Consider the following 141,603-nt stretch of genomic DNA (forward strand, 5'->3'; position numbering starts at 1 on the left):
TGAATGTATTATTGAAGGTAGCTGCTTTTCAGAGCAAAGGCTTGCTAATCAAGCCTATGACCGCTATTGTACTAGAAACTTAGCAACAAAAGGTTGTGTGTGGAGGAAGGAAATGGTGTACTTGTGCAGTTATGCATTTCTAAAGGTTTATCAAATCTGCAGAAAGATCAAGCTATCTCTCAGGACCACCGTGTGTCTGCAAAAATACAGGAAGTGCCTTTGCCTGACCTTTATACACAATCAGAAGATTCCCTGGCAGGGCTTGTTTGTGCAGCCTCTTACTTGTCTCAGGAATGCTTTGGAGCACTGGCCTTCCCTGGGCTTTGGGGATAGGTGAGAAACATGAGCAGACAGGCAGCCTGGTACTATATGTCGCATTGCATATGCATCCTGTCACTGACTTGCTGAGGACCCTAAAGAGTGAAAAATCAGAGAGATGTTGGTTAGCTCAGCTGCGGCTGAGGGAGGCTGCGTGTGCTGGCACTCAGCACGGGGCCGTCCCTAGTGCCGGAGCGCCGGGCAAGGATCTGCCTCCAGCTCGGCCACTGTCCCTGTGCAAGACGCTTCACCTCCCCGAGGTTCAGCTACTCTATCACTTCTTTTTCTCTCTCTCTCCACATGGACAATAGATGGGTTTCCGATTTAGACATTTCAGTTAAGTACCTAAATAGGCCTGATAAACGCAGGCTCCAGCGACATAAGTTTCCTGCAATAAGAGGTTGATATTATTTTATAGTGATGATGATGGTCACTGCTACTACTGTGGAGATTCTCTGTTTTCCTTTTAGCTAAATTTAATTTAGATGCAAAGTTCATGTTTTATCTGCAAGTATGAGAGGGGAGGGAGAGAGTGGGACAATATGATGCCTCAGAGAAGAAAACCACCATTTATTTTGTCACATTTTTTTACATCATTCTCCTTATACAACAGTTTAATTGTAACACTTAACACATTTTTTTAAAAAACACCAAGGTTACTTGCAAAATTATATATACTTTAATATCCAAAAAGTACATTGCATATATATAGTAGCAAAAGCCCCATTTCCATGGGTAATTTCTTTATACTTCTTAAACTTTGCGATTATTGCAGTAATGTTACTTATAAACATCCCAAAAGCACTAAGACCTAAACTGATTAGCTTGATCTTATTTTTCCTTTTTGTTAAATAATGGCATCAGTGCTTCTGTTTAAAGTTATGAGCAGACTATAATGTTCTGGTTTTAGGCTCTCGTCCTGCAATCGGATGCACACAGACCAAATCTTGCACCCACACAGAGTCCCAGAGGTTGTGTCTAGACTAGACGTTTGTGATCCTGTTAATCGGTTGCCAGCTAATACAAGTTAGCTAATAGATTGTACATGTAAGTCTAATCCGCCCCCCCCCCCAGTAGACATCTGTTCTAAAACGCAAATGCTTGTGGTTTACCCTTCTGTTTATGGCACCAAACTGCCATTTGCGGATCATCAAATTAACATCTGCAAAATTAGATGGCTGAATACTTTAAAATGTTTAAAATTTAAGTGAAAACCCTCAGCAAAAGTTTTCAGAAGATGTGTGAGAAGTATTTGAGAATTTCTTTAAGTGGACAAGATATTTCCAAAGTTTAAGATTTGATGAAAAATAATCATAAAATATTGAAAAAGTTGCTTCAAATGTTGATGCATGTTTTCAATCAGCTTTAATACAAACATGTTAGCTAAATGAAGTTAATTTGCAGACAATTTTGATAGGCTAATACAAGAGAAATCTCTACTCTAGACAAACCCAGGGAAGCCTGGAAGGTTTCTGGCTAGTTTGGGGGTCAGTTAGGGATCCAATTGCAGCACTGAGGCTATCTCCAACAGATACATTACTCATGTCTTTTTTTTTTAATTTTTTTTTAGTAAAAAGTACAAAGCTACAGCCCAAATGTACAGATTGAAAAGATGTACAAATTACATTAAAAAACAAAAACAACCCACAAACAACTGAGCTGATAGTAGAAAAACAAACCTGCATTTGTGACCGAGGTCAACTCGTTTTATTTAATCTTTCTTTTAATACTGTGAGATATAGGGAAAAATAACTCTGCATAACTTATACAGTAATTTGCCTTCTGATTTGTTGACCCTTTGGATGACGGTCTGACAAACGCACAGCGTTCGCGAATCGGTAGCATTTAGCGATCCCTAAGACTCTGGCAGAGCTCAAGGGCCTGCTGTCATTTATTTTACTTTACTTTTGCTTTCAAGAAATGTCTGTGCTTGACATTAGGTTACTTTATTTTGTTCTGGTCTCTGATGTTTCTGGAGTTAATACACAGTCTAATGAAGTTGTACAGTCTAGAAAAGTTCCTTCAATGCCCTTTACTTCTTAAAATATACATGTACATATATATATATATATGAATATATATATATTTAATTTCCAGTTGGGTGAAACCCCTCATTTGCCTTAAAGCTAAGATTCCAGTTGCGGTCCCCTGCAGCCCAAGGTCCTCCTGACTTAATGGTCAAATTGCCTACCCTCTCCAAAGCGAGAAAAAAACCCACATAGTCATCTTTTCCTACGACCCACAGTTGGATCTATGTCTTCTAAAAAGCCTTTGAATTCTTAAAAATTTCTGTGATCAAAATGCTAATCATCATTCCAAGTTGTGGTGAACAATCTTCATAGTCAATTCCTACAGAGGACATAAGCATTAAAACCCAAAGAAAATGCAGAGTACTGGCCCAAAGAAGCATCCATCTCTCAGTTCAAGACACAAGAGGCAAAGTTACAAAAGTAAAAGGTTTGATCCAGGAATAACCAATATCCAGTTTTAACTGTCCCCCAGAAAGGCCACAATTATCCATTAAGGGTCCCAGAAAAAAAAAAAAAATCCCAGAAGTAAAGAAAGTGTCCAACCAGACTGATAAAGGCCACTTGAAGATAAAAGCATCTAGTAATAGCTGCCCAAGTGTGGTGATACGTGGGCGTTGGGATGGCGAGGGACATTGGGGTTTGGATAAATGCTTCCAGTAGGGGAGGTCCAATAAGGTGAGGCTGCTCCAAAGAAACTGGATGATGTGACAGGCATAGAGGAAGGGTGCGGGGGTACAAAGTTCACTTTCTGCTGATGGGCATGGTAGGAAGGCATGTAGGTGATATCTGATGGATACTTGTACATTGAAGATTCAGTGGGATGAGGCTGAAGAGCCTGGGCAATGCCATGAAAGTCAAATTTGTAGGCATACCTTTTGCCATGCACTTTGGTCATAATGTTCTTATCATAGTAGTATCGGAGGGCTCGGCTCAGCTTGTCATAATTCATGTTGGGCTTGCTTTTGCGTTCTCCCCAGCGCCGTGCCACTTCATCAGGGTCCGTCATCTTGAATTCCCCATTGGTCCCTTCCCACGTGATACAGCTAGCATTGGAACTGTCCGACAGCAACTCGAGGAGGAACTGCCACAGCTGGATCTGCCCGCTCCCTGCAAGGAGCAAGCCAAAAAGGAAAGGAAATGACATTGTGTTTCCTGCTTAAAAGCAAAGACAAAGGCAGGAAACAGAAGGACTATCTCGATCTTTACTGGGAACTACTCCTTCAAGCCTTCGCAACTCTTACGTAGGAATGGATAAACTATTCCCAGCAAACAAGTTAGTCAACCCTTTGTTCTGTTTATGAGTTTGAGGTCAGATTAGATTTCATAATGGTCGCCTTTGGCCTTAAAAATCGTTGGGCTATTCATAAACAGACGTTTTCCGAGCATACTGTTCTCCAAAATTTTTCACTGAATGGTTGACATAGTATATTTTAACTCTTGATTGCTTACTGTTTGCCATGGATATTGTCTTGGATACCTACAGTTTCCTTTCCAGTTGATCTGAGTTACATAAGATTATTTCTTCCCCAGACTAGGTGACTCCTAGTTTTATTCCGTGTGTTTATACTAACAGCAAAGATAAAGAACCTTATGAGGATGCTTCCTCACAAGCATTCAATCCCATTCCAGCATAAGCAGATAGATTTGCCATCAATATCATTACAAAGTGCCTGCAGTTGTCATCCTCTAATGATGTAGTCCAGCTTTTTGAATATCCATGACTGCTCCTGATCAGTATACTAGTTTGTTTAGTTCAAGTAAGATTTATTCAAAGTCTTTTCCACAAAAGTCAGGGACAGTCATTCTGCTGTGACTTTCAGAGAGGTTTTGTGCCCTCCCTTGTGTTAATCCTTAGCAGATATTGGAGAACTAACCTACACTGCAAATCTGAGAGACGTGAATTCAAGTTCTGTATAAGGCTGTCGTTAGGGAATGCTAGTTTTGGGTAAATGCCTTCAGGAAGGTGATTTTGTTCAGGTAAAGATGATGTTGCACCACTTTCCTCACTTTACTGTAAGGATTTTTTTGAAAGCAGTTGTGAGACCACAACTACTAAAATCAATGGCCCTGACAGCTTACCCAAATAGGAGAGGACAACAGCTACTCATCCAGTACCATCTGGAGTGGTAGATAACAAGAAAGCTAACTCCTCTGCTAACAGAGGAGTGCCTTCAAAATGGTGGTCTGAACTCACCTGGATTGGCGAGACGGCTACTAGTGGGCCCCAGGATTTGATAGGGATCTAAAATAATCATAAAAGAACAAAAGCTATTTTAACAAATGTTTTATCGAAAAAGAAACAAAACTTCATTATTATTTATTCTAAAAACCTAAAAAAATGTCACTTTCTTTCTTTACTTGTACAGCCTCTTTTTCTAGCATTAGGGGTCTGGAGCAGTCCTGGTGTGTTCCTTATTTCTTTTTAAGTAAACAACCACCAATTATTTATGGAATCCAGAATGGCACAGTGGTTCTGGCACTGGTTTCAGAGCAGCCCATTTTCAAAGATCACAATCTCTTTTGGACATACCCTACACATTTTGTGTGACAACAAGAATGTTCAGTTGCATGAAAAAAAACATGTGTGAGAGTATAGCAGTAACAAATCGGAAGCAAATATATTCCTCCTAATAAAAAGAGCTCAACAGCAGATGGGATTTTCAAATTCACTTGTTAACAATTCAGTTTGGTATCCACTAAGGTCAATGAAATGCTTGCCCAGCTCTCCCTCATTGAAGCAAACAGAGCATCAGACAAATGAGGGTAACAGGAGTTTTATCACTGGCTCCAATGAGGCTGAGTGTTTCTTGAAAACCCCACAATGCATTTACTAGGAGTGAATTCCTTCTCTTTTTGTGGGGCCTCTGCAGCCCTAATCTCTACCCTTCTATTTGCTTCTCTCTGTTTTTGGTGATTTGGATCTATAGCATTTGCTCGTGGATTGAATTGATGCCAAAAGAACCAACTCCCTAAAAAAGGAAAAAAAAAAAGATAGAAAGCAGCTGTGCAAAGCAGGGAAGGTGGTATTTAGCTTTTCAAAAGCCCCTTGGCAAACTAGCAGGAAACATGACTGCTTGCTGTCCAGCAGGGTTTGCTTTTCTTATTTGGACTGCTTTGACGCTGGGGAAGCCCTATCGATTCTGTTTGGAGATACTTCCATTGAACACTGTTGCAACAGAGGTTCGGAGGTAACGAGCAGACACGCCACCACGGCAGCAAGAACAACTCCGTGCCCCGAACTGCGTCAAGATCTCTTACACTGCATGTTGTGAGGCTTCAAAGGAGATGCTAAAGCAACTGATGCGAGGCACTGCGTGCAACTCAGCTGAAACAAGGATGTTTCTTTTGAATGGGGAAGGACAATGGGGTAAAACAGAAACGGTTTGGAACAACTGCTGTCACCACTTGGTCATATTTGACTCATTATTCTGAGACTTCCCTGTATGGCTCTGCCGTTTGTCCTATGCTCATGATTTTTGCTGTTTGACATGTTTACTCTCCCAGTCTAGTACAAATATAATTACTTAGCAAATGCAGTGGGGACACAACCAACAGTTACCTGGTTGGGGCCGTTGCTGTTCTGTTGTCTTATTCACATTTTGCGTCCCTGCAACAGGAGGGCCTGTAAAAACAGGGAAAGATTTTATATGTACAGGAACAGAAGAGAAGGAATGAACAGAGAACAATATACATACAACACAAACCAAACAGGAATAATACAGAGATTGGGATAGGAAATGTTTTCTCATCCTAAAAGCTGATATTTTTGAGATTTCACTGGATAATTATTAAAAATCTCATTATAATGTGAAAAAGTATGCAGTCTAGGCAAAGAAAAATATTACGTAGATGTTTTATTCATTTTCCATCTTTTGTTATAACATAATGTACATCCTAATTTACATCCATGTTTTTGTATAAATTTTGACCTTCTTCCATGTTGGAACGTTTTTCAGTATCTTTTAGAAATGGGAAAAAAAATTTAATCAACCCTTTTATGCAAAAACTTGTTTTTATCAAATCAAACATTTAACTGAAAATACCATGGCCATTTCTATAAATCAGGTCAATGTTGACATCTGCTCCTCCTAGTCATATAATTCCTGATAGCAGAAAACTGGAACTCAAGGAATAGTCTTCACATTCAGAGTGCACATAGTTCAAAAAGCTGCAAAGCGAATGAAATATAATCTGACCGCCAGGTTCTGCCACATTTATTCAAACCCTGTAGTATCTGGCTGAGAGTCAAATGTGCCCATCTTGCCCTGCTGTACAGGGATATGCCCCAGCAGTGGAAGTAGGGGAGAGTATGGCCTGATACCAGCTGCTTATGTTAACTAAATACAATCTCTAGGGGCAGGGAACTGATATTTCTAAGGAGAAGTCAGCCCATGACCCAGAGTGTATTGTGAACTCAGGGACACAATAATAAAACAAAAAAACTGTTGCATGACTAGGGGCTCTTTCATGTGATAATCTCAAAGTGACTTAGTTATTAAGGGCCTGCTAGACTTCATATGTAGGATCTTACTTTCTCAAAAGTAGTAAGAAACCCACAGAATCTGCCCACGCTGTCTATATCTGTCCCCTAAAAAATTACACCTCAATACAGGCTGGTGGATAACATGGAGTCGACCTTTGTATGGAGTATCCAGTCCTGGCCCCTTAATCAAATCCTGGAAGTGGTAGTGGTTTGTTCCATTGTAACAATTGCTATCATCTTCAATACGTGATTCAGTTGTAAAAGGATTTGTGTAGATTTTTTTTTTTCTTTTCGTAATATAATTCTCTCTCTTTTATCTTACTGACTGTCCCCAAGTCTTCCACCATTCTGGTGCTCATAACACAAGCCAGCCAAGCACATCTTCTCCCATGGTCTCATTTTGATCTTTTATTACAGAATTTGTGATTCCCGTTGGGACAACTTACTTTTGGTGAGGCCAGAATTCATATTACTGCCCCATCCTGTTCTCCTGACTGCATCATAGGAGGGATCTAATGACAAAAGAGAACAGGCACAGAGGGGTTGAAATCAACTCTTCCCAGACAAACTTGCAAGAATCTAGCTTTGTTTCTTGGTCCCCCCAGCTTGGTATTATACATATACCAGTGTTTTTCCTCTCCCGTATGTCCTATGCTCCCTCGGCCTTCTTACAAAGGCAAGGCCCTGTTGAACATGCTGCAAACACAGTGGTTTGGGACTTGTTTCCAGCATGACCCAAATCACACACCTTTGTGGCTAGGCTGGGCTCCCTCAGGCTTTCCTCCTGCTAGAGGTGACCTTGCTAGCCAGGAGCCCTTGCAGCAAGGGCCCGCGGGCGTTTTGGGCAGAGTCTGGCACTTCTAGATCAGTGAAAAACCAGTCATTAGTCAATGGAGCTGAGAGCACAACTCATCTTGCCCCAAAGCAGCCCCTGTGCGCAAGGCCCTCCCGGCCGCGCCGCCGGGCAGGGGCGGCAGGCGGGCCACTGCCCGCGGCCGCAGAGCTCCCCGCAGAAAGCTCCACGGGCACTTGCGCATTCCTCCGGCTCTGGGAAAGCCACTTCAGCTTTGAAATTACAGCCTTTCAGTCATCGGCACAGAAAGGAAAACAGAGGGGAGGGGAGGGAAAGAGAGGGAGAGAAAGAGGAGGAGGGAAGAGAGGGGAAAGGGGAAAAAAGAGCTCATTTAATGCGCCTGTTTTTATTTTTATTTTACTTTTTATTTGTGTATATATACTTTTTTTTTTTTACTAGAAACCACAAACCCCGCTGCAAATAGATCAGACTGAAAAACAAACCGCTACGGTTTCAGCCTGGTACAAAGAGCGCGCGGGGCCATCTCCGCAGAGGGAAGGGGGGCTGCGGCGGCCGCCCCGGGCACGCCGGCCCCGGAAGGGAACCGGTCCCCGCTCCCATTGCCGGCCCTGGGAGCCGAGCCGGACGCTGGCTCGCAGCCTAGCACTGCCGGGGAACGCTGTGCCCAAGCTCAGGCCTCAGCAGTTGCCATCGCTGTAAATAAGCAAAGCTGTTATTTGCCTGAGTGGCATTTTTCCTTGCTGGGAACCCGTCGTGCAAACGCTGCCGCACCCGAGCGCGCCCAGGGCTTGCGCTGCTGCTGGCTGAGATCAGCACCGAACGGACGAGGCCTCAAGTAACCGCTGGCTTTTCCCATGTCCCCTTTGCAGCCAGTCTCTGACTTTCATTTCTCCCCTGGGACGTCTTTCAGAAGTATTACAACTAGAGCTATTAGAGAAATGTTTTGGGAAGTATTTTAAGGAAAAAAAACAAAAACAAAACAGAGTTCTGAATTGAGAGAGAAAGATGAAACCTCAGAGATTTCCACAGATCAAGAAGCTGATGTACATTCTGGGCTATCTCAATCAAAAATAGTTTTACCATTATGTAATTTTAAAGCAAAATGTCGTTTACATGGTGATCCTTTGTTAAAAGTAAAGATAGCAATTAATTTTCCAACAGAAAAACTCTTTTCAGATTGAGGGGGAAAAAATCCTTTCTAAAAAGTAGCAGGATTAACTTTGATAATTTTCATTTTTCTCTGATTTTTTTTTTTTGGGGGGGGGGGTAGGGGGGGTCAGAAAATAGACCAGAGCGAATCAGCTGCTACAAATGGGTTGGTTGATTCAGATGCATCAGTATGTTTTGAGTAAACAAATAGGCCATCATCTGGATAGATGATCATCATCCTCCTCCTCCAGATGGAGAAACTTTGGCACAGGGGAGAACTCTACTTTGCTCACAGTGTCACAGAGAAAGAGTGTAAAATGCATCTCCTGAGGGTTTTCTTTACTATTAAGTGACACTATTACAATCAGATGTGCTGGCCGGGTGTATATTGCTGTGGCTGCTTGGGCTTTAAAGGAGCAAGGCTTGGTCCTCCAGATGCATTTGGCTAAGCCTGTCCAAAATTATGTTCAAGTCATGAATCGTTCAAAAGCTCCCTGAATGGGTTGCCTTGTAGCGTACATTTTAGGTCTTAAAATGTCAGGTTAGAAGGATGGTATGCATGTGACTCAGCCCAGATTTAATCCAGGTTTAATGCACCTCAGATGAGCCCCTTTGCCTCACTTTTCCGCATATAGAATGGATGAATGGTCCTTCTCTATCCCACTGGAGTGTGGGCATATATATGGGCAGCCACAGTTGTCCTGTTATGATGAGACCTAGCTATGAGTATGATTTTGCAACGGTAAGAAGGGTTAAGCAAGACATTCAGCAATGCAGGCACTGCTATTGAAACAGCATGTTCACTCAGCTAGTGCAAGCTTCTCTTCTCTCTCTCTCTCTCTCTTACAAAAAATCAAATCCACTAAGCTATTTTTGTTTTGTTTTCACAAAAATTTGTGCAACGTGAAAGAACCACATCAGCCCTCCCGGCTTCCAGGCCCAGACTCTAAAGCTGAACGTGTTTAAAACAAAATGGAAAAGGCAGGGCCAGGGAACCTATCCAGAGACTCAAGTTTCTGCAAAAACAATATCGTTCTCAGGACCTGACGCCCAGTGGCTCAAAGAGATTCTACAGAACTCCAGCCAGACGGTTAGTTACAGGGAGAGTCTTATCTGTCATTAAAACCATTTCGATTTTACACCAAAACTTGCCGAGCTATGGAAATTCAATTAAAAGATTTGGACTGAGGTCCTCTTCTGGTGTAAATCAGCAAATAGCTACAGTGAAGTCAGGGGCCAATTTATACTAGCTAAGGATCAGGTCCCTAAGTCTGTTTTAGACTTAAAAGGCCCAGTGGAACAACAGTCCTATGACAAATGTGTGTTCAATACAAAATGGAATTAAAGAGCACAAAATAAATCATAGATGCTTTCAAGAAATGTCATTCTGCAGCTGTCTGGTTTATGTCCAGAAATTCCCCAGAATGAATGCATACTCTATTATGAGTAAGGTAAAGGATATTAATAATGCTTTGCACTTTCACAGCACCTTTCAACTAAAGGATCTCACAGCTTTGCAAACATTCACACTCACAGTGCGCCTGGGAAGAAGGTTAAATATCATTTTATTTATTTACTTGCATAAATGCACTTTCCTAAGGCTTTAGCTGCCTTTTCCAGATGAAGTGCCTTTCCCAGAAGTCAGACTGTGTGGAACAGACCATGTAGCACTGCTCTCTGGACCTCCTCTAACCTTTTTCTGTACTTTCTCACTCCGGGTCTCACCTCAGCTCCTATGCTGCCACCCGTGATGCTCTTTGGACTTTCTCATCCTCTGCCGTGTGCCTCCTCTTTCAAGCCTATTGATTCCCATGGAATCAGATGTAAATGTGAAATAATGCAACTGCTAGGCTATGCAGAAGGCTAGCAAAAGGCTCAGAGCATCTCAAAATCCCTGAAATCCAGACTGGGCCTTAGGCAGATTGTCCTATGAAGTTCCGGAGATGAGCTATACTATCCGTATCTCCGGAGTTTCTTCTTGTCAGACTGTCTGGTGCAACAAAGGAGGGCCATAATGTGAGGAAGAAGCTGATGAGTGTGCTCCAGGGATCCCCTTGATGAGTGTGTGGGACATGGAGGAGGAGAAAGGCTGCACATTATACTTGCATAAGTGTAGGAGGCACGTCATTGCAGTCAGGAAGATAAGGCAGGCTCCGCTGAACCACAGACCCACCTTTACACTTCCTCCCTCCCCGTCTCCTTTTTTCTCATCTCACAGCTTGAATATTAGTTTGCTCTTGTTCCCAAAACCTCTGGATCGTACTTGGCCTAAATAGCCTAATAAGCCCAAATATTATGGTGGGCTAGGGACAAATGGACAGTCACCCACAGGCCTATTTTCTAGGAAACCAGATTTAAAATCCCCACACAGATGTCCACGCCACAATGAAAACCTTCCCAGATGCCTCTCAGTCCTTTAAGCTTGAGCGCAGTCCCATGAACAAGACATTAGGGAAGCTGTGTTTAAGATATGATGTATTAGAGAGTAAATCCTCTCTCAAAAGCTTTAAAAAGTTTTTTTTTTTAATTAATAAATGGTCTTTTATAAATCTTAAAGCTTGGGGTGGGGAGAGAGATGCGAGGAGGGTTCAGCTGAACAATAGGCTCACAGTGCCTGGCCTTCCTGAGCTGCTCAGTGAGTGCTGACAGCCCCTTCATCCTGCTCCCTCCCGGGGAACCTTATTCAGTCAAACCAGATTCAGACACAAGTTCGTGCTGCTAGCCCTGATAAGGCTTTCCAGGGGAAGGACGGGCACTGGGCCTTTGATGCTTTTCAGGCCTCCTCGCTCTAGGATCGATACAGTGGGGCTGGCTCATGTGTGGACTAAACACTTAAAAGGCGCTAGAGGAAGATCTTATCCAAAATACTATCTCTATTGGTGTAGCAGCCCCTAATCCCCAGCCAGGTTGGGAAGGAAGAACATGGCATATTGCAATCGCTGGCAACAGCGGCAGCTCTTTGCAGCCAAGCACCATCCGCACTATGAACTGCTGGAGCTCACTGTCAAGGTGGGGAATGACTGGTCTGAACACTGGCTACCCTGTCAGACCCGGGAGCAGTGTCACATGGGGGTTAACGCCGTAGCCAGGGGACTGCGTGTCCAAACTGAACAGGGTCCTGAAATGTCATACTCTCTGTAACACGGCGGTGTCCAGATGCTGAGCTATGCCTGAGCAAATACTATCCCCATCACGTTTCCCATGCGAGGAGCCCTGGGAGGTATTAGAGAGGCATCCAAGAAGTGCTAGAAATCACACTGTCACACAACAGGCCAAATCCCAATGGGGGACTGCAGAGCTGAGCATGCTTGAAATCTCCCAGCAAGCCTTCATCCCCTGAGATGGGATTCCTTCCCGGAGACAACTTTTATAGAAGTTGTCTGGGAATACATGTATGCAGCAAACTCACCGGGGCATCTAGGTTCCCCAGCGTGGTAGGTGCTAAGCAATAGAAAGAGGCCCCCAATTCCTGCCTAATGGAGCTGATACATCCAAAGAGATTAGTCAGCCAAAAGATGGAGTGGGATAAGAGCTAAGCTGACTTGTCTTAAATCATAGCGGCAGAGCTAGGAAGAAAATAAATGCAAGTCTCCCAAGTCCCAGGGGATCGTCTAACAGCTTACTTGTACTGCCTCTGTTTTCCTTTGAGATATGCTGGCAGCCTCTGGCCAAGTCTGTCATGTTGTCTCAGCTGAATAATAAAAATGGTAATAACTATAGTCATTTTGTCATCTTCTTTTGGATTCTTACCATGAGATCTTGAGGTGCTTTACAAAGAAAACCCAGTTTACCTTATTAAAAGAACCTGAAATACAGAAGGAATTGCTCCTGAATACCTTGTCTTATCTATTCTGAAAGACCACGGGGTCAACAGCTATAGTGGTTTAGGAAATGCAGGTACCTTATTTCCAGACAGGACTGGGCCATACAGATTTTGGTGATGGAAATCAGGGGAAGGAGAAGGCTGAAAATTTGAAATGGGCAATGGGATCTATGGGATTCTTCATGCAGAACACATTGTGGTTTGTGCAATGAGTCCTTCTGCTTCAGAAGGAAGAAAGATCCTGGCTTGGTGGCTGGAATTTAAATTAGTTTCTCTAAATGGGGAAAGCAGAACCAGGTGTCCTAGGGGAGCCAGACTTGTGATTAATCTAAGTGGTCACTTGGGGTCTATTTTGTGGCAAGTAGTTTAGAGAGAGAGAGAAAGGAGGGCATAGGGCCTCGCTGCTTTTCCTCACGAAGTGGGGTTGTGTGTAGTGGCTAGCATTGGCACTATTTGGGTATTTTGGAAAAGTCCCAGCGTAGGCACATGGGAACAAAAAACACTAGTGCTGCAAACCAAACATATAAGCGAGGCCTGCCAAGCTTCCAAGCGTCCAGCCCTCGCGCTCCCGTCATTTAACCTCCTGGAGTTCACATTGAAGAGGTGGGGTTGGGTTTAAAGCCAACTGGAGAGCAGAATCCCAGACTGTGGGTTTCTGGAGGGGTAAGAAAGCCAAAGACACCTCCGACTCCTCCTAGAAACATTAGATGCTTTGTTTTAAATGACGGCAGCAAACATAAAGATTATAGTCTCTTCCCAGGCCTGACTCAAAGGGTAGGTGCCAAATGCTCAGTCCATACAGAACTGGAGAGCAGAATGGGATGTGAAGAGTCCTATGGCCTGGTTAAAACTGCTGTAAGAGATGGTTCACACCAGCCACTAATTCACTTCTCATAAGATTAGCCCCATGGCATGCCCAGGTATGAGTTATTATGAGCTACGGTTGTCCAAACTGTGTTCACTGTCCTGGAATCGCACCCACAATACTGATTATCTTGCAGTGAATTACTTTTCAAATTACTATTTCTGCTAGTTATAATAATCTCCTAGAATGTAGTCCATATGTCGTGCTGTACCTCATTCACAACCAGCATTACTATGATTATTCTAATGATTTTGTAAGACTTTCCAGTACCCTCAAGCCCCTGCTTCAAGCCCACAATGTCCTGCTCCTTGTGCTAAAGAAAGCTATCATTAACATCAGCAGTATAGGGATCAGATGTAGAATTAAGTAATTCTAAGTGTCTCCAGTAAACACTTTGCACTGGCTGAGTGCAAAAATAACTGTAAGCTACATCCACTTCAGTGTATCTGTTTTACTGCCACATTATCATATGATTTGTTTACTTTGCAATTTAAAAAAAAAACATATTTATCATCAAACATCTCTACATTGCTACCGATCTGTTTTACAGATGACGAACTGACACACAGCGATCAAAGTCCAGGCTTGTAACACACACTCATTTTTTGAATCAAAGTCAACTCGAACAGAGTGAAAAGGGCCTAAGTAACTTGCTGGATTTACAGGAGAAATCTGTGGCAGAGCATGGAAGTGAGGAACAGCTTTAACGTGCTGACCACTGTGGAGGTGGCTGAGAGCCCTGGGTCTGCATTGCTGTGCCTATGGAAAGGCAAAACATAGCTATCAAACGTTTCCAGTTTAACTCCTATTCTAGATCCAGTTTGGGGTTAAAGTACCGTGATTCAAGCCCACTTATAATTTCCAGCATCAGCCAGGATCTGCAGTTTAATGATGTGCATGCACAAAACTAGAATTCGGGATTTTCAGAGGGGATTCATTCGGCTTGCGCAGCCAGGGGCATGCTTAGGGCATCGCAGATCCCTTCCACAGCAGGTCACTCCTGCTCGTGATCGCTGATCCCTCTCCCTCATCGGGCATAACCTGGCAGGGTGACACGGAGGAGCTGCTTGCTCCATGTGGCCGTTCCAGAGCCTGCAGCGCTGCTCCCCCACTCAGAGGAGTGATCCTGCCTCCAAACCTTGGAGTCGCTCCCTATTTGCTTTGGGCCGTAGGCGACAGCCCCCAGTTGTGAGAGTGTGGCTAGAAAAACATCCCAGAGCCGTGCAGCGGTGGAACTTCCTGATTCATGTCTGAGTTACCCTGTGCAAAGCTTACAAAGACACATTATGAAGAAAAGGAGGAAGTACTGAGAGGGTTTTTTTGTTGCTTTTTTTAATATCGGCAGCAGAAGTCCCAATACACAGGCCATGATGAAGACTGAAGTACGTGTCCTAAGAATCCCTCCCAAAGCCAGCTTTGAAAAGCACTTTTCACTTAGCACATGCAGTCACATACACATTCCTGAGACATACCGTCTTGCATACACGTATAGCCACGTGTGTGCATGCACGCAGACAGGCATGCTCCTGTGCAGAGATGCAAACACTTGCATATACTGAAAGGCAAGTTTCTGAACACCCATTCCCACATGTATACTCGCACTCATCCGAAAGAGAAACACATACCAAGGCAAACAGCACCGTGCAGTCGCAGAAACAGGAGAAAACCCGGCATGTTTGCAGCATACACTTATTGAAAAAGACACAAACACAAATGGAGAAGTAAGGAGAAAGAAAGGCATATTCATGGAGAAAAAAGCTAGACGCAGCATTACACACGTGAGAAAAGGGAAGAGAAGACACACATGCGCACACTTTGCAGCTAGTGTTTTTACAGCGGTTGCCCGTTTAACTCATTTTCAAGAAACAAATTTACTCTCGTCTTAGGAAACAGCCGAAGTGGTTCCAAGAGCTTTTCGAGGGAGGGACTGCACCCCAGCAAACGCGTAACCCACACACACGTGTGCAATAACATTGCTTGCAGTGCACCCTAGGCAAAAAAATAATAGCTCTTTTGCTGGGAGAAAAGGAAGGATAATGGTTACTTAGAAAGTGCTCCAGACAAGCTGTCAGGTTGAATTCAGAGAACTGGAGTCTACTCTGGGACAGCGCTGGCTCAGGGTGATCCCTTGTGAGTTGGGTTTCCTGCCTGCTACAGCTTAAAGACAACGATTCTTTGTTTCCAGTTTTTCTGGTGAAAAAACACACGGCTGCCTCCGAAGAGGGTCAGGGAGAAAGCAGACAAAACACTAACTCTGGAATTTCAAAGGAAAACAATTAAAAAAAAGAAAGAAAAAAGAAAAAAACAAGAGCGCTAGCTACTGTCTCTCCTGAAATCATAAATCCCTGGTTTGGCCACACAGTCGCAATAACGAGAAACACCAAAAAAGCCTCCCGTCTTGCTGCTACGGAGCTAAATATGGCTAAGGGGTATTTCATCACCAGGCACACAAATATCATCAACAAATGTTGTAGCATGTACAGGCAATTATGAATACGACTGGAGGACTTACAACCTTTCCTGCAAACCGGGGGCCTTACCGGCACGCTAGAAAGAGCGGTTTACTAGAACTGGTCGATATTTTTCGAATGACAGCCTCGTAGAACTGAAGAATGGCCTTTTTAAGAGAGGAGTTTTATGCAGGAATTTGAGCCTGTTTTCCTGTGGGAGCCATGCTTATGCAATCATGCTGCTCGTGTGTCTGTTTTAGCCTCTCCCGCCAGCCCCCAAAGCGTTTGGACCTGTCACCCGGTTGCCACCAAATTTGACAAGGTGGAGAGGTGGTGGTGGGGGGGGGGGGTTGCAAGTTCCTGCCTGTTTAAGGGAAACTGGTGGGGAAAGAGGAGAGAGCTTGCAGCCCCCGACTGGGAGAAAAGCAGCAGCACGAACTCATATTTTATTAGATACCAGAGAATCTGCATGAGCGAGAGCTTATGAATGCTCTAGCATCAGCCAAGTCTTCCTGTAGGCGCTCATATTGAACGTGGGTTGCAAACCAAAGAAAACCAGGCTACTTTTGTTTCAGTGCTCACTGATCTGTTTATCTTTTAATTTGCCAACTTTGAGCAAGATGTGGAAGAAAACACCCGTTATACCCAAGCAAACAACCTTATTGTCCACACAAACACTTTTGTAACGCAAGCCTACGCACCTAATAGCTACTAGCCATCATTACCAAGACTAAATCCTTAAAACTAGTCTCCTACATCCACATTCACCTATTCACATACTACTCGCATCCTTCCTTCTTTGAAATCTTGGATCGTGCATCAGCCTTTCCTGTGGCCTTCTGCAAAGGTTGCTTGAATTTAGGTTGGATTTACGAGACTTTGGGCTACCTCTGATTTACCACTATTCTAAGCTAATTATATTGCCTTAGGCTGGGACTAAAGTCTGCAGGGGACAATGCTGGAGAAGGACTAAGACCCTGGCTGCGTGCAGCATTTTAAACAAGGCAATATGTAACCTGCAATCCAGAAGCAAACAGCCAGAGCGACTCCACTGAATCCTTGCACACGACACATTGCTATGGCCCTCATCAGCCAAGCCTTCCTTCGTCCCACGCTGACCCCTCGCTGCTCAGAAACCACCTGTTTATCTGCATGTATGACAAAGCATTACATACACAACACCAGATACCTATGCACGCTTGCTTAGGCACGTGTAATTTGGCACATCAACACATAACAATTCTGCCTGTTTGGAGACGGACGGCACTAGCCTGCTAAGAGCTCGGCACTTGGCCTCCACTCCTGTACAGCATTTAGGCTTGTGTATTAACCATGTGAGTTATGCAGACGCAGACATGCTTAAAAATAAGCATGGACTTAAAAAGTGTGTTAGACTGAGGCCAGAAAGCTCACAACCATACAGGACACAGCACTTTGGCCTTCAAAATGCTCTCGTATGTGAATAACTTTCCATTTCCCTATGGAAACCTACTTAACCAACACCATTCTGAAGGCGAGCGATTTAAAATCTCCGTGGACCTGAGCAGATAATGTAGTCTCAGATTCTCCTCCTGCGTCTCCAGAACCTACAGTAGGTCAGTCATTCCTCCACACAGTCACGGAAAACGAAACAGACCATCTCTCCAGTAGAGCCCTGGGAGCGGGACACAAATCTTTCCATTCAGCAATGAGAGCAACCTCGTTTCATTTTCCAGAAAATTGTGCTCTAGCCAAAAAATACTGGTGATTTTCATTAGAGCAATTTATTTCTCAAAGGCAGCTGAAGACAATTTGTACCAATGACGCTAAATACCATACTTTTGAGTGTTTATGAGGCTGAGGAGCAAAGAAGCTCAGGCAGTAATGAGAGTGCTTTGAACACCGCAGAAGGATTCTACCTACATGATCCAAGAACAAAACGAATATGTTTTATGCACCATCTAAACTGACAGTATCTGCTACTGCCATGAAAGCAGTTTAACTCTCCTACAGCAGTGCGTCAGGTTCTTCTGGCATGTCTGTAGAGCTGGCATTGCAGAAGAGAAGTGAGAGGGAGAGGAAAATGGAAGGAAAAAGGGGGTAAGTCTCCAGCTGCAACTAACTGAGACAGTTCTGCTGTCTCCAGAGCCGTGGCGTGAAACCCTGTCCTGTGACAGCAGTGTCACCCTTGCTAGCTTGGGCCTCCGGTGCTCTGCGCCCGGAGCAGCTATGCTGCGGTCTGGGCTATCGCATGGAGTATTGCTCCTGGGCGACGTTGTCCCCGCTGCGGCTACAGAACATGCCCTGCCGAGTCACGCAACAAGCTGGGGAGAGGGTAGCAGCCACAGGCTGCCTCCATCCCAGCTTCTGAAACATGTGCATCCGTCCATGCTGCAGCCGTACCTTTTTTTTGCCATGGAGATTGGTTTTTACAGTGTGCGGATGGACTATGATGCATAAAGCATAGTGTAACCATACGCAAATAGCATGCATTTCCCCCTGGAATTTGCAAAATTACAACAAACAGGTTATTTGTATTCATTATGCGATGTTAGAGAATGTACAAGAAAAATTAGAGTAGGAGTGAAGAAAACTACTTTTTTTTCCTGTCTCTGACATATATTATATTATTCCATCACGACCTCTGCTCTGCTTTGGAATCCTCAAGGAGAAGTGGCTAGAAAAGTTTGCTTATATCTGTTTTCATTTCATAGGGGTGGGGAGAAGAAGAAAATAAATTTACAGGATTGATAGATTAAAGATGCACTAACATAAAAAATCACATTTAACATTTTGAGGAGCTAAGGAGACAAGAAAATTTCTTATGAAAAAATTGATGATTTTTAATCTGAAATTCCTCTTTCAAAAGAACACCATCATCTCAGAGCCAACCCATTGAAAGACTTAAAAGGAAGCAAGGAAAACCTTGTTGTCTAACAGGCTAGACCGAGGCTAAGGAGTTCCAAGTCCAGTTTTATGTCCATCAGAAATTTTTTGTGTGATACTGGACAAGATACTGCACTCTGCCCCCCAGTTCCTTATCTGTCAGCCTGTGATGTTCACATGTCTTTTATCCTGCCATCTTATCCCACTAATAATATTTGGAGCATGAATCAGTTTCAGTAGTTGACATGGGTCACTATATCCTAGAATAGCATGCAAATGTTAAGTGCATGCAGAGGTAATTCCTGCGTTGTAGGAAAAGATGAAAGAGGAATACCTGGGATTTCAGCATTTCTGTGATAGTTCATAATTTTTATTTGAATATCCCATGGGGGTGTATAGTCCTGTATTGGCACATGATGAACGTACCATGTAAAGTAAAAGCGCCTAGCTGACAGAAACCAAATGCAAGGTTCTATCTGCTGCACTACAGAAACACACTTGAGGGCAGTAAAAATGGAGGGAGGGGAGGAACATTTTCTCCCTCAAATTTCTTTCTGCTTGAGGGACCCTAGGCCCAACTTGCAAAGATAAAGGGTATAAAAAAAATTCAGAGGAGTGCAATTTTACCCAGAGCATTTCTCTTTAATAAAAATCTCAGCTTTCCTCCCTTTATTTCTAGCAATACCTAGCCTGAGACAGAAAGAGCACAGTCTTGGATGTGTGCATATGTTTATGAGCGAAATAGTGGGGAGCACGTGCATGTGTGTCTGCTTTATTCAAATAGGTCCTAGCCAAGCTTTTATTAATTTTAAATAGATGACTGTGAGTGCAGAAAGAGTCAGTCACAGAAAAGCCTGAATGGCTTTGTCTCTGTAATGTACTATATTTTATCAACTAATGCCTGTCTCGCAGAGAGAGAGAGCAGCATGCCAGGGAACAGACAGCTCAAGTGGATGGTTATAGGTTGGACAAAAGAAGTTGCTGCAAAAAGCAGCACTGATATTGTGTCCAGGGTCCAAGACAGATGTTGGAGATGAAATGCAGCGTGGTGCAGCGAGAGAAGCACTGGCTCCAAGAGCACTGCTAGTCAATGAAGCAGCCAGATGCACCGAGCAGGAGCTTGTTAATTGTGTGATCGCAGTTTGCTGTAGCCTTTCAGGGAAATAGGGGTTTTTTCCCTCTCTCCAGCTGCTTAAATAAAAGACTTTCTGCCTTCTCCCACTGTCGATTGAAATACAAACTCATGGCTCATCAATGAAACCATGTTGTCCTAAAACTGTTTACTGCTAGGCAAAAAAAACTGTCTCAGAACGAGAGCAGTCTGCTTCTAGCTGGATTATCTCATATTTGAGATTTCACACTTTTCACTAAAGTTTTTCGAATGGAAGAGCTGAATGAGCTGAGTTCAGTGAATGAAGCCAACGTTCCTGTGGTTACACGAGGGGAAGGAAGACCAAACTCAAGGCTCCTAATCCTAGGCACCATGGAAGAAAGTCATAGAGCACAGGGCAGAATTTCTGGTCTTTAACTCACTACTTGTTCTTTATCAAGTCAACTATCTCTCTGTGACTTACTTATCTAGATAAGGGATGTGCGTCATACCCACCACACCAACTCTCATAATTTTATCATGACTGAGAATCCAGGTTTTCATTAAAAATAAGAAAAAAGAAAAAGACTATAACTGCAGAAGAAAACTTTGAAAAAGCTGACTGAAGGATATACAAATACAAATGGCTCCAAAGTCTCAAGGAAGCATGTGATTAGCTTTTAAACCTTAAGGTTTTTAAGCTCCATCTACATGATCTGTGAATCTTCAGAATTTCTAATGGCATAAAAACTGCCGTAGCTGAATGATATTTTGAAGACAAGGATTAAAAGTTCAGTAATTAAAATACTGGCCTATATTTTAATCCTTTTGTTCTTTAGTTAGAAACTCACAAATGTTTTATTCCCAAGTTTCATTAGTAGCAAAAACAGTCGTAGCAGATGCCAACACTGTCAACAGCAGCTCCTGCCTCTTGATAGACAAGCGCTACTTGGAAGTGGCTTGAGTACCACTAATCATATACATAGCATAGAGGGGACATCCCAAACCAGAGGAGGGAACATCTCTTCCCCTCCTTCTCCCACACCTCATTTTCTTCTTTCAATAACTGAATCATTGCAGGATCTCTGGAAATAAAAGAGCTCAGTGTAGTGAGCACCTTTTCATGGCCTACAATGCCAGCCAGCAGCCAGGTCTCTTTGTGCCAAAAGGTTATTGCTAGGAGGAGAGAATACATTTATAAAGGTGCATTTGGCATACAAACATAATCTATGTGTGTATGCTGATGAGGCAAAGAGCAAACACTACTTCTGTAGCTTGGAAAAGGCCCTACGTACATTTTTTAAAAAAGAATGTTATGAAAAGAAATTGTAATTAGATTCAAGCTTTTTTACTGATAGCAAGGTGTAATCAATAGCCTGCCAGGGAGACCTGTGTTTTTCAAAAGAGCACCTAAATAAGGCAACTAAGATGATACAGGCTAAAAAAGGAAAAAAGAGTCCAGGACTGTACTGAGTTTTTCCTAGCTCCCAGTCCTAGTTTTTAGCAGGATACTTAAGCTCATCTGAAAAGCCCTGCAAAACTTTTGATCAACATGAGTGTTGAGAACCTCTCTAATAGAACATATCAAAGCCCTAGCTGGATTTTGATACAGTTTTGATAAACGAAAGCGATGCTCTCTAAGCGATGCTCTAGAGAAACAGAAAAAAGTGGAGGAGGGAATTGTTTGGGGGAAACTGTAAACAAATCACAGAATTTCCATTGGCCAAAAAGAAAACTCTCAACAATTTTATTTTGGGTCAACTTAAGCATTTAAATTATTTTAGTCTTAAATACAATGCTAAATTTGGGAATCAACTGTTATTTGAAAAGAAAAGTCAAAATGTTCCAAAATGAAAGCGTCAAAAAGATACATGTGACGTTCTTCTCTGCTCATTGAAACTACCTGCCAGATTCATGAATTGTTTTTGAAGACCTAAGTGGCCGTTATTCAGTAATGGGATTTATTGTGAGAAAATTTTATCCTGCTCAACTACAAACTCACTTAGAGAGAAATACTGTCTCAGTCCTTGCTATATGGAATACCTGAGATTTAAACTGTTTCACATAAAGAACAAAGCATGCAATCAGTTCATCAACTCAGTAATACATAAGTGTAAAAATGACAAATATATCTTATGCAACAGTAGTGGACGGTAAAAGCAGATATGTGGATTTCAGCACGAATGTGAATTACTCCATTTTAACCATGTTGTCCATGCATAAGAGATCATGACATTTTCATGCCAATGATATTAAAAAAAAGTCTACTTTTAACCCAATCAAAAATATACTGAGAATACAGGAAGCCAGGGCATTTATATACAAAAGACTGACCTTCTTTGGTGGCAAGACGTGAGGAAGCCTCTGTGTGGGATGGAGTATTGTAGGCCAGCAATGAGCTACCTGTAATTAAAAGAAAAGGAGTTATTGCAGATTGAATATAGTTTGTCAGTGGGGGAACAACGCATGCAAGCAGAAAATGCTGTCACTAGGACGTAAATACCAAATTTTGCAAGCAGCTGGGCTCACAGTTTCCATGGTGGATATGAAGTTCTTCTTAAAGTGTGGTAGCCATATATCACACGTGTGTTACTGACTGTAGAGCAATGAACAAAGTTGTAACCTGCATTAGGTGTCCAAGTGGGAGCTGAATTCTTTAGGAAATCATACTGACTGTGCCTCCTCACTCCCTGGTAATCCTGAATTGTGATCCCTTATGGAAATCCATTCTTCAGTGAATGCATCATTAAACACACCTAGTCAGCAGGACTTCCTACGCCTGCTAATGATTACTGCATGACATGGCTCCGAGGGCTCTGCCATTCCTACATCTAGACTGTTGGATGTCTCTCTTTCTCCTTGTGACTTGCGTGTTGAAACTGTAAGCCCTTTGCAGCACGGATTCTCTCTTTACATAGATAAGAAGAGACCCGAAGACCTGAGTTCTGTTCCTTGCCAGCAGGACTTATTTGGTGACCTTCCCCCCTTTCTGACTGTTTCTCCACTTGCAAATCTAAATAAAGACATTTGCTTCCTTCACAGAGTGCTTTGAGGTCCTCTGTTGAAAACTGCTATAAAAGGGTAAGGTATAGGTATATAGTATAGGTATATAGTATAGGTATAGTATATTTATGTAGAAATGCCATGAATTGCACTGTTGGGATTTGAACATTTTTAGTGGCACATGCTTGGTTTTGGGCTTACAGCTGCACAAATCTGATCAGTATTCCAGCATCTTTTATGATCTGTGGGGTTTGACAGTAGCTTTCTTGATTCAGGGGGGCCTTTCTGTCCAGCCCCATCTTGAAACAAAAATATTGCAGAGGAACACAAAGAAGAACCCATTGGAAGGGTTTCTGCTTTGCACTGTCTACAGTGGAAATGTTTCTTTCGAAGCGTTTCACTTTGATTCCTCTGCAAACTCCTCTGGAAATGGAGGAGGAGGCCCTGTGAGCTCTTGGAAGCCAGCATGTAATACACATTTCATGGTTGTCTAGTTATATGTATTTACCCTGCATAATCTTGTGGGCTCACTTTTCACACAGACCTTTGAAAGTTTCCACTGCATCAGGTGGTGATGTTTGTAATGAGGCCCAGCGCCTTTTCCAGTTAAGGACTGATGATTAAACTGGAGCAGGGCAGCAACCTTGGCGTGGATGGGTATGGATGAGAAGTGCTCTTATAGACACTTTCTGTCGTTCATGCCTACACATCCCTCTGTTCAGGGAGATTCTGTCCCATTTAAGGTACTTCATAGACCTGGTCCTAAGCAAAGCACAACAAACCGTAGATTTCTGTGTATGATGTGTGCCCCTGAACATCTCCAGATTCTATGGCAGGACTAAGAATGCCATTTTTGCAGGTACTATAATATTAACTGATCAGGATCTTGTGACTAAGCCACACAGTCTCAGTATTCCTCTAATTCACATGATCCCAAATAGCACTAACCTCACCTGCCCCTCAGCAGTATTCACAGTATGCCTTGCTGTCCTGTGAGAACTGAGGATTAAGCAGTTGCCTGCCAGAAGTAATAGCTATTGCAGGTGCTGGCTTTTATTAGCCCTGTGTTTGTATGGATTTCTTTTCTTCCCCCAGTACAAACAAAACCAAAGATGTGCACAAACCAGCGTATACACAAAGGCAGAAGGTGTTGGAAACCAGGGCTTTGCTAGCTCAGAAAACAAAACCTGCTCACATGAGGTGGAGGATGGATGCTAGCAGATGCTGCAAGACAGGGGGTGTTTCAAAAGATCAGGATGGATAACATGGCAAATTGGGAGGGAAAGAATGCAAAGTGATCCCAAGGACATCTTGACTGTGAAGGTCACAGATAGCTATAGTGAGTGATATAAATATTGAGAGCGACTGGCTGGTCTTTTGCTGCTGCTGGAGGAATGCAACAGTTTTGTCCACCTAACTCATGGTTTTATTAGATGGCTTCTGGCTTTGGTATTTCTTTCTTGAGTATCTGCAGGAAACTCCTGTTCCCTACTCTCTCCTTTTCAGGTTAATTTGAACTAGATCCTGAATGCAAAGCCCAGCCCAGCTTGCCCCAGCCAGACAGGGAAGTGCTGGGGAATTCAGAAATGCAGTTTGCTATGACTAAATAGGCTGCAAATGCCTGGTTGCACTGACTGGCTAAGAAGTGGGGGTGGGGTGGCGAATAGCACTGAATAAGCTTGTAAGATCAACCTATAGCTACTTTATGCTAAAAAATGCAGTCCAAGCCACTGGAAAGGGATGGCGCCTCCCCCAGTTTAATTGCTAAAAGTTCTCACCTTTGCCCGCCAGTCTGAGGTTTCTGGTGGGAACACCACAGAAAAGGAAATGTGTTTCCTATTAAGGGTTTTCAATGAAGAAGGAAAGGAGAGAAAGCCAGGGAGACAGATCAGGACAGAGAGAAGCAGACAGACAGAGGCCAGGCTGCTCCCTCCCTTACTCTGATCATTCTTGGGCAAAACTCTGGCTGTGATGAATTTTCTTTTTGTTCTTATTCCCCCCCTACCCCGCACTGGGCCAGTGATAGCTTAAATAAAATCAGCACTTTCTGGAAACACTGGGATTAGTAATTAAGTGCAAGGCTATTCTCCTATAATTAATACCAAACACATTATCTTATGGTTCCGCCCATCTTTTCCTTTCTTCTTATATTTCTTTTGTATTAATTAAAAAGGGAGATGGAAAGAGAATGAAAAACAGACAAGGAGAGTTCTTTCGCCAGGAAGCCTTCCCTCTCACAGGCAGCGCATCCTTTTGAGATGCAGGAATATCTTGGTTTCACAATCTTGAAGCCTATTTAACCTGGGAGTGTTTTTTATCCTGCCCTTATGGAGGCTGTGTGGACTTCCCCCCCGTCCCACGGTAGAATCAGGGTTCCAGTGCTTTTAGCACTGAAGTTTTGTTTGGCATTAATATATGAGTCAAAACCACAAAGCAGTTTTCTGCTTCTACCTTTAACCACGGTCTTATTCTTTCCCCTTCATCCTCTTTTCTTTTGCACACACCGCATACAACTGACCCCCTGTGACTACAGAGGAAAAGGACGGGAGGTGACAGTTCAGGCTTCTTTTGATGTTCATCCCAAACATAGCATGAAAACATCTAAATCTCCCTTCCCACTGCCCACTGACTGAATGGAGAAGATTCACCAGGCAGACTGTGTTTGAAAAAGATACCGGCACAGCAGTCAGTCAGTCTGGAGTCTGAAGGTACAGAAAAATGAATGAGAAGCAGAAAAGGACAAGGCATGGCTTAAGTTTGACTTAATCATCACAATTCCAGGCACGAAACTGGAAGAAACCCTTAAAGAAAGATGGTCTCTTAGGGAAAAAGAATAGTGTATTTCTTTGGGAGCCTCAGAAGGATAGCGTGTGCTGCAGAACTGTGTTCTGCAGGTCTGAAATTTCCTAAATATCAGAGACTTCTGAATTTCTGACTCGAGTTTGATAGATTATGAAAATGGGAAACAACTGCCCAATTCTGAGCTACACCTAAATTTTGTCTGATAGTTTAGTCTCATCTACATTAAATAACTCACCTGAGCTTTCTATCTCCAAACCTGAAATTGAGCTTTTGTTGAGGTCTAGCAGATGTTACCTATTTATTTTTTTCAATCTGGACTCAGATGAGCTAATATAACATACTACATAGACTGTTTTCAGCCTGCATTCACCCTGATCAGGAGTGTAAAACTTTGAAAACCTTCTGAGGAAGCTCATTTTCAGAGCTCTTTTGCCTGACTAGCAAACAGGTTCAGAAAATTCACATCAGCTTTGTTTCCTTCTTGGTTCACAAACACCAAAGTTTAGGATTCATTAGATGCCACAAACCCAGCTCAGTACCTTGAGACGTTAAACACCTTACATGAAAGAGATTGGGCAGATGTACTTTAGCCTATGGACCTCCAGTTCCCAAAAGGTCTCCTGTGTTTTGTTGCCATCACCTATTCTCCACTCTAAACAGTAATGGAGCTGGATATCTCTGAAACAACCAGCCTTACAAAAGGGGAAAATTCAAGAAAAAAGACCATCTCTCCATGGCACTGAGCTCAGAGGCTCGGCACTAAACATCCGCTGGAAATCAGTCTGGAAAAACAATAAACTCCTTCTGAAGGCGTTACTCCATGAGGGAGTTAACCAGCAATCCAGAAACCAGACTGTCATTAGGCAGTGCTAGGAACAGCTGCGTGGAAAGGAATGCTCTTCAGAAGGCTGCCCGACCTCCACTCAGACAGGAGCCTGCTTTAATAAGGACAGCACTCGCCTGACATGTTAGAACAGCCCAAGGGGCTGAACAGAGGGAAATTTATAATCATAAAAGCTGGGAATGGACTGGGATTGAGTTCTCCTTTCATATACATCCATGTAAAATTGGAATTAGTAGCTTCTCTGAATCCAGCAAAGTTGCTCAGGTTTTGCACTGGCTTCATAGCATGGAAATCATCGTAGGCATTCTCCCAGCAGAACATTATATTTTTATGATTATTATTCTGCATGCATTGCAATAGCGCATAAAGTTGCAACTGTGATTAGGACTCCATTATACTGGGTCCTGAGAGACACGTGACACAATTCCTGTTCCACAGAATTTGCAATCTCAACAGACAAGACAGACAAAAGGACTGAGAAGGCAGTATTATTAGCTCCATTTTACAGAATGTAAAACTGAGGCACAGAGAAATTCAGGCTGAGGTTCATCCCTCCTTATTTCAGGCATTTAAACAGGATGCCTATGCTAGGGGCCTACAGTCCTGAATTTGAATGTGCCTTCCTGCTTCTTTTCTATAGATGGAGACCAATGTGACTGGACTTCTAGTTTAAGAACTTCAGGTGTTTAAAGTCAGGTAGGATCAATCAGAAATTTACTCCTGAATAAATGAAAGGCAGCAGGTGGTAGAGGCAGCAATTGAATCCAATTCTTCAGGCTAATGCTGTAAGAGTAAGGATGTAATTCCTCTAATACTCTCTTTAAATACCCCAAGTGATGAGAAATCCAACACTTGACACTATCACTGAAGATGCCATCTGGAGCTGAAGCAATAGAAGAATTTAACTCTTCTATCAACCTTTTCAAATTCAGCATCATTCATTGATTCAAAAAATATATAACTCCTTCTTCATCTTTTTGTGTGAATTTTCAAGTCTTATCAACAAGACAATTCAAAACTAAGTGTCTCACTTGAGTATTTATCCTGTGCGAATTTAAAAAAATTTCCAGTTACAAAGTGCCTGATTTGCCCAGCTGAAGGCAGCCTGTTTGTCAGAAGCAACACTTGCTTCACAAAATTGCCTTAATAATTTCCCTCAAAAATGTGTAATTCTGTATGCTAACCGTAGTTAGAAAGCTACTTGTATCTGTGATAATGCAGAAGAGTTCTGTGAACTGAGAGCTCTTTGCTGATGAAACAGGATGAAATTTGCCAATTATTTTGGATAGGAAATTTTTTTATTGTGCGTTCACAAGGGACAAAAACCATTCAAATCCTGCAATTCAGTTATTTGTTGTGAATCATTTCCTTGGCTCCACTTCCCTAACAAAATAAAGGTGGGGCTTACAGAGGCACCCATCTGTGATCTAACTCTTCTCCAACTGTAATCTGTAAAACTCCCACTGATTTTGACAGAGGCAGGGAGAGACTGGTGCTGAATAATTTTGAAAAACCCACCCTAAATAAACGCTGTCTTGCTGCTTTATTGCACTGGCCAGATGGAGGCACCTTAAGCTGCTTTTATTTCATGATTTGATTTCCCAGTGGAGAAAATATTTTTCTTTCTCAGCCCCACTTTGTTATATGGCACCTTCCCCTGATTTTTCAGTCCTCAAATAATTATACTCCCATAAAAATGGTTTCACTTGAAACCTTAGCTATTCCAAACCCTGAAGGCATGAAATAAAGGGCAGGCGATTAAAAAAAATTTTGGAGCATGTGGGACTTAGCTCCAGTACTCTGGACTCAGAAGCCATGAACATGCTCATGGTTGCCCAGGAAGTCTTAGAAAGGTCCAAATCTAAGACTCTCAGCCTCAAGAGTGTGTGCTAACCATGAGGTCATCGTTCCTGTTTTGGGCTGCTGCAGTATCCTTTTCCAGAAGTGGCTCAGAAAGCTGCTCACAGCTTCCGTCTTAGGGGCTTAGTAAAGCAAAATGGAGTATTATATTCATCGTATACTCTAGTGTGGAACAGAGAGAGTGGGAATAAAGAGATTCAGCATAACTTGTTGTTCTTTTAGTACTAGGCTATTTGCACTGTGTCTGCTTCAGTGCAGTTGCACTTGGGGAATCACTCATGTATTTTTTTTCTCTTTCCAACAAATCTGGGCCTCAAGGAACATAGAAACTCTTAAACTCTGGCCAGTCATGGGTCCTGTTCTGAAGCAGTCATTACCAGAAGCCTCAGGGAAAGTGCACAGCCCTCTAACTGCAAAGTCATGGAATAATTTGCCTGTGACCCATCAGTTAATGTTTGGTTTAATCATCACAGCAGATTTATGTATTTTTATCATACAGCCACAGATGTTTTTATTATCTGTCAGACTGTCTAATCTTCTTAAGAATCCTGCTCAGTTCTTCACCTCCCTGATATCTTGTAGCACCACTAACTCCATCTAAGTTAAAATTAACTTTCACACACACTTTTTATTCCTTTCTTCTTTGTTTGTTTTCTCTTCTTATTGCCTTTCTCTGTTCCTTTTCCCTTATCCCTACTGCTGTCTCTCCTCCAAGGAGAGCCCCAGAGGTTCAAACCTCATGGCAGCTTGTCCTACCAGCATGTCACACTAGGGCTGCGTTGAGTCAGGGCAATACTTACTTTCCCTGAGGTAACTGAGGTGAGACAACAGAATGTCTGTATTGTAGAGGGAGGTTGTTCGGAGGAAGTCGTCCTTGTTCATTTTGCAGAGTTCCTTGCCGTCCATATTCTGGAAGAGGGAGGTGTCAATCTCCATTAATCCATACTCCTTTATAGCCCATTCCAGCCACTGGCGTACGTGTTCCTGTGTCCATAGGGTGGGATCTGGCAGAAGAGCACAAAGGATGGTAACACTGTACGTAAGCTTCAAGCTTGTAGCCCTCACTGTAGTCCAATCATAGCATTAACCATTGTTTCCACAGCCAAATGCATTTAATCTACTGATTCCAATGCATTTTGCCAACATGAGCAAGAAGTGTGTTATAAGAGGGCACAAGGCATAAACTGATCACACTGACCTCCTGGCAGGGGAAGTTCACTTCACTGTCTCCCACCTGCCTGAATCTTATACCTACTGCTTGGGAGCAATCTCAGTAGCATTTGATTGTGACTTTTCTTTCTCTGGAAAAAGCTTCCAAAAGCTAACTCATCCCTTTGAAAAGGGTATGTTTGTCACAGCTTCAGTTCTGCAATGCTACATAATTACATCAGTGCTGTGTAAGTCACACCATCCTTTGCAAGCGCATTACAAAGTCCCAACAGATGGCATTTTAAAGTTTGAGGATGGCGGTATTTATGGTCGGCAAAGGGACTCTGAAAAAATTATTGCTTAAACAGAACAGCTTGCCATGTATCTCTGAGTCACATTTGTTCACCCTGCTGACAAGAACACAATTCTACCTCTGCTAGCCCTGTAAAACCAACGGAGCTATTGGAGAGCAATGTGGATTTTATACTGTCTCATGCATCATTATCAACTGTCAGCAGAGTTCCAGCTGTGGAATCTTTATTACTGGTGATGACGTAAGAGAGAGATTGAACCCGGCTGGAGTTTCAGACCCCATGGTGGTGGCTTGCTGCACCAGTAGTTAAAAAAAGAAATCACCCTTGAGTTTTGAAAAGAGCACTAGATCAGAAAGTCCTAGCAAGAATTTGTGCCACCATTGATACCATTTTTACAGAGTCATTTTTCAGAGCATATCTGCATTCTCAGATGTTTCCTGTGCTCCTTCTCCCCAAGTATCCCATTTGAAAATTTAAGCTGCAAATTCCTGTTCCATTGCATTTGGAGAGGATAGTGAAGTCAAGCTCATAGCCTAAACTTCGGAGAAGTCTGGATCTGATCTGTGTATCACAGCTGGTACATTCCTCTAAGATAAAGCTCAAACACTTCAGATCCCAAAGCACTTGAGAAAATAGATCAGGTACACGTAGCTGTTGCACAGCTGGTAACTTGTGCTTTTGGGAGGGACAAGAAATGCCTGCATCACGCTTACAGAAACAAGATATAAAATAATGCCTTGGTCCAAGACTGTAAGCTATGTGTGCGTGGGCTGCAGGGATCCCTTGACACAAAAGGTCAGGAAGTGGCTGTACCTGGTGCATTCTGGGGCAGCTGAGCCCAAGAATAACAGCGTAAAATGACGAAGTAAGAGCAAGGAATTTTAATTATAACAATGACATTTCACCACTGGATTTTCTCATAAACCTGGCTTGTTAAAGCTGAATTTTAAAAATGGAACTCACAATCATATACGTTTGCAAGACTGCTCTGGAAAAGATGAATTTCCTTTAACATTCAGCAATAGTCCATTTAAATTCTGCTTTCTAAGCACTGGCAAAAGGCTGCAAATTTTATAATATAAGTATCAAGGGAGGATTTTTTTTTTTAACTGAAAGAGTTATTTGCCTTGTTTTCTACAACCCAGCATTTAGGGGGCAAAGTGAACTTGTGGTCTCCCTTTAAATAATGATTTTTGAATTTCAGATATCCGTTCAGCCTATTTATCACTGGAAAAGATGCTGAATGATCTCTGAAAAACTGCCTTCTTAAAACATTGCATAGAGTTCATTATTATTACTATTGCAAGCCTAATGTGACATTGTTCTTGCCTATCTTCACCCTAATGTGCTATAAATCTTTACTCTGGATTGTATTAAAATTTCCAAATGCCTTTCTTGGATAATTTGGGCCTCATATCCTGCAGCCTGACATCTGGGATGATGTTCATTATTGTCTTCCAGAGTCTGGTAAATCACTGTTATTTCACAAATATCTCAAGGCTTTGATTTGTGGGTGCTCATGAGGAGAAAAGTCCTTTTTTCACTTTCCTTCAAAGAGGAGGTTTTAAACCTTCTCTTCCTCTAAGGGCACTAAAAATCATTTCTCCCATTTCAACACCAATGCTAAACTTCAGCCCACCCTTGGTCTTTTTAAAATGCATAAATAGTATGGTGAAAATCAGGATAAATGCTCCTTTCTGAATATCTTTTGCATCCTTTTTAATGACTAGTTGGTATCACCTAACACCTTTCTAGGCAAGGCTGCTGCTGAAAACATATCTGATCCTGTCACCGATTAGGTTAGCCAGCCTCTCTAAGCAGATCCTAACAAGGGCTTAAATGGTACTTTGAGATTCGCTGTCAATCTTTTATTGGCTTCCCTTCACTACATTCAGTTCAAACTTTTCCTTTTCATCCTAAATGGCAAACAAATGCTTGGGAATTGTCATCTGTTCGTGGTCAAGCCACGATCAGAAAACAGCTAAATTCCACGAGTACATTTCTTTCTGCCAACAGTTCATCTGCTTGAATCAGCCGCAACCCTCAGCACTTTGGGTGAAAAGCTGAACCCCTGGAAATCAGTGGAAGCTTTGGTACTGAAATTGCGCCAGGACTTGACTCATAATATTTCCCTTGCTGGAAAGTTCCCGGGCTAAAACTGCTTATATCCATGGTGTTTATAAACTTTGCAAGGGAAAGACACCCTCTCTTTCCAGGTTTAGACTTCACAGGTTGCCTGCCATGGCAACTCTCATCCTTGACTATCCAAATGCATGTAATGTATCCTGCCAACTTCAGATTGCAGATATGAATATCAAATATAGACAGAGAACTGGACAGGAATGTTCCCTTGTAATAATTTTTGGAAGGAAAATGCAGGTTCTGCAAAATATAATTTTTCTGATTCTCTACTACTAAAAAAAAAAAAAGAAAACAAAATAGCTCATTTTGAATCAATATGACATGAAGGTGCATCTGGATCCTTCAGAGCCTCATGGGAGTTACAGTCTGGGTGCAGTTCATGCCTATTCTTGCTTACAAACTGCGCTCTTTTGTCACTTTGTGCATGTCCCACGGAGCACTGCGGATTGTCCTCTAACACACTACTGGCGCTGCATTTGGTTCAACACACCAAACCAATGCTTCATTCCAGGAAAAAAATGCCAATAGTTCACTTCTCGTTCTGATTCAAGGTCAAAACATATACTCAGATACAGAAAATTCCCACTAGCCAGAAACTCTGATTTTTTTCCTTACTTTTTACATGGTTTGAAAGAAAAAGAATTCCTTAGAGAGCAGATAAACAAGCCTTTTCTGTCCAACCAGATATTTAAGACAGTGCAAGGAAATAAGACACACAGAGTTTGATGTTGGCAGTACCTGCTGGGACAATGACTCTCCTCTCGTTGGTGGTCATGTTGGGGGGAGGCCCGTTCTTCTCATCCATGTAGGTGCTGTAGCTCATTGGGTTGGACTCTGTTCCTGCTCCGACGAGTTTGCTGCATTTGTTCACACTACAGTCTACTGGGGACTCCCTAAAATGTGAAAGGAAACAGATGACTTGTCATCACTGTGGCTATTACGCACCTTTTACCCCTGCTGTAGCAGAAAGAGATTTGGGTTACAGAAATGGTAGCGGAGGAGGGGTAAGTATCCTGGAGGTGGAAAGTTCAGAGGAGTTTCTTTATACGTGGGAGAGGCCATGCCTGGCCTGCCGCATGAATGTCATAAGGTGCTCTAGAAACCACAGGTCTCAGGGAAGGGATCTCTGACGATGAAATCAATGGAGGAAAGAGAGTTGGAGGTGCAAGGAAGAGTGACTTTCAGACAAAATCAATAGTAGCTGTAAGATCACAATACATCTGAAATACCAGAATTTATGAACTAGATAAAAAGCAAGTATATATAAGCGTCTAGCCCTTAGGTTTTAGGTCTGCCTATTGGTTACATCCTCCCTGCATCTGGTATTGCTCAGTTCCAGTCCTTCAGATACAGCTTGATGCTCCTAGGAGTCCTTGACGGGCTCTTTCACTCTTGTACTGGGTCATAAACAATTCTGCATGCTGTCTTTTTAACATGTTCGGGTCTGTCTATCAACTGACACAAAGGTAGTTCTCAACTCATAACCTAAGGCATTTCTGCAGTGTAAATCAGAAATAAAGATGCACTGCCCCCTGCCCCAAATTCATTAACAAAGGACACAAAACATCCATGCCAAAAATGACAGGGTAGTCAGAGAAGAATAATACAATGTTAGCCTAGTATCTAAAGAGTCTTGTTTATACAGGGCTGAATGTAACTGATCTTGTCTGTTCGCAAGGGCTAAACAGTCCCAGGCTTACCTACTACTTGCATAGGACATCTAGAAATCTTAGGTGCTTTAGGCACGAGTCAAGAACTTCAGACCACAGAAACTGCATGCGAAAAAAGACTTTGGCCCCAGTTTGACTTCTGAGGTGATGGAGTTAAGAGGAGGGGACCTTTAGCAGCTGAGGTGGCACTGTGCTAAGACCTGGACTTCATGCAGACCCTTGGCAAGCAAGTACTATAGTCTTTCTGTGTCCTCTTTTGGTAGAATTATGAGCCTACAAACCACAGATAGGGAACACAGATTTTGTTTTTCTCCAGCTGCCATAACTCATGCTTTCAGCTCTAGAGGTCACTTAAAATACCAGTCCACAGCCTGCTACGTGCACCCAGCATACCTCTAACCTGAAGAATTTACCAGAGAGGGGCAGGATTATTACCTTCATCCTTACAAGGCTGTATTAATGTGCAGTGTCACTCTCTGTGCAAAGCAAGCATGGAGCCTATATCCAGTACAGTTCAGTCCGCTGCTTTAATCACACAACCATCCTTCTTCCCTGCCAGAAGCAAAGTGGCTTGGGAGGAACCATTCACTGAAGGGTAAGAGCTATGACAGTGCACCAAATCCCACCCTGTGAGTTCAGTTGGCGAGACTTCCAAGTTTGGACACTAAACAAATTTGTTTCTTAATCTGAACAGGGGGGAGGGAAAATTACTGAAATTCAGTTATCATGGCTGGGAGATAAATGCTCCACCGAGATATTCTAAGGCAGATGGTAATTTTTTCCTCATGTCTTGCTGAGGGAATGTTGCTTGAAAATGGAAATAAGATGTATAACTTACACATGTTTGAATTTAAGGTTTTACTATTTCGCCTACTGTTTTTCCAGGCAGGGAACCAAAATCCGCCTTCAGAGAAGCAAACTGCTGAAGGTTTAATGTCCCCGTGGCAGTCAGAGGAGAGTCTGAGCAACTGCAGGGACACCGGGGTTTTCATAGGGAATGTGATCATTTCTAACTTTCTGTTGAAATTCTCTGTGTCAGGTGTTAAATGCTGCCTGTAGTGGCAGAGAAAAAGCCCTGAAACAGCACAAAGGATCTTATTCTTTCCTGAAGCGCAGGCTGTCCTGAGAAGACTCAGTGAAACAGCAAAAGCATCTGTGTTCAAGGTGCTGGTCTCTGTTCTGGTCAATCCTGACTGTCTCCAGGAGTGACCAGCCTTCTCGCATGCCCTGCCTGAGGCTGGAGAAGGCTGGGTTTTGACTTTAAATGGTGTGCGCAGCCCAGCTGATGGGGCAGGCCCAAACACATACATCCCCACACAGCAAGGTCACGACGGATTGAAGTTCTTGCTCCTTCAGAATCAACAATACAATTTTCTTTGACTTCTCTGCAGTCGACACATCCCACCTGCTAGCAGTCCCAGCAGCTGGCACTGCTACCTGCTGCCCAGGGTCCTTCTAATAGGTTCCTTCTAATCACCCTGTTCAGTAGTTAAATTTCCTTGGACTATTACCCTCTTAGTTGAGATATGCAAAATTTATGATAGCACAGTTACGTATATAATATTCATACAAAACAATGGAATATATTCAGACCCTCAGATAAGTATATCTTCTGAAGAGCTTATCTGCCTAGGAGTATAAGTACTTCGTAATGGAGTGAAATGACACACATGAAAAGACTGCAGGGTCCTTAGTTTTCATAATTCTCTCTGCTAAGTATCGTGCATATTCACATGACCGACCTAGCAAAGTAACAAAAATAACACCAACACTGTAAGATTTCTCCACAGCGGTTTTGTGATGATTTTTCACTTTGCAGACACAGTCATCTCCCTTGGCTTGGCAGCTAGGGCCCTGCCTGTCCTCTGTCTCGCTCTGTACATCTCAACAGCCAAAACCAGACAACCAAGTATCCAAGGCTGAGAAATGAAAAAAAGTTTAAGGGACTGAGGTGTCCTAACCAACCACTGATTTAGCCCCAGGAGCACACTGTGGGAAGAGAGACCATTCCATTAATCATATGTGATATGTTAAATGCACTCCAGATACCTGACAGAGTTGTGCCCTTGTGACTGTATAGAGACCTCCGTTCCCCCTGAGAAAGTTTTCAGGATGGCTGGATCCAGAGCTAAACCCAGTGGAAATCTGATAGTAGGAGGAGAAACATTCCTGGGAGTAGAATTACCAATGATTAATTGGGCAGGAGACCAAACTGTCCTTCTCTTAAGAAAAATACCATGAAATGTTTAATGACAGCAAATGGGAAGATCCTTACTTTCATGTCCTCTATAATGCACAATTTCCTACCAGATCCAAATGGGGCCTTTTAGTGGGAAAGGAGACAGCGCTACTTGATTGAATCAGTTTTGCAGCTCCTGGAGGTCCATTTCTGTACTGCCCCAGCCCAGCCTGTTCTAAGATAAGGAATTTAGCAGCATCCCAGCAGAAGATAGGTGAGCTGTGGGCAATACAAAGAAGAATTCAGTATGAGGAACAACTACAGGATCAAATGGGAATGGGGAGCTGCATGCCATGAACAGCGTATTCATTGAATATAGCTCCCTTCTTCATTCATGCATTACCCACAAGCAGACCTAGATTTATATAAAATTTTCCTCATTATTTGAAATGGTTTGTGTGAAAGCATTTCAGATGCCAAATTACTCCTTGACTATTCATAGAGACTCCCTACTTTAGACTTTTGAATGGCTGTACACGCTGGAGTTGCTCAGGTTCTGGGCAGAAAATGCTGTAGATCTACTAAAGTAAATGGATATAGGCTGCTTTCACAAGGTCTCTTAAGTTTATTCACTGTGGCGGTGGCAGAGTCCAAGGAGTATGAAGCAGTACTCGTTCCCACTGTCTGTCCAAAGACTCTTCGTTCCAGCAGCTCCAGTAGCAGTCTCTGGGGATGCCAAGAGCTTGGTGTTTTGGGAAAGTTTATGCTAGAGACTGGCCAAAATGGACAAGCAGCTAGCCTGGCATTGACTAATAAATCCTCTGAACAGCTTCGTCCTGTGCTCCAGATACCTGGAAATAAAGCAATTACTGTCCCAGGGCCTCTGTCTAGGAATTGCCTTTGGCTTTCATTCGAAAGAGTAAAATAAGGGATTACAGTGATTTCGGAACCTAACTCAACTGTGGTCAGTAGGATATTTCCTTCTCCTTTCTACCCTTTTCTTCCTATCCTTCTATTCCTCCTCTCTTCCCATCATTTTTAAGCATCTCACTTATTTGCACAGGTCCCCATTTGATCATCGCAGCTTCAATCTTTACATTTGAATTTTGATTCACATTGAAAAGGTAACCTGCGCTGTTATTAAGACTGCAGAGAGAAGAGAGAGATAGAAAAAGGATGAGAGAAGAGATATGGTTTATAAAACTCAAATTGCAGGAAAGCCCAGAGGCTCAGTAAGGGCTAAAGCAGTCGTGTTTATCACACCCAGGTAACACGCAAACGCTAGGTGCTTGCACAGTCTGCTGCTCTGGCTGGTGCCTAGAACAGAGCACAGTGAATCCCACTAGAGGGCTCACATGCTATTTAAAGGGGATTTTTATTCTCGCAGACATCACGGCTTGTCCCTTTGTTTTATTTTGGGAAAATTATTATGGCATAAAAATGTCTTGAGATCCCTGAACCTTAACATTATTTTAATATTCTGAAGCAAGAGAATGTTTTCAAAGCATTTTCAAAGCATTGACTTCATTATTTTAGCTAGACAAAATTCTTAACGTCAGTTGGAATTGCACAGCTAAGTTCATCCACGTCCATGCGCGCATCAAGCACATTGCAATATTCCTTCATATTTGAAGATTATATAGATTTTTGTGACATCTTTTTAAAGATCTATCTCTGACCTTAGGTACAAATGCAGATCTGTAGTAGATCAGTAAATACAGTCAGGATTTGGAATGTCTGTTGTTTGGTTCACTCTCTTCATTGGGGGTTGGTGGAAAATATAAGGAAAAACCTATCTATTATTTATTAAAACTGACTGTAAATTGGGTTAACTTTTTACTCAGCTTAACTTTTTACTTTTTTTTTCTAAATAATCCTCATCTTTTATTCTTTGAAATTTAAAACTTAAAAAGGATATTTGTTTTTTAAAATACATATATATGATTGTTTTTATATTACAACAGAACCTAAAGCCCTCAGCTGAAATCCAGGCCTAGTATGCTGGGAACTGTACAAGCACATTGTAGAAGACAGATTCTTCCCTTAATGGGTTATAAACTAAATAAACAAAAGACACAAAAGCAGCAGAGAAAATGATTGCAAGCAACACTTTTAGTCCCAGAATGGATGCAAAGAAAGATGAATGGTATACACAACATCTTTCAGTAAACCCACGGAAAAGCTAGACCTCTGTTTTTTGTGCAACAGGTCAGCGCTATAAATACTGGATCATTTTCCTTTCCTAATGCTTATGGTGGTGTAAGAAGCACAAGAATGTTAAGTTTTCTATGTCGGATTTTAACTGCTTCATGTTTGGACACTAACCACTGCAAAATACAACTGTAGCAGTGGGATTTTGGCTGCGCCAGCAGCCGTCTGTAAAGGCGAGGACAGATTTTGAGCCTGTATACTGCATCCAGGCCTGATAATATTCACTAGAAACTTTCACAAAGCGTCTGCCTCTGAATCCCGCAGTAATACAGAAGTGCCATTGTCTCACCTAAAATATAGATCCCTGTCACTGCCCAAATATCCAATATACTCAGTGGTGTGTGCTGCTATCTGGGAAATTCTTTCCAGTTTGGGAGTAAACCAGGAAAACGTGACGTGGGACAGAAAGCTGGTCAGTGCTGCAATCTTGATTAGCAGTTAGAGGGACAGCCAGGGAGAACAGGCTTGGGGAGGTTCTTGCCATGAACCACTCTGTTCAAAGATCCCTGGCTCCCACCCACCTAGGGACCAAGCCAACTCACCACACTACACCTCGCCGCAATCAGACTTGCTTCTGCTTGCTAAGAAAAAGAAGAAAAGCTGGACACTGTCCCTTACCGTCATCCAGCTCCCTCCACTGTCGGGTCTCCTACAGCTTTATCATTCCCTAGAGTACATAAACCATTCTCTCGACAGGCAGAAAATGCTAGTGCTTCATGTACAGGTGAAACACCGAATAAAGGCTGCCCTCTCTAATGAGGCAGCTGGAACCCGGTAAGAGGGTGTGCTTGAAAAACAAGAGAGAGAAAGAGAGGGAGAGAGAGAGGGAGGGGGAAGAGGTTTTGTTATTCAGTCTGCAGTTCAAGTTAATCTGTATTGCGATTGGCGTTTGCCACTCGAATGGTGTCAGTTCTGCCAGGCAGCTGATGGGCAGAGGAGCAAGCAAAGGGAGCGGCCCAGCCCGTAACAATGAACTGGGATGGACAGGAGGGGAAAGAGCAAAGTTTTAGCCATGAATTGGAGGAGAGGATGGATAAATCAGATGAATGTTCTCATTTCTTGGGTGAATTGGAGCTCTTATGCTAACAGGTTATCAAAAGGCAAGGCTGGAAGTTTTTCAGTTCTGACATCCAAAACAATCTTTTCTTTTCTCTAACAAGTTGGGAAGTTTTCACCCCCTTTTTAGAGAGCCTGAGGAGACTTCATTTCTGTCTAAGAATCTCATAGGCTCAAGCGAGCCCATCGAGCAGGGTTCCCTTTTTGTCCAAAATAAACACAGTTCTAGAGGGCCTTTCTATATGGATATCAGAGCACTTTATAGTTGCTAATGAATCAGATTGCCAAAACAGTATCTTCCCCCCCACCTTTTTTTTTTTTTTTAAACAAATGAGGAAATTGTAGCACAAAGATCACAACGGAAGGATAGCCTCATATGTCTGATTCCCAGGTGCATATAACACATATACCGAAAGGATGTTACATAGACTTTTGGACATACAGGTACATACACACGCAGAATCCATACTGAGCATGTGCTTACAGCATCTGAAAAGCACAAACATGTGCTGTGCTGCCTATGGGTAGCTCAGCAGATGTGACAGCACTACTTGTTCACTAGGCCCTCCAACACTTGCTAGAGTGGGACAGACAAGTGGAGCAATGGGAGGAAGCACTACCTAAAGTCTGATCGACCGATGCAGTGGTATAAAGGGCTTCCTCACATGCCTGTGGGAGCGTTTTGCCTGTACCATATGTGAGGGTGATGCTGCCACCTCAGTTCTCATGACTGGTCCACCACACCACTCACCATGAAGAGGTCAGACCCGTGCAGCACCATGCAGAAGCCTCTTCCGTCAGATTAGGATCCCCCTCTGTATTGCCCTCATGAAAACTGTAGGCACAGCTTAAGAAGGCTAGCCTTGCTTGCCAAAGGCAGTCCTTGTGACTAGCAGAAAACCCCAAGCTGCTTGTGCTTTCAAGATCCCTCCCATTGCCTGTGTTCTGTAGGGACGGCATTGTTCAGGAAATACCTATTTTATATCAACATTTTCCTGTGTTTCAGCCCTGATTCAGAGATTGGAAACAGTTATAAAAAAATCCATATAGGTCTTCCAGAGTCCAGAAATGATACCAAGGTACAACCAGGGCAAGATCAAGTTCAGTCTGTGAATCATCACCAGCAAAGACCAACTGACGCAAAGACTTTTATCTTACAGTAAAATCTGCATCTACTGTATACTTACGAGGAAAAAGACATGCTGCTGTTTGAAATCTTTAACAGCATCCTCTCTCTAGAGAAGTCTAAAAGTGTGGGGCTGCTTTCTGTTTCAAACTAGACTTTGCTAGATTCTCAGAAACCAAGAAAATAGGTTGTTATGGAAGTCCTAAACTAACAAGAAGAAAAACCTCCCCCAAAGGACCCCCCGTAAAGATGCAGGACAAAGGGAAGAAAACCCTACTGCTGAACACATTTAGCCATGCCTGTTATTTATAAAGACTTTGACATAGCCAAATTCGGCATGAGCAATTTATATAATTGTTTAGTCTCTGAAAACTTAAGTTGAAAACTCCTCCCTTCTGTTTATGCGTGCAAAGCAGTTTGATGCTGAGCATGGCCAACAGGAATCGTGAGTGAGGCCTTCCAGACCAAATCACAACTTTAGCTTAAGTCTAATGATATTCAAATAGTAATAAGGGTTGGGTTATTTTGCTCTCAGGGATTTTGAAATTTCAGGCCATATAAAGGTTAAATTTGTATATTTTTTCATAATCAGGAAAGCAAGAAAATCTCACCTTTCATATACTAAGAAAAAGATTCTCCTATATGTCAGCCATTCCAGCATGTCACTTTACGGTTCTGAACAACATAAGGTAACATCATGAGGTAACATAAAACGTAAACATAAACCACTGCAGACTGGAATTGCAATTGCTCAAGAACATTTAAATGCAATGTTTTAAGAAAGGGGAGTTGTTTAAAGGTTCCATTCATTAGCAAGGTTCTGTTTCAATTCATTTCTCCTTTATTATTTTATGTTTCCAATTGTCCAGATTGCCTGTATTAACATTTTATAAATGTTAAAGTTCTGTTTGTGACTTTGAAATTAAAATTAAATTAAAAATTAATATGAACTCTAAATCCTACTGTTTAAAAATTAAGTAATTTTTCATTATTGTAATGATTTAAAACTGAAATCACTTGAAATTTTTATATGTAAATATTTTGTCCAAAATAGAAATGTTCTTAAAAAAAAGACAGTTTGAACTGTGATAAGAAAATATTTTCAAGTCTTTGAAATTCTCACTGAGCAGGGAAACCATCCATCTCCCCCAGCTCTAACTACAAATTATGGTGGGCAGGCCTCTGGCTTCCAGGGCTAAAAGCCATTATGGCTAAAAGCCATAGAGGGTGCCTCATAACCAGCGTCTCTTTGATGGTTAACATCACTGCTCAGATCTGCTCCTCGATTCTCTTTCTCACAAGCGGCTTTCCAGTGAGGCGATACTTTGCCCACTGGTATGGTGTAAGTACTGACTACTACTGCATGGCCAACTCCATCTTCAGGAGCCCCTTGAACCATGGCACATTTGTGGGATGCTGAACTCAGTGATGAAATGGGTAATTTACCACAGCGTTTGCAGCGTGAACTCTGTCCTGGCAGTCTCGCTTCCCAGTCTGTACAGCGTTCATGGACGCTGGTAGGGATGCATGCTGCAGAGCTGCAAGAGCCTGCGGCCGTTAGAAAAACTCAGTGAGAAAGGAGCCCTTGACTCCAGGGGGAGCAGGATATGGTACTACACAAAGAGGTGGTTTGGTGATATGTAGGACAAGAGCACAAATGGACGATCCGCACTTTGCTTTTATTTGAGATTCAGCAGATGGAGAGATGGTCGTTCCTTACCTTGATCCATTCATGTGGTCATACTCCCTTTTAACATTAACCCGGACTGGCTGATTAATCCACTCTTGCTGAGGTGGCAAAGGGTTGATTTTGTGCGGCTGGCCATAGTCAGGGTTCCCTGAGGCTGTCATATCTGCCTTGGGGAGGTGAGTGGCAGCGCCGTACGTGGAGTCAAAGAGGGACTGGTCGTCGCTCACCACCGACAGAGCCTCCTGAGGAGAAAAAAACAAGCGCTCAGAGTCATGACTAAACTAGTAACTCCACTCTCGTTCTCTCTTTGAGCTGGTGAGCACCTGCAAGGGCCCCACAGCTGCCCAGCTCTGTCTGAAATTGCCATCTGTCAGGATCGCAGATTGAATCAGATTCTTTGGGGTCCATTAACCCGTATGCAAAACTCGTGGGTTCCTTTGCTGGCTGCTGTGTGTTGCTCTGGGTGGGGCAAGAGTTAAGGTTAATTTGACTTCTGCAAAGCAGTAAAGGTGGCTGCTGGATGCCATACTATTCTCACTGCTTGCTATAAACAGTCCTTGAGAAGTATCTTCATCTGTGAATTTATATAGTTACATGCCCACCTGTCTGCACTTGCTAGTCCAAAAATAACCAAAGAGATATGGACTATATAACATTTCTGGAGTGCCATTTGAAGGTGCATATTTCTATACATCTTTCAAAGGGTTTTGTGTGATGTTTATATTTTGAGGTTACCAGTGAAAGAGCAGCAGTCAGTACATGTCAGAGTTATGGGTGTTAGTGGTGGAGTAAAATATGCATTACTTTACACTTTTTGTTTATTTTGTGGGAAATATAGGACTGGTGAGCTACCAAACCTTGCATTTCTAGGAATGCTTAAAAACAGGAAATTGTTATCCCATTTTTTCCTGTTGAAATTCAAAATGTTGACAAAAAGTTTTGACTATCAATTTCCTTGCGCTGATGCACTTTGGTTTTCTAAATGAAGCATGCCAGGCTCATAAAGGCTTTGGCACAGTCCTGCCTTATTCAAAGTGCATCTGACAGGGTCTGCGTGTTCTTTATGGAAGCAAGCTAACCACACGCAACCCAGCTGCCATTATGGCTGGCAAGCCAGAAACTGAACGAGGAACCACCCGAACTAAAAGCACACGCTACTTTAAAGTGAGTTAATGGACCAGGCCTCCAAAACAAAGACAGTAATAGACCTACGCTGTGGACTGAGCGTTCAAAAGACCTGGAACATCTGTGTGTATACAGCAGTGGGTCACTAGTGAAGCTACAGAGACTGTTTTTGCTCTGAAAGCTGGTGTGTTGCTAAATCCTCGGTGCTCAAAATCCACAAGGCACAGTCCAAATCATGAGCTCTTAAAAATAATAAATTAGTTTTCCACACACACACACCAAGTAGTTGTTTTAGGAGTTAGGTTTTCAAACTTTTTGCACAAGCCAGGAGGGAAAAAAGAAATTCTGAAAACTTAGATTCTCATGTAATCAGGGGATTCCAGCAGCTGCTCATTTCTAAGTGAAAATCAGATATTATCAGGCTCATGACATCATCACAAAAATGTCAATAGTTATAGCCTACTGGGCAAATATGAGAATCCCTCTCAGCTTGAAATTAACCCTCTTAGAAATAACAGTCAAGTCAATGCTCTGAATTTACAAATATCAGCATTTTCATCTCCGATCTCAGGCCACGTAACAAACAAACAAGCCTGAGCAGCCGAGAATTTAAGTGGCCCAGACTAAGCTTGACTTCAGGGGATCCCTCAAACGTGTGCAGAAGTCGGGCTGAGGTCACAGTCTTTGCTATATTCATTTTGTGAGCAACCTCTCACATTGATCAGCTGGGAGGCTCCAGCCTTTAAACAGTAGAAATGAGAGCTTTGACCCCACGCTGCCTAACACTGCGAGGCACTTGGACTGCGCACACCCTTTCCAGCTGCTTCAGCTCGGGGGACGCGTAACCCTTCCAAAGTGCATTCTCCCGCTCCCTGGTTTAAGTGCAGTACCCCTGGGAGCGGAAGACATCCCTGGGAAGAGTTTCCTTATGGTGCCATCATGCATCTCACAGGCTTGGGTCAGAAACTCCCCAAAGGTTTGGAGAATATGTTCAGACTATTAACTTTGCTTGTGTAGGAAGGCATAAGAACACAAGATCTTCTGGCGACAGCTCTTAAAATAAAGAGCATGTGTTTCTATCAGAGATAAGGATATAGTGACTAGCTGCTTCTCACATTTGCCAAAGTCTGGATGTGTCAGAGGGGGGTTCTGAAATGACACATCTTCCCTAAGCCTCTGCTTCCTCTCAGTGCAAAAAGCGTGGGGTTCCCTTTATTACGGCACAAGGTAGTGGGCGAAACCCAAATACCTGGGGTGCTTGGAAGGAGTGACTTGTGACTCTCCAGAGCCACCCTTAGCTATGCATCTCAGGGCAAAGGTGATCTCTATTGCTCTGAGGCAGGGAAAGAAGAAGAAGGAAAAAGCAGCAAGCTAAAGGGCAGACCTGGACTAGGATCAGTTGTTAGGTCTGCATCCAAGTACAGCTATCTTTACGTGCATAGAGCCAACAAAAAGCAGGTACACGCTTTTTCTCCAATACACAGAATATCAGATGGAGAAGTCCACCTCCTCAGATACATATCTTCCTTGAAAAACAAAGTGCCTCCTAGGCGCTGCCTACAGCAGCGACCAGAGGTAACGAGGATCATGGCAGTCTTACACCCAGACCGCAGGTCCACTGAGAAGCTCTGCATTTTGCTGCTTGAATGCATCCAGACTGCAAACTCTACCGTCTTTTAAATCCTGTCCCACACAGGAAAAGAAATTCAAATGCGATGGCTGCCAGCACGGCAGGCCCAAACAGTTACTGAACCAGGAATCGTTTGAGCTAAAACCCTGAGTTACAGCCACAAACACTACAGAGTCAAGGCTCTGGGGGAACCGAAGACGCACAGAGCTTCTGCAGATCAGGCAGAGATAGCGGCTTGTAACACCTGCTCACTATCGGGCTGTGCATGCAAATAGCAAACAAGTATTGCTGACTGCATGCAAGGGGAGCGGAGTGGCACGCTGCCAAGCCCCGCTGCAGCCAGCTTCTCAGCGACGCGCACATCTACGGCTGGAGAGAAAAACAAAGGGGCGTCAAGCAACAGGTAGCCTTGAACTCGCAGGTCAGCGTCCAGGGGCCGTGCAGATAACATCCGCGTGGAAAGAACTACCGGGAATCCAATTTACGCTCTTGGAAGAGGACAGGGCTGGGCTGGCCCTGCGAGGATTTGGGGCTACAGACCCAGATGGTGAATGTTTAGAAGCTTCTTTATATTTACTATCAGAGACTCTGCGCGGCTCGATTCAGTTTTGAGGGGCCTAATCTGATCAGGAAATGTTTGGCTTCAGTTCTGGCTGACAAAAAGATCAACAGTTAAATCAAATACCGGACGGTAAAATTTCCGTCCCATTGGAATCTAGAGTTACTGAGCGTTTGGAGATGGGCAATTGGGAAAGCACAGCAAGGCGTTAAAGGTGCTAACATAACCCAGCTAGACAGACCCAGCTCGCCCGAGTTCCCCCCATGCTGTCACCTCCTGGGCTGCATCCTCGAGCTGGCCAGACTGAGTCTCAGACAGGGGTCTTGTGTGTATTACTCTGGCATATATGTTACATTATATGGCCTCTGGGAATACGCTGGCTTCAGCTTTTCCAGTTTTTAATCACATTCCTGGCATAAATGTGGCAAGTCCCGTCTACGGCAGCTCACAGCACAGCAACAGGCAAGCCCAATTCCCTGCTAAGCCCAGCCCCAGCCTTTTCAAGGCAGCCTGCTGGTGGACTGCTACAAATGAAAGGCTGCTGAACCTACTTGAAACAAAGTGTGCTGTGACTGTTAACAATAAAACCTTAGAGCTGTAGAAGGCCAAATTTGCAGGGTTTTTTTAATATATACAGACAAATCATCTAGACCCATGTCTTGAGAAGTGTTTAGGTTCCTAGCTACTATTTGGGTGACTAAGACCAACTGAAACCAATGAATTTGAATATAAGTTAAATGCCAAAGTAGCTGTGAGGAGCTGGGCTTTAGCGACATCAGCCGAAATTCTGCCGGAGGAAGAAACTGAAAACAAGGGGTATTCCTCCATTTCTCCCAGAATTTTCTTCAGGCACACAGCTTGGGTGTCTGTGGAAACAGGCTCACTAGAGGGTCCAGATTCCCCAGTTTGGGCTCTTTGAGAAAGGCCATGAAAACAAGAGCTGGTGAGGTGACAGTAACTAGTGTTTTCATCCCAGGTATAATCCATGGGCTACAGTAAGAGCTCTTTCCAGGTGCCTGTAATGCGTTTACACTGAATATTGACTTTGAGCTCTCTACATTCACTTTTCTGGCCATAACCACATTTAAAAGGCATTGCTAAAGATCAAAGATTCATCCTCCTCCACAAAGGCTGACTTCATAAGAGAAAAAAATGCTGAGTACTTGAACCCTCCTGCCATGCATGGAAAGATTACTTCCTTCCCTAGAGGGGTGATATTTTTCTTCTTCTTTCTTCTTGTTTTTTTTCCTGAGGAAAATCACTCCAGAAATGTTTTGTAAAGAGAACCTTACCAACTCAAACCCATCATCTGCCAGAACCCAGTTGCTGGATGCAAAGCACCAAGACGTTAGTACCAACAGCAACTAGCTTACACATGGCTTGAGGTTAACACAGACAGTCTATTCCTTGAACGTAAATGACTCTGGAGCTACAGTTTTACAAGTCAGCACTTCTGCTGCCAACATCTCGTACAAGTAGAAAGGAGATAAGATCAGATTTACAAGAAAATGAGTCAAATATAAAATTTAAAAAGGAACAGAGTCTGTGTTGATCGGCAGCAAATTCTAATGGATTGAGCACTGAAAGAAGAAGCAGGAAGGCAGAGTATTATTCTCATCTCTGCCCTTGATCTCTGGCCTGACTTTCAACAAGGCATTCCCCTGTCTGTGCCTTTTTTCTCTCTTCGGTTCCCTGCTGCCCCGCACCCTGTAAGCTCCGTGGGGTGTAAAGCCTAGCCCAGTGATGTTACTGGAACACAAACAGGAATTTCTGAGATAATTCAAAGCAAGGCCAGGACCGCAATTCCACACTTTCACAAATACATCTGTCTTTACCATACACCTAATCAAAACAAAAATATTCAAAGACCTTTGCAGATTTTTCAATTCCACATCTTTCCAGCACACTTTTCTTGAGGTTAGTTCATGCTATTCCACCTTCCTTACAGGATATTAAGCGATTGGTGCAGAGTCTCCACATAACTCTCCCTGCAAAATTACAATCACAGGCATTTTATTGCTAACAACCACAATCCAATCTCGTGCCCTTCAGAATCAATTTAAGGCCTGCCTCTGTAGCAGAGGATTTGTGGCTGCAGCTAGCATCAGAGATCCATCATGATGCTGTAGCAAAAACAGCAGGCTGAGAGGCATCAGTGTCTGAGTACATTGCTCTACACCTCTTCCACCTATTTAAAGCACTGTATGGCGAGTGACAAATCACGCTGTTAACAGTATTTTCCAGTTGAGCTGATGGCATTTGGGTTGTGGCAATGGCTGCTGTGGGGATGTTGGTAACGCACGCCACAGAGGAGGAGGGATGGCAGGAGACGCTTTCCCTGCAGCAGCAGCAGGACTGAGGATTAAGGAGAGGGCAACATAGCTCTTAAGGTTATGTCAAAGTTTCTGCAAAAAGTTTCTGTCCAGGCTTTCTTTAGATGCGAAGGGAACTACAACATGCTACTTTGGCTTTCATTTAATTAACTTTCCATTTAATTATTTTGTAAAATCCCACACTCCAATAATTTCGCTCTCACTCTTCACTGGAGACCTGCTCAAAACTACAAAGCAGGTCAGCTACCCAGCCAAACTGCACCGCAGGCTTTCCTCCGCAGCTCACACTGCCTTTCTTTCACTTTCCTTCCAGTGTAACTTTGCAGTCGTAGAGTACAGCATCATTTCTTCACAATTCATACAAATATGAAACCATAACTTAGTAACTCATCCTAGGAGGAAACAAAGCAGGAAGAAGATAATGCATAAATAGCAAAAATAGGCTGAAATTGGGTATCACATAAAACTGGCTAAAAATTGGGGTAAGATGATTTTGCAAATTTTCTCAGGAGGAAATGCATCTTTTCTCTGAAAAATTTTAAATTCACTATATTCCAATGAGATTTCAGGTCAAATGGATGAAAGGAAGACTGCTAAAAGGTATGGTATATTATTCTGATGTCGAGATCCCCAAAACCTGAGTCAAAAAAAAGAAAAATTAAATCATGCCTCTGTCCTTCACTATTCAGAAGAGCATCAGAACAGTTACTCAACTTCATGCACACATTTATAGGACCTAGACCAATGACCTGTTTCTCAGTCTGTAACCTGGCAAAAGTCAAAACAGGCCGTAGTCTGCTTTATGCTAACAGCCTAAATACCAAGCAGGGATAACGGGGTCACAGGACTCCTCCGCAGCAACTTGCCGCATTAAGGTTGACGATAAGGAGGCTTAGGAGCATCAGCTTCAGGCACATGGGAAACCTCTCGGAGGTGGTTCTGTGCGGTCTGAGTACAGGACAAGGAGATGAAGTGAAAAAAAAAAAAGAAAAACTGTCCCAAATTCCTGCTGCGGCCTCTTGACCTGTTAGAAGTAATATGGTGAAATATAAGGCTAGAAAGACTGGACACATCTGATAGATGATTGCATCTCCGTCATAAAAGCCTCTAAATCCTGGAAGCGTACTGCAGCTTTTCCTTCACACGGCAGCTGTGCTTTGGAGCATGTGACCTCTCAGTTAGTGCTCTAGCTGGCCCGGCCTGCCCCCCTGGGCGTCGAGATGAGGATTCCCCTGAGGATTCCTGGCTGTCTTGGATGTCTCACACCCTACCCAAACCGACACACACTGGGAGTAGGGGGGGAGGCAGATAAGGTGTCTGCCTGTTAGCAAATGAGGCACAAGTCGCAGCTTCTGGCTTCTGTTCCCAGTGCTCAGTCCTGGCAACCAAAACACTTGAGATGATTTAGGATGAGTACTGAACCTTGGGGGTAAAACTTCAAGCCCATTAAAAGTGTTGGAAGCTTTGGCATTGGGATCGCTTAAGCCAGGTTTAATTCTTGGCAGCTAATTTCACTACAAAAGGATTCACATCCATGAATTAATCAGCCTAACACTAAGGTTAGCACTCTTTGAGGTGGGACAACTATATGATCTCTCAAGATCTGTTTCAATCCATATTATGTTTCCAGGTAATCAAGCAGCCTTTAACACTGTCCTTGGCCAGTTTACCATGGTTACACCACCACCAATCTCCACCCACAGCTTTTCTGCTCCGAAGTTGCCCACGCTCATTAAAAATACCTTGACGCTGCGTGGGCGATCGCCATTCCAGAGCTAGGCACTCAAATCAACCTAGCTTTAGTTCATCTTCCTTTTTAATTTTTTTTCCCTTGACCTTGTGAAATAACAGTCTGACTTGCACCGAGCAGATGCATTTGTAAACAGAGACACATGGATATAACTGTGAACATACACACTTCAGTAAATATTATTGTAGCATTTTTATGGTCTTTTCTGCTGAAGACACATGGAGGGAAACTGCAAGATGGTTTCATAGTCTGGCTTCCTGACAAACCAAAACTGTATCCTGAAGAATAAACGCAGTCTATTGCTATGCAGAAATTCTGTGCTGACCTCAGCTTTGTCCCAAAGCACCCGCTGCCTGGCGTCTTTCCCTGATTGAGCACCAGAGGTTGCTTTTCAGTGGCAAAATTCTGGTGGGGAGTTTGCGGACTGACCAAGCACTTTGCTCAGAACGATTGCCAGTCCCCAGTCCCCAGATCCCAACCTGTCTAGAGAAAGATAAATCCATCCAGGGAAGCTTGAAACCAGTCCTCTAAGGTCAAATGGAAACTTTGTTTCAGAAAACTTGAGCTCACTTTTAATTGTATTTTTTCTATTGCAGTAGTGCCACCATTTGTATCAACGGAGACCTTTTTTGGTGGTATTTTTACTCATACCAGAACCTGAGACTATATAATGATCCTGCTGTTTTTGTTTTCCACATGCAAAGAGCAATCAGATCTTTTCAGTATAAATGATTCATCCTAAAAAGGGGGTGCTGGGGGGCAGAAAGGAGAGAGACCCAAAAGTAGTATGGGGACTTTGTCATGAGAAGGGGTACATCACATCTGTGTGTCTCCTCTTTAACAGGCTGCATTGGAAAAGGGCATCAAGTGGACTCTAAAAAGCATAAATGGGGGCAAACCACAAAATTCTATCTTTTCAGCTTACGATCCTACAGCCAAAGTATTGGAAAGAGTGTTCTCCCAAGACTTCAAGACCTGGGAGGTGGCAGTTCGGAGAGACACAAATATTCCAGGTCCCTCTGAGCTCTGACTCACTGCTACACCAATATCCATTCATTATTTTTTATTTCACTTTGATACCATTGTCCCCATTACATTCACAAACACTGCAATCGTATCCTGTTTTGTTCTCTGACACCATTCCCTTCACAATCGCAGGAAGACCATCAGGAAACATTCATCGGGTGCTGTTATGTTTCCATCCGCAGAGAACAAAACATGCACTTTCAGCCCAAGATGACTTATTCCAGACTAAGGAAAAACAACAGCATGAAAGAATCAAAGTAGAGTCTCCAGGAGAGAGCGAAGTATGTACTTCTCCCCTGGAACAGGGGTAGAAGTCCTGAGGACTGCTGAACTCCGCCTGTCTAAAGAACGCTTAGAGGTGGAAAGGTTCAGCCCAAAGGAAATAAGAGACACAAACCATCATTGGCATTTACAGTGCATATTCCAAGCCAGACCTTTATATCTGGATGCTATACCAGAGGGCCCAAATACAAGTCCAGTGCAGCTCTAAAGCTGAATCCTAAACCAGATGTGGCTTGAGATTTCAAGCGTTAGGGCTTGAACCTATCTGCGCTCTAGGTTTGGCCCTGGTCCCTGAGCTACCTTTGGATGTCCATGTCCAGGTTCTGAGTGCTCATGACATTCAAAACAGATTTGGTGTTTCAGCCCGGACCTGGTTGCTTAGGCTTCTTGTCGAGTGTGTATCATGTGAAGTATGGAGATAAGACAAAACGGGGGAGGTGGTTCAGGAGGTTCTTAGGAACCCACTTCTTCCCCTAGTTCTGCCTGCACTTTGCACAGCTCAGTGCACATATCAGTCAAAACTCAGATTATGCATGTGTTCGATAGAGCGTTGTGAAACAGTTACCTGCCTCTTCACCAGAAAAACAGCATTTACTGGGACGAAGGCACAAGGTTGAGCTTTTCAAAAGAGCCTAAAGTTAGGCAAATCACATTCACATTTGGCAGGAGTTGGGAAGCCAGCTTGAATCCCTTTAAAAAAGTTAGGCTTAAGCCTCATGAGAGAGAGCAGCCGAAGAGGAGCAGTTAGTAACAATACCCTGACCAGGTCCTCCCTTTCCAGCCTTGCCCACCGATCCTGACTGCCATGAGGGCATGCAAATCCAGGTGTCACCGCTGCCCAACTGGGGCGCATAAGAAAGCTGTGCACTGATGCCTTCTGCAGAACACACAGCCTCTGCTGCCTCCTTATCTGTTTCCCAACCAGTCTCCTCCACTTGGCAATGGAACTGTCGGCTGCCACCCTGCTGGGATGGCATGGATCTATGTTTTCCTTATGCACCAAGCCCAGCCCCTGTGGCTCCAGTGACGAGATTGTTTCTGCATACGCCTATAGGAAAAGCAGAAGTTTTGTGAGCAAGCCTGCTTGCGGCATTCCAAGGAAAACAGCTCAGCAGGATTACACTGAGATATTTTCTTTGTCAATCTCAATTGAGATATTTGAACAGGAAAACCCAGCTTACACCACTGGAAGTTCCCAGGGACTTTTCATTTGAGCTCATTTCTTTATGAAGAAACATTGATGTTTTAATCTCAGTGCATGAGAAAGGTCCTGGAAGGACTCAGGGATACCCAGCATTCTTGCCTTTTGGACAAGAAGTTATGGGTCCAAATCACATACTGGTACCTGGGCTGAAACCCAAAGTTAACATTACGATACCAAAAGGAGTCAATAAGGTGATTTACTTCCTAGTGATACCAAACATCACAAAGAAAAGACTACCCTACCAACTGTTATGTTCCAGGAAACAGCGATAGTAAAATAGCTTCTAACATAGAGGGCTATAGTGAAGCTATTGCTAAAGACAAACATATTATTTCATGAATGCACTGAGTAAAAACATGCATCTGACTCCATCTCTGATGTCCATCTACTGGAATCACCCAGCAAATCCTGCTTCCTGGCTGACTGAAAAAAAGGCTCCTTTTACAGTGTATTAATGTCTCCGTGTCTTGGTTTCCCGATCGGTATGACGCATGCCCCCGAAAGATCACAGATTTTGTAGAGCTCTCCAATGTCCTTGGAAGAAAGAGGTCATAGAAGTGGCAAGTGTCCTGCTAGGGCTAGACTGCTAGCCAAAAGTAAAACCTATTCTGTTTGGAGGCTGAGCAAGAAACTTAAAAAATCTCTTATCAGTGACTATTAACAGAAAGTCTGTTGGTTTTATCAGCATGGTACTGAGGAGGGCTCTGAGCCTTGCTTAGAAAAATGGCATCTCTTGCCACTGCCATCTGAAGAAGTCTGCTCTCACGGCTAGTTTTCCACACCTGTGAGAACTAATGGATCTGTCTTCCCAGCTCCCCTTGGCCCCCATGAAGCAGGCGAGGGAGTCGGAGACCACGAAGGAGTTCATAGCAGGGAGTTTCAAACCTTTTGCTGCAGAGAAAGCGCACAAGAAGTGGAGCACAGGCTCACAGTCTGTCCGGGAGGCAGGGGGCTGGCAGCCAAGGCTATCAGCAGTCAAATTCCAGCACTGAGACTGATTCAGTGCTGTGGCTTTACATAGGTCTCTTAACTCTGCATCCTGGCATCCTCTTCTGCAGGACATGATGCTAAAAGATGTATACCCAAGGCCTAGTTTTGGGCTGAGCTCAAATTAGGCTTCTGTCATCCATAGCACCTTTGCTTAGACCTCCACATGATCCATACAAAATTAGTCCAGCTCTCTAGGAGCTCATCTGCAAATCCCCACCTGCAGCAATTAATTTTATGTTGTTGTTGTTGTTGTTTTTTAAATGAAGATCATTAGCTCTGGCTTGATCACCAGAAAATACTGAGCTGTCAGGGTCCTGCTTTCCCAAAAAAGTGTCTAAGGGACAAAGCCAGTATTGCTGCAGTGCCAGGCAGATAGGCATGAGTTTGTTACTTCAGTTTTACAGCGTGCAGACCAATGCAAAGCAACCAAATGTTCTGCTCAGAGACATTTGGTAGAGCGTAACAGGCCCCCAAAAAGCTAGCTTTCCTATAGAAAAGAGGACTGCTTTTACATGCAACAGCTTGTGATATTTTCTGAGATGACTGCAGCTTGTTTTCCTTTTGCTGAAGAGTTTTTTTACACTCAAATCATGCTAACATAAATAAGAAGCAGGCCTCTCGGCACATCTCCATGTTCTTAGCAGAACTGATATGGCTGGCCTTATCTCTAACAGGGCAAGTCCCCTGAGCTGTGTTGAAAAGCCTTTTATCAGATGCAATTTAAGGAGAGCTCTTTCTGAGATGTAATTTTGCAGCTCTGGCAGGAAAGTGGGGCTTCTGGCTAAACCTCCTCTGGTTTTGTTTAGTATTGGGGTGATGGAGTAGGACAAGGTCCTATTTGTGGGGCCAGCAAGACAGGGCTGCTCCCTATGCCTTCCCTGAAACAAGGCTCTGCTCCCTCCGTAAGAGGAAAACCCTGTCAAAAATGGCTTAACGATCTTCTAATATTTCCATGCAATTAAAGGCCACATCTGTCTCACAGACCCCGTCCTCCTTTGCTAATGTACAGACATGAACTAAACAGTCTGTCTTGTCGATTCGCAGGGTAACAAAGGGGCCTATTCATAACACAGGCACTTTGGCTATTTCGTGTGTGTGAAATGAAATAGAGTTTGCATTTGGAGAATAACCTGTGTTGGAACTAGCAAGAGATTTCTGCTCTAATAAATCAATCAGCTTTACCGGCTAATAAAATAGCCCCCCTCCGCATTCTGACTGTGCTAACCAGACAGCCACCCTACAGAGAGGCAACCATGGTTTCTGTGCCTTTGCAAAATTGAGAGCCTATGGGAACGTGCTATTAAAACTCTTATGAGGATTAAAAAAAAAGTACATATCAGTTTGGCTGCGATTTCTAAAGCAGCTTAAGAAAAGGAGGTACCCTGGGTCCCAGGAATTTAGGTGTCATCTCTGCAGCCTCAGCTGCATTAGTCAGTAGGTACACATTTTACTTTTGTCTTTAGTTGGATAAGAGCCAAATCTGGTTCCTCTTGTCTTTGCTCTGTTCTTTCTAAAGAAAATGGGAGCATTAAAGAAAAAAAAAAAACTCTTCAAAGACCTATTTCTGATTTGTTAGTGAAATTGAGGACTTAAAAAAGAAGACAAATTGAGGCACACATTGGCATAGTCCCAAACGAATACCAGCATTGTGTTTTGCCCTGAGTAAGTTTTAGGCAATAAAGAAAAGAATAAAGAAAATTGTTAAATTTTAGTAGTGTCACCAATGGGAATCTCTGTTGTGAAACTATGGGGCTCCTACCTGTTTTATAGACTTAAAAACAAAACAAGACAAAAATCTAGTGGATCTTGCTATCAGGATGGAATTTGGCTACATAATAGTGACATTCTGCGTTGGCTCAAGTTCTGTTAAAGTGTCGCACGGATACTAAAAGGATGGGAGTAGTGGCTGTGGACCAGTCAACGAGGCTGCACTGAGAACCCTTCAGCTGACTGGCAGACTTTCTCTTTGGACCTTGGTGAATATATGCCTGTCTTTGGCTACCTACCAGGCCCCGCATTGTCTGAGCACCTCGTGATCTGTAGCGCATTCATCATCACAACAAACTGCAAAACGGTGAAAGTATCATGCCTATTTTGCAGAGGTTAACCGGAAAGCCTTGGCAAATGCTGTAGACGCACCAGCTGACTGCCCCAGAAAAGAGTATGTGCTTGCAACTCGGGGGCTCCTTCCAAAGCCTGTCCTGCCCACTTAGGCCCACCCTCGCTGCTGCATTCGGATGGCAGGTTGCTATGGGTTGGGAGGTAGCAGGGGTGCAAGTGTTTGCTCCTTTCTGTGGACTCTGGTAGGACAAACAATGCATGGGGTGGCCGGTTCTTAAAAGCTTTGCCAAAGCTGATCTCCTAGCATCCTCTCTTTCCACAGAACAAGACCTGTGATTAAGCATTGATTTCAAAGCTTTTTTCCCAAGAGCTAGGCTTACACCCACAGCCACCAGACTATTCTTCCTACTTCCAATGTATATGCGGGCATAGACTGAGTAACAGTGGTGTCTTTTACTATGTCGAGTTCCCAGGAAAGTTCCCAGATAGCAGAGCTCCTTGAAGCACTGGCTCTAAGAACCTCTCAGCACCAGACACATCGGTGTTTGCTGGACACTGTGAGGTAGTTTTCTTAAAGACTCAGAAAACAGAACAAAAACAGTTAAGACAAATCACATTCTGTGAATTAGCATCATCATCTGGGGATGAATTTGCCTCTGCTATGTTCTGTGTCACATCCCTCCTCCAAAACCTACCTTGTTTTTCTCTCCTCCTGGAGTGCCTCAGAGCCCCTAGAGAGATGACTTGCTGAGAAAACTCCTCCTTATACTGGCTGGTCCCACGTGACCTTGCACTATCCTATCTGTCTGCATCCACCTGTTATTGCTCATTTAACACTTGGCTTGTAAATGCTCTAGCGGAATAGGCTGTTTTTCTCTGTTTTGAGCCCAGTACATTGGCACACTGGTCCATATTTGGTCATGGTCTCTACCTCTGCCTCCTAAGTGCTTTCACAATACAAACAAATACACTAATAATGTTCACACCTCAACATAGCTCACTTCCTCAGCTTTCAAGCGAGCAGGAAGTGTACAGGAAGCACAGAGAAGATGGTCCTGTGGTTAGAATACTAGAGCGATATTTGGGAGATGTGGGCTCATTTAGTAGCTACGCAGCATGCTTCCTGTTTGTCCTTGGGCTTTCTCCGTCTCTGGTGCCAACCGGTACAGCAGCAGTAATCTTGCTGCCACCTCACCGGGATTTTGTGAAGGTTAACATGGTCAGTTATACTCTCTAAAGTATGAAAATAAAGATAGAAGCATATGCTCAGTATTCTGGCTGTAAGCAGTCTCAGGACTTCAGTGTGAACCTGGGAAAGACTGGCCTTATTTTTTTCATAAGAGTAAATACTCATAAAGCTCTCTGAAGCTAGGGGAAGTTGCAAGTTCTTACGCCTCGGACAAAACCAAACCTAAGCTCCTTATCTGACAAAACAAAACAAATGCAACAGAAATTAAAAGCAAATTCCAAACAAATTCAAGCAAACGCACTGATGAAACTGCAGTCTACGCGCAGATACTCCCCAAGGCTACGTCTGTCAGCTGGACCACTTGGGGCAATTTATTTGTTCAGCTCAAGTTCTCTGTGTAAAAAGGGGGGCAAAAATGGGTGTCTAGGTCACAGTGTGAGACAAACTCAGAATGTGGCAAGAGACTGTTTCCCATTCCAAGAAAATTATAGAGATTGTGAGAAATTTTCTAATCCTGATTTTGAACAAAAGGTCAAAATAATTATCCATAAAGGTCCACCTTGAGCTAACTGAAAGTTTTTGTTCCAGGTACTCTGAATGTCTCATTTCTGTTTTAACCTTTTCAGTTTTCTTAAAGTATTGCAATTAGCTTTTGTTTCTAAATGAAGAGTAGTTTCAAAAACTTGGAAAACATTAGAAAGTACCAAGTAGGACTTTCAGCAATTTAATTCCTTTTGCTTTTTCAAAGTGAGAAAACTGTCAAAAACTAACCTTTCCTGCGAATAAGTAGGGTTTTGACAAATTTGCATCTTTCTGATGAAAAGACATTAAGTTGAAAATGATCACACCCTATCTAATGTGAATCTTCTTGTATACATCCCTGATAGAGAGTGAATACTGTTAAAGGTTTTGGAGAAAGGGCCAAATGAAGTCTTTTAGGCTGGCTACCATGCCAGCAAAGCCAGTGGAAGTTTTGCCTTTGTCTTTGGGGGCAGTGTTTGGTCAAATCTTCCATGCAGACGGTTGCATATTTGTGTGCACTTAAATGTGTATGCGTTAATGACTCCCACACAAACGCACAAAGTATGCGCTACCTGTCCCAGCTAAATCTCAGTCTCTAAGCAGCTATAGCCAGACTTTTTTAGATTCTTAAAGATTTTACCTAGACACCTAAAGAAGCAATTAGATGTCTGGAGGTATTTTAAGAAAAACTACATAGTTCTTAGCTTGGACTGATTTCATTTGCATGTGCAGGTACCTCAGTACCTTTAAGATTTGGCGTATTGCTATGATGGGGACTAATAAAATATCCCAGGTTCCTACCCTGAAGGGAAGCAGAGATCTATAAGAGACACAGATAAGGACCAAAAGAAAAACTGCAGCCCCCTTCCAGGACACCAGTCACAGACTGGGCTGAACACCTCTTGCAAGCCTGAGCTGCATCTGTTGGAGGGTCTGATACATCAGCATCCAAGGGAAGAAGCATGTTTTCCTCATGGCAGGTCTAAAAGTCACTGTCTTCATCAGGATCCTCTTAAAACAAGTTTTTTGGTGGTCAGTACCTCAGTCATTCAGCAGTGTCTCAGCATATTAGCTGCTCTGTCTGCTCCTGTTAATTAGTGATGATAATTAAGACAATTTCTCTTCAGTGGGGACAACCAAGAAATCTGAAACATTGCTTCACATAACATTTATAGGATGGACAGTAAGAAAGAAAAACAGCTCCTTACACACTTTCAAGTACACAGTCGATGCCACATAAAGGATCGTTACTGTTATTACTGCTTTGAGGGGACCTGGGGCCTATTGGGTGACTTGGGGACAATACACATCACCTTACAGAGCTGCCACAAAACAGGGGTAATAGTGAAAGTGACCTTTTTTGTAAAGAATTTCAAAATTAATGGATGCAAACACTGCGTGAGAGCTAGGTATGAACAATCCAGAGAGTCCAGGAAGAAAGAGCTCGTATCAGCGTGCTGTGTACTACTCACACGGCAATTGCAGTTCTCAGAACAAAGCTGTAAGGTGGTGATGGTGGTATTACAATAACATCTTAAGAGATTTCGAAAGATTTTAGGGCCCTCTTGTGCTTGGAGCTGTACACATTCAACTCAAAGAACCTAAGTTACATGTAGAAGACAGCTAAAGAGAGGTTCAAGTATTTTATTGCCTATTCGAAGTTCTGTTTGTTTTTAAAATGCATTATTTCAGAGTGCCCAAAATTCAGGATGAAAAAATTATGATGTTACATCATAAACAGATTCCCGCTTTCATTCCCTCTGGTTGGGAATGAGATGGTAACACTGACAGAACAGGCAGAGGTTACCTTGCAATAGTCACTGACTGAAGACAGGGGCATCCACTACCTGGCTACACCATAAATGCTGAAGAAAAAATGTTGCTTCAAAGGTAGCTCTTAATAAACAGCAAAACACTACATGATTGGAAGTCTGGCATGCAGAGATCAATACAGCTAATGAGAGATCAGAAATAAATATTAATGTTGTCAAATCCCTACCTGCAGGTGTGACAGTAGACTGGCCTACCTGGAAATATGAACCATCTCCAAACACGAGCTGGTACGGTGAAACCTAACATGTGGTAATGTGCTAGCGATACTGATAAATGCAAATGCGGGGAAACACAAATCGTAGAACGCCCACTACTCTGAGCTCACAGAAGAGCTGAATTTAATATAAATTAGCTTCTAAAGGCTACAGATTAGACCAAACCAGGCCTCTGACTCTGGGGAACAATGAACTGGAGTGGAAGCAGATGAAGGCAGTGACAATGCTTTGATTTTCCTCTTTGGTTGTCCTTTCCCCAGTGCTTGGTGCCCAGTGTCTCTTATTTTCTCATCTCTCACCCATACACACAGGGATGCAACAACCCTAGAGTGGTGTGCCTGGAGCGTGTCCCACAGCTCCCCTGCCTCGGACACCTAGGTTGGAAAGGACCCTGGAGATCATCTAGTCCAGGCCCCTGCTCAGAGCCAGTCATCGTCTGCACACACACAAGAAACCAGGACTCCCCTTCAGAGGAATAGGGAATTTTTTTGCACAGGAACTCGCATGCCTTTGTGTACCACTCATATCCATCATGGTTACATGGCAGGATACATTTTATATATATTCCAGGGATATATATGCTTACATATGCTTTACTCTCCCCTGCTACTTCATTTCATGCTAGACATAACATGCTTAGAGGTGCTGGAGGATCTCAGGATTAATAACCAGGAAAGCAACTTTCTTCAGTATCATCAAAGAAAAATGCTAGGCAGTTGTTATTAAACACAGTGAAAAAATTGTCTTGCTTTGTCTCACATACTAAAGTTTGCATTTAGGGGTAGATTTCATGCCACTTTTCTCATCTGTGAAAAACTTCATCATTTTTTTTAACATACAGACAAACAAGGACACAAAGGACCCACATAATCTGCCAAAGGTCAAACAGCACAACAGTAGTGAAACCAGGCTGAGAGCCCAACCTTATGGATTCTCTCCAAACGTCTTAGATGCTGAGCCATAATGCAACATGTAACATGTTTCCTTTAGGGACATCTTCAAATGCACAAATATGAATTAGGCAACCAAAATATATTTTAACTTCCTTTAAAGCTTTTGAAAACTGTTCTCTCTGCCTTAACTCAGTTAATAAGGTAAAAAGGCATGTGGGTAAAAACTCAGTACGCAGGAGCAGACCCACAGCATTCTGACTCTGTTTCATTCATCAGGCCTTTTCCCCCCAATATTTGCCTGTTATTCCCATTTCCTTCCCTGCCTTTCACATGAAACATATCCATCGCACTCGCCCACTCCGCCTCATGTGTTCATCATCACAGGCAAGCTGTTTTGCAATGATCTTTTTTTAAGAAAATACTCTTCTTCTGCTCATTTTTCTTTGCTCAGGGACAGCAATGAATAGATTAGCTAGTGGGACCCAGGCAGTTTCTGTTCAGTTTGTGCATTTTGCACTTAGTAAAATTCTGTTCTTTAACCATTTTCTCATATAAACTGAAAGAACTACTTAACTGCTTGCGCGGAATGAAGATGGGATTGATTAAAACTGACCCCATGCTTAAAAGGCAGATCCAAGGAATGACACAAAAATAGCCTAGCTCTAAAATATCAGTCCAAAAAAAATGATGGCCAGAAATTGCTTAAGTAGCTACGGAAGTGACAGACGTTTTGACCTGAAAGATCCCTAGATGCTTGCAGCTCTGCCTTGTGGAGGAACTCAGAGATTCCTGCAGCCGGGAAGCTGGACACCTACCTCCTGCGCAAGCATCTTGGCGGTACAGGAGCTGAGCAGAGCGGTGCCTGAAGGCCTTTCACCCCGGGCGTGCTCTGGCCATGCTGCAGTACTGGGTTAAACACCAGGCGCAGCAATCAGGGCATTGCTCTCTCAGAAGTACTGGAGGTGGCAGGAGCAGCTGTCTATGGGAAGCCTAATTGCTAATGACATTCATCCAAGGAAGCAGGAGACCTTCTTCCGCGCTGCCTAAACCCAAACCAACATCTCCTTTCCCTAAGCGTGCCTCCAGGATGGTGGAGCAGATCCACCAAGTGAGGTAGCACGCTTCAAACGTACCTACCGGCTCAAGTATCTGTTAGCGTGGCTACCTCTGCACGCTCCCGCTATGCCCTGACTCCCTCTGCAAGCTTAGTAAGTCTGGGTGTGTAAATCTAGGTCTGAATTCCACATTAGCAGCCAAGTTTTTAAAACTTTAGCAGTACAGTGTCTCCTTTGGAGGTTCCCGAGTTCTTTTTTATATCTAGCCCCAGGTTTCTGGCTTAATTTAGATGGAAAGTCTAAGCCATTCAGCAAGTGTTCACAATCCAGGCTTTTGGGTTGTCCTGTGTAGTAAAAAGCACATTGCCAACACTATTTAAATGAATTATCGGTTTAAAGGAAATTGCTGAGTTCAAAATGATATGGTTACAGGAACTCTTGGTCCAGTCCTCTGAGGACTTAATTCATACGCTTAAAAATCAGGGGCATCCCTCTGAAGTCTAACTAATAGTTTAATTTGTTTGCTTCCTTTACATCCATTGTATTTACATAATTAGCAACCAGAGGTACGTGTAAATTTTGTTTCTGTAACTGTTTCACTAAAATAGCAAATCCACTTAAATGAAACAGACAGTTCAGTAAATACCAAGCATAAAATTCTCAGGAAAGAGTCTGAATTTTTCCCCATCTCAATATCATGATTTAGGGTGTTTTTAATTCCCTTTAAGTATGATAATTGAAATTAAGAATATACATGAAGTCTAAATAACCTACGATTAGAAATGTATATTACCATGACTACTTGTATTGAAGTCAGTTAACCTGTTCATAGCTTTGGTGCCCTAAATCCTTTATATAAAAAATAAATGAAAATTGCTCAATTCATTAGTGATGAATTCCATGCTCTGTGGAATAAACCACAGGTTAACTGCCAAAGAATGCATTTGTATAGAGAGCAAAAACCATTTTTATTCAAGACCATAACACAATCAGCAAGAGAAGCAGAGAAAAAGGTTAATGTATGTGTTACTATGTGGATTATAGTCACACCCTCACCCAGACACAAACCCTGTGCAAGCTGCAGTAAGAACAACAGGAAATGGCCGGGGGTATTTATAGCATTATTGTGTTTATCCTGAAGTGATGTTCTGCACAGATTATTATGAAGTTTTTCGTGGGAGAGGATACAGCTTGTGTCAGCTGGAGATTTGCGTGCACTTCACCCAATATGCTCTCTGCTAAAGTTGCATAGCCCCCCCCTTCCCCTCTACCTTTCTTCTCTTTTTAAAGATTTGCTATATACTAGGACTTCTCGGCAGCTGATGCGACGGGCCAACCCCCCCCGCAGCGCAAACAGGAACCCTGGTAACCAGCGTGTTTGGCCTATCCCTATCGGCCTCACAAGCCCGCTATGAGATGTCATGAAAAAAAAAAACAAAAAAAACCCTCATGTGACTGCTCCTGAAGTTCTGAAAAAAGCAGTCCACGTTACACAGCGTCAAAAACTCTGTGCGTTTTGGATCCTATTAACAAAGAAACAGAATCCAGGCTTCTTTCTCCAGGACAAATTTGTCCTCTCCTGGGATTCTCTTTGTTCAGAGAATCATTTCCATGTCCTTTATTTCCAGGTGGGGTAATGAAACTCCTTCCCCAGTGAGTTTGCAGAACCCCTTTCTCCCGGGCATGCATTTAACAAAAAGTAGTCGTTTCCCTGCAAAGACCATCTGCATGTGCCCTGCCTCAGTCTTGCCATCTTTCTGCTCGTTTGAACATAGTAAAGAAACCTTTTCTAATTCATTCCTATCTTCTAAATTTGGCTTGAAGTTCTATAGAAAAAAACACATGAGAGATGAAAGAGATAATGTAACAACTTAATATCTCTGTAGGGTAAAAAACCCTCCACCCACTCACAAAACCCATGCCAGTGTATATCCATCTATGCAGACCAGTTTATCTCAGTGAGAGATACAGAATAAGGAACAATAAAATAATAATGATAAAAACCAGTCTAACTCAGGAAGCAAAAAACCTGTTATTACTTCATTGTCAGAACAGTTTTTCTTATCTTAGTCAAATCTACCGAGGTTTTGCTCAGAGCCGTTCAACAGTTGCTCATTTCTTTGTTTACACCCCATGATTTCTAAAAACCTTGATTAAAAGCAATCAGAAAAATCCATCATATGACACTTAGGCCATTTACAGCCTGTGACTGTTATTAGCAAATGTTAACCTTTCCTTTGAGAGAACAGAAGGAAATCCTGCTTTAATTTAAGCTTTCAGCCATCATCCCCTCTCTATCTCTGGAGTAAATCAGAGCATCTCCAGGATTCCATTGTTTGCAAATATAATAAGTCCCCTTTTTGTCTGTTTAAAAAACAAACAGCAACAGAAAAGCATCAGGAAGTCCCAATGAATGGGAGCAACGCTGCATTTCTGTATGTGCCGCATTAATGAATGCAATTGAGCCAATATCCGAGCAAAGCTTGTTCCTATGAACACCATTCAAATCATTATCAGTTCTACTAGCGCTTCATTATGGTTGCACTGATCAAGACTAGATTTGCGGGGCTAATTTGCATCATATTCTGACAGGTGCTAGTCCAGGTGTCCTATTGTCGTTCTGAAGCATGAATTAATAAACGCAGCTCAGCCCCCTCCTCCTTTCATCATTTGCGTGATAGAAGAAATAATAGAAATGGAAAGGGGCAGGAAGGGGGGAAAACAACCTATCTGACTTCATCTACCAACAAGGCCTTTCCTGGGGTTTTGTCAGGTTTAATTTTAAAATTACAAGCTCACACACCACTTCTTTTTCATCATCCTACCTGCCAAATTACTTCCATAGCTTCCCCTCGTTGGCTTGTAACGTAACCTTAAAGCAGGGCTGCCCACAGGACAAGTTTGCACAATATCAATGTTTATTTGTCCATCAGCTCTCAAGTAAACTGCTAGAGTAAAATCCAGCTCCCAACTGTTTCTAATCCGGACAGCCCTCCTCTAAGGTACAAGCCAGCTTGGATTTTCCTGTGGCTCTTAAAATCATTGCTATGCATCCTCGGGCCTTAGACCCCATCAGCATCCACCGATTCTACCTGTCCCTTTCCTTGCCAGTTCAGTACTCACAGCTCATGGCCTAGAATTAGACCCCTAAAACCAACATGCACTACAGTTTGTTTTTTTTCTTTTTAAAATGATGATAATTAGAAGAACGGATACAACAAGCAATGGAGGGTTTTGGTTTCGCAGCCACGTGCTTCACAGTCAGGCCATCCCAACTTACCAGCTCAGGTCTGCAAGCAGCACAGACCCTCTTCATCCAATTTGCCTGCTTTTTAGTAGACCCAGCGCAAGTGTTTCTGCATCATGCTTCACATTTCATGGTTTTCTGGTTTAGAGCCTGCTGGGGGGTGCCCATATACACATGCACCAAAGGCTTTTTTACATAATTTTCATTAAAAGTCTAATTGCATTTATATCCAGATTAAGCCTTTACAGGAAATAATTTCCAGCTCTTCCCTGCAACCATAAGAAAGAAACTCGCTTTTCTTAAATAAATGCTGAGATTCTTATTTAATTACAATGCAATTTAGGGTTTCCAGACAAACACCAAATATCACGAGAACCGGCAACAGTATTACCATGCCATCCAACATTTCTCTTTCAGTCCTTCTACACAGTTAGCCCCACACTGCCCTGTTTCTTGCTTCTCTTTTGTACACTATTATTTCTTAAAGCCTCCTTGACCATGTGGTGTCCAGAACTAAATGCATTCTGACATGTGCACTCATATCATTCAGAGCGTTTATTATGAGCCCGGCTTGGTGACATGAGAGTCATGTTTCCTGTTGTCATCTGCCTGCCTTCTCTTTGGCTGAATTGCTCCTTAAATTTTTCAGACCTTTCCTGACAAAGAGGATATGAACTTACACCTAATCGTGGGGCTGCCCTTGAGGGGGCTGAAGCTTCCCTCTCCTGGCGTTTCTGCAGGTGTATCTCACTTGTTCCTCTGTGTCACTCAAAACACACGGCCCTTTCCTCCTCTTCTGTTTACCCCAGATCTTTGCTATCCATTGCTCATCTAATCTACGTTATAATCATACATCTAAAAATAAAGGAGTCAAAGCTTTTATAGCCATAAACCAGGCTTTCTTCATTATCTTTACTAAAACGGGTTATATCAATTGAAGCTCCAGCTGTTTATATTCAGGTAGATATCTGAATTTCCTATTGTTTCTATAAATTCATTCCACCCCAAGAGCTTCCACCTTGCTTCACTCCCCTGAGGTGCAACTAGACAGAGAAAACCTGGATTCCGTGGTACGTTTCTCAGCTCTAGCACTAAGGTACTGTGCGACCTTGACCAAATAAGCTAAGGGGCACTTGTATAAAACAAGCTAACGCTTATGCCCAGAAGAGCACGTGAACTATCAGCGTACCAGGAGACCAGGCCTTCTCTGCCTCAGTTTGCCCGTCTGGCCTACCTTGTGACTCTTTTTATTAGGATGAGTAAAGAACTAGCCTCTTTAAGCAAAATGTTAGCATCTGAGATCAGGGCTTCCACTATTACAACAAACCTCCAACCACATTCGAGAGTTTCATGAAACAGGGGAAGGCTCTGAGCTTGCTCAAAAGACAAAACACATTTTTACTGCGTTTTCTCCCCCCCCCCTTTGTTTTTGAAGAATCAGCTTGCAACAAATAGCACTTGCTAAATGACTGTCTAACAAGACGAAACCGTGCAAGCCCCCCCATCGGAAAGCACTTGTCCCTAGCAGCCCCGGCGCTGTGCCCCTGCACGCAGACACTGTCAGGTGCGTGCAGAAGGACGTTCCCACTTCTATAGAGCATTGAGAGACAAGAGCTGCTTCTTGTTGTTGCGGCCTCTAATGAAAATTTGCTTGCCACGTATCCAAGTGTGATCTGGAAGCAGATCTGCACCTGTCTCAGCTGGCCAAAATCAAACAATAACAGCGCAGAGAGAGCAAGGCGGTTAGCAGCAACAAGGGCAAAGCGAACGGGTGAGGGCTCCCGCCTCTGCTCAAACACTGCCCCTCAGGTTCTTTAAATCAGGCCATCAGAGCAGGGGGTTTTTTGTGCTTTATAGGTACATGTTGTACCTTTCTGCTCAGGAAAAGCAACCCCCAGCCAGCGTGACCTTTACATATTTGACTATCAGGGCTGGAAAGAAAAACGAGTCCGCAAGAGAGCATAGTACTGAACCCACGATGGCTACTGCTCCCCAGTACGCTTCTAGAAATACAGAGGTGGGGTACAGCTACCAGGCCTCTTGCTCACGCTGAGAGGGTGTAACTCTACGAGCTCTATATGATGCATGCGTCATGAGATTGCTGTTAACGTAATTGCTTTAAGTTGTATGGGTTTCAGAGCAAAGACTGTTTTTTGTTTTTTTTTCTTCACAAGCGACTAGAACATTTTAGGTCCTATAAATAGTGTATTTCCTCTACTAGCTGCAAATACCCCATCTCTTGCATCCAGCTGGTTTGAACTTTATTTCAGAGGGGATTTTCTGTTGATGTTTTAGGCACCTATAGCCTAAAGGGCTTACAGAGCTCTTTGTGAGCATTTGTCACTTCTCAGCCTTACCCCAGAAGAGTGCTACCTATTATCATTATTTTACAAATAGGAAAATCAAGGCACAGAAAGCTATGATGGTTTACTCGGGGTCTGTAAGTAAGAAATGACAGAAAGAGGAATAAAGGCAAGGAGACTCCAGTTGCAGGCTCCTGTTCGCTGAACAGTATTTTTCAGAAAGTCTAGCTCGCTCGAAAGGAGGAACATGTGAATGTGATCGTTATCTGCTGAGCAGAACAGATACCAAAAGAGAGATCTTCCCTCTTTATCTTTTTACTAAATAATAGATGACTGATTATGATCTGGGATGCTAAGAAAACTTGGTTACAGATAATTTCACGTTTCTGAACATTTTTCTCTTGTAGAAGTATTATTTATAGTAACCCATTAAGTTAGCCGTAACGTAGAACCAATAAGCAAATGCATACATCCTGGACACAACTCCCGGTGAGATACTCAGCCGCCGCCTCACGGCGAGCAAACCTCAAGTTGCCACTGCGCTAGCCCAGGGCGAATCCGTTCGGGAGGACGGCTCCCACTCCAGAGAGCTCAAGGTCTAGGTAGGCAAGATAGCAAGCAGGGAAATGATCGGTCCACCCTGGCAGTTCAGTGACTTCCTGTGGTCATACAGAAAGTCCCTGGCAAAGCCGGTAAGCGAAGTCAAATAACCTGGATCATAATCTCATGTGTTAAGCACCAAACAGCCTTTTTCTAAAATAGTTGTTATTGTTACAGCAAAACTATCTTTCAGAGCTTCTTTGTAGGACTCCTCCAAGCCGTGGGAGCTGGCCATCCTGCCCCCTTTCAATGCCTGCTTACCTGCTCCAGAGGGTATAACCTGCACAGAGGAAGGTACGTAGCTGCACGAGTCCGTATTAACTGCAATATTGGGTTTAGCAATAGAAAGAAATTCAGATGAAATATTGGAGTCAAGAACCCACCCTTCAAAATGACTTTTGAAACATTTTGTATGTGTCACACTACAGAAATCAACAGTGATAGTCATCTAGATCTGATCATCTGCTGTCCCTAGGGAGAATCCAGGTCAATTTTGATGGAGTCAATGGAATAGCAAGGGTGTAAAAGATATATATGTGTCTGTGTATACATACATACAGACAGACAGACATATATATATATATATATAAAATGAGCATTGCCTGAGACTGATCCATCTTTCAGCTGCTTGCTTAACTCCACTAATTTAACTCCCAACATACACTGGAGCAAGAGAACAGCCATAATGCTTATATCCTGTGTAGCTGATGCTACTCAAAAGCACTTTGTTTACTTAATATATTATACATTCACTGAGCCTTGTGTCAATAAACGCTGCATGTACTGATACCATCTGTATCAAATATTGCTTCACGGACTAAACACATCTGCAGATAGAGCCTAACATTCAGCTGCAGTCCATTCCCATGTAGTACGCTGGATCCTAACCTTTTCAGGTATCATTTATAACGCTAGCCCTAGTCTATCCAACTTTGTCACAATTTAGCAAAGGTTTTCTGCAGGCACAGCTGAAAGCCAGCTCTGCCCTGAGAGACATTAGAGCAGGTACCTAAGTGTCAGTATGGAGTAACATACCAATAGAGATGGAGGGACTTCAAGAAGCCATCTAGTCCACCCTGGTCCAGAGTAAAATCAACCTTCTCTGTGCCACTGCTGACAGATATGTTTTCAATCTGTTCTTAAAGACCTTAAAGCTAAACTCTTTAAAGCTTTTCAACTTGCTACCAGAAATTAAAGCCATGGCAGGCCTGCTAGTCTGTTAAAGACAAACCAACCCGCTTTCTGTTAAAGACCTAAGTTCACAGAAGTAGAGAAGAATAGTGTCTGTGAGCACTCGGGTATCTGCGCACGCGCGCATGTGCAAGGTAGAGGAGGGTTTGGAAAGACGCCTCGAAGCTGTGATGCAAATGCTTGTGGGGGAGCCCAAGGGTGGTCCTTTGTGCGTGGAGGCTCAGTCTCAACAAGCGAGGGCTGTCTCTGCGGCGCTGAGCCCTCAGGACCTGGAAGGAGCTGGTGCTGCTGGTGTCGTGGCACTTCACTGAAGCTGCGCTGATTCCAGCAGAGGAGCTCTTTGTCCACAGCAGGGAGTAGGCAGGATGTGAGCAGGCTGGAGGCTGGACATAAGAGCAAAGCCTAGGATTTGAGAGGCATGGGCTCAACCCCTGCTTCACCACAAAGAAAGTCACCATGCCTCTTGGGGGTCATGTTTGCACCACAGTTAGCTGTGGAAAATGGCACCAGTACATTTCAAAGGAGCAAACATAGCTAAGATTATGAGGCACTCAGCTCTAAACCATAATAGCAGCCATGCCAGGACTTTAAAAAATGGAATCTGAGCATAGGAGAGAAAGCAAACTCAGCGAGAGGGAGAGTTAGGGAAGGGCAGGGGATCTAACCCTTGGATTTAATAGGAAAAAGGGCCTGATCCAGTTCTGGAGCACCTGAAAGTAAAGAAAGACCTGGGCAGCATTTGGGAGGACAGCCTGTCAGGACTCAGGGATTTCTTTCCACAGCCAGGTCCCTTTCTGCTCCTTTGGATCTTGCTACATTGACCTCAGTTACATGCATGTTATGACTCTCTGCTGGCATACGGTCACCTTCCACAATACACATCTCCAGACGTTTGCATGGCACGTCAGCTAAGCCCCTGCCCCTCCTTCTCCTTTTTCAGGCTGGCACAGAGCAGTGCTTGATGAGAAAAGTGCTGTTCACAAGACAGGGTTTCTGTGGTTTAGGGTTATTTTAATTAATTAATTTTTGGGGGGTAGGTCTGCAGCTGCTAGTTTTGAAACGATGAATACTAAAGCTGCAAAAGTATGAAAGAGAGGGCAAGAAATTAATGGAAGAAATAGACAATCAGCACAGGGCTCTGCCTGCATAGTGGCTGCTGTTATTTTAAAACACATAAAAGTTTGGCTTATGTAAGAAACCATCTGGTATTTAGGCCTAGTTGAAATCTTAGCTCTGTGTGTGCTCTGTGTATGAATCCATGGAGCGGCTTCACAGGCACATGCACGTACTCAGCTGGACTCCTTCACCAGGCAGCACAGGGCGCTCGCTGAACCAAACAGATCTGGAAAATCATTTGGACTTCACACCCTTCTTACTCCTTCTGCACAGCTAGTGATGGTCTTTGATCTAAGGGAAAACACGCATACCAGCCACAGCTGCAATGCTACAAACCCGCGCTACAAATGAGTGCATGGCCCAAAAGGTTGCTAGCTGTGCCCGTCTCAGGAATACCGCAGAAGGCTGTCGAATGTTTATAAAGAGTATAATGGCAACAACCATTGGGTTTCTCTCTGTTAATTATATTGCATTGCAAGATATGCCCACAGCGTCACTGAGATCATTATAGCTGCTGCCCATGAATAGAACCGAAGTCAGTCTTATCTCCTAAGAGCATCTACTCCAAATCAGCCAGACAAGGTTGAGAGAAAAGAAAGCGTTTGCTTACTTGTACCGATGAGAAACTGAGACACAGAGAGATGAAGTGACCTGCCTAAACTCATAGGGGAAATCTGTGGCAGAAGAACGAACTGAACCAGGTTGGGCACTGCTGAGGATAAAGAATGGAGTGAATTAAGTGTTCACAGATTTTTCTGACTCACCAGAAAAAAGAAAAAAAAAGAAAAAAGCCTCACAGTCCCAGAATTGCATCAGGGAGGGTTCTCCCAGCATGAAGCATTAATGCCAGACACAAGGAACAGTGTGTGCCACTGGTCACTCCTGTTGGGAAGAAACAAATTCGCACTGGAGCAGGTGCAGACTAGGGCTGACAGGATAACCAGGAGAAGGGACTTATGGAAGAGATTAGAAGATTTTTGTTGATCCTGGCAGAACAAAGGCTGAGCGATGGTATGGCAGTAGTCTATAGCTACACTGCGAGCATAATATCAGGGAAGGAAAAGTGCTCTTTAAGCTAGTAGACAGTGCTGGCGGGAGAGAAAACAGGTATAAATCAGCCATGAATACATGTCAGTTCAAAATCAGAAGAAAATAGTTAAACATCAGAATAGGGATGTTTTATAACTTTTTTTCAATGGGGAGTAGCATTGGTGGAAAAAAGTAATTATCTATCCTTTAGAGAAGGCTTGAGGAGTTTGTGAAAGGGATTATAGAGCATGGTCATGTCTGACAGAGGACTGGACTCAGCTCAAGAATTGCTTCCACTCTGGAGTTCAAATTAAGTGCCTCAACTTTTCTTCACTTCTAAGGAATTTCAGAGAAGAATCTCTTGTTACATACAGCGCTTAGCACAACAGAGACCACTCTGGTCTCAAGGCACTACTATAACACAAATAATTCATAACACTAATGATCACCCATAATTACATCCTTCCTGAAATAGAGATGACATATGAGAATACCAAAAATGAAGAGCAGAGAACTGCAAGCTTATTTCATCCGTTAATGATTGCCCCATATTCTAAGAGAGTCAGAAAATGTCTGCTCTCAGATACAGAGGTGTAAATCCAGAGGAATTCAGAAAGATTAACTGCAAGCAAGCTTGAACTTCAGTGGTATGCACTCTCTTTCTGAAGGCGGTGAACTCTATCCATTCGCTAAAACCTTTTCCCACTCTTCTGCAAGTGCTGTGAAGGCATAGGATTCTCCTGACCACAAAGCTCGGTTTGGGGTGCCCTGCAGAAGTCAGCAAAGTGGACGAAGACCGGTCTCGTCTTTAATGTTGACATGCAGCAACTGTGTGTCCCAGCATGACTTCATTGGGGCTCAGAGTTAAGGCGGATAAAGCCTTTTCCTACCAAAAAAGTGCCACCTTGGGTACATTTTTTACACAGCCTTCCATAAAGCATTACTCAAAATCCAGAGGACCCAGTATCTTTGTCAAGAGGAGGAGAGGAGGGCAGAGTTGCTTTTCAGAAGACAAAAGACCAGAAGGGACATTGGCATGACAAAGTCCCGATCCATATCTTCCTCTAGAATGTGTGTGTGAGTAAAAAGTAACACTTTTCAGCCTGGATCTGTCCTTGCTTTGTCTTCCTCCTTATGCAACGAAGAGGGAAGCTTACAACACAAAAACAGTGTGCTATAAGATTCTGAGCAGACGCCCAATCTGCAGCTAGGCTGTTAGGAGCTGGAGTTTGGGCCACGTGCCATTGGAATGGTAGCACTTTCCCTTCAGCTTACTAGAGACGTCTCGGATTTCAAGTATAATCTTAGTGTCACAAGGGAATTCACCACCACTTGGGCAGCTTGTCGCACACGCATTTGCACGCACATTTATCTGGTAGAAAAGGCACTAAAATGAGATTCAGAAGAAATAAGTTAAAATAAAACCACCCCAGATCCTGATAAAACACACTGGTTTTCTCTGTGCGTCAGTTCCTCACTTAACATAAGATCATTCTTTCTCTTGTCAGAGTGGAGCCATTACGGACAATTTTGGTAATATTTGCAGAATGATACTGAAAATTCTTGCCTTGATCTAGCAAATCACTTCACTGCATGCTTGTTTTAAAGTCTGATTGGTTTTAATGAAGTCAAATGTATTAGTTTATGACTCTTAGAAATACCACCAAAATATAAATATTTGTGCTGTTGGAAGATATACATGTGTATATTAGATCTAATTAAGGAAGAATATTACCACGCACGTTGCATGAATTTTGCCAGCAAGTTTGGGTTAGGAGTGTCATCATCAGAAAAATTATTCTTGCAGCAGCACTTCATCTCTCAAGGACCGTGACTTGCACAGACTGTACTCTAGATTCTCAGTATGCCTCAAAGACACCCACAGCAACTGTGATAACTACCCAAGATAACTTTCAGTCCTTTGGGATCAATTTATATATGGCAATCTATCTGGCTTTTGAACTTGTGCACATATCACTGATTTCTGGCTCTGGTAACTTTTCTTTGTACCAGTGGTAAAACCTCCCTTTCCAGGTTTGTGCGAGGGTGTTTTGGGTCCAAGAATCCCTGGGCAATTCTAATGCCAGGGACTTGCGAATGGCCACCAAGACTCAGTTTCTAGCTCTGACGCTGACTTGCTGAGTGACCGGTTTCTTCCTACATTTCATCTCCTAGCATTTTTTTTTTTTCTTTGCCTGTTTTGATTATGGGCTCTTATTCCATCTACGTGCCATGTTTCATCTTGGTGGGAGCCTCTAGGGACAACAACCATAATACAAGGAATTAATCATACGAGTCACAACTTCTGGTTCTAATCAGGAGTCCATCCTAGAGGCTGATCTGCAACATGACCCTCATGGACAAATCCTTAGAATTTAATAGGGATTAAATCAATGGAGTTTTTATAGAAATTGAATTAGACTGTATAGAAATTGTTCCATAAACAGAACAGAGCAGAAAAGGCTAAACTTCCTTGATTTTCCCCTGGATTTTACAGAAGGGATGTAATTTTCTGTTAACTTTCCTGAGGTAATCCAAAATTATTTGATGAAAAATGACACTTTTCAATGTAAAGACATAGGGTTTTAACATTATGTGAGAAAACTTCTAATCAGTACTCTGGAACCTGCGAAAAGGCCATTCCATAGGAGGGCAACGCTGTCTGTTCTCCCCCTTGCTTAAAGTGACATAGGTCCTGCTCCTCTGTTAGGCCTGGGCCAGCAGGGCTCCTTGGCAGCTCCGCCTTCTTGTTAGCTGGGGTGGTTTAGTAAGCCGCTGCTGTTTCGGTCTATTTTAACCACTGCCCGTCCCTGGCTACCCTTTCAAGAATACACACCACAAACATTAAGACACACACAGAAAACAGGCCAAGCCCAGAAGCTTTTATCCTATTCCATATCCTACCGTTCCTGGTTTGTATAAATGAACCCCAGATCTAAGCCACCTACTCTGGAGAGGCTGAATTTGCAAACGCAGTCCACCCCAGTTTGCAGAGGGGCAATGTGCAGAGCAGCTTTCAAATTCCCCCCCTGCCCCCTCTATTTTAGCCTACTGAACTCTGGTGGTTTGGAACAAGAGGGTCCAAGAGCAGAAGCTCCCTGGCTTTTGGTTTTGAAAATTCAGCCTGGTCAGCCTCTTTCTGCCCCGTATGAACTAGCTGCTTTGTGATACTGTAGTTAACAGCTGCAACTCCAGTGCATTTCCTTCCGTGTCAGTGCTAATTGCCTCTCCGTGAAAAGGTCTGATCCTGATAAACTCCAAACATGAGCAAATCGTACTGATTTCAGTGGAAACTTGCAGATATCCAGTATATGTTTCTCAGAATTAGGCCCATATTGGCACTTATCTCTGTGCTAACATATAACTCTATACCTTCGTGGCTGCCTTTAGTTGCATTCAGTAGCAGGTTTATTGGCATCTCCTCGGTCCTGATCCGAGGTCACATTCCTCTCTATCTGAACAAGAAGACAAGTGATTAAACAGCATAACCATGCATGAGATCGTATGTCTCTAATAACATGTAAGATTTAAATCACTGTGGACTTGTGATTCTTATAAGGAGTAGAGCATCGGAGCAGACATGCCAAGATTATGAAGGCACTCAGTAAAAGAGTACGCTTGTCAGCTGGGTGGGGTGCAGCAACTGGGGAAAAACAGCGCTTCCCCAAGGGAGAGGCTCCCTACAGCATGGAACAATTTGGATTTTGCATTGATCCTTTCACATGCACAGTATGTTCCTAATGTGATTTGCAGGACTGAAAGAGAACCGCGGCGCTGGAGCAGCTAAGGAAAAAGGAGCAGTGAGAAGAGAGCAAATACCATTCGGTGTAGTCGTTTGTCAGGAGACTCGTTCCTGTCAGTACGCACGGGGCTGCCAGGTCCAGCGCGGCCTCGGGCGATGCCGTTTGTACAGTATACGTGTAACCATTTGGGGGAGCATTTCTGCCAGCGGCCTACATATTTTAGACACTAAGTTCCAGTCCCAAGTTCAAATACCAAGTATCTTCACACTGAAAAAAGCCTGTGCAAATCAATGAGATCTCAACAGCTGATTATTTGCTTCCTTTGCCAGAACATTAAAAACCCTGTATGTATACTAGAAAGCAGTCTTTGGCCAAAGTATTCCTTTTTTGCCTTACTTGGGTGGTCTAGAGCATGGCTGCAGCCCACTACTCTAAATGTGACTGCATTTCAACAACACAGTTCTTGCCTCTCTGCAGTTGGCAATGCAAAACTCAATTAGATATGAAGAGGGCACTATCACTCTAGGCAGCCTGACTCAGAGCCTAGGCAGAAAAAATAAAAGGCAAATGTTCGAGGCTAGCGTTATATGAAGTCCCAAGGAGATTTGGAACAGGAGCAGTGGAGGAGTTACAGTTTCCTTTGTTCTGTTAAAAGGAAAAAGGAAACACATCAGGAAACCAGACTGTGGAGCACAGGAAGTCTCACTTTGGCTGATAAAAAGGAACTGATGTGAGGTTGGTTCAGATGCAGTTATAAGTCAATCAAGCTTGGAACAACAAGAAGAGCTATTCAGAAGAAACCAGAGAGCCAAACTCTGCTGCTAGCTATAAACATGGTATTTTAACCTTTTTAAATCTCTTGCTTATCCACTTTTTAAAAAGAAAGGTACTATAAAAAACGTTCGCATAAGAATTTTCTCATCATACAAAAGTCGGTTTCCAGAACTCACCACACCTTCCACTGAGACCACCATACTCGACTCCAGTTTCTTTTTTTCACTCATCAGCCAACTTAAAAAAAACGTATTCTTGCTGATTTATCTCCTTCCCTCAGATCAAAACCAGCATTAGTTAAGAATGGCAGTTTTTTGCTGAGTGGGAAATCAGCAAATGACTAATTAAAGGCTCTCCTGCCTGTTATGTTATTTTCACTCCCTCTGCATGATTGACAAGCGTGGGCCAACAGGCTGAAGTTCAACTCCTGGGACTGCAGCTTGGGCAGGTTTGGGGGGGTTTTACACTTTTTTTTTTTTTTTTTTAATGTCCCTTGTTCTTTTACAGCCCTGTTGTTGCTTGAGCTCCAGGTTCATCTGTGCTGAAAGAACTGGATCAAGACGTATGTAAATAAACCAGTAGGCTTAGCTATATCCATGGTGTTTAATGCCAGAGACTCTATTGAGCTGTGTTTCTGAACTGCATTTTAGAAAAAAATGGGAAAAGAATGCTTGATACGCATGAAGAACCAGGGTCCTTCTCTTTACTGCATCATGCCAATGCTGAAGAGAAGCAAAGGCTGAGATTTTGAAAGATGCCTGTGGGATTTAGCCTTATTTCTCCCAGTTATTTCCAGTCAGAGTTGTATATTCAATGCCCCTTAGCCAGCTTTGCAAATCTTAATCAACATGTTTACATACCGAATTGAAATACTTAAATAAGCACTAGAAAGTGGCTTGGTTTTCAAAGGGAGCAGTTACCTTCAAAAACTAGTAGGAGTTACAGGCTGCCAGTACCTTTGCAAATCAAGCTGCTTACTTAGTTACACAAATATGCACTTATATGCCTATTTTTAGGGCTCTGACTTCAAAAGATGGAAACAAATCAGAATTAAATATATTAATGTGTCGCTGGTATCAAATACTGATGGTTCCTGCCAGGTTATTTTTTCGAAGTTTTGCCTTTGGTACCGTTTGTCACTAGAGAAGCAAAAGGTTCATCAGGACAAACCTAACCGGCTTCAGCAGTAACATACAGCAAGATGTATCCCTTTTGTTTGGGTCGCTGCCTTACAGCTAAAGGAAAATCTTTTTGGTAGCGGGGGTGGGGGAGGAGGGAGGTAACGTTTGTGGCTTTACTACAAGAGGCAGGTTTCTAGATCAGTGTTACTAGCCGGGTAGATACGCATCAGTAATTATGTGGCCTGGGTAATGAGAGGAAGAAAGAAAATAAGTAGTAGTTGCATTAACATTTTGGAGACTTTGATATTTTGAACTCAGTAGACTAGATTATGCGTTGTCCTAGAACATACATTGCTGCTTATACCTGCACAATTCAGGCTGACAATAAATTACCTTGATGTGCACCCTGACCGCCTAGCGTCTATGATGACACAGCATGCGTGCAGGTTAGCAAAGACCTGGGCCCGCAATCAGGCAGATTATTTCCAGAAGCAGGCAGAAAACCACATTTGCATTGTGATATTTTAGTCTGCATTTTCAAAAACACCTATAAATACGCACTAACAGCCTTGTAAGAAACTGTTTGTTCACTCAGAAGGTGTTCTTAAGCATCACCCATGGAAGTACAACGAGACTTCTTATAACCCAAGAAATGTGCTCCAAATCAGTTCTTTTTACATGCCAACGCTACATATATTCATTGAGTGCTCATGTTCACACGTGCATGAGAGCGGCAGACACAGACACTGGAAGCAGAGCAGTTGTTCAACTCAGAACAAACGATCTAAAGAGAATTTTACATTTGGAGGAAAAGTTGGCTTCAAACCAAGTTGCAGAACTAAGCTTGATGTTTTAGACCCATCTCTTCTGGGCAAGGCCAGCCACACATCCATGCACGCTCTGGTACTAACACCATGCTCCTGGAGTGCTAGGTGTCTAGCAAACCCACAGGTGTCTGGAAACCTCATGTTAAGGCTCCCTTGGCTCCTTTAATTTTCCTGCTTGTGCATGTTTGCACTGAGATGGGACACAGGGTCTTTCAATAAGTGGTCAAGTAAACTCAAGCAGAAACGACAAACTTTCATTTTTCAAAGGCAATCTATGTGGTGCTGTAGAAATACTTCACATGCTGATGTTTTAAGGGGAAGAGAATGAAAGATACCCCACAGTATAAGGTTCTGTGTTCATATGTTTGTGGCCTTGATCTTTCAAAGACAACATGAACTGAAATCAAGAGGAAAGCCTTCTGTAAAGACAGGAAGGAGAGACCTGAAGAGAGTATATTCTGGTTTCTGCAAAAATTGCTATAAAGGCCATTCTCACCTTAGGCGCATACCTCACCTTATCAGCATATCATCTAAGACCACACTTTGAAGTGTAATCTCACTCTTTGCTTCTCTTGATTTCTGTACCTTTCTCATAATATTCCAATGAATAATTCTACTTTTATACATCAAGACTCCAGCAAAACTTTCCTTAGAATATATGCTGCAGGGACTGATAGAAGCTGGACCTTTCCCTCATCTTACAGTAGGAGCATCACAGAATTAAAACAAATAACTAAAACAAAAGCATGAAATCCTCAAGACATGCATGCTACTACTCAAATTGACCACATCCTGTTAGGGTAAAATCCACAGTGGTGGAGAGAAGCTATAAAAGGCTCTCAGCACCTCCTTAAAGCCTCCGAATGAAACCCCAAGTGCCTAAAATCTAAGCAGTTGTGCTGTATGTTGTGTATTAGGTTTGTTTCAGACCACTTTTCCTTCCTATACCAGGAAAAATTCTAGTACAGAGAGGCAGAGCTACTCAGTTCTTACCTATTCTGCAAAGACTCTTTCCCCGTGTTTTACTTGTGTAGCAAATGGGAGCTAGTGCCAAATACCTGGAGTCGACAGCACCCAGCACTAAGGCATGATCATAAGTTCGTGCTACGGCAAAAGGCACTCATTTGCATACACATCTTTGAGGGAAAATGAAGCAGCAAAATAAGTAGCATTATGAAAATATCCCAATTACAAAATGTTCCTAACAGGTTTGTGCCATTGTATATTAGAAAGCTGTTCTCCAGCATCCACAGGTGTGACACCTAAATGTGGACTGAGGCATCAAGGAACAAGGAATTTATGCCTCGGAAATTTCAGATGGTTTTGTTCAAAACTGCTTTTGAGGGACAGCAACATAGAAAGACTCCAGCAAACAAACATCTATGCAATTTTTTCAGTTAAGATTCTTGCCCTAGGAGTCAATGCCTTTTTGCCAGGAAAGGACATCTCTAAAGGGCCAAAGTCAGGGCAGTTTAAAAATGGCCAAACAGAGATTCAAACTTGCTCAAAAAGGAAACATGTTCTTAGTTGGAGATCTTGATGGCCAAGTTTCAGGACAAGAGCAAACGCCTGCAGTTCACAAATGACAAGAAACAGTGATTGCAATACAAACCCTACCCCACCCTTTGCTATTAGCAACACCAACATACAAGCTGTCTTCTCGTGGAAAGAGAAAGAGGCATGCATGGTTGTCATCTACTTGGGTAATGCAGAACTTCCATCGTATGTCCTTTAAATGGTCTTACTCTCTCTTATGCCCATCCATATCTACATGTTTTCACAGAATAAAAGCAACAGTCACATCCAATATGCTTTTTTACTAACAGTCAGGTTTTAGCAAGCGTATTTACTTTAATTATGTCTTGTCCACATGTAAGGTGGAACTGAAACGATTAAACCAGTTTGAAGCCACACCATGTGTTACTGGAAAGAAGCCCATGCATGGGCATCTTGTTGACATTAGAGGTACCCTGTTTTGATTTAATTTGAGGCAATAAAAACCAAAACCCCCAAAACACAATATGAATTAAGCCAAAGCAGGATGTTAGTCCAAATAAGATATGAACTGAAGTATCTGGATGCACAAAGCAGAAATGTTACAGATTATTTAAAATTAGTCCAAACACAAGCCATCAGCAGTTTCATTGGCTCCCAGTCATCTTCTGCAAGGGTTGTTCACAGAATATGAAGAAAATACGGAAATGAATTAATAAAGATAAAGATTTGCAGTACTTCTTTCTCCATAAAAGACCTTAGAACATTTTTCTAGAGGTCACTTTTCAAATCAGCCAATCCAACCCCCAAATTAGGTATTAAATAGATTATTTGAAGAATGCAACAAAAATTGCTACCCAACACCTCAGTAATTAATTTATATTCACTCAAGATAAACAATCATCTGTGAAGAAAAGAAGATGCATTCTAGCCCTGATGCTTTGGTTCAGCAATACCGCATGTGACATAAGTCAGTGCATGATAGCAAAAAATGTCTTAAAGTCCTGTGCTGATCCTATGATAATTCTATTTATGCATTCCCTGAGCTCTGTGTTAAAGAACTGTGACGACAACTTCAATTTACATTCGCACGCAATGTCCACAGAGGAAGAAAATGTAGCCCAGGATCATATTGACCATGTCTGTGCTCTGACCATGCTCCCTTTCCCCAGTATTGCAGCAGCACGCAACCGTGAGCCCTTAGGACAGCTCAAGGCTGCAGAAGAACTACCCCTTACCTACGAAGTTACCCTGCATTTAGGCAGGTTTACGGTTAAATTATTCCAGGTCAGCAAAGCCAGCCATCAGAGAGTCTGTTGTCAGAACTCTTTCTGAATGGCATAATAAGATAAAGAGGAAGGTACAAGCCCAATATTGGGGACTGCAGGATGAAGGGAGATATTTTTATAGTAGACCGGACTCCGACTGGACTCTGAATTTTAAAGCGTATTTCCCTGCTGCAGCAGGCTAGTGTGCAATTAAAATTCTTTTACTCAATTAAAACAATTAGCCTGTGGAATAATTTTGCATAGGACCTGAAAGAACAGTCACTTGTGTTATTTAAATTGCTCAAAAAGACAGAGCAGAAAACAGTTCTATGCTTGTTCTCAAAGAAGACCATCACCTGGAAGAGGTACCCCGCTCCCACTTCTACTCTGAGCTGCATAGCACTTATCTTCTCTAAAGGCAGGTATGTTTCTGAGTTTCTGGAGGGAGGTGCTGCTCGACCATGAGTCATTTTCTCTACTTTTTTTTTTTTTGCTCTGCAATCACCTCTGTGTATCTTTCTGCTGTATTATTTCCCAATCCCAATGCACAGCTTTGAGAGAGAACAACACATACAAACTTCAGGCAAACAGATCCAGGGGTAAGACTGCTTTTAAACTGCTTTCCCCTGGATACAGTACAGGTTTGCTTTAGCATGTCCTAGAGTTTATAAAACCTGAACTACCCTGAAGCACAGGTTATATATAGAGCTCAGCACATTAAAAACATTTAAGCATCTCAAGCCACATCCTCTCCCATTGCCCTTCACCTAAGACAAACCAAGCAAGGTGGCCTAGCCCCTTCCTTTTAGTGGTAAACTGCAGCAGATTTGTCAACGCACAGGGCTAAGACTGATTGGGAACCTGCTCTTTTTCTCCCCAACAAGAAAATTTGCAAGAAACCTTATATAATCCTGAGGGCACTGCAGGAGAAGCTTTCAACCAGTGATCTAAATGCACATTACAGAAAAGGGTAAATTATAGAAGGAGGTAAATGGGACATGGGGACCTGCAGCAGCTTGCTTATGATCCTGCAATTTCTCAGTAAGGGAACCCAAGATGAGACTCCCAGGTATCCAGATCCCATGTCTCTTAGCTCAAACAGCAAAATTATTTCTGGATTACAAGAGAAGTGGGAAAACATAACCAAAGCCTGCAAAGCAGTGAGCGGGCAGATCCAGGAGCCAGGGTAGTGACCTGCAATGCGGGTGAGAGTTCCTCCTTTTGCCACAGCCTGCCCAACGTGACTGTAGGCCTGGTTGCTGTGTTGCAGTTCCTCATCTCCAAATCGGGGGGGGAAGGGGGAGCAGCAATAATACTTTGCAACATAGGGAGAGTGGGGAGAGGAGGAGCTCCCCGTAGGCACCCTGAGCTATGTGTGAATACTGCAGCAGCTTTCAGAGGATGGTGCAGGGGGCTTGTGGCCTGCAAAGAAAAGCAGGTCTGTGTGTGCACTGCAGCAAATGTACAGATGGGAAATTTCTGCAGTTTCACTATACAACATTTAGGGCTCCACAAATCAAAGAAGGTTGTGGTGCACTAAGCATATCCTGAATGAGGCCTGGGTTACTTTTGCTACAGAACTGAGGAGGTGATAGGGGAGACGTGTCTTATTCCTGCCATGCCTCCCAAATTTTGTACTTTACACACTCCTGCTTTCTCTCTCTTCTTTTCTGACTTTCCCCCTTTCATTCCCACTTTCTTTCCTCTTTTCATTTTTTCTTCTTGCCCATCTCCTCCCCCTGCCCTCCCCTTTTTGGAGGCCCTTCCAAACAGTGCACTTGTCACAAACTGCAATCTAAGGGAGAAAGTTTCAGTTCCTGCCAGTCTACAGCTTCTTTCTCCCCAGGTCAGCAAAAAGAAAAAAAAAAAAGAAAAAAAGACTTTTAAGAGATCAACACCCCACCCAGGCGATAGGCATCTTTCGAAATCCTCCAACCCAAACACACCCACAGCGTCTCTCGCTTCAAGGCTGGACTGTTCGAGCTGCTTCTGTGCTATAGCGCTCCCTCAAGAAGAGCCCGTAAGAATTGCACAAGGGTCCCCAAAAGCAAGAAAGCCAAGCCTCTGCTGCCTAGGCTTTGAGAAATAGCGTGAGCCACCTCAAGGGGCTTGGACAAGGCTTACTTTATCCTTGCAAAGGCGTAAGGACTAGTCAGTTTGACGGGGGAAAAGGAGGGGGAACCATTCTCCAAGTCACAACAGAGTCCTCGCTTGCCCAAGGCCACCAGAGGTTCGTGGTTTTTTGCCACACTCTTTGCTTCCCCTTCCCCCTGCCTCGTCCCGAGCTGGGGTGGTGGTTCTCCTCCAAACCGCCCCGTCCCTCGCTCTCCCCCCAAAAACTGCTAGAGGAAACGCACGGGCGACCATCAGAAGCGGCGCTGCGTTTCAGGCGAGGAAATCAGAGCCGGCTGACATCTAAGCGCCGGGGGCTCACATCTGGGGCCGGCTCGGAGCCACCGGCGCCCCGGGCGCCTCCGCGCTGCGCTCGCCGCCGGCCCGAGCCGGCCCCCCGCCGCGGCGCCGCGGGGCCGGAGCTGTCAGTGCCTCCCCGCCGCGGCGGCCCCCCGGCACCCGCCGGGCCGCCCCCCGCCCAGCCCGAGCCCCTCGGCGGGCGCCGAGCGGCGGCAGGGCGAGGGGAGAGGTCCCCCGCCAGGAGGCGGCGGCGGCGGAGGAGGAGGAGGAGGAGAAGGAGGAGGAGGAGGAGGAGGAGGAGGAGAGGGCGGCCGCGCCGGGACGGAGCCGGACCCGCGCCCCGGCGCCCCCGGCCGCGGGCTGCCGGCCCCTCCTGCCCCGCTTACCTTAATAGTGCCGTCCATCTAGAAAAACTTCCAGCCGCTGCCAGCAATATTCCACACATTGACCCGGTTTAGCCTGCAACCGAAGCCTCCTGAAGTTTTTATCCTTCTCTCTCTTTCACTTTGCTGTCCTTCCAGTGATCTTACTTTTCCGCCTTTACCCCCTCTCTCCTCTCCCTCCCTCCCTCTCTCTCGCTCTGTCTCTCTTTTTTTAACTTTGGCTGTTGCAGCAGAGCGAAAAAGAGACAGTTAACCGGATGAAACGTTTTTTTCTGCTAATTTTGGGAAGTGAAGTCACTCGAGGAGGAAACTTTCGTCTCCACTGGTCCTGCCTTCTTGATCAAAATATATATATTTTACATACAGGATATTTGCTCCATTTAGATAAGAAGGGGCAGAACAATAGCTACCTCTGTCAGCTCTTGTTTGTCGCTAGCGCAGCCAGTCCAATGGAGACCTTGCCTTGCACCCCCGACTGTATTACCGAGCTCTGTGTGTCATCCCACAGTTTAGTTTAGTATGTTTTTTGCATTTTTTTTTCTTTTGGCTGGAGCGACTTTAGCCTGACTCACTGAATTTCCGTCTCTTCCCACAGATTTTATTAATGCGTTTTCCAGTCACAGGCAAAATTAAGGGGAGAAAACGGTAAATACAATTCAGACGGAGCACGCAGAGAGAGAGAGGGAAAAAAAAAAAGAAGAAGAAAAAGGGACGATTAAAACGTTGCATTTAAACCATAGTGCGGCCCCTCTCCTTCACGCCTTTCGCAGGCAGGGCTCCCGGCGAGGAGCGTGAGACTGGAGTCCAGTCCCTGCCAGAAAGGAGCGGTAAGTGCAATAATGCGAGACAGACAAAAAGCCAGCTCGAGTCAAAGATGTCAAGTGCTTTCTTACGCTCGCAGATGCAGGGTTTGCTGACTCTCCTTCCAAAGAAACTAGCCGTTCCCCGTCGTTTTCAAAGAAACATCGGGGGGGGGAGGCAGCGTTACTTCTGAAATACTCTTAAAAAAAAAAAAGTTCAAAGGCTAGCAAGCTCGAGTAGGTAGTGGTTTTAGGAGGGAACAAAAACAAAACAAACGACGCTGCCAGTTAAACACACGCTGAAAATGGTGCTGCAGGAAAGTGGAGCTGCTTTTCCTTGAGGCCACTTTCATCCCCTTTCCCTTTCCCTCGCTCCCAGTCATTTCAAGACGTGCGATATCGGGGTCTGAATCAGAGATACTGAAGTCAATGGAAGTCGATCCATTGCACTTAAGGAGCTAGGAGCACCTTCCCCAGCCTCCCCTCACAACGCAATTTTCTCGCTAAGCTGTTAAAAACCCCACTGAGCCGGAAAAGGCTTTATAAGTTGAAAAATGACTAAAATTTACAATAATTGTCAGATCAGCTGAAATTAAGGTTCCCGGAGGCTGTGTCAGAGTGGGCACTGCAGCAAAACCAAACCAAAACACCAGCCCTAAAATCTCATTTTAGACCTGGCAAGTCACTGACATGAAATTCTCTCTTTCATTCAAACGAGAGCGATCACCAGAAAAGAAACGCGCTTTCCTTTCCTTTCCTTTTCTTTCTTTTTTTTTTCCCCGGGAAAGAATGAAACTCTCCAAACGCCCCAAGGAGACAATACCCGCCTGTCCAGCTAACGCGCTCCACTTCCCCCCCTTGCAAAAATAACAAGCAGCGAGCAGCGGAACACATCATGCAATACTTTGGGCGTCCTTTATTCCCCACTTCTGCAAACTGCTGCAGCCCCAGGAAAATAGCAGAGGTTGTAATAAAGGGAGGGTGAAGCCAGGAAAGAAAGTGTCAAAGTAGGAGGACACTCCTGAACGTCAGATCTCTCTGTGCAGGGGATTACCTTGTCCAGTGCCAGTTGTGTCCAGTCTTTTTGTTTCCCCCCTGCCTTTAGTCCAACCACAGGGGGAAAAAAAAATCAAAATTATATCCAAAGTTACTCTGCACCCGCCCCTTCCAAAAGGGAAATACAATAATGCCACTAGTGTTTCTACTCGGCTGCGGCAGAGATGCCTTATTAATACTTTATTTCTCCAAGACCGAAGCTGGCAGGAGAGAGCTGTAGATCCCCCTCGCCCCTCCCTCCTCCCCTCCCTCCCTCCCCCCTCCTCTGAAATTAGCCTCATCAATTCAGCTACAATTTTTGCGTTCAGATGCAGACACGGGACTGAACGTGACCAGACCTGGAGCTTTGGGCTTGCGGCTTGCCAGCGACGGAGGCCGTCTGCAGGCAGGCGGCGGAGGGGAGGGGGAGCCGAGGGGACAGCCCGGCCGCCTGGTCTCGCCCCCGCCGCCGGCCGCCGCCGGCTGCTTTACAATCCAGGGGTCTGCGCCGGGGTCCCCGGAGAGCAGCACATCTGGATGCTGCTAGCGGGGTCAGCTCCCCCCTTTGCCTAGGGCCACAAGAACTGGAGTTCAATTAAAAGAAATCACGCTTAACCCTTTGCTGTCCTCGCTGCGCTCTTCCATTCTCTTTCCCTCCCCTCTCTCCCACCACCCCCCCCCCCGCCCGGCAACTGCTCCCTTCTCCACTCCGCCTGCAGTGTTAGCACATGGCAGGCTGCAGCGACCAGAAAAGCAAGAGGTTAAGGGGAAGAGTGAAACGCATCCTTTCAAAACCCAAATGGTTTCCTCTCTAGACAACGTGCTCTACCAACCTCCGAACAACAACGGGGGTGGGGGGTGAGGGAAAGGCCAGGCTGAGGAGCTAAACCACGGAAGGAAGGGGAAAAAAACTACCCTGGAAAGAGTCTCTGTCATCTACGGACCTCACGGAGCATTTCGGGTTTAGGCTGCGTGGTCGGCAGGTCTTGGCCGGGCTGCGGAGCGGCGGGGAGCTGGGAGCGGCGGGGAGGAGGCACCTGGGAAGAAGGCACCGGCGCACCGAGCGGAGCCCGGCACTCGCCCAGCCCCATCTCCCCGTCGCCAGGAGGAAGGGGCGAACAAGCCCAGCACTTGCAGTGGGTCCCCAGGGCTCCCAAAGACTGGAGGATGTTAAACAGACCCCCCCCTCCTCCACACACACACACACACACACACACACACACACACACGCTTAAGAGGTATTTTAGGAACCCAATTCTACATTTTATTGCCAGATCGGCACCGTGACCAGAGGGGCTTATTTTGCTAGCCTGAGGATGACTCAAAATGAAGCCTGTTGGGGTTAGACTGGATCCATCACGGATATTCCGTGCTTTACCCCTGGTCCCTGTGTTTGGTCTAAAATCAGATTTGCGAAAAGTCCAAGAGATAAGGTAATGAGCGAAGTTGTTAAACACTATAGCAGACAAGCTGAATGATCTATTATTCTCCTCCCAAATAATGTAACAATAGAACCTTTGCTTCATCTTTTTTTTTTTCCCTAAAAAAAAAAAGTTATCTCAAACTTTTTGGAAAAGGCTGGAATATTCATAAACTTCGTGCGCCAAGTTCTGAATCATCCTAGGTGATCGTTCAGTGACTTTTACGTTTAACTGTTTGATAGGAAGGGTGCAAAGGCAGGCGGCTCGCGCTGAGAGGGGCGCGGAGCCATCTCAGGGCGCAATGTGCAAGCACGAGGCTGATAAATGTGTGCGACTTTTAATCTGATGCTCGATTCTTGGATGCATGTGTATGTACAGTAAAGGAATTATGATCTGTTTAATGTGGTTACCACTAGACATCTGGAAAATCATTTGATCTTGGCAACCACGGAAGATTTCAAATGCTTACATTGGGACAGGCTGGTAGAAATCAGTTACTCATCAATTATTATTTTTTAACTGTGCCTATGAATGAAATGAAATTCTCGTCCAAAGTCTTTAATTAGTTCAATACTGATCAAAACACTTGGCATTTTCCCACCTCTTCCCTTGATCCTTTAACTGAATGACAGCGAGTGCAGTCTCACACACAGAAGGTGAAAACGCCGTTTTTAGTGTAATCCAATTGAAATAAATAAAGACATCTTGGATGGAATTTGGCCCGAGACTATTTCCCATCCAGTATCAAAGGAGTTAACCCCTCGGTGTAGTTCAATGCCAGGCTTTCGCGGGAGCAGATACCCTCAAAGATTTGAGTTTTTGTCTCTAATTCACGCGGGATTAGCGGTCACGACTTCATAATTTAAAACGTCTATTTATTCTACAGAAGTAAATATAATGAAAACATCCTCGGGTGTCAATTGGAGGTCACAAATATTCTTTTTAGAGGACGGGAAGGGGGACTGGCTTACTCCACTGTATCTCTTATCAGAACAGCGTCAGCTGAACGCTAGTTAATGCCCTCGCCTGCCTCTCGCGCTTTGCACTAGCGCGGTAAATACGAGAGGAACCCCCCAAAAACAGCAGCCCCACCCTGACTTGGTCACTAGAAAGCGGCTCATTTCCCACTATCTACCCACCAACTGTGACAAAGTTTCCTCTTTTTAAACTAGCTCTGCCTCTCTCTATGCGTGTTTTTGTTCCCTACGCTAGGTTTGTTGTGTGTATATATATATATAATATATATATTACTTTCTATATATAAGATTCTCTATAAACGTATTTATAATGTTTCCCACCGTGCTTTTCCTGGAGCTGTATTTGCAGAAGGCCAGGGTCTATTCTGCTGCAGCCTTTACTAGAGAGAAAGTCCCCACCAACTTCAGTGAATAAAATTTCCGGGTCTGAGTTTCCTCTGGCACTGACTTCGTTGCAAAATGAAAAACGCAACGTGTTTTGTTTATTTCTAAACCTACTTTCTTACAAGACAAAAAGGCCAAACTACAGCCCTGGGACTTGATCCCCAGAAACGAATCCCAGTTTAGATTAAACTAATAGGGTAAAACCTCTGCTTTTCAGTTACAGCAATAAAGGGGAATCAGTTGAGTTTTCCAGCCATGTAATTGAAGGATCGGGTCCCTCCTACCTCACATCTCTTGGTCTACAGGAACAGCTCAGGGGATTTGGGAAGCAGGAGCCAGAAAGTTATTCACTAATAATCAGTACTAAGTAAAATGTAATGTCTTAGAAGTGGAGAAGATGCAGGTAGCTTTGAAGCTGCATCGCAATCACGTGAAGAGTGGGTAAGCAGTGTCCTGGATAGTTTTATTCGAGCTCCACGTCCCAGTAAAACAGCCCCCGCCCTCCCGCCCTCCCCCATCCCGCAATTATTGAAAAGCTAAGCACAAAAAAACAAAAATACTGAAGGCCAAAAAAACAGGCTGCAGTGCACTAGCTCCAAACGTCTGGCCCCTCGCTTGAGGCCATAATTAATTTGAGATTTATTTTTATTGGAGAACCCAGTCTCGTCTGACCTTAGCCAAACAAGACTTCAGCTAGACCCTTGATGCGCTTGAATGGAACAGAATATTTCTCTCTAACTTCTCTTCAGGCGTCCGTGCCTGCTTTGAATTTGTTCCTTAGACTTCATATATCTGGAGATTTGCAGGAAAGATTTAAAGCATTTTTCCCCCTTAGCATTCACTTTCTTTTTCTTTCCTTTTTGCTCCCCCTTTCCCTCCACACCTCCTCTCTTTCTAAACACGGGGCTAGGAGAGCTCACGGAAGGCTGGAATAGAAAATACACTGCAACTCGCATGTTGGTGGGGGGACGTTTTTCTGCCAATTGTGAAAGAACAGAGCCATTAGAAGGTCATAGAGTTGGGGGGGGGGGGGGCTGGTTGCTTGAATTCTGGTGCCTGGAAAGGCAGAAGTCACCGAATGTGAAAGCTTGTCCCTTGCGCCCGCGAGCCTGTTTTATTTTAAAAAGCTTCGACATGCTACATTTCCACCTTATCAAATTAAATTCAAATCGTATCTTGAAGGTAAAGCAGGGAAGAAACAATGCCGGTTCTTCACTACACAGCACTTGCACTGAGCACGGGTAAGAGTTAGGCAGGACTCGCTGGACCCCGGGAAGTGGAAGGGGATTTTAAGAAGCTAAAATAGAAAGGTAGGTGCAAACAAGAATGAAATCCTTTAGCACCAAGTTGTCAGAACGCATTAATCAAAGGCTTGCAAGTCTAACGACTTAACAGCATTTCTGCCTCAAGAAATGACTGTCAAAAAAGAAAACGATCCGGTATATACGTATGTGAATCGGTACTAAGTCTGGGAGTGACATAAGAGTTCATGCCAGCGCCCATGCTCCTGTACGAGGCTTGGGCGTTGCTCACAGCTGTCCAGTCTACCCCTGTCGACAGAACTACTGCAATTCCCAGCTTCCTTGGAGGAACCTGTTCCCATCCTCCCGAGCCTGGGTGCGAGGAACTGAAATTCTGCTGGAAGCCAGTAACTGCAAAAAATTGTGCAGAAATGGATAAGGCGCTAGAGGATACCCTCAGCGGGAACAATGCCGCCTGAACTGGAGAAATTCAGTCCCTGAAGTCTTTAACTTTCTGCTCTCTGCTAGGCTAAGGCTCCCTAGCGTTTCTGCCTGCTCCACACGAACACACTTCCAGCATGCATGTGTCCCTGAACACCTGTAGGGCGCATTCCGCCGTCAGGCTAACCGGGAAACACGTCCCTAGGTGCGATTTCCCCTCGGATGATTCATTAGGCATGATCTGCGTTGCGAGATTTCTGTTGCAAATAATAATAATAATAATAATAATAATAATAATAATAATGGAATACTCTTTCCTTGCAACCTGTCCCCGGGGCAGCCTCTGGCCGCTACTGCGGAGCGGGAATGATAACGTGTCCGTGTCAGGGTTTGTCAGTAGCCTTCAGACTTTCCTCTCCAATGAAAATCTCCCTGTTTTGTTCCTCAAAAAATCCCTCTTTAGGGCTTCTGTAAACTTTCCAGGCAGAGTGAAAGCAAGAACAAACCAAATATTGTTTCCAGCCACCCAGACTATTTTGCCTCCATGAATATGCTTCTTTGTACAGTACCACAAACATTATGGCTGCATGAAATCCATTTTTAAAGCGAGAACTGCGCTTGCACGGTGGTTCCTTCCTCCCATCTCTTGGAGGCCAGAGTAAAGCGCGTCTTCATGCCCGTTCAAAGGTCCGGCCTGGAGACCATCGCACAAGCCCGCATGGGGAATATGCCCTGTTGCTTTTGCGCCTGTTGCCCCAAATCGGCCAAGGGGTCGGAGCGGGGAGCAAGCGCTCTTGCCTCCCCCAGGAGCGCCGGTCTGAGCAGATGTTGCAAAACAAACCAAGGTCCAAGGCGTCCTCAAGCGTTACCTGAGCTGCTTCTTGGGAACTGGCTGAAATTTGCCTTATCGGGTGACTGTTTTAATACTATCCTCAGGCGAGGAGAAGGTGAGAAGGGGAAAAGCAGTGGTAACTCCGGGATATCGAGCTCCAAATTGACGGGGCTCCCAACGCAGCCAGACGCGAGAGTTCAATCCTTAGGGATCAAAGCAAAAGAGGCAGCGCAGGGCCACCCAGTGTTTTGATCCCGGCCACGGCAGGGAAAGCCACCGCCCCCAAGGTTCCCCCTCTGCAGGGACAAGCCCGACGCCCCAGGCAAGCTGGACAGCAGAGCCTGAGGTGGCAATGCGCCCTTGCAGGTTAGGAGGGTGAGAAGGGAGAGTCCTCCCCCCCCCCCCCCCCGCAGCACTTCGCAGGTATTAGAGGGCAGCAGGGGCAATTACCACCCTCTTGTTTGCCTCGTCTCTTGAAGGGGCAAAGGAGCTTTGCCCGGCGAGCCTTGCCGCCGGCTCGCACGGCCGGTGCCGAGGAAGGGGCTCGGGGCAGAGAGGGGGCTCGGCCGCGGGCCGGGGCCGCCCCGCCGCGGAGCCCCGCGGGCTGCCAGCGCCGGGGGGCCGGAGCGGCGCTTGCGAGCTGGGGAACCGAAAGCAGAAGCGATGACTTTTCTGTGCGAGGAGGGCAGCGATAGAGAAGATAAGTGTGTTTGGATGCCGCTGCTGCAGGGCATGAGAAAAGCACTGGCGAATAACACGCCGCCAAACTGTTCTTGTACGGCACTTACACACACACCAAACCACAAACTGGCAGTGCAGGAGGGGAGTGAAGACTGCTGTGGCAATGGTAATAATTAAAAATTCAGTATTCAGAGGTCATGTTGCTTTGCTTATAGCCCTAATTCTTTCCATATCCCTATAGTCAGGATTCCAGTGCTGTCTTTTAAAATTTAATTTCCCAATTATATTACATGTTTCATTCTCTAAAGTCAAATACTTATGTTTAGATGAGATTAGCACCCTCTGATAGACTGCAACTTATTAAGTACTTGCAGATCAGTAAGTCCCATAATGGTATAAAAGATACAAATACATTATTAACTGTGTAAAATAAAACAGTAAGGACCACAATTAATTTGTAATATTTATGATTTCCTACCACTCTGTCGTGTTAAGGCCCATACGAGAAGTGTGTATGAGAGGAGAATGAGTAGTCCTGTCATGCACTTATATAGGATCTTTTAACAGACAGATACCGTTACATATGTTCTATCTGATTGTGATGGAAATCAAGGTTACAACACCGAGAAGCTGAACTTTGCCCGTGTGACTCAACATAAACCATTCTTGTTAAAACAAACCATTTTAAAATTCAAATCCTCCTCTTCTTCCTCCTTCTCTAACTTCTTAGCCCCACCCCTCCCCTTTGCATTTTGAAAGTCATGAGTAGAAAGATAGTATGGCCTGAAGGTGGTCATAGTCAGACTGTTTAGTACCGCAGGGGTAGGACAGCAAATTTGTTCCTCCTGGGACCTTCCACGGACACCCTGCTAGCAACCTCTTCTCAGACACAATGCAGAGAGATGGGTAATTTTTCTCCACAATGCAGGGAATAAACTCTTAACGTAAAGCTTACATACGTGATGCATTTGGGGAAGAAGATTTACAGAAGATATTGAACCCAATCTTGCTTGTGTTCCACATAATAGAGTTATGGTACCAGTACTCAGTCAGGATTGCGCCAATGTAATGAATACATTAAAATAAAGAATTCCTCCCTCCCACAAGATAGGCAAATACATTTTTTCAGAGAAGGAACGGCATGCTAAAAAATGCAAAAAAAAAAAAAAAGAAAAAAAAAAAGACCTGGGAAGAGGGAGGGAATTGGAACTCAGAACCTCCTGCTTTTTAAATGTCTTCCTTGAAGAGCAGTGTGGGGAGCAGGAAATAGAAGGCAGGAGCTGTCTAAAACTGAACAGTGCATGCTCCTTACAGAGCACTTTCATCTGCACTTGGAAGGTCGAGATACTGAGGCACAGAGAGTTGAAATGTCTTGCGCAGGAACACCAAGTCCACCCTGGCAGAGCTAGGATCAGTATCCAAGTTTCCTGACTACTTTCCTAGATCATTAGGATCACCTCTTTTACAAATAAGCCAGTTACCGTCAAAATCACTCTGTGGGCATTTGGTACATTGGAAGCAGCAGAAGCTTTGTCACCAAACTCACAAGGCCAAAGTTTGGCCTGACCTGTTTGTTTAAGGCTCTGATCTTCACAAATGTAAGCATGTTCTTACTTTAAAGAACAACTCCACTAAATTGAATGAACTATCCAGGTAACTTTTTGCACCACTGGGTGCAAAAACTTAAACTTTCTAAAGCCTTTCAGAGATATTTCCTTTGTCTTCAAAGGATTTTGGATCAGTTCCTAAGAGACTTCTGTCAAAATCCTGTTGATTTTAAGCACAGAAACAAGTCATTTCCCCAATGACTTTGGTGTGAATGAAGCTTTACAGACAAAATACCAGAAGACAAGGTCCTTGCCCAAAATAATGGCAGCTGAGGATGAAGGGTTGTAATAAAAGGCAGAGCGTTCAGCATCATGCAGCTCACTTATCTCTCCACCACTGAAACACTGGATGTAAGTCCAGCCTTAGAAGTTCTTCCTAGTGGGTAAAACACACGTTTATGGGAAGAAAATTTTGTCCGAGCACTTTGCCTGCAGGATTCTGCTTAATGAGAAGGCTGTTCTGATGCTGTTATGGCTTGACTCATTTGATCCTTTTGTGAATGTTAAATTATTTAGGCCTGGATCTTGCTTCCACTTAATTCAAAAGGAATTTTGCTACTAACTGCAGTGGCAGCTGGATCTAGCCTCATAACAAAAGGCAATGATACCATAATATAGGATATCAGAGGGCCTTCATCTTTTCATTCTAAACAGAACGCATATAAGATCATTTCCCACATATAGGGATGCCAAAGGAAAATTAATGCGAAAGCTGGGTACAGACTGCATAGCATATTTCTTTACTTGAACTTCTTGTGAATTCGCTTTCATGATATTTGCATTTCATTTGGTTTCCACTAAGTTTCTGTTCTTACAGAATCTGGTTCAAAACTATTTGAATTTAATAAACAAAATCTAATCAGCAACATTCCCTGAAACACTGAGCTATGAGTGTGTTTTGGGGGATATTAACTGAACATGGAATCTTGACAATTTCCAGTAGAACTTGCTCAAAAAACCTGGTCCAGAGAGCTGCACTAGTTCACCCAATCAGGGAACACAAGTAAAGCCACATGACCGGGGACTCATCCCACGAAGCTTGCATTTCAAATACTAATACTCCTAACAAACTGTCTGCAAAATGAGCTTCAGCCTAGGGATTATATACAGGAATTATTCAGTGAATCATTTCCAATAATGTGTATGTAACACGAACATCACAATCGGCTCATGGATCATTGACTAAGGGAAAAAGAGAGAGAGACAGAATTCCTGTAATAAATTATTCATTACAAATTATCCACCCAGCTCTAGTTAACACCCTTCTGTGTTTCTTCAGCCTGGGAGAGAAGAGGCTTGTGTTTTAGATTTTCCCTAAGTGCTGTTGCATGCAGAGTTTGCCTTAAACGTGTAACCCAGATGTCTCAGGCTTGGTTTATTTACATTCTTGGGAACTGTTGTGGAAAAAAAAACTATATGATGTCAAATATAATATAGTACTCAATTGAGCTATAAAGGGACAAGGCTGTGCCAACCCTTCCTTGGAATTTGTTTTAATCTTACAGAAAAAGAAAGAGGAAGAAGTGGCCCATCAAAATACATTCTAAGATTCATTTTTTTGCTTAATAAAAAGATATACAACCAACTATTCAGAGTACAAAATCTAGTAGTACCTGGCATTAGCCATTACCAGTAAAGCTTTTTAAAGTCAGTTTAACTACTGAATTGCATGGAAGAATTGTTCAAGGTAAGCCATAAGTAACACTGTGAAACAAATCCCAATATTATATACCATTGCCTGGTGTGACAATTCATTTATTTAGCAACTGAAAGAGATGGTTTGGTTTAATTCATTAAACACTTTTTTAGCCTTGAAATTCATTTTGAAATGTACCTGTTGAAAACAGAACTATACACATCATCTTGCATATTGAATTCAGTGGTTGGCTCAGCAGAGAGTTAGGAGGATATTAAATGAAATTTAGCTTTGGTTTAAGACTAAATGGTATCTAGGAAATCAGAAAATTGGAAACCAATTTAGGAAACCACTATGATATAATACTGGTAGCACACCACCACTATCATATTGGTTTCAGCATAACAAACCACTACTATAATGTAATTCAGGACACTCTCACTATAATATTAGTTATAGTATAATCTACCAAACCAAGCATCAATGTATTATAAAAAGACAAGACCACTCTAACATACTGTTGGTCCCCGATGATTCAACTTTTGACTCGGCCCAGAGCTATAACTGAGATACTTCAGACTCTAACCCAACTCCCCTTGAAAGTAAAGGACATTTTTCTGCTAACTTCAGTGAGAATGGGAATGAGATTTTCAACTAATACACATGACTGTGAATTTTGGAGGATTGTAATTTTTGACATTACCTGTTTAAAGATGCTGTCATGTCTTACCTTGACGTAAGACGAAGTGTCTGGTACAGTCTGAAACATCCTTACTTGTTTAATAGATATCTTTAAAGGTCCTAAAATTGACCTGAAATTAAAAAAAAAATCATATATGTATATACACAAAAGTGAAAAAGCACAAAGCACTATTTAAAAAATAAGGTTAGTGATAAAGCTTAATGAGAAGCGATCAAGCATTTGAGTGTGCCCTTTAAGGAAATAACACAGAAAAACGTCCACCACAATAACTAAATGTCAAGTGACAGACAGGACTTCAAAAGCAGGGTTTTATTTCTAGGTTTTAACAATAGTTTGTTTGGTTTTGTTTTTGGGGTCCCCCCCCAGGAAAGAGCCTTCTTCACTTTTGACCAGAGCAGAGGGAAATGTTTGACATGTGATTAACTGAATTTCTTAGCCAACAATTAAAATCCAGCAGAAATACTCATGTTTTCACGTCGAGACTAGTTAACCCTATTGACTTGTATCTAAGGGTTTCACTTGGCTAAATGAAGGGCAGTTGCCTTTCGTGACTCATTGAAACCATTCCGAGCCATTAGCCTGCCGGCCTTTATTGATTTAAAGAACCTTTTCCACCAATAATAATTAAACAATAAATTTAAAAAATAGCGAACGGAAGTATCATTCCAAATAGCAATAAAAAAAAAAAAAGAGTTGTCAATCTCAGCCTTTCTATTTCGGATAGTGCTGTAACTTTGTCAAACATAGCTGTGCTTTATCTTAGGCTTGTTTCAATGCAGTGCATCTGTTTTTCTGTAGTTCTAAGACTTGATGATCTCCTGATGAACCGTTTTTTTGTGTGCCTCCCTCCCCCCCGACATCACTGCAGAGATTAACAACCGTCGTGAAAAATGTAATGGTGTGGGGGAAAATAAATTTGTAGTCACTAAGATATCTGACATCTATTTTTTCTATCAAGATCTTTAGTCCCTCAGAAAGCGCTAGAAAGCGATATAAACTATAATCAGTCCATCGTTAAAACGCGTGAGCCCCCGTCTTAGTAATTGCAGCTATCCTGACGCTCCCGTTTTCCCGGGGTGGGAGGGAAGAGTCAGAATTTCATCCAGAACTCGGAGCGGGAAGAAAACGCAACTTAAAATTTTCATTACAAAATTAGAAGTAGGCATGAAGAGCCGCGCACGCTGGTTAATCACGAAATATCCTCGTTTGGTTAATGAAGAAGTCCGAAGGGCGATGGAGCTGCCTGCCCCCTGCTCTGCCGAGCTGCCGCCCCAGCCGCCCCCGCAAGCCCCCGCGGGCAGCACCCGTGCTCGCCCCCAGCCCTCTGCAGCGCCAGGGCAGCACCTCCGTGCCCGCAGCGCCGGGGTCGCTTTGAAACATCTGCTGATTAAAAAAAAAAAAAATACAGAGAGAGAAAGAGAAAAGAAGAAAGAAAAAAAACCCAACCCGACAACTCTGGAAAATAAAACTCAAGTTCTCTATCTGCACGTACCCCCCCCCCCTTTTATTGATTTTTAAAGCATTTATTACGCGGCCAGCTGGCACAGAAGGGCAACTGATTATAAAATCGACAATGTGTTTTTGATAAGTACAATTCTTTTTTTCTGTCGTCCTCCCTCCTAACGCATTCCAGTTTCTTTTGCTTCTGAACTTGCAACGGGGGGTGGGGGTAGACGGAGTTGAGGGACAAGGTAATTTTTCTTAGCCAGTAAATTTTCTAGGGTCAAGGATTCACATATCAATTTCCCCTGCTCCCCTCTTTGCCCCTGATTACCCCCCCCCACTTACCTCCCCTGTATAATTACACATGTTCATATAAATAAATACATCTGCATATTTGGAGTCAGTCTTAAAAAGTCTGCTGTGGATTATTTATCAATCATATTACCCTGCCAGCATCAGTCGAAACGTAAAAGGGCCTCGTAAACTACTTTCAGAATTCACCTCTTGCTTATTCTTACTATTATTACTATTATTTAAATGACTCACCTTTTATACCCTTTCCCCTCAACCAGTGGAAGACCAGTTTGTAAAGATCCAGATTGAGACCAAAAAAAAAAAAAAAAAAAATTCCCCACCACTTCTGGATTACTACCCTGCCGCTGCAGTTTTGCAAAGGAGAGATTAAACTTGTTAGATCCGAAGCAGCGCTGAAGTTAAAATTCCCAGCCCATCCAGACAGGCTGCATCAACCAGGCATTTCCTCAGGGGGCTTCTGTAATGCTCGCAGCTCGAGTACGTGCTTTTCTTTCCCTCTCTTCTATGCCCTCTACTTTTCATTTGATTTCCGTTTTCCCCTTATCAATATTTCAGCTGCGCCCTCAGATTAATCATGGTTATGTGACATCTTCGCTCGAGGAGCCTGCCCTTACACTACTTGCGACTTTGAAGAACAACAAAAAGAAATTCACAACTTTCTTAAAAAAAATACTGTTGAGGAGTCAAGCCGAAAAGAGACGCTGAGTGGAGCTCAAGTGCTACTTTAAATCCCCTTTTTAAGTAAGGAAGTTTCAAATATCCGTTTTAAAATCATCGTTCCTTACTTTGGGCTTTTTTTTCTGACTTTTACCTTGAAAATAGTTAACCCATTTCCCTCTGAAGCAGAACTGAAAAGATTACGCACCACGCTCACTGAGTTTTGCAGATGCACACGGCTAGAAAAGCGAGATGAAATAGTCTCAAAACTATTCGCTATTGGACCAAAAATTTAGCCATTCTCTCTGCAAGCCAAAACCTCCAGATCCTTTTAGCTATTTAATAATACCCTACCAGATAGTAACACATTTAGGGAGGGGAAGAAAAAACATCTTCAATTCAGGGATAATTTTTTCCAAAGGGATCACATTTCTGGTGCATATTGTTATCCCAGAAGGGTTAGCAGACAACATTTTGCACTAACCTGGGGAAAGAAACGTACAGGGATTTTAGTAAGACATCAATTTTAAATGAAACCCTCATAAGGGTTACCAAAACTATTTGGAAAATGTCCTTCCACTCTCTATTCTGTTTCTCTCTTTCCCGGCTTTGCCCCAAATTCCAACATATTGAAACATTTTTCTCCTTAATAAGAGGAACATATAAAGTGAAGGGGTGAAAGGGCAACCTGGGAGCCGTGCCTAGAGCTCCGAACACAATTTACTCGCTGGTAGACGAGGCGTTTAGCATTCCTCCCAATTTCCAAGGAAAACAGACTCAGACCTGTACCTAGTGACCAGGGACCTCGCCAGAGCCACTTTTTAATATAGAAATTCTTCGGATTCTTTGTTATTATTGTTGTTATTGGTGTTAAGAGAGAGTTTCCTAGACCAGGTAAGCGTCAGGGATTTTAAGAGGAAGATCTCAGGAAGATAACTTCCGATGGAAGGAAAACGAGGGTTCAAAGCGACAGGAGGAACTTGCGAGGTGCTCGGGAGAGAAGGTTCTCTCTTTCAGGGATCGAAAATACAGGTTGAAAAAAACCCAGCATTTTCATTTTTAAAGGGCTTTAAAAAACCGCATGCATCAAGGTTAAAACTGCTGTTTCCAAGCCTTAATCTCATTATTCTGTGGGGATGTGAACACCTCCTTCTACACACATGCAACCGAGCTAACTAGCGACTGAATCAGATCACATTTCAAAGTCATTTTTCATTCTTTTCTCACGTTTCCACGTGTGAATTACACAAAACACGTAGTTGAAGAGGAACCCCGAGGGCTTACTATTTTGTTAACAAAACCTTCTTCCTATTATTTTTGTTGAGGGGGTGCTAACAAACATTTGCATCTCTTCCCATGCATTTTCCTGTCAGTTTCCTCTTATTTTTTGGCAAACGTGCCCCAAATTTCAGCCTAGTTCCGACAGAGGTAGATATAGGGAACCATTGAGCGCACACACCTAATAAGTTGCAATGAAATAAACTTTAAAGGCTGGTGTTAACAAAAAGTTAGGACGTAAAGAACTTAGAAGTTCAGGGGAAATACTTCCCCTGAATCCTGAGCTGTGTTCACTACCTCTTGTAATCAAACCCCACAGTCGAGTCGAGAAACCCATGTGGCTAGTTGCAGTCATCTTGGGAGCTTTACTAGCCCAAAAGAAAATTGCTGGCAAATTGGAAACAGCTGCAGCATTGAAGAAGGAAAAAAAAAAAAATCACCCCCCCCGGCCCCTGAGCAGAGAAAGTTACAGAAGTTTTGTTTACACAAATAGCTTCAATGCAGACATGACATTTCAAGTTTTCATCAACAAACTGTAGGTGACTTGAATGTAAGCAACATTTCAACATTCATCACTGGCAGTGATTTTTTAAAGATGCCTATGAAATCTCTCCCTCTCACACATACACACTTCCAGTTCGCTTTTGTGGCAGCTGCTCTCGCCTGTGCCTATGCCCCCTTTAACAGGGTGCTAGCAACACAAACAGTGACTTAAAACCCACAAAGAATTTTATCCAAGGGAGGGGGGGAACCTGACAAGTGCTCAATTCTCATAAGCCTGTTGGACAATTGCTAGAACAAATGAAACGGTGGAAAAGCTCAGAGTCCTGCAAAATGTGCTCTTTTCATGTTTTCTATTTATTAGATACGTTAAGAGAAAACAGACTCATATGAGTCCCAAATGTAGGCAGAGTATTAAAAGAGGCATGTGTATGCTCCAGCAATTACAGCTGAATTTGATTAAAAACGTCATGAGGACTGCAAAAGCAGGAGTTACCTGATACACTAACCCTGAGGTTGCTTTAGGATGAATTATAACACAATTCATTTTATTTTAATAGGTCACTATAAGATTAACTGTTTAAGGATGGAGCTGTGCTATAAATGTTTACATCAAACCAGAAATAAGCAAGCTTTACTTTCTGGTTGTTTAGAAATAATGTTTATTACATTTTAAAATTCTTCAACATGTTAATTAGAAATAAGGGGAAAGTATGTGAAGTCAAAAGGAGTTCCAGTACTTGACATGTAACCACACACACACTTCTATGCTTCAGTTTCTCTTTCCTAAGAGGAAAATGTAGGGACTTTTAACTGGCCATCACCCTTTCCACATGCTATGGGAAAACAATGACAATAACTTTTTTTCCCCTTTTCCTCTCAAGGTCTTGGTCCAAAATTTGAAGGCACTTAGTAGCCTGGGCCCAAGACATCAAAAAGATCAGCCAAAGCTGGGGTTATGATCCTGTCCCAGTAGCACTGTGGAATTAGTCACTATAACAGCTAACTTTGTGTGTTCAGGAGGGAAAGAGCTTGAAGACCTATCTGTGACTGCAGGACAAAATCACACAGGCGTGAAGGACTTCAACACACCTTCCCACTCCCTATTCCCAAAGCAGGGACTGTGTCTTTGAACTTGCTTTTGCTGGTACAAACATATCACACAGATAGGTCCAAGAGATTGAATAAAAATAGCCTCATAAACTTCCCCCTCAAAAAAGAAAGGGTGAAACAGAACTACCATGCAGAGATGTTCATATGATTTTTCATCTGGTGTACTGCTGGGAAGTTTCTGGATGAGATAAGAACCCCTCTGTGGCTGCAAATATTTATATATATATATATATATATATGTGCTATCTTTAAGCATCATCTAATACAATATGTATTTGTGCCTGACTGGAAATCTAAGAGGCAATTGACTTTAATTATCATTAGTCATAATAGTACTGTATTGTTGAAAGTAAAATATTAATTCCATAGGAAATTCCTACCTGTTGGAATTTATTTTCTTTTGGAATCCAAGAGAACGACAGCTTTTGAATTTTAGCACAAAAAGAAACTTCTGTAATATTTACTTTGAGAAAAACTCAAAAAATTCATCATCTCAAAAAGTCTAATTTAGAGAAATAGAAGACCCATTTCAGTGAAGATAGGATGTTTCATTTTAACTAGTCAATATAATTAAAAGCACTTTGATAAATTCCACTGAAAATTGGCAAAATTGATTTAGATTTTTTGGGAAATGTTTCAACTTTGTTAAATCACCATCTGCCAGTCAAAAACACCTTCAAAATAAAATATTTTTCACTCAGGTCTAATATTAATGATGAATGTGATTATTAGATTAAATTATCACAAATTGTTGATAAATAATTATCACAACAAAAGAAAAGTTTTAGTAATGGAGATGAAATGAGGGGATAGGCTGAAAAAATGAGTTGACATCTCATAATTGTTAGGTTCTATATTGTTCTTAAAAAAAGGAACGTTAGGTGAAAGTTCATATTATCTCTCAGGCGGTAAAGATTCTGCTTAATTGGAACAAGAATCTCTCACTTTTGCTGAACTCTCTGGGTTTGGGGTGTTGGTGTTGTTCACACCGTTTGTCTTCCCTAATGTTACTGAGGAGTTAGAAAAAGTGTGACTTCTGTTGTTTTTTGTTTTTCAGAGTCATGACCATTTACAAAACAATTCCAGCTTTTCCCCGTTGTTGATAAATGTTTTGAGGAAAACATTTTCCGTGTGTAGGGCGTTACGTAACCGTCCCGTTAAACCAGTCTTGGTCTGTGACTGGGCTCGGTAAGTTACGCAGGTCACATGGATTTTTTTTTTTTCTGTTATTTTTACGACTAGACGGTGGCAACAGGTGGGGTGGAAACCCGCCATGGGCCGGGCCCTTCCCGGCGGCGGTTCCGGCGGTGCCTACCTGCGCAGCCGCGGCCCACCGCCGACAGGGCTCTCCTGCGACGCGGCCCGAGCATGGTGTGGCTGCCCACTGGGGGGCCGTGGTCCCTAAACGCGGACCCCGCGCCAAGCGGGGGGCCCTTTCGAGGCAGGGACGTCTCCGGAGGGCCGAGGCGGACGCCTCAGCGACGGGCCGTGGCCTCATTCTCCTGGGGGGGGGTCTTCAAGCTTGTGAGGGGCCAGGGGACCCTGCCGGGGGGGGGGGCTTGCAGCCCTCAAGGGGAAAGAGGGGAGGGAGCTGTGCTGTGGGGGGCCCTGCGGCCTTTGAGGGGGCAGAGGGAGAGGGACCGTGTTTTGGGGGGGGGCCCTGGGGTCCTTCCCAGGGCAGGCAAGATGGTGGAGCAGGTGGCAAGGGCGACCATCCCGCCCTGTCAGCCTCACCCCACCTGGAGGGGGAGCAGCTCCTGTGATTGGCTGTGCTCCCCCAGGAGGCGGGGAAAGGGCAGAGGCAGCCAATCAGGAGCAAGAGGAAGGGGAGTGAGGTGCCTTTCCTCAGGGGCTGCAAAATGGCTGCCGTGCTGCGCAGCAGAGCTGGCCCATGGCGAGCTGGGCCAGGCGCTGCCTTTCTGGGCCTTACTGCGAAGCTGTCTCCTCGGGTTTGTCACCGCGGCAAACCCCAGGCTGGGCAGTCCCAGCTGGCGGCAGTGTGGCCCCAGTGCTGAGGCTGGCACGAACCCCGCTGCGGAGCGCTGAACCCCAAGCCGGGCTCGTCCTCGGGGACGGCTGCAAACCCGCGGAGCGGGGGAATAACACCCCCAACACCACTTCTTCCCTCTGCGTTTCCATACTTAAACCCTTTCCGCTCAAAACCCCTATGCTCTCACCCTACCTCTTTCCAATCCGCGGTCTTGCTCCCTCTTTCGCTCCATACTTCTACTGGACCCCTTTAAATAAATATTTCCAATAAACGCCCATCTAGCAGCCTCTAAATAAAAAAAAAAAGGAAGAATAAAGTCTAAAAAATTAAAAACAAGCCTCTTCCTCCAGGAGAGTTTTGACTCTTAGAAAAAAGAGAAGTAGCAGTGGGTCCAAGTTCACTGCAAGCCATACTGTTACTTTGCTTTTTCGTTAATGTGAGCCACTTGGTTGCAGTGGTGATGGAGAGCAACGTAAAAACCTGAGAGCATCCAAGCTGTCATATTAGCTGAATCAAAGGCATTTTTAAATATATCCCATCTGCTCTTCTAGGAGAAGAGAAATTCAAACGGACAGAAACTTTTCCGAAATATATAAACTCAGTGTGATGCCCATGTCTCATGTAGAGCTCCCCTTCCCCGTATAGTCCCACTCACCTGGCTGCATGGCTTGATTCCTTTGCATCCACTCACCCTCTGGTTTCTTGGAGCCAGCAGGGAAAGCCCTGCCCGGAGCTGGCTCTGGATTCGCGCAGCAGTAATGGGAGCCGCAGCTCCCTGAGAGCCTCCCCAGTCCTTTTTGGCTTGAGCTCCTGAAGAAACCAGGCCGTCTGGGAAGACCTGGACATCTGGAGCTCTGAAGGGACTCCATCTGCACTGGTGTCTGCAGAAAAACAAACAAACAAACGAGTGATTTTTCCCCCCAGAACTTAATTTCTTGAAAACATCTCACCTTGTATTTGAGCCAATGTGGCTGGTAAAGGAAGGGAGCAGGAGGGAAGGGAGAAAGAAAGAAGTCAGCTGCGCAAAAAAGGCAACATAAACAGCTGAATGCATGAAAAACACAAGAGGTGAATTAAAAAAAAAAATAAATGTCTAAAACAGGAGCTTGATGTGAGTCCAAGTGTTTTGACACGGAAGCATGTTTCCCATTCCACTTCTCTGCAAAGAGGGTTTCTCTTCGAATTAGATGAACCATAAAATAAAAAGGAAATTCAGAACAACACTGTAAAATGTTGTTTTACAGCCCTTTCCACAAAAGGCTTTTCCTTGAAGAGTTCTCATACCTCAGGCCTTGTCTACGCACTATCATCAGACAGCTTGGAATATACCAGTCAAATTAAAGCATTTCAGTGCCCGCTTCTCCTGAGTGAAGCCTCAGTTCTTTTGGTATAAAGGTATTTATGCTAGAATAACTATTCCCATATGGAAAGGAGTGATGATTTGGGAAACCTCTCTGGTTAATATTATGAAGCGCTTGCTATGAGCATTTGCTACATCATGAAATGGCTCGAAGTCAGTGCATATCCCTGTTTGCTGATGGGGCCCCCTTGTCCATCCCTACCACAATAGAGACAATGGGAAGTGCTGGGCTCAAAAAAACTGTATTTTGTCCAGCAGTTTATGGGACAAAGAGACTGTCTGCCACAAGAAGAACGTAATTTTGTCCTTCTGCAGGGAATGAGGTGGTAGGAATGCAAATTTGCCCCAGAACACAAAAGCACAGAGAGGATGAAACACAGGGATTTGAAAGAGATTCACAGGGAAGGAAGTGCAGGTGAAACAGGAATTAGGAGAAGGAGAATCAAGGAGAAGGGAAAGCTTTGGTTTCCTTTTGTGGTAATGACAGAGGGCACTTGGGAACTATGCTTAGAGATGCCTGGGCCAGGGGCAGTGCCTGGAGCATCATTTATTCTCTGGTGATTTGAGGCACACAAACCCCAGGATATTGGAGCTCACTGCTAAGTTGGATGTGTGCTAGGTTGGTGACAACAAAGAGAGAAAAACTGAAGATGCTGAAGCAGGCTAACTACAGAGTAAGTGCATCCAAATGAAGGGCTGTACTGGTACATCAGAAAAAAAAAAAGAAAACAAATAAATGAGCACTCTGTTAACACCTTTAGCTAAATGGGTACAAATGCTGTGGTGGTCCAGGCTTCTGCAGCTGATGGTTGTCATAAATCAATGTCACTTTGGTCTCCAAAAGGTGAAGGAGACAGATTTCTGCAAAAGAATTTGCACTAGGTTGTACTAAGTGGCTAGGTTTATACCAGGGTCACTGAGATCAGAATCAGGCCCACTTCATAGGAAATACAGAGTAAATAATTACAGACATGGACTTCTGGACTGCCCTGACAAGGGTTTTCTCTTTGTGTCACATCCTGAACCTATGCTGGTGACCTGGCACAAACTTCTTGTTTATGCAGCTCATCAAAGAGTAAAAGCTGTGATAGTCAAACCTGGCCACAACCATTTTGGAGGGCAGTCATGTTTAAATTTGTTTCCTGTCTCGGGTAGTTAGTGTGAGTTAGATGTTGCAGTGTGACAACAGAGAGAAGTATTTCCTGAGTGCTCTCCTCCGCTTTATAGAAACACACAGCTCTTGTTTCCCAGCTCAGTAACTAAGATATGAAAGGTCTGTCATAAATTACGGATTTTAAGGTAAAGAAAGACCATATTTCCTGAAGGACATGGTTTGCAAAATTTTTCTGGTTTAGAAATAGCTCTCAGTGCATGAAGACATCTTCCAATGGGCTTTATGGGGAAGAGTATACAACTTCACTTTTTCATTCCCCAGCCATGCTTAGAGACAATTTTTTGAGCTGCCTAGAACAATGTGAATTACTGTTCTCTGATCTAACTAGTCCAGATATTTTTGTCTTGAAATACATTACAGATGAACCTACACACTTTTCCAGTTACTATCACAAACCTTGTCCACATGAGGATAAAAGGTGATTATAAAAATATCCTAGTGAGCATGTGAACAGCTACTACCTCGTCCTGTTGGTACTAAGCCACATTGCTCTAGGTGGCATATGAACAAAGAACAGATGATGATCCAGGCCCCACAGAACTTCTAGATTTACACAACACATTATAAAACCCCGTAGTGTGATAGACTGACCCATGAGCTGCTGTTGAAATCCGCATGGGCTCTGCAGTCCTTGAAAATCAAGCAGTTTATTTTTGGAGCCTGACTATGGATAGAGGAGCTTAAATTTGGGCTCCTAATTGGAAAATATTCCAAGTCTATAAAGAGATCAAGATGTTTCCCTTTTCCATCCCAGGCCCAAAAGCCCCCTGAACGATTACAAGTGAATCCCCTTTAAGCGCTCCTGTTTGCTGCGGGAACTGAAGTCGTGACACTGAGTCACACATCCTTGGGTCTTTGGAGGTGTCCGGTTGCTCACTCAACTTGTTGACTCTGCTCCAGTCACTAGCCCTATTTCCTGGACTTATCTCACCGACCAGATTTCCCCTCCTCTCTCTCCCTCCTGTGGCTCATAAACACTTGAAATCTACTGTAAACCCAATCTAGGCTCACAGCTTGTTGTGAGTACAAGCGGCAGCAGATAGCAGGAGATAAGGAGCGAGGCCACATTGTCTTTTTCCAGCCTGCACTGAGAATTCACTTTTAAATCTGAAAATTGTTTGCTTAAGGAAGAGGAAATGTGCATGTGTGTGCTGGGGGGCAGCGAGAGATGGGATGGAAAAAGAGGAAGAGAGCTGTTTTAGAGCCCAAATTGGGTTGTACGAAAGGGAGGATTGATGGAGATTGATGAAGGAAGTTCAGTGACGGTGCCAGTGCAACAAGCACTTGTAAATCGTGTGCTGCTGTTATCCTGCCCGGTTCCTAAACGCTTGACCATTCCCGAAGGGGAGGCGGCGTTTCCGCAGCTGAGCCCTCGGATGACGACCTCTCTCCAGGCATGCTGAGGCCAAATTTGGCCGGAGTGACACCTGGTGGGAAGTCGCTCAAGCCGCGGAGAAGGATTGTCGGCTTTGTCCGCACGAGAAGAGTTCTGCCCAGCTACCATGTTAATGGCGTGATTTAATCATTAAACTGGTAAAAACCCCAGTGTGAAAACACTCATAACCAGTGCTCAAAATGGCACAGCAGAACTCTGGGTAGGAAATCTCTATCTGCCATCACTTGCACGCACGAAAAGTGTGATACACCTAGTGACCCAGCAGGGCTGGGTGACATCTTGTCACTTGTCCCTATCAGCTACTGCTCAGAGCAGCATAACTTATTTCACTTCCCGGATCAAGAGGAGGTCAGGTCTAACTGCAGGCTTTGCTAAGCACAGCTCTGTTGATGTCTGTGAAGCAGCGTGATTCCTGCCTGCAAGTTCTGCCGGCAGAACAGTGCTGGGGTGGTTATAGCGACAAAAATGTACTTTTATGGGTGCAGCTTGCTTTGCTTGTGTGGTGGTTTTATTGCAGAGCTACAGTGCAGAACTGGAGCAGCTCTCTGTGTTGGGGGGCGTGCAGGTATTCGTGTGCTGGTAAAGTGCTCAGAGTGAAGGAAAACTCTGGAGCTACACAGCTATAAACACTTTCATATAACTGTTTCTGTACAAGGCAGGGACGGTCCCTTTAGCTGTATCAGCCAACGCAGCAAAGTTTTCTAGCGTAGGTTTTGATCACAAAACAAAGCTCCCACTGACTTCCATAGGAGCAGAAATCTGCTCAAACTAAGCTTATCCAGCAGTGCCAGAACGCTTCTCTCTCAACCATGCAAACTTCCTTTTGATCTTTGAGGTACCAAAATATCCTGACAACCATGGATCAGATAATGTCTCAGGGCCTGTGGCAGCTGTGGCCTGAAGGGAATGATAAAGAGAGTCGGGATCCATGCATGGGAAGTGCTATGTAAATTTATGAATTGATCTCCTGATGCTGCTGAAGTCAATAAAACTGCAGTTGACTCCACTCGCTGCAAGATTCAGCCCCTGTTTTGTGATTAAGTCTGGCACATGTTACTCAAGAAGCTAGAATATAGCAGGGATACAATCAGCACCAGAAAACTTGCAGGGCTGATCCTCCTCTCCATGCACACCTAAGATCCAGGCAGCTTTAATAAGCATGTGCAGGACATACTCACATTTTCACAGCACCCTTTGGACCAGCTGCCTCTTGAGAATTGTCTTTGAGAGCAAACACAGGAAACGTGCAGAAACAGGGAAAAAGTAAGGGCTATAAGAAAGAAAGAGACTGGGAAGGCCATTGGTACCTCCCTTATCAAAGGATCAGGCAGGTCTCGTGGCAAACTTTGGACTCATTCCCTGGTGTCAGAGAGACTCTAAATGAAACTTCAGGAGCCAAAAGAGGAGGATGAGCCGCTGGTTCGGCTAGTGACAAAGCATTCAGTGCCTTGGCTTGCAGCAAGCCAAATGCAGAGAGATATTTCTGTACCTATAGATGTAAATGGGACCTAGTGGGACTTGCAAAACCCCCTGGCCCCAGCAAATGGTGGTGGGAATTAAGTACTGATTTGCCTTGTCACATGCAATTTAAGAGCCTCAGTACTTCCCAGATCTGTCCCTTATTTCTTCTGTGTTTTGGTTCCCCATCTGCAAAACAGAGATAATAGCATGGCTCCTTACACAAAGTTGTTGTGGAGATAACTATGTTCAGATGCTATGGCAACAAAGGCTGTGTAATACTGAAGATAGCAAGAGATGCTAAGGGCAGAGAGCTGGCTTGTGTCAAGCATAGCCTTTTGCTGGGAAAAGATGGAGCAACCAGCCTCCCTCCATCAGTCCTTTCCCACAGAAACTTTGTGCAGGTCTTATATGAGGGGAGTCGGTGAAGTATCAGGTGAGTTGATTTTAGGAAGGAAGAAAGTGGACACTTATCTCCTATTTACTGAGCAGTCTCAATCCACGTGGATTCTCTGCTCTATCACGTCCTGTTACCTCGCCACCTTACTGTGTCTTTGACCTTCCTCAGCCAAGTCCTTCATCTTCTTCATGTTTACACAGTGCCACTGAACTAGAAGGGTAACGAAAGCAGACAGCAGCCACAAAACCCCAGCTTTGGGGCGACAATCTCCAGGATGACCTGGGGTGGTCGCTTGTGACTGGTGGTGATTTCACCTAGGGAGATGGCATTCTGACATCCTACTTTCAGAAAACCACTGAATGCCCACTTCAGCTGGTCACATCTCTTTGAAATGCTCACAGCTACGTTTCCAAAGACCTGGAGGTGTCCAGAAGTGCAAGTCACTGTGCAATAGGAGGCCACTGTTTGGAAGTGATGGCCTCAAAAAATGCAGGGTGGAAATCTGAAGGCCTGGGGAGATGCCAAAATAGCACCTCTGGATTTCTAGCTGAAGCTACATAAGACCTTTTGGGGCTTCCCTTGCCTGCACCCGTTGTGGTGAATGGTTTCAGCTCCTGTTCTCTGTCCTAGCCCATTTCCTGGCTCCCGCTGCGACACTTTGATTCATAGGGCCCAACCACCCGTAACCACCCAGGGAAATAGAAGCGAAGCCAAGCAGCCATGCTCATTCATTTTCCCCTCAGGGGGAGGAAAACAGGACAAAGATAAGATCGCTTCATTTAAGCCAGAAGCCATTTTTCACTGGCCATTTCTCACAAGTGTGATCCCACTGGGATAAATGGCATGGCAGCCACTGTCTTCAGCAGAGCCAAGATCTAGGCTTCGGCGCAAAAATACCTGGAAAAAGATTATTTGGGGGAAATAGCATATCCATGTGCTACTGTGTACCCAGTCAGGAGAAGACAGCAGGACTGCTTGCGGCCCTGACTAGGAAGGCGGCAGAGAGTTGCAAATGTGGAGTCAATGCTGCTTTGGGTGCCTGGTAATCTGTGTTCCCCCTGGTGCATTGCAGATTTTTCCTGGGAATCAGAACATTCAGCTCTGCCACAGACTTACCAAATGCTCCCGTGCCTCAGTTTCCCCATCCCTGTTCATCAAGAAATTTGAGCTACTGAACTGTCAGGCATCTCCACCTGTTTGAAGATCCCTGGTCGCAGAGTTCATCAGCATCTTGGGAGGAGATGGGGATTCAGACACGTTTCTCTCTCCCCTTTTATCCTCTTCATAAAAATGAACTTTCAACAGGCCTATTTTAAAATGTTTGGGTTTTGTTTGCTACTGTAATCATTAGCTAGCCGCCAGATGGCAAGGCAACACAAGGCAGCAAGCTTTCCAAGTTTCTGGTTAAGACAATGACACAAATCGAGGACAAATAAACAGAAACAGAAGAGCAGAACGTTAGTGAGCACCAGGACGTGGGAGCAGGAGGGGGCCGGCCATGGGGAGAGGATCAAAGAGCCACCAGCACCCGCGGAGGAGTCCCACTGCGCCGAGCTGCAGCCTAGCCCAGGACCCTGTCTGCGCCAGCGCTGAATGGCCCAGGCCTCAGCCGAGGGTGCGAGGAGTCTTCTGGAGAAGGACGCAACAACGCTGCTCGGCAATTTCTATTTTTTTCCTTCTTTTTTCACTTACAAGATGTTCTGTGGACAGCAACATTAATAAAGCCTAGTTTCTCAGGGGCTCGTGTTCCTTGCCCCCTAACTCATCACCTTCCTCCCACCGTGGCCTCCACGACGGGTGAAGATTAGGCCAGAGCCAGAATGGTGCTGATGAGCTGGCTGCTGCTGAGCAAAACGCCAAACTTTTGAGCTGATTTGGGTCTCTGCCCTCAACCCAGCTGCTGGTTTTCTCAAAATCTGGAAAAAATTACTTATCTTTGGGACGTCTACCCTTTTAGATGCTGTTTGGTCAGAGTCAGGCGGCGGGGTAGCGAGGAGAGGGGAGTTATGTGCAGATGGGTGGATGGCGAGATTGCTCAAGCTTCCTTTCCTTAGGGAGCCTGGCGAGCCCTCCCTGCTGCCGGCAGTCAGCAACACCAAAATGTTTCATAAATGTGTCCTAAATTCAGACTTTCTTCAGAGCATTTGCAACTTTTAAGTGTCCTGTTTTGACAGTTGTCAGATAAGATGCTTATATCCCATCCTGAGAAACATTTGGATATAGAGTCCTCTAATTTTATTTCAAATAGTGCAAAAGCTCAATATTTAGATGTTTCGGTTCTTTTGAAAATAAATATTTCCATTTTTGTGGTCCCTCTCCCCTTTTTTTAACATTTTGAGTTGAAACAGTCAAAACTTCAATATCACTGAGGAGTCAGAAAGCGCGTTTTTGCTCTGCTTCACAGAATTGCCTGTCCTGGGGGAATCGGCCCTCAGCGTCTGGCTAATATCTGGCCATTTCCTCATCCTACTATAGCTGGAATTTTGCTATTGACTTCAGTGGGACCAAGATATAATCAGCTATCACAGCAAACAGGAATTAAGACACTTAAGTCTCTTTTTCCATCTGAAAAGCTGAAAGATGCTTAAACTGGTTCCGTAGATAGAATTATTTGCCAAATGTACGCTCTTTCCTATTGCATCTAAAATATCACTGCATTTGGCATTTGCTGGTAGGAAGGACAACGATCCCTGGGCCCTGGAGGCTGAGCGCCGCAGGCTGCGGCTGAGACGAACGCCGTGGCAGAGCGGAGGGAGCAGCAGCGCGAGCGTATAGGCTTCCTGCCTGGTAATTACAGAGACAGTCATGATGCTAGACAGGGTGGAGATTTACATACATCTGCACCAATTTCGCGGGAGCAGGTTGCAGAGCACTGCAGCGATCGTCCATCTCCCCACTCCCACGTATTAACAGGTCTGCGAAGGGAACCATCACCCCCTTGCCGTCACCCCGTACCTCTCCTGCAAGTGGAAAGCTGCTGGTTCGCCGCAGGAAAGGGTGACAGTGCCGCAGCTTCGCCTCCAAGGGTGAAATTCTTTCCATTCCTCTCCAAAGCCGTGCCCCAGATTTTGCCCTGGAATAAAATCAAATTCTCTGAGGATTTACTGAGTTATTTATCAAAGTTTCCAGTGTGCTCTGTGTGGCTCCTAAGCACCTGAGAAAGATGAGCTTTACTCTGCAAAGCTCACCATCTAAGATATCCCCTCACCAAGGTGAAACTTGGTCTCCAGCCATGAGGCAGGATGAGTAACTGGAAGAGGGTGAATTATTCCTGTTACTTAACAGTAGTACTAAAGTAAAAGCCAGATCACGTACTCCCAGGCTCCCGTGAGAGTCTGGACACGAGCTGAGCCATGAGCTGGTGCCACAGCCTGACACGGGTAGACCACTGTGAAGTGACTTGCATGCTGCTAGTGTGTGCGCGGGGAGCATCTCTGGGCACAACACAGCCTGCTGTGCCGGGTCTTGGGCAGATACGCACGAGAGGGTGACTGGTACGTCCAGCATGTAGTTACTGGCTGAGTCAGAAAGCGACAATCCAGGCCACTCTGCAAGCCTGCGGGGCCTCGACTTCCTTGTTCCCCTTTTGCATTATGAAAAGGGCCATCGATTCCAGCTGAGCTGGCTGACATGATTGCAAAATTCAAAACTGCAAAACTTGGAAAAAAAGCATCCACTCACCAAATCTGGAGCTGTCTGAAATATTTCAAAACCCCAAATTTTCCAGTGTGCATGTGTAACTGGTATCACAGTTTTGTTTTTTTTTCTGAATTTCCCACCCACCCATACGCTGTGATAAATGATGGCTTCAGGGATGGTTTTGCCCTGCACAGGAGGCACAACCAGTTCTTCTAACATTAGTTACTTTTTTCTTCAGGTTGAGGACACCTGAGAAGGAGATATGATGACAGCCAGAAAAAGCTGCTGCACTTGGTAACATGTGTAAATACCAGCAAATATTTTCACTGAGGCCAGAACCTCACTAGTCTCCTCTTTAGTCAGAATCCATCTTTTGCTCATGGTAGTTTCACAAGATACAGAAAGATTTCCAGTTTTCAAGGCTCTAGGTTATTCACTGCCTGATGCATATCAAAATTGCCAAGGAAAGATATACATCATGGTATTTTCCACATGGCTGGGCAACATGAGATGGACCCAGTTGGAGGCAAGCGACCTTGGCAGACTAGAAGGATGCTAAAGCCTCCCATGCTGGCTGGAGACAGGACAGCACCACCCAGAGAAATAAATCTTATTTGTGCAAAAAAGCCAGTTTCTGCTTCTGGATCTGTAGAGCTCTTATTTTCCATATGTACTTCACTTAATCCTTTGCTTCAGGGGCATTAAGTGGTGTAGAGAGCAGAGCTCAAATCTGGGCAGGGGTGGCAAATAAGCCACGTTGGCTGGTGAGGAGAAGTCTCTCTCCATTTCTGCCTTGGGCCTTCTTTAAATGACTGTGGAGGAATGAGCACAGGCAGACCTCAGAATGGGTGGTTGAAGGCACCGAGTGGAATATCCGTCTTTATTTAACTTGGACGCAACACTGCTATTGCCTTTCTGCTGCTTACTGAAGTCACCGCTGCAGCCCGGCAGAAAGGCCGTCATGCTCGCTGGCTCCTGGCTGCTGGGACACACCACCTGAGACCTGCCACGTTTGCTGTCCGGCAGCTGGCCACATTCAGGTCTTTTTCTTCACACCACTGGTTCCCAGTCTCATCAGGAGACCTTCTCACAAACAAGCACCTGTCACCAAACCAGAGCCCCACTTCTGCCCAAATGATTCATTCCTCCTGGCTTCAGTGTTTTTTATATATACATATATATGTACATGTATAACCTACCGCAGCGGCGTCTGGGAGGTGAAAGTGCCCTCTTGTGGCATGCTGTCCCTTGGCTCTGCTCCCCGAGATCCCCGTCCCTGGCCAGGAGGAGCACTTGGTGGGACATGGCATGGTCTGTCAGCTTGAGCAGGGTTGCAGGATTGGGTTCAAATCCCAATTGTAGCAAGACTCAGACCAAGCAAGCCAAAATAGCCTGCAGCTTGCCTCCAGCATCACTGCACAATGCACAGATGGGCAGATCTGGAAGCTTAACCTTGGTACAAATGTTGCTCAGGATGATCCAGACCCAGTCACAACCTTAGGGCTGTGACTTTCTTTAAGCAACCACCTGCCCTGACATGAAAATCATGGGGATAGTCGGGCCCATCGTGTGGTCCCTGCACTTGTGAGCACTCTGAGGCATGGGCCAGGTTGGGTATCATGTCCACACTCCAGACATTGACCTGTGAAGTTAGGATGGGAAAAAGATGAGTGTCTTCCCATGGATTTACACCTGGAGGACCAAAAGTCTGAGTTTAAAGCAATGAAGACAAAGCAAAGCAGAAGGTGGGGTGGGACATTTGGTGTAAGCTGAGAATGGACCCACTTCGGTACAGCTGAGGTTAACCTGAGCAGAAAACTAAACAGCACAAATTACTCTTTGCTGAGATCAGGATGTCCACATGCAGGATTGCACCAGCCTAGTGACGCTGGTGTAACTGAACGAGCTTCCGTTTTTATGGGGACAAGGCGGCCCCCCCTCCAAGATGGGTATGCTGCCTGAGTTGTCCTTTTTAGGTATGCTTTAACTGGCATCAAGAGCAGACGCTCCTGGCCTTTCTCTGAATGCAGCAACGTTTCCGGGCAGCTGTTGAGGAGCTGCTCGTAGCCTGGACTGTCTGTGGATGCAAGGAGACCCCATGACATTAACGTATGCTCAGACCACCTAGCGAAGATGATCTGAGGAAGGACTCGGGTCTTGGCTTGAGATACTTGGGTTTCCGTTCTGACTTCTGTGTCCACTTCATGGGTGATCTTGGGCAAGGTGCTGGACCAGGAGCCACAAGCGCACTGAGGTGCCTCACTCCTCTTGACTTCTAGTATTTCATGTCCGTGGATTTTTGGAGACTTGACCACAGACTGTGTGCACTTTGGAGATGAGTTTGCAGAACGGCGATGAGAACACTTCCTTACCACCCAGGGATGCTATAAATACAATACAGATTATGTCATGTGCAGATGAAACAGGCCATAAATGTCCAACATAGACACCCATACAGCAGGAGGGCTGGAGATCTGAATGGGGTTGCCTTTGGGAGGCAGGTGTCCAAATCCTACAGCTTGTCATTGGCTGGAGACTGAGAATGGGAGTGCTGTTCCCTGGGAGCAGGGATGTTGCTCACACCTGTATTGCCAACATGCCCTGTGGCTTTTGCGGAAAGTTCCATCATGTCATGTCAAAAAAGAAAGCTGTAACCTTCAAGCTTCATAAATACGCCTCCTTTCTCTTCTTTTCACAGTTATTTTTTGTTGTTGTTTTTGCTTTATTGGTCTGACCAGATGTTCTAAACATCTGGTGATGGCATGTTTATTTTTGAGACTCTTCTGTGTTATGTTAGTGACATAGCAGCGGAGAAGGGAGCAGGAATGTTTCTGTCACATATTTTGCCACCCGCGCCAGATGTTCCAGCGTCTTCGCTGCTGCCCAGCTGGTGCCCAGTGTCACTCTGTGGCCAGAGGGTGGTGGCACTGTGCCATCCCCCGTCTCTCTTCCCGCAGCCCCACTGAAACTAGGCAACCTCCAAAACTTCCCAATGACAGGAAACCTCATTTTGAGGCGTGGTACAGAAGGAGAGGAATAATCAGCGGGGGCAAGTCTGAGGTTTGGCTTTGATACGGCTTTGCTTCATGACCTAGGGAAAGTGCCTCTCTCACATGCTTCGAGTGCCAGGTAATAAGTCACATGAAGAGTTCTGGCTGGAAGATTTTTTCCCTTAAGAAGGGTAATGACAGAAAACTATTTTCTTCTCTTAAGATTTCACAGATTTGCCTCCGCTGTAAGACAAGAAAAATGGTTAGGAAGCTCCAGATCAATATGTTTTCATCATTTCATAGAAATAAAAGAGCTAATCATTTTTTTACAAAAAAAAAAATGTTTCAGTATGAAGTGAAACATTTGTTTTTCCACTTTTTAGTTGAGAAGTCCATTTTTATGTGTGTGGGGAAAAAAAGCTGTGCCTGCATTCTGGACAAGCTCCATTTATGAGCATCACCCGTCTGTCGCAAGAGAGCACACACTGTCAGCTCTCCAGCTGTGGTTTTGAACCGCCGGCCTGTGGTGAACAGGAAAGTAATTACTCTTGAGCGTCGTTTTCACAGCTCTCTTTTATGGAGACAGTATTGTCTGGAAGCAGGGTCTGTCTCGCTAAGTATCCACTGATAAAGCTGTGTCTCCCTGCTCCCTAAGTGAGACAGGAAATTTATCCAACACCTCGGTGGAGTGCAAAAAGCAGAAAACTGCAAGACTGGATAGTGTAAAAATTATTTCAGGATACAGAAGTCACTGGCCTGATCTTTCCTTTGTGAATACTGAGGCTGATCTACTGACATCAATACAGATTTGTTCCAGCTAGGCTAGGAATTTCACTGATTGTAAAGGCATATTCCCAGGCAAAATTATACTCCCTTGTGGTCTTAATAATAAAGTTCCCAATCAGCTGGCTGCCCTGCCATACCTAAAATGAAAAGGAGTTTTGCCCATCAACATCAATTATATTTTTTCCCCTATGGGTGGGAAAGAAGATCAGTGCAAAGAGCCACGAAGGAAAGAAATACTCTTTTACAGAAACAAATGTGTTAATGCTCCCATGTGCCCATCTTCTGGCAGGGCATGGGTTGGAGTCGGGTGCCCTTGTTCATTGGGGGTGACTGCTATTCCCCATTATCTCCTGGGCCGCCCATTTGGCCCAGCGGTTAGAGAAGTGAGGACAGTGGTCCAGGCCTGCTGGGTCTTATTTTAATGCTGACAAGAGCATCGTGGACCTTGAGCCTCCTCATTTCTTCCTGGGAGGAGGTGGTTTCATCAAGGGAGATGAGCCTGTCTCAAAGTAAGGAGGTGCAGTGACATTGCCGCTACCCTGCTGTGCTTAGCGTCTCCTGGGGATTCAGCTCGTGTGCCGAGGGGATGCCTTGCAGCTCATTTGCTCCATGGAGAGCTTGCGGGGGTCATCAGCACGACAGAGTAGTTGTATTTCTTGTACATCTTTCCAGGAGAGGAATGAAACTCAGTTGGGTTGGAAGAGGCTTAGCAATGATTCCTTCTCTGAGGTGCTGTCATCTGGGAGCTGGGGAACGCGAAGTGGCATCCTGCCTCCTGGGGCAGTGAGCCCTGAAGGAGGAGCAGGCCTTGGAGGCACCCAGAAAGAGTCCCAGTTTCTTGCTGGGACCTGGTGGGTGGCGCAGGGCAGAGGGAGGACACAAACAGAACTGAAAGAGAGCTGCCGGCTCTCCAGGGTGGCTCAGGGAATGTCTCCCCTGGTGTGCTGATAGCTCATACAAGAAAATGGAGAAGTGCTTCGTCTTTCTCTCTCTCCATTTGGGGAAGTGAGAGGGAAATCTCCTGCTGCAAAGTGCCTGCAGATGCTGACATTTAGCAGATAAAGAGGTCCAGCAGCTGGCTTTGGACGGCCCTGGGGAAGGATGATGTTTCCTTTGAGTGCAAGAAAGAGGCAGCCTTCAGCCCTGCCAGAGAAGCCATGGTCCTCACAGGGACTGCAGGTCGAACTGAGCCAGACTGCCCTTCTTCATGTTGGCAAACGCCGGGATGTGTCTCATAACAGGGCTGCGATGGGCTGAGCTCCCCAGTGCTGTCCTCAAAGCCCTGTGAACCAGTCATTCTCTGCAGCCTAGACAGCAACGGTTTCTAGCTCCCCATGAAGACTCCTTCTTCTGCCACCCCCACCTTTGCTCTCTAACAAACATAACCCATGGAGAGGCAGAGGGGCACCATGGCAGTCTGGGCAAGGGTAGAGAGGACCTGCTGGGACAGAGGGGGTTTCACACCATGCTGCAGGTCCTCCACTTAGGCTAAGCTCCATCATCACCCGGCTACTGGCACAATAATACTCTGAAATGCTGGCACCTTGTGGCAGTTCAGAAACATAGCATTTAAACTAAGGACAAACCTGGTCTTTGAATTCAGCTGCTATTTAAGAGCTGGTTTGACGGGGAGGAAATTTTGATAAGCAGAGAGAGAAACTGGGCACATTTGCTTGTTTGGGGAGAAGGTATCAATCTGCCAAGAGGGGATGTGGAAGTTGTGCTCCACCTGCCATGCTATTCCTGCAGCAGCTCTGTCCCGGCTGCACAAGCCTTTCATCGGATGTGGTCTTTCAAACAAACTTCCCAGATGCATTTTGATCCTGATTCTTCCTCCAATGCCATATTTTGCCTTCCTTGTGGTATTTGGGCTGGGAGTCTGTGTCTATCAGCTAAGGAACTGAGACCACATGAGACATTTTTCCTCATCCTGGAGATCTCTCTCATCTGATTTTGGAAGATCTGAGACCTGGGATTTGATGGCTTGTCTGTCCCCATGGGCCAGCAGCACTAGATATCTTATAGGGGCAAAAAATACTTGTGACTCTGCCTCAGATTTGGTTCTACCTGACAAGGCATCAGCTGAACTCAGTTGCAATGCTGGGGATCCTCATCCAGCAAAGTAAGGGTTATTTAAACCATATGAACAAATAAGTTCTCACAGATGCACTTTAAGATTGATTCATATAGGTGCTCAGTGGGTGCCAAATTTCTTTACTAAGAATCTGGACAGCCCTTCTACAGAAACACAAATTTTTATCTTAGTGCATTAATTTGTCAAGATACTGCAGAACAACTCCCATCCTTCCCTCCTGCTCCTACGCTGCCCGGCCTCCCAGCAATGCTTTCCCAGGAGTGCTCTGTGGAAGCATTCCTGGAGTTGAGATGCTGTCCAGGATGCTCCAGGAGCTCATATGGCCCTTACCGCTTTACAGCTTTGAAAATATCTTGGGGACCTGAAACCCTTTAATGGAACAGGAAGCATCAAATATTATATGGATATAAATAACTCAGTAAAAGCGGGTTACAAGAGCATCTGGTTTTGCACACTCTGATACATGCTGATGGCACTGGGAGAGCAACGTAGAGATAATTCACCATCTTTGTGTATGGCAAGCAAATTGTGGATGTCAGCAGGGCCAAGCCTTGGTTGTCAGATTCTACCCAAGAATAAGTCCAAGTACATCCCCTGTCAGGTATGATGGGAATCCAGACTTAAGGATGAGAGCAAGTGAGTGAATAATGAGAGGACATACGTCCTACCTCTAAGGCACAATCATATTTGTCATCAGCTCTCCCAAATACTTCCTCCTGCTTACCAGTGTTGACTGTCCTGTCTGGGTTGAGGCTCAGCCAGCTGGCATGTGGCCAAGGGTTGTCTCACTCCAATGCTGGGAAAGCAAAGAGACTTGAACTCAAAAAACCTGGAAAGAATGACGTAGACTCAGGTGTCCACAGCTGTTCTGATAACCTGGCAGGGCTGCAAGCAGCAACCTCTTCCCTGCTCCTCATGGCTTCATGCCTTAGCTAGAGATGTAGGATGACGGGATGACAGAGCAGAGCACCAGCTTGTTTCCGAACCAGTGGAGGCTGGACGGGTTGGCCAGGAATGGCTAATGCTCCTGGGGAGGACTCTCTGTGAAATATGCTGGGTTGCTTCCATGAAAGATAACCACATTATAATAAATGTGCAGACCTGCTGTAGCAATGTTTTTATAGCCATGATGGGCTAAGGAAGATGAAGCTTGCAGGGAAAAGCAATATCTTTTGATAGATCAGTGGGAGAGAACAGAGACACTTTTGGGTGCAAGATCCTTCTTCAGTGACTGCTTTGTGCTTTTATTTCACCGGTGAGACTGCCTGTGAGTGTTTCTTTACCCAAAGAGGATTCTGACATGTAAGCCTGGCTCTAAATAGCTTCCTCCTTTATTAGAAATAACCATTGGCACAAGCTGCCACGGGAAGTGATGGATTCTCCATCTCTTGAAGTCTTTAAATCAAGACCGGATGCCTTTTTGGAAGAGATGTATAGCCAAACACAAATTATTGGGCTCACTGTAGGAATAATGGGATAAAATCATATGGCCTGCGTTAGACAGGAAGTCAGGCTGGATAATCTATGGTCCTCGCTGGCTTTAAGATCTATGAAAGTTTAGATCTGCAGCCAAAGAATGGGACTCTTCACATGTCTTTAAAATCAAAGCACCCCAGGGTATGGGAAAGCATCTGAACTGCCTGGAATGCTACCAGTACCTACGGATTTATTTTCACTGGTACCTGAAACAATGTCATTTTGCAGTAAATTATCTCTCCTCTAGAGTTTAGATGGGAAGAAGAGCCCAGAGGGCCAGCAGGAGACTTTGGAAACAGTCAGGAGACTCTGTAGGATTTGGGTTCAGCAGGCTGCCCTCCCGCCTGGGCAGATAGCTGCTGCTGGAGGCACCATCTGCATCTGCCTCGCAGAGATGCTTACACCAAGAAGCACCCAATTCCTCCGGCGTGGCTGGTCCAGGTTGCTGCGCTTGACTCCCCAGCTCTGCTGCTGTGGGACAACCAAGCAGGGATAGAAGGAGGCACAGACAGGAGGGAAGAGTTTCACGTGGTTAGCATCCCAAACGTTGACATGGGTCAGACTCAGCTCCTTCGCACTTACTAGATTGCCACAAAGCAGAAACCCCCTACGAGGGGCATTCTTCCCCGACAGGAGAACGAGAGGCGTGGGCGTTCAATCTGATGCAGTAAAATAATAAGGAAACCAAGGCTTCATCGATCAGAAAAGTAGGGTAGACAGACAGGCTCAAAGTTCAGGAATGAGTCAGTGCGTGCAAGCTTTCCACAAGCCTGCCCACCGCGAGCTGGGTGCACGTACGGGTAAGCCGGCTGGTGTGGCGGCTGCAGCGTGCAGTCGGGTATGTCGCCGTGCAGGAGGCTCCGTATCGCCCGGGGTGACCCCTCTCCCCGCTGCTTTCGTTGCCCCACACCTGCCTGTTTAGCCCAGGTGGTGGTTGTGGTGGTTTGAGGTGGAAACAGACTGAGAATCCGCCAAGCTCCTTTCATGCTACCCGCCAAAAAACCTCTTCAGATGTGATCGCTGCTTTTGGCTCCTGGGGACGGATAGGCTTTCAAGCCATGACCACAAATGCACCTTCTCCAACACCTCTCCTCTTTCCACGTCTTCTGTATTTACCTCTTGGAAGGGCCCATTTCTGCCCTCCCCGTCCTTTCCTCCCAAGTGAACTCTTCGCACAGTAACTGCAGCAGCCACAGCTAGTGCAAGTGTCTTGGCCCCACAAGCTCACTGGCCAAAATTAGGGGAGCTCAGAGAATATATTTTTGGCTCCACCTCTCCTTTTCAGTGCTTTGGAGATGAATGTAGAAAGCAGGCCAGAAAATCCGGTAGCGAATGAATCCATTGGGTGAAAAATGAAGATGAGAAGAATGACCCAAATACGTTAACAGCTACGTTACGCTTCAGATCTGACAAAGGTGAACTGAAAAGACTGGAGACCAAAGAACAGTTGATGAGTTTAAAACCCCCGCGCATGTTTTCCAGCTGCATCAGTTGGTCTAATACGAAAAGAATATGTTGCCCTATGACTTTCGCCTCCCCGAAGGAGAAAAAGGGGACAGAAAAGGACTCTGTCTTCAGCTACGAGCTTGTCTGCACCTGCCAGATCTTGTGACCTCCGCCAAAAAGGAAGGACGGTTTGTGCTACACTTCGCTGAAGCTCACTCAACTCTAGCCCTTCGCAGCGCGATTTCTGGCTGCAGCCCAGAGCTTGCAGTGCCGGCCGGACGGCACCAGGCGGCTCCCAACGATGCTTTTCAGGCTGCCGCTTGCTGCAGCTTTAAAACAATTCCAGAAACGCATCAAAGAGCATCACTTCATAGAAAGGGAAAATGTAAAGTGTATGCATATACTTAGTCCCGTAGAAAAGAAATAAAAAAAAGCATAATGAAAGGTGCCTGGAGACGTGTGCAAGCGTGCCGTGGTAAGAGGCGCCCGGGAACGCACCACGCTTTCGCTGCAGCTCTCTGTAAATCTGCTCAGATGTTGTTTCACGCCAAGGTTATCTTTTAAGTGAAGCCTCCAGATGACAGTTTAGAAACTCTCTTGAAGAGTTCAAATCCACCTTAACCTGCAAAAATAAGCTTCCTTCATACCTCCTCCCCCCCCTCCAGATGCCTTTGCACCAACTACTCCTTTTAATTTAAACGAAAACATTATAACGTTGCAACCCAAACACTGCAGCCTGGTGCTAATACATAAGATCTTAAAAGTGGCATCGACTCGCAACCGATAATAAAAGGAAGTGAAACTGATTAAAATGTTTTCTTTCATTGCCCAAGCAGAAAGAAAGAAAGACAGAAAAGCGCGTTACAAATTGAGACCCTTTTTAGAGGCAAGAATGGAAGGTCTCCACTGCAACGCCAGTGAGGGTTTTGCTCACTCTTCTGTGCACAGGGTGCTTTTAACATGACTAAAATATTGGAAATGTGCGTGTGTTTGCTGAAGCTGGGGGTCTATTGGGATATTAAACTGAGCTGGGGGGAGTCTGTCCCAGGAGCGCAGCACCGGCAGTGCCAAGGGACGGGGGTCCATCCCCGGCACCGACCTCCCCGCTGCAGGGGGGCAACTCCTTCCCTGTCTTTGCGTTTCGGCTTCTCCCCGCTGCGTAAGGAAGGCAAAATCCTCCTCCTCCTCCTCCCCGAGGAGCGCTGAAGCCTGCCGAGGACCAGTTTTACCGGGCAAGCCTTATGGAGCGGCGGGGGGCGATGTGTGGGACCAAAGTCCCGGGGCGGCGAGAGGGACCTGGCGGTGCTCGAGCCCACCCGTGGGCCCCGTCCCTCGCGCCGGGGTGCCGGCGGGGCCCGGGAGCCCGGCGGCGCGGGCCTTCGCTGCCGGGGAGGCGGCTTTCTGGGAAGCTGCCCGCCTGCCGCAGCCGCGAGGAAAGGAAAGAAGAAAAACACAGTGCTTTAAAGGTGAACTACAAAGGTTTGGGGTTTTGAAAAAAGCAAAAACAGCTTCTAGGAGGCCGGTTGGGAGCAGACTGCAGGTTTCAGCATAACAAATATCTGTGCTGGGAGCAGCAGGGCTTGTTGCCCGGGAGCACCGGATACCCCCGGCCACCGCGGGGTCCTTCCCGGCCCTGTACACCATGGTGCCCCTGAACACGCTCCTGTGCCCCCTCGACGGGGCTGCGTCATCCTGGCTGGCACCTCTGTCCCTGCACGGGAAGGAGCGGAACGGTCCAGACTTTGGTGCTGGGAGTCAGGCGCCAGAGAACGAATGAAAAACAACTCTGAGAAAGGCAAAAAGAGTCGTTTTGGCCCTTTACGAACAAAATATTTTAATTTTAAAAGGAGGAGCGCTTGCTCCCTGCACGAGCCTGCTAGGGCCTAATGCTGGTAGATGTTAAACGTTCCTGAGCAGGATTATTGGGGACCACCCTGCCTCATCCCGGGGCGGGGGGGGAGGTTGCTTGCTGCAACTCTTGATGAAAGCCGGGGGGGGGAGGGTTTCATCAATAAGGTAGGAGCGAAAGCAGGGCCGCAGCGCGCTTGGCTCCCTGTTATTAAATTGCTTGTAATTCTAGGCAACGTCCCAAGGCTTGCCGAAAGGGCCGTATTCATCACACAACAAAATAATAGCCATCACAGTGCATAAACGCTAATGGGGAAGCACATAAGCCAGAGCGCAGGTAAGCGGCAAGGGCAGAGGATTCTTTTAATGGCAGCACGGCTAAATCATCTGCCCGTGCCTCGCAGACGCCTCACAGACGAGCGCTTTTCAAATATTTCCCTGTCATTTGCACATTCTTTGCTTATAACTGTTGTGTTTCCTTTTTTATAATCATCTTCACTGCATCTTGCATGGGTTTCCAAGGGTTTTTTGGGTAAAAGCCCTTTGCAAAGACATCTCCAGGAGCGGCTGGTGCATCGGGGGCTTATTGCAAGAATTGGGGATGGTTCGTCTGGGACCGCAGGAGGCACCTGCGCAGCTCCGAGCCCGCTCATCCCCCTTCCGCTCACTTGGACACTGTCTCTCCAAGCTCTGCTCGCACCGCCCAACGCCGGCTCGGCTGCGGGCAGGGATGCGCCTGGCAAAGCTCGGCTTGGGGAAGCAGTCCTCGCCAGCGAGGCCGGGCGGCCCGAGGGGCCGGAGAGGATGGGAGGGCTGGCGGGGAGCAGCGGCGCTTAAAATAAGTTCAATGCACACGAGCGGTATTGCAGGCGCGCTGTGTAACGCCGGGGCAGCGTCCTCCGGAGAGGAGGGCTGGCCGCCAGCAAAACTCCTCCGAACAATTAAGGGCATCTAATTAGTCTTTCCTTTGTCTTTTATTTAGCAACCGGGCTCAGCCCAGGAAACCCTGACTTCCACTCCTGGCCTGTTCTGACCCTGCGACTGTAAACCGGCCCGTTTCTTGCGCAAACACGATCATTAAGGTCCCCGATCTCCCCCTCCGACCCCCCAACCAGCCCCGCGCGTCGCGACGAGGCGAAGCCGAGCCTCACGCCGCCCGAGAGGAACAAGGCTGGGTGTCGTGGGGCCCCCCCCAGCGCCGGGCGCTGCGCCGGGGGCCGCGAGCCTCCTCTTCCTCGGCAGCGTCCTGCCGCTGCCCCCCCAGCCCTTCACCTGCTCAGCGCCTCCCCGTTTCCCCTCCCCTGCCCTAGGGCTGGCGGCGGGGCAGGGAACTGGCTTCAGGGAAAGCCCCCGGCGTTGTTCGCTGGTCAAAATAATAATAACGGGGGAAAATAGAGGGAAAAACACATTAAAATGGCAGAATTCTGAACAGCTCTGAGACGCATCGAACCCAGGGTTGTGTATTTTGGTGCATTATTTTTTTAGTCCCTCCGAAGGCGCTCCGCTTTTTGCCAGCACCCAAAACGTCGCCGGCGTTTTGGAATGAGGCACGAATAAGTGGCGGGCACGAATCATTTCTGATCCGGCGTGGTCCTGGCGGCAGGGAACGGATCCTGCGTGCGGTTCGGCTGCTTCTTCAGCACAAACCTGGACGTCCCTGTGAGCCAAACCTGAATCAAATCCTCCAGGGGCTTCGGCTTTTCCAAATCCCCAGCAAGCTCACGGCTAAGCCCCCGGGTGCCGTTTGCCGAGCTCGGGGTCGACCCCCTGCCGCCCCCCCCCCCCAGCCCCGCGGATGCTCTTTGCCCCCTGCGCTTTCCTCCCATTTCCTGGCTGTCGATCTTCATTTTAACCCGCCGAGCGTCGCGGCACGACGCGGCACGCGGGGGGGGACGGGCGCGGGGCGCGGGGCCGCGGCAGCCGGAGCCGGAGGAAGGGGAGGGGAACGGCGAGATGAAGCCCCCCGCGCCGGCCGGCCTGCGCCGCAGCTGATAAGAGCCCTCGCGGGCTGTAATGGGAGCCCCGGCTGCCTGTTTCCTCACAAAGTCATGACTCAGGGATAATGTTCACATCCTCCGAACGGCCGGGGAGCTAAAAATACAGCCAGGAAAACGCGAATGAGCGAGCGAGCATGAATGAGAGCGTGAGCGAGCAATGCACTGGGGAAAAGCGAGAGGAAGCATGAATGAAAGGCCTGGGAGAGGGAACGAAAATAGCTGGAGCCGTCCCAGCGCGCGAGCTGCAAACCTCTGCTCGCAGCCGGCGCTCCGGCCGCTGCGCCGGCGATGCCCCCGCAAGCCACCTCTCCCGGCGTCGCCCCGCGCCGGCCCGGGGCACGCAGCGCCCGCGGGAGCCCCCGCCTGCACCCCCAGTGCGGCGACACGGTCACATGCAAACCAGCTTGGATAAACGGGCCTGAAAGCCAGTATTTAAGGTTTATTCCAGATCTTTTTTTTTTCCTAGCTGCACGTCACCTAATGCCCGCAGCTCCCTTCGTCCTCTGCAGCCCTGTGTCCCCCCGGGACCCCGGTGTCCCCACGGCCTCCGGCAGCACCTAACGCACCGTGCTGGGCGGTCGCTGCTTGCCCGGGGAGGGCTGGCGGCGAGCGGGTCTCGCCGGCCGCGTCCCGTCTCCCGGCGCGTGCTTAAGCCTTGTTTCAATTATTTCCTCCTGGGGCCGGGGCTGATCTGACACAGGCCCTCGCCTGCCACTTCCCCGCTCCTGGTTTTTGTTCGGAGTCGCTTTGGTCCAGCAGGTTCCCTCGGAGGGCTCGGCTGGGGAGCGCCATGCCGCAGGGCCGAGGAGGGGCAGAGCCTTGCTTCCCGCCCCGGCATGGCCCCACGGACAGCGCGGGGGCTCATCAGGCCCTCGCCAAGCGTGTCCACTACCTGGTGGCAACGGCGGGGCTGTTATGGTTGAGGTTCTCCATAAAAGACCAGAAGGTGCTGAGCACCACCAGGCCACCAAGCACCGCGAGCGCCTCTGCAGGCTGCAGAGCATCTCGTTTTCGTGTCCCCCTGTAACCACAGGGGAGAGAAACCTCTATAAACAGGGGGGTCTCCACCGCTGCCTAACCAGGACCTAATAAGAAAAAAGAGCAAATTTAGCCCAGCCTGTGATAAAGCCATGGAAAAGAGCGTTTCTCGTGGCCCCCCTCTGCAGAGCTGCTCAGGAACTGATTCACCCAGGCCTTGGGCTCGAGGGGGCTTGGGTTCCTGCGTAGCTAAGCAACTTTCGGGGGCAAACAAATAAAAAACGACTGCAGGTTTCTCAGTCATATCAGCGCTCCCCGAGGCCTGACGGCGGGAAGTCGCTCGCTGCCTGCCGCGCCGGCATGCCCACAGGTCGCGGAGGACCGAGCAAGGCTCAGTCGGAGCCATGTCGCAGACGGGAAGCGAGATGCGGCTGCTCTCGGTCATCGCTCTCGAGCCGAGCCCGGCGCTAACCCCGCGGGCCAATTTTAGCGCACTCCCCGTGCACGGGCTCTGGTTGTTTGCGCTTGTTTTGAAGCCTTCCCGGCCGCGCCGTCATCGCATCCTGTGGCTCGGCAGGAAAAGGCTCTGCGGAGGCACCGCTGCCAAGAAGCCCAAGAGGTGTGACAGCGCTGCGAGCCCCCCCAGCCACCGAGTGGGTGAAAGGCTCTGTGGCCTCCCTGGAGGTGGCCCTGGCTCCGGAGAGCCTTTGGACCACCTGCGGGGTGGCAGTCGTGCCGTGGGGACCGTGGCAGGCACCCCGGCATCTCAGGGCCACGGACCTGGCCACGGTTCTTGGGCCGACATCCCCATGGGCTTGGGGGACCATCTGGATGCATGGTGGGCAGCCACGGCCCATCCAGGGCCTCAAGCTGGCCACAGCTCCGGAGTGCCCTGGAGAAGCTCGGCCATGAGATCCCTCAGCCCAAAGGAGTCCGGATTTGGGCTGAGGGACCTATGTGCGAAAGCCATCATCGCGATTGCAGAAAAACTCCTCCCCTTCCTTCTCTTTCAAAATAACTTCTTTCCTCCCGGCATCGAAAGGAGCTGCCAGCCCCGCGCGCCTTCCCGCATACCCCGTCCCCCCAGCTACCCCGTCCCCCCCAGGCTTTTGCACCCCCTCTTCACCCGCGGCCCGCGCCGTAGCCCCATTTCACGTGCCGCCGCACGCCGCCTGGTTCCCACGCTGCCCTGTGCACCCCTTTTCCCTCGGGGCCGTCAGCTGTTCGGCCTTCCAATGGGAAAGGGCCAAGACAAGCAAGAGATACCTGGACCTGCTCTCCACCCGCTTCTTGCCTGGACTCAAGATGTTTCAAAGCTCTCCCCTTTCTATTTCTATCCTCGCTGTCATCCTGCTCTGAGAGGAAGGTCTATTATTCCCCCCCCCCTTTTCTCCCTACAAAAATGGGACATTGTTTCTTCTTTCTTTGATTTAAAAGCCAAAAACAGTTATAGGAAACTGTTCAGCAGATGTTTTACAGTATGAACCTAGAAAAAAAGAAAAAAGAAAAAAGAAAAGCTCTCCGATTTTGCTCGAGGAGCTATATTTAGCTTAATGCTTCCTCCGATTCAGGGTTTGTGTTGGCATCGACGAGGCGTAGGTTTAAGCATTTTGATTGTAGTATTTATTTTATTTCTCCCATTTGCTGCCTCCATTAAAACCTGGAACCGCCTGCCCGAGCTAATGAAGCGCGTTGAGGGAGGAGGTAAATTCAGATCGCTTCGTGTTGCAGCGAGGTCCCCTTCAGCCCCCAGATGCTCAGGATGGGATTAAAAAAAACGCTCATCCCGTCTGCACGAGGACGAGTCAGGCGGTGTCAGCGCTCACTTCAGGGCCCGGTGTCCGTGCCACCACTGGCAGCGCACGAGGCCAAAATAAAACCACCCCCCCGGCTGAGTTTTATAAAGTCTCAGGGGGAGATTTACGGACGCTGAAGTGAATAGAAGCTGTGAGCCTCGGTGCCTCGGGATGTGCTGAAAATTGCATTCGTTGACTTTTGGAAGCAGCTTCAATCGGGACAGCCAAAAATCACCCTGTAAACCTTATCCAGGCCAAACTCCCGTTGACTTCAAAAACCCAGAGACTTGGTGCCAGCTGCGTAAGACCTTCCGGAGAAGGACGAGGGTTAACGACACCCGCAGTGTGTGTTCCTCCCGCAAGCAGAAGGAACAGCCAGAAATCACATCTTTGCACAGTGAGATTATCTAAGGCTGGCGTGCACGGGAAACACAAAAGCCATCGCGACCCCTGAGCCCCGAGTTACACTGTTTTAGGCGCTAGTCTGGGACACCAGCACCGCCTGGGCAAGCCAGCTCTCGGGCAAGGACGGCAGCGAGCGGCAGCCCGGCCACGCTCCGCCGCGGCGCCCCGAATCAGAGCTTCCTGAAAGCCGGGCTCCCCTCCGCGCCGCTTCTCGGCCCACGCCAAAATTGCCTTATCCCGCTGCAGGGCGTCCGGCGCGAGCTGTGCCCCCGGCAGCCAACGGCTCGGCCTGCCACCTCCCTTCAGCACTGCTGAGCCGGCACTTAGGGAAAACTCCTGGGACGCGAGTTCCCGCAGGCTGGCGCTTCGAGTATGTGTGCAGGCAGCCGACGCAGCAACCTCATTTGCAGAAGTGCAGCGTGCCTGTGGCCGCCTCGCACACAGGGACGTGTATTCAGGTCCCTAATGACAGAAGTAGGAGCAAGAGGCTCAGAAGCGTCTTTGGGAATCAGATTCTTCCCGACTTAATGCCAAAAACCCACGTGTTCCCAGCTTATGAAGGCTGGCTAACACGATACCATTGCACAGAGACCACCCTTCACTGGTTCGGGGTCCAGCCTTCCTGCAGAGAAAGGGGAGGGAATGGCCACGTGGGAACCAGGTGGAAGGGCAGGGGGGAATCATTAATCGGCGCCGGGACATGGGCTGGCCTTAAATGCGTCACTGGGCACCACGAGCAGCGATTTGTGCTGTGCTTTCAAAGCTGAGAGCAAAGCTATGCTTCCAGACGTTAAAGGCTTGTTTGTTGTCTAAGAGGCAAGCTGGGGATGGGGGAAAACCAGATAAAAGTCACAGCCCAAGTGACCTGTTTCACTTCCAATGGGACATTGTGTTGGCCGTTTCTAAATAGCCTGCATTAGAAAGACAGAGCAATTAAAAAGGCAAACTCACCCAAATTCATGGGCTGTGCTCCGGGGTGGTGGAAGGATAAAGGTCTAATTCATAGAAACGTCTTTGGCTCCTTTATTTAGGATTTCTGTATATTCTATACGCAGGCAACCAGGAACGTCATTTTTTCCAAGACTGCTTTTTTGCATAAATTAGGATTGTTTGCTGTCCATCAGCTAACCCCCGCGTGACACCCCCCTCCCCGTCCCCGTCCCCCCCCGCTCTTTAAAACCAACGGGCCCGCGCCCACGAGCGCAGACTTCGGCGCGCGCGAGGACGGGGGGACACGGGGCGCCTTCCCGGAGAGCTGCGGCAAGGACGGGCACGCTAACGCACCGGCTGGACGAGGCCGCGCGGCGGCAGCGAGGGGCACCCGAATCCTCCCTGCTGGGTGCCCGCGCTGGGTGGGGGGATCTCCATCACCCCCCCCGGGCGATGCTTCTCCTTGCAGACTCCCCGGGGGGGACGGCGATGTGCCCGCGGGCCCCCCGGGCTCCCCCGGTGCCTGCTCGCTGCCTCGCGCAAGCGGGCTCTGGAGCGCAGATGAGTTTCAGCGGTGCATGGGGGGGAAGAAAACGCCTCGGGAGACGCCAAACACCCCGTGGCCTCCGGCTGGGTGGAAACTTGCTCGGCCCCGCGCTGATAAACGAGACGCGGCTGCTTCCCCTCCACCCACGCGCTTCCACTTTCACTTCACATGTGGGACCCAGCGCCGCGATCCAGAGCCTGGGCCATAAATAACCCCTCCGCTGCCAGCCAGGCATCAAGCCTGCTGCTGCAAACCCTCTTTTTTTTCCCTTTGCTCCTCCTGGAGCTCACGGCATCCTTTGGGAAGGGGAGCAGCTCGCCTCCCTGGGGATGTCACCTGCGTCCCCTTATCCCGCCCGGCTGGCTGAGCTCCCCCGCTAACGGACGGCGCAGGCGAAGGAGGATCTGTCCAAACGCGCTCGGCGGAGCGCTGGAATTGCATATGAAAAGCTACAGCTGCTCATAAAGCCTAATCTTTTCCTAGTGTCGCGGACAAACTTTGCCTTGACCTGGAACCGCGCGGAAGATAAACAGAGAGGTAAAGGACACGTTCATAACTCATTTCCACAAAACCGGGCCTCGCGTTTCTGCTACCGTTTTTTTTCCCCCTGCGCGCGCCAGTAACAAAAGGATTTTGGAAGATGTGTAAAATCTTAGGTGGGTTTAGAAGGGCGATGGAAGCGCGATGCTGGAACGCCCGCAGTCGACGTTTGGCTCCTGGGCACATCGCGTAACTTCCCTGCGCGACAGTTCCTCCAGCATAAACACAGGATAATAATATTTTCTTTGCCGAGCACGTAACTGCCGAGGCAGGGCCTGTCTCCGGCTGCACCGCTGTACGGCACCGGGACCCTGCAGGGCACGGACTTCAGCTAGGGCCTCCGGAGATTATCGTAAAAGCCACGGAAACATCGTTAAATTCTATTGTGTGTTTGTCAGCTGACGGAGAACAAAATGCTCCGTCTGACAAGTAAAAGGGCCTCAAGGAAAAGAAAATTTCCCAGGTCTATCAACTAGCCATATAACCAATGAAAACCCTCTTAATTTTTACGTCATTCGAGTTTTTTCCTCCTCCTCACCCCACGCATAGCTGCATTTCTGACACTGGAAAGATGTGAGCCATGAAAGCAGGAGCCTAGGAACTTCAAAGGATCTGCTGTGCTGGGACTGAGTCAAGTGATGAGTCACGAAACGGTGGGGCTGGGAAGCCAACCGCTCCTTTCTTCGGGCCTGGGATCACACAGCGGGGCTAACCACTGATTTATGGACACGCTGCGCCGTGCCCCACTGCTCAGCTGCTCCTCTCTCAGCAGTAAAAAAGATCTACCAGGATCAAGAAGACCACCTTGAGGGGAAACAAACGGAAACCGAACTCTGGTCCAAAGGAAGGGCCAGCTCTCCCTTCGCAGCCGGGTGTCCGGGCAGTGCCTCGAAGGGAGGCTCAGCCCCGCTGCTGCCTGTGGTCGGACGTGCCCTGAGGGCAAAGCGGGATCTTTCCACCGCTCAGCCCTTCCCTAGCGTTTTTGGAGGTGCTGCTTGAAGGTCTTTCCAACCCAGGGCGCCAAAGCCACCGCATCCTGCTCTCGGGGCAAGGCCGCGTACCGTGCAGACCCCAACGCATAAAAGAGAACAGTGCCGAGTTTCACGCTGTGCTATTGCCGAGTGGCCCCAACCCAAAATAATATGTATGCCTCTTTCATCTGCTCATGGTCCACCTTGTTAATTCAATTTAGAGCACCTTTGAAGGAAAGGGCTGTCAGATAGAGCCGCCGGTGCAACGGGACCCAGATTTCAGACTTGCAGTCCTTAGTCCACAGCAACAGCGGTAACAACCTATCATTTCATTATCATCACAGTTGAATCATAATAAGCTGGTTATTATTTTCAGATTGTCTTTTTTATGAGACATTTTCATTGCAGCATTAATCTTACTTTTTAAGAGGAGATGCAAAGGGAAGCAGTTAAGAGATCTCAATTCATTTATATATTTTTGGACTGCCTTGAGAAGCAGTTGACTTTTTTAAAATGTTGACATTTTCATCAGCGTTTTGCATTGCACTAAAGCGAGATGAGGGGAATATTTCAACAGATAAAAGAAAATAAAAATATCTCTCTTTTCACCCCAATGCTATTAGTAAGTTAAGTAATACAGAGCAAGTAATTAACTGGCTGCTGAATCATTTTGGAAATCTGGCCAGATGTATTCTAGCAGGAATTGTTAGTTGATAGCATTTTCTAAATCTGATCTTTATTTATACACTTGAATGGGAAAAGAGCACTTCTGAAGTCTGGCTTTATAGTCCTAGATCAAATCATTTTGGACAAGGATTTTAACTTACAGATTTAAAGCGGATACGTGTGACAAAACCCTGTCTGTTTTTGCTGAGTATATCAGATGGTCTAATAAAAAATATCCTCCCCCACCAACAGGTCTAATTTTTCTTGACATGAGAACTGGTAAATGGTACCTGGTTTTCCAGTTAGCGTTTTCACAAATGGTAATTGATTTACCTTTTCATCACAGCTTTCAGGAGTTCCCACACACCCTTCCACTGTGCGAATGGGGCAGGCACCTGCAAAAAGGAGATTAGAATGATAATCTTTATGTTGGCTCTTAGAAAACTGATTATTGTTTGTGCTTACACGGCAAAATTCACAAATTTGCATCTTACGGGCTCCGACTGGTAATGTTATGGCTAGAACTTCCTTAGAGATGTTGCTTAACATTGCCCTGAGAGTTGAGTGGAAATTTCTCACTTCCTCTTCCAGAATGAAAATTTTGACGGGAGATAGTGCTATTTTCGGTTTTATCACACACACACACACACACACACACACATGTATGCATATGTATATATTTATAGTCATATGTAGAGAGGGAGGCTGTGTTAAAAATCAAAACTCAAAGTAGAATGCAGGAATTTCTCCACACGTCGTATCACACCCAAACTGTTCTAACATCTTCAGACCCCATGATTATTTAAAGCCGCTTGCTGCACAGTTCTTGCGCCCCTTAGAGAAGTAAGATAAACCACATATGAATAAGTTTATAGCAGTTAACCCAGTCCATATGAAGGAGATTTATCTGTAGCAGCTTCTAACCTAATATAGCCTCACAAAAGTCACGTGTGGACCAGTTTTAGCATTCAGGATGCCCCCAGAATCGCCTTTCTTTTTAGCTTATATCCTGTGCCCATCACATGTACCCGGGACCGGGGATCTGAGCTCCCGCCTGACCCAGGGCTGGCAAAGCCCCATCCTCGGGCTCTAGGGTACACGTTTCCCCTCGGCTTGGATGGGGCTTGCTGATGTGCCCAGGTTGCGCACAAGGAGGCACCGGGGGTAACAACTGATCAGGTCTCCGTCCCTTTCTCTGCCTGCTGGGCCAGGAGGGACGAGCTCCGCTGGCCACTCTGGTTTGCCTTTGGGGCTAGCCAGCGACGGAAAGCCTCCACGCCTGGCGGCCAGATGCGTGCGGCTCTTCGTGGACCACTGCTGAAGCATCTGTGGCACATGCGACGCACCATCGTCTTGGCTGCGAGGAGGGTCAGGAGGGAATGCTGCTGCGGCCTGGGTAAACCTGCTGTAACATTTACAAGCCCCCAGAGGTTTCTTTTGGGGCTCTGTCCACTTTCTGGATCCATCTTCTTTCCATGGCTGCTGATGCATTGAATCTGGGCAGCAAGGAGGCCAAAGCTGCTCACCTTCAACAGTGATCACTTCCACCCAATCAAATAACCACAGCTTTTTGTATTTTGCAAAGGGCAACACCTTAATCTGGCTGTATTGTCTTTTCCCAGTGCAAATAGCACCTGGGAATTGCTACAACCCTCCAAACCAGCTTTCCCCATGCTTTGCTCCCTGGTACTGGGGCCACCATGTAACACCAATCGATAGTGGACAGGATCAGGCACTCAGGGTGACTTTACCAGCTCCTACTCTGTTTTTCCAGTGTCATACGGGAATGATGATACTTACAGATCCATAAAGTGATGTGGATGCTTTCTTCATTCATCCCATCACCCTCAGTGATCCTCCCCGGTTGTAGCCTTCTTCAGTGTGATGCTACTGTCATTCTCTGTCCGTTCCTCTACCTGCCAAATGGAGATAAAGATGCTTTAACTCACTGGAAAAGGTGCCCTTTCTGCTAACATATGTGCCCAGCACCTTCCAGGAAGGCCAGGATGTCATTCGAGCTCGCTATGTGCCACTGAAATATAAACAGCCGACCAGTGCACAGCCCAAGAAACACTCATGAGACAATTCAGGTTTGGTAAAAACATTAATAACTACTTTGATTAAGCATTAAGGGATCATTTAATTTTTTTACAAGTACAGAGAAAACTCAAACCATCTGGAATTGAAAGTCCTTCTTTATACACAGCGGTTTTATGATAACTTCCATGAACCACCCTAAATATAACCTATCTTTTTGCTGCCAGCTGAGGCGACTGGCTTAGGTGACCAAAGTGGCACCAGTGACCCTGGCACCAGGCGTCCACGTGCAAGCCCTGCCGCAGAGGAGCGAGGCGGTCTGCGCGCAGCAGACACCGTGCCGCGTCGTAAAGAACAGCTAACCCAGAAGCCTCTCCATTTTGCAGACACGCAGTCAATTGGACAGCCGTGTACAGAGGCTATTAATACATAGATTAGTGCATCTGAAGAACCGTCTGCTCCAGAGCAAACCCGCCCACCCTGGGAAAGACATCTTGTCTGCAGCTGCCAGCAGGGCTACCCTGCAGCCTTGGGGAAAGAGTTGCCCAGATAAAAACTGATTTGTTGGATGAATTCCCTCCCTTTGGCTCTCAGATGTGACCGAGCCTTCAAAGCCCAGAAGTCTGGAAACCTTCCTGAGAAGAAGGAACCCTGTAAACAATTTCCTGAGTTAAAATAGCTACAAGCGGGGTCTGTGCTGCAAGTTCAACAGGTAACATATATTCATGCCACCTGTTGCGGCATGTTTCTAAGTTAAGGGAAGGGCTAAAATGGAAATTCACTTTTCATTTAGGAGCTTGAGGAAATCCTCAAAGTACCTGTTAATAGTTTTATGCACATAAATATTGCTTCCATATTTGTCACTATATGCATTTGAGCAACCAGTGTCTCCTAGGCCGGGAGGCGAAGAACAGGAGAGTCCTTTATGTCTGTGAGAGATAGTTTTGCATATTTAATTTCTCTAGGAAGCATTTGGCAGCAGTCGATGCCATAGAAGCCGGTGCTGGCAGAAATTATCCACTTGACAGCTTCTGCAAATATTGTTTTGGTCTGCATTTTGCAATTGTCTGTGTGTCTGGGAGTATCCAGCGTTTGGACCGGGCCAGGAGGCCCCCAGGAGTTATCTCCCTCCCCGGACTGACCAGTGCTTCAGCCTGGATTTCCAGCGACAACACTTAGACGTACGGCCTGCATTTTTGTATTGTGAAGATGCTGCAAACTTTCCCGAAAACTGTCCGCTTCTGCAAATATTGCGGCGAGCAGAGCATTACTGTGTCACTCTATCCAGGTACTAAGGGCTGAGTCCCACGGCAGTGTCCCCACTGTCACTGCTGCACTAAAGTTCTCTATTAGGATTTCTAGGGGAAAGCAGAGTAGCTGTTCCCAGGCTGCTGTTTTCTCCGTAAACAGACTTGTTGCCTCAGCGTAGCACATATATAAGCCTTGGTGTTTAGGCTGCTGTTTCCGAGGGGACAGCGAGAGCCTGGAGAGAGCTGCTGGGCTCCGTATGCCCATAGAACCGGGGGCATCCGGAGCGAAGCAGGGAGCTCAGGAAGCAGGAACAAACCGAGGGGGAAACTCAGCTCCTTGCCTGTTTTTTCTGGGTCTCAGAGCTCTGGATAAAATCCGTGAGCCTTAGCCGGCTGCTGCGTGAGCGGGGTTGGGACCCTGGTGCTTCACCTCTGCTCCCGGGGGCTCGGCCAGCGCCGCTGCTCACGCAGCCGTCGTGACTCGTCGTGACTCGGCTCCAGGTCTTGAGCCTGAGCGGATTTTCCGCCTGGGGCCCTCTCCTGGAGGAAAAGGCAGCCTGGCTGGCGGGCAGAGCAAGACGGGCGCTTCCTCCTGTGTCTGGGACCTGGGGGCAGCGCTGGGGCTGGAGAGGTCCCTGTCCTCGTCGTGAGGGCTGGGGAGGCCGGAGAGGGGGACGCGGAGGTGCTAGGAGAGGGCAACCCCAGGTCCTGCTCTCCCAGAGTTGTCTGGGCATTTTACACCGAAATCCTTGGAGCAAGTCAGCTGCAACCTGTGCTTCTGGCCCCCTCCCTTTCCCCAGCCACGGGCCCAGCAGGGAGAGCTCTGGCCGTGCCCATCCCGCGCAGCTTCTCCAGAGAGTCCCACCACCCCGCAGCCGCCTTCAGCGCCTGCGTCAAAAGCCACCCCGGGGACACTGCGAGTTTGGGCCGTCCACCTCGGTCAGAGGAGGGGACCAAACCAGCAGCTCCCAGCGCTGTTGCAGCGCGCCCTGCAATATGCTACCTTAAATAAGGGGAGATCGCCTCAGCCTCTATGTTTTTAAAAGCAAGCAGCGGCTACCATCACTTTCTTCGGCACGCCTGGGAGGAGAGGGGGTTTCGGAGCAGGCTGCCAGGCTGAGTCTGCGGGAGCAGGGGAGCCCCGTGGCCGGATCCTGCCCAGGCTTAGGGGCGAGGGAGGCACCCAAAAGCCCCAGGGAGCCAGCAGAGCCCTGGGACGCGCACGTGAGCAGGACACTCAGAGGCGCCCAGGGGACTTTTTAGGAAGAAACAGCAGTTTCTGGTGTCAGGCACCTCCAGGGACCCTTGCCCCGACTGTGCTCTGCACACCTCCTTTTTAAAGCCTCCCTGAAAGAATAATTTCCACTTCTTAAGGACTTTGCGGGGCCCAACTGACTGACACTTGCAAAACGCGCCAAGCTCGCTTCGCAGAAATAATCTGACGCAGGAGCTGCGTGGAGGCCGCTAGCCACCCCGCGGCGGGGGGCTCAGGGGGGGCTTTCCCCCCACCAAGAAACGTGCTTTTTATCCCACCCCCTCCGCCGGCCGGCAGCGTGCGGCGTGCCAGCCGGAGAGGTGGCTCATCCCGGCCGTCCGTGGCGGCTGCCGGCGGTGGCGTGGAGCGCGGCTCGCCTTTCCCACCGCCCTGGATGCGGGGCTGACCACTCCCCCTCCCTTTGAATAGGCGGCCCTGCTGCAAACACCATGGTATTTCCATCCTCTCCCGCTCCAGCGCAGAGGATAGCACCAGGTAGTTGGGAAGAGATCGGAGACAAGTGTGGCAAGCCGTGGAGGACGTAACCTTTTTCCCCGGTCTCTCAGAGAAGTAGTAAGTGACGGCGGGGAGAGATTCCTTTTAAACTCTTTTGCGGGCTGTAAGGTACCTGTGTTCATTTTCAGAACATCTAAGATTTGTTTTGCTGATGATTTACTTTTGCTCTCCCCATTAGCAGTTTCACTCCGTCATTGATTCGTGTGTTTGCTAATAGTACGGCGGGATTTTGCAAATATCTGAGCTGATGCTTCCCCCTAAAAATCCCTGTTTTCTGTACAGCATATAAAGTTTATATGTATGTTTAGGAGAACGCTATTGTTTTCCTCACCTAGGGGTGGAAGGCTGCTTCTAGGCAGCATTACAGTCGGCTGAGTTTGCAGTTCATTTTGTTTTTCGAGTTGCCTATTTTTTGATGCTGGCTGGTTTGTTTTCGTTGCGAGGCAGGGGGAGAAGCGGAGCGCCCGGGCTCAGATGCTCGCTCAGCTCCCCCCAGCCAGCACAGCCCTGCGCGGGGGCTGGCTTTCGCCCCCCTGATTTCTGTCTCTGGAGGACTGCTTGTAAGGGGGTTGTTTCTGCACCTCCGCGTGTTTTTAATGGTATCCTCCAAAGGGCAGAAAACGCCACATGGGCCAGCGTTTGCTTTTGGGAGCAGCTGGAGCTAGGAGACCTGATGTGTGGCAGCCACGGGATTTGCGGATATGCTGTTGCCATTCCCTGGGAAGGGCACAATCCTGCTCCTCTTACCCAGCCGAAAAAGCCAGTGGGAGCTGTGAGTCCCCAAGAAGCACAGTCAAGGCCTTCCACGTTCCTATTAGCCTCTAAATTATTGCTTTGCATGTGGCCACTCATTTGGTGTTACAGTTACCATCGACTTCCCATCCAGTGCTGTCAACTGACACCTTTGGGGGCTGTGGGCTGGCTCCGGCGTGGTTTCCTGGTTACAGGCTGTTCGTGCTGCCTCTGATTCTGCTGGTTTTTATCTTGCCCCTGAACGTCATGTAAACAATTTTCTGGCAAGCCCGATATTTTGAGCTACCCAGGCATCTTCACCTGGGGAAGCAGGGAACAGCAGTGCTTGTCCGGCAGCTTTGTTTTTTAGGGAAGTCTGCTGTGCATCCAATATCTGTGCACGTCTGTGCATCGGTATTTCTGTGTCACCTGCCCTCTGCCTCACTGCTGTGCTTCAGGGTCCCACGTGCTCTCAGAGGCACCAAGCACCCCCGGGGCTGCTGCCCCCTTTGCACATTTGGCAAGCTGAGGCACAGAGAAAACTAAGCGTGATCGAACTTTCTAAAGCCCTTTGGATACCTAACGGGGCTGAGAGGTGCCCGCTGGGATTTTCAAAGCACCAGCAGAGCTGGCTGCTCTGGGGCAGCCGATCTCTCACTGAATAATGAGAAACGTATCCGGTTCTTCCCCACTCCACTTTGCCCACTTGAGGATTTGGTCCATGATGTTGTGCTTTAAGTCTGTTCCTTCATAGAGGGAAATGCATGTGTGAATAACAGGTGACCTAATTGCCCCCTCCCTCCCGTTCACATCTTCCTGCAATTGCAAATAGCTGTTATGATCCGAGAGAGCGGCACGATTTAATGGCGACGGCTGCTCTGGTTTAGTGTCTCACCTAAACCTGCGTCCTTGGCATGACCTCCAGGTGTCAGTTTACTATAGATTTGACGGTGCTGTTGATGGTGGCATTATTTTAGCTTAATCATAAAATAGCGATAGCTAGTATTTTTTTTTTCGTGGACTAATGAGTCGGGTAAAGGAGAAGTCTAAATCAGAAAGCCAAGCTCAGGAAGCAAGGGCTCGTGTGTGCATGTGTGTATCTGGCTGGTCCAAACCTTACCGTCCTGGCACTGTCTCGCTAGTGCTGTAATCCAGCCCGGATAGAGTTGGTCCGGCCAAGTGGGAAGGCTCTTAAGGCACCCTCAAATCTGCTTCAGATCTGGCAGCCACTGCGGAAAGCAAAGGCACAGCGTTAAAGCAGATAGCGATGTGCTGACAAGCCGCCCCCTCCCTGCCCCTCCTGGTCACGCCGTCCCCAGAAACAGTGCGGACAACCTCCTTGAAGCGCCGCTAATCCAACGGCAATCGCTGCCGCCGCTTTAAGATAGCGGCTTAGGGGCTCAGATACTCGACCTCTCTCCCTCACTTTCTACATCAAGCCATTTATCGCTTTGAGTATTTGCAGAGGGTGCAGAAGGGCTCTGGCTGCATTTACCATAGCCTCATTATTTACCATTCTTCCTGGCTTCCCCTCAGTAAATTAGGTATTATCTTTGCGATTGCTGCTAAGTTTCAAAATCATAATAAATGTAAATTCCCGTGATGTGAAACGGAGGCAGCAAGCGGCCGATCTGTTAAAAAGCATGCTTTGTAAATAGTCTTCTCTGCAGCAAGTGAAGCATGCTCGTTTGTACTGCTTGCATCCCTGCATTAGGGATGCTCCTTTTATTTTAAAGTTGGTGCCAGGGTTTGATGAACTGAATGAGTTTTTAATGTACCAGCAGAGCTACAAACACCGTTTCTCCTGGGACTTAAATTGGCAGACCGCCTGGAAAATGCCAGCATTTCACGGGTTAAAACCTTGCGGAAGAATGTCATTTCCATGAGCTGTTTTCCCCACCCCCTCGCAGATGATAAATTATTACTTGATGCAAAAATAAAATGGCCATCGCTGAGCAGCTTTGGGTCAGCGAGCCGCCCATGCAGCAGCCCATGGAGGATGGTTGTGTTGGAGGTGTGCAATTTTTAAAGACTTTGCTCAGGTCCTTGAGGACAGAAATGCTGCGATGGGATTGCAAGTGTTGCCCCTTCCTCCCAGCTCCCCGCCTAAGCCAGCGGAAGGGGAACTTTCTTGGTTTATTGGGATGGAGAAAAGCGCCTGGATCCTGTTTTGCAGCTGTCCCAAGCGTGGTACCCTCATGTGACACTTTAACTGAGATGCCAGCCTGGGACTGATGGACAGGGGATGGGCAGAGGCTGAGCATGGCCCTGGGACCCAGAAATTGGGGAGCAATCTGAGTCCTGGGCTTTTAGAAAAGGCAGGGGGGGGTCCGTGCACAGAGAGCTAAACTGGGAGACGGAGAGGAGTGCTGCTGGCCTTGTCTCTGCTGCAGGGAAGTCCTCCAGTCTCGCTCTGTCTCCCTGTTCCCCATCTTTTAAACGGTATAATACTAAGATCCTTTATGGGAATATTGTGAAGAGTCTTCGTAAACACAGCAGACAAAGTTAGCCTTGCTTTAATATATATTTTTAATTCCCTCCTAACTTCCACAAAGGTGAGTGTGTTCATCATGGGGAGGAAAAATAGTTTTTCCCTTTTCACACTAAAGTTGGTAGTTAATTAAAAAAAGTCTCCTGTAAAAGAGGAGGGATGGAATGAAAATTTTAATTTAGCTTAGAAATGACCCAAGAGTCTAATAGTTTTGGCGGGTATTTGATCAAGCCCTAAAAAAAATGCTGTTTCTCCCACACATGTTTTCACAATAAGACTGAAATAATAATAGCAAACAATAAGCCTGAAGTCAAGCTGTTAAGTCATTAAGGATTTTACCAAATGGTTCGGATCCCGCTTTTATTTATTAACAGTTCTCAGCACGCTGCGGTTCTTGATTATCTTAGTGTAAAGCCTGCAGTCATTTCCCTAATATTGGCCGAGTTACCCGACGTGCAGAACGCTGGCGTTGAGGGCAGGAGTTAGCTGGGCCGCAAGCTCCTGAGCGGTCATTAAAGCCACCTCCCGGCGTCCGAGGGGAGGGGAGGAACTATTGAGGCTCGTATTAGAGGAAGCTAAAGAGAAGAAAAATATTGCCCGAACATCAGGGAAACTTGCTGACAGTGAGAGATGTATTGGGCTGTGAAGTAGTTTCCTATGGGAAGTGGTGGAAGTTCTGTTAAAATTAGCCCGGACAAAGCACGCCAGAGCTCCCTTTCTGAAGTCATCTTGCCTCCTGCTGCCAACTTTGCGTACCTATTTGCCCAGAGCATAATTTTTTGGGTGTGTGTCTGCTCGCTTGCTCTGCCTTTTTGCTAAGCGCAGGGTTGGTCTTCTCCATCCCTCCTGCAGCCTAATGCCGGCACCTCTTTGTCCTGTAACTGGAGCCCGGTCGCCCACAAATCCGTGTCAGCCTTTGGGAGGGGCCAAGTTTAATGTGTATTTTTAGCCGAACCTGCCTTGAATGGCCACAGCTCTGAGAAGCTTTGGTTGCCCAAGTTGCACTGTGTTTCTGAGCCCTGAAACAAATAGCAAAGCAAACAGCCTTTGCTATAAATCTCTGGGCTAGAGACGATAGCTCCCCTTTCCCAGTAAGGGGCATCAGATTACCAGAGCTGCATTAAAGCTCTGTGGCAATCTTATTGATATTCTTTATCGCGTGAAGCCTTGTCCTGGGTGTCAGGATGGGTTTAGCGCTTCTCCTGTGAGCGCAGCGCATGCCGCTTTGAGCGTTAACGTGCGGCCCTTTGCTGGAAGGTTCAGACGGTCAGGCATCCTGAGAAAAATGCAAATGATATTCAGCGAGGCGTGAAAGCAGTTCTCAAGAACCGGTGTGACTTAGGTGTCTTGGTCAAGAAAAAACGATTGCTTATTGCACAAGCTGCAAAGCAGAAAGAAAAAAAAAAAAAAAGCTGCTCATGGTTACTGCTGTGCAGCTCTTTGCTCTCAGGCACGAGTGTGCGGTGTTGAAATAGCTGGGCCAACCCGGTGATTTCTTTGCCTCCCTTCATTTTGCAGTGTCTGCCTTGTTTTGGGAACAAACAGCTTGGCAACATTCATCCTAACTTTGAGCCAGAGAGAGACCAGTCATGTCAATGTGACATAGTTATACTCGTTTCAGGTTAGGATCGGCGACAGGCGCGTGATTGAACGGGATTGAGTTACCGTGGCCTGTGACTTACCATTCGTTAGCTGAGTGGCAGAAATGGGCTCCATGCACCTTCTCGGTTTGACCCAGCTGCAGGGCGACCCAGCTGCAAGGAGATTTAAACATGTTTTTAATGCCTAGTTACAGTGCACGAGGATGTGCTCAGAAGCAAGCGGATGAGTTAAGGCTTCTCAGCCACAGTAACTTGCAGTGTGTGTGCTTCTGGGTTGCTGTAAGTGCAAAATGAAGTGTGCTAGTTGTTCTTTCACCACATAGGTAGTTTTCAGTTTTGTGAATTAAACTGTGTTAAAAAAGAGAAGTAAAAAAAAAAAATGCTGGCGTTAGAGCAAAAGTTAGCAATAATAAGCAGGAAATGATGATAATAATTTAATACGCACACGCGCGCAGGTGTTTCGCATTTGGCCATTAGTCACACAGCACGGTGGGGAGAGGCTATCTGGAGCCCCTGCCAAGACCTTCTCCTGCAGCGGTGAGTGAGACACGGCTGAAGCCAGCCCTGCCGGTTGCCTCGACATCGCAGGGCGCATGCTAAGCCCTGTCCCCGGGGCGAGGAGCAAGCCGAGGGGGAGGCTCGGAGCGGGTGCGGGAGCTATGCTGGGGCGCGATGGGTACGCTCGGTGGCACAAGAGGTCTTCAGGAACCGCGCAGCAGGTATTTTGGAGGAGCCCGTGCTGCTGTGCTCTCGGAGACAGCAGTGGCAGCTCTTCCCTCTCAGGCTGTGCTGTGTACCAGTGCGATGAAAATAGCCGTTCCCTCCGGCTCCGAGTCATATCCTGCCTGAGTGAGTCCTTCCCAGCTATTCCCCCTTTACTGTTTCCTTCCAGCACCGTTCAGTCATACTCCACCAAATGCAAAGTTCATCGGCCCTGTGTTCTCTCCTGAGCATTTAAAGGAGAGGAGAAACATCCACCTATTGGCAAAGAGAGCTAGATTTCAGCTCCTCCACCTCACCCACACGAGCAGGCCAGCAGATAACTAAAATTCCCACCTAGTGAACAGCACCGGTAGAAAGTCTTGCTCGGGGGAGCGCATCCCATGCCAATAGTGACATGTGAAACTTTGACATGCTCCTCTGGGCTGAGATGGACTTTTGCCATGCTGCAGATTAGTCAGGAGTAGGACCCGGGGTCTCTGCAGCTCAGGGGAGAGCTACAGCAAGGGCAACACAAGCTAATGCAGGAAGAAACTTCCTCCAGAAGACCTCTCTTGAAAATGGAGAAGTTTTTTGCTGAAAACAAATTGGTTTTGGAGAAACTTCTACAGGAATAGTGCTGATGTCAACAAACTGGCTTTTTTGTCCAAAAAAAAAAGGGAAACAATTTTTTCTCAACATTTTTACGGTAAAGGAAACATGATCTCATCTATCCTCTGAGTAGCTCCATCAGGTTCCAGCTGATAATTCATTCACTGTCATCAGGATCCCATCACAGTTTATACCAATGGGTTTGCGTAGTTAATATATACACACTCAGTCACAAAATCCACTTTTAATGCAGATCTTTTTCTCTTAACTTTTCCAGTTTAAACTAATTAAAGACGATAGTTTAATCCTACCTTTAGGCAGCCGCGGCAAAGCACCGGTTATACGGTGG

At 45.6% G+C, this 141,603-nt stretch overlaps 1 protein-coding gene across 5 annotated transcripts; it reads right to left on the reverse strand.

Moving 5' to 3' along the window:
- Window positions 1–868: 868 nt before the first annotated feature.
- On the reverse strand, window positions 869–96,135 carry FLI1 (Fli-1 proto-oncogene, ETS transcription factor). 5 transcript variants are annotated; one of them, XM_013961598.2, is made up of 10 exons: window positions 95,856–96,134; window positions 93,894–93,975; window positions 41,964–42,175; window positions 32,740–32,894; window positions 29,197–29,400; window positions 22,222–22,290; window positions 7,278–7,343; window positions 5,908–5,970; window positions 4,543–4,590; window positions 869–3,455 (listed from the first exon to the last, which is right to left on the reverse strand). In XM_013961598.2, exons 2-10 carry the CDS (start codon window positions 93,930–93,932, stop codon window positions 2,926–2,928), a joined length of 1,386 nt encoding a protein of 461 aa, XP_013817052.2. In that variant the 5' UTR covers window positions 93,933–93,975; window positions 95,856–96,134; the 3' UTR covers window positions 869–2,925. The 5 variants fall into 5 exon arrangements, with proteins under 5 accessions (XP_013817052.2, XP_013817051.2, XP_067166101.1 ...); XM_013961597.2 differs by having other exon boundaries at window positions 93,867–93,975; XM_067310000.1 differs by lacking the exon at window positions 29,197–29,400 and having other exon boundaries at window positions 93,867–93,975; window positions 95,856–96,135.
- Between the last annotated feature and the right edge of the window lie 45,468 nt (window positions 96,136–141,603).

The sequence above is a fragment of the Apteryx mantelli genome, chromosome 23 (assembly GCF_036417845.1).
Source record: "Apteryx mantelli isolate bAptMan1 chromosome 23, bAptMan1.hap1, whole genome shotgun sequence".
NCBI lineage: Eukaryota > Metazoa > Chordata > Aves > Apterygiformes > Apterygidae > Apteryx > Apteryx mantelli.

Excerpts from the sequence above, each read along its gene's own strand:
- FLI1 (XM_013961597.2), bottom strand. The coding sequence starts at position 93,932 with ATGTTTCAGACTGTACCAGACACTTCGTCTTACGTCAAGGTAAGACAT. Across the intron at positions 32,895-41,963 it reads GACCACATGAATGGATCAAG|GGAGTCCCCAGTAGACTGTA; the intron begins GTAAGGAACGAC and ends TTCACATTTTAG. Across the intron at positions 22,291-29,196 it reads CCTCAGTTACCTCAGGGAAA|GTAGCTCATTGCTGGCCTAC; the intron begins GTAAGTATTGCC and ends TTTTAATTACAG.